The following is a 144,179-nucleotide window of genomic DNA, read 5'->3' as shown; positions in this document are numbered from 1 at the left end:
GGGGCATCATTAAAACCGTCTTGTCCACAAGAGGGCACCAAACCCCAATTAATAAAAATGGGCTCTGTGCAAAATAAATTTGAAGCCAAAGGTTATGGCTATAATTAAATAGTGCAGATTTCATTCACTTTTCTAGAAAATGGCAGCTGTAATGTACATGCCCCTAGTTCTCCAAGCGGTGTCTTTTCAGCTATACTATACATAAATTTCAGAGTAGGGTGGTGTTAAAATATTTCCCAAACCATTACCAGCTGTAATTTTAAACCATTTCACTATCAGTTTTTTTAAAAAAGTTTAGAATGAGATAGACATAAAAATCTGTAATACAAAGCAGCAATTTGCTTGAAAATCTTACTTATAGGTTGATTATTTCCTACAATGCCAAAAGTTAACCAAAGTTGACATTTTGGGATAATGGCTTGTGTTAGATGTAGCCAAAAACACTTCATAAAAGTAATTCGTTGTAAAACCTTGAAGCCTGTTTTTGCCTTTAAGTCTGCTCTCTTGACCTTATCCTGTACAAGAAGTGTGAAAATTGAGGTCCTAGTTGTGTTAAGTTTCAAGGGGAAAGACTATGGAACTGCCTAACCTCTGAGCCAGGAAGACACCAAGCGGAGCAGAAGACGTTGTGTGGCTTGGTTCAGGCATAACAGAAAACGGTGGCTTCCTTTACTATTGTTTATTTATCTATTTGAAAAATTTCTATGCTTTCTCTCCAGGGTACCTGCCCAAGGTGGTTTACAAAATGAAACAGAAATACAAACATAAAATATCAAAAACGTTATTAAAGCTCAGCGTTCAAACACACAAAAACAGGTAGCCACTTAAAATCGGTTTGGTGTAGTGGTAAGAGTGGCAGGACTCTAATCTGGAGAACTGGGTTTGATTCCCCACTCCTCCACTTGAAGCCAGCTGGGTGACCTTGGGTCAGTCACAGCTCTTTCAGAACTCTCTCAGCCCCACCCACCTCACAGGGTGATTGTTGTAAGGATAATAATAACACCCTTGGTAAACTGCTCTGAGTGGGTGTTCAGTTGTCCTGAAGGGCAATATATAAATCAAATGTTATTATTACAATATTATTATTAAACATTTCTCAGACTAAAAACAGTCTATACTTTTTTTTTAAAGCACCCCCTTAATTAAGTCTGGATAAATGGAAACATTTTGGCTTGGGGTTTAAGACAGTAATGTAGATGCCAAGCGAGCCTCAAAGGAAAGAGCATTTCACAGGCAAGACTTCACCAATGAAAAGCCCTGTCTCTGCTCAGCACCTGCTTCACCCCGAAGGTGGGGGCACAGAGCTTGTGAGGAGGATCTTAACAGGAGGCTGGACAGTGTAGGAGGGAGTGGTTCTCCAAGTACCCTGGCCCCAAGCTGTGAGAGGCCTCCAAGGTAAGAACTTTGCATTGAGCCCAGGAACAGATGGGAAGCCAGAGCAGATTTTTCAGCACAGGGGTGATATGATGTCTGTATCCCATCCTGACAGTGGCCTGGCAGCTCTCTACTGAACCAGCGGAAGTTTCCAGACAGTTTTCAAATGCTTTTTCATGGAAGGGCCATAGCTGGCATATCAGCCAGCATGGTCTGGTTACGCTGTCAGGGTCAAGCTAAACGAGACACCAGGCAAGTGTTCATTCCAGTGTCCAGTGATGCGACTTTACCTGGAACTGTAGTTTTTAAAGATGTGTGGGATCACTTGAGGAGAGGAAGGATTCCTTTACAGCCCTCGGCTGCCTCTGCCTGTCGCTTGGCCAGCTCTCTCCTCCCTATGCCTGGCTCCTCTCTTCAACTCTGGGTGGCAACACAGCAGTGGCTGCACATCTGGGCTGGAAGCCATCATGCACTGTCCTCCTGCCTTCTCTCCCTCTGTGAATGCAGCATGCAGCCACCCAGAGCATGGGGAGGGGGCAGAAAGAGCCAGGTGAGGAGCCAGAGAGTGGGGGAGGAAGGGAACAAGCTAAGCAGCTAGCAAAGGCAGTGGAGGGCTGCAAGGGAACCTTTCCTCCTCCCAGTGATTTTGCGCTGCTCCAGTTCCCAGGTAAAATTGCATCTCTGGCCACTGAAATGAGCACTTGCCTGGCATTTTCTTTAGCTTGACCCTCAGACTAGGATCCAAGAAACCCAGGTTCAAATCCCCACTCCACCATGGAAGCTTGTTGTCTGGATGACCTTGGGTCAGTCTCCCTCCCTCCCTCCCTCCCTCCCTCCCTCTCTCTCTCTCTAACCTCCCTCACAGGGTTGTTAGGAGGATAAAATGCAGGTGAGAAGAATGATATTGCAAACCATTTGGGGTCCCCATTTGGAAGAAAAGTGGGGTAACAATATCAATAGATGTATTGTCGAAGGCTTTCACGGCCGAAGAACAATGGTTGTTGTGGGTTTTCTGGGCTGTATTGCCGTGGTCTTGGCATTGTAGTTCCTGACGTTTCACCAGCACCACAGCTGCTGGTGAAACGTCAGGAACTACAATGCCAAGACCACGGCAATACAGCCCGGAAAACCCACAACAACCATCAATATCAATAGACTTGGAAGAGCATGAGTGTGCTTAGGAAAGCACTGAGAGGCTGTTAAAGTACACCTAGACAATATGGCATTACACAACTTCTTAAACCTTTGAAGGATAGGCGTCTGAAGCTTGGGGCATGGCCACAGCACCAGCCAGCAGCTCTTTTCAGGACTGAGAAGCCAGGGATGGAAGAGCAGGTGGAAAAGCTCAACCCTTGGTGGAATGTTCTCCAGAGTTTGGAATGTTCCCTTTGGAATGTCCAGAAGGTTTTCCAGAGTTTGGAAAGGGGAGAGAGCTCAATAAAGTAGCCACACAGTCTACCCTTCAAAGCTGTCACTTTCTCCAGGGGAACAGATTTCTGCAGGAGATCGGTTGTAATCCTGGGTAATTCCAACTCCCACCTGGAGTTGGAAACCCTACTGTAGAGATATATCCTGAGCAAGTGCTTTAACTAACTTTCTCCATCTTGATATTAAAGGAATGCAGAGGTAGCTAGATCTATACATTTTTATCTCCTCCTTCCACCAAGGGTGGAATTCAGATAGGGAACACAGCATGCAGAGAAGGAGCTTATGCTCCCCTTACCTGCACAGTTTTCCTGAAATGGCTCTGGGGGCTGCTATTCACCCCACTGGAGAAACCTACATGTACCCTCTCAGAGGTGATTTAAACCAAGGTTCCCAGTCTGACCCATACCTTATTACCATTTTTGGGGGGATGGCTCCGGACCGAGACAAACAATATATATTCATCTTTTCCAGCATCCAGAGTGGGGAAAGAGTTTTGTGTGACTCTAGAATCTAGCTTAGGACTTTGAATGTTGGTTGGTCCAAATAAAAACACTTGAAAGAAAGCTAGTAACATTTAAATCCTAGGGAAATTAATGAGACAAAGTTGTAACATGTATAGATTAACATTCTGCAATCTTGTGCACACTTTTGGGGGGGAGTAAGTGTAGGGTTGCCAGCTCAAGGTTGGGAAATTCCTGGATATTTTTTTTGGGGGGGGAGTGAAGCCTTGAAAGGGTGGGGTTTGGGGAGGGGAAGGCCCTTCCCAGTGTTTAATGCCATAGAGTGCACCCTCCAAAACAGCCATTTTCTCCAGAGAAACTGATCTCTGTGGCCTGGAGATCAGTTGCAATTCTGGGAGATTTCTCACCAGCACTTGGAGGCTGGCAACCTTAAGCACCATTCAGCACAGCAGGATTTACCCTTAAATAAACAGGCATAGGATTGGGCTACAGTCCTATGCATATCTGAGTGAGAAAAAAGTTCCACTGAACTTAGCAGTGCTTACTTCCAACATGTAACCATAACTGGAGCAGATCGCTTGTCTGTTTGAGGGTTTTTTTCAGCCCTTGTTTTATGACTGGTAATCATAGAAGAGATCAAAGCAGGCGTTTAAATTTCTAATAATGAAAGTTATTGCCCTCAATTACCATGGTTTATGAAGACATAAAAGTCTGGAGGCATTTACCCTCACTATTGTACGACTGCTGGTTCCTTGCAAATCATCCCACTTGTACGGATAAGAAAATGGAAGCCAGAAAAATAACAATGAATCTATCAAAATAATTGTTATAATGAAAACTATCCAGGAACATTCAAATAGTTGTTTGTTTATATGACATGAATCCCATCATAACTACTTCACAAATGTAATGGCTCTAATCCTCGCATCTCCCCTTGCCTAGCTGGTATGTGGAAAGATAGGGAAAAAAGAATAAACCCATCTAGTGCTTTGTTCTCTTTTTGCCACGTGCCAGAAAAAAAGTATTCGCTCTGAGGCAGGAGAGAAACTTTTTTCCACATTTCGTTGACAAATTAGAATGACAAATGTATATAGCGGTTGTGGGCCAGAGATCGAGGATTATATGTGGATTTACATGATAAAGGATAAAAAGACGGGTAAAGACAGAACTTCAGGGAAAGGTATGGAAAAACAAAAAAAAATGCACAACTGGAGCTAATCAGCCCGTGAAGCGTTACCCAAACTCAGATTCAGGCATCCAACGTGTATTGGGAGAGGACCTGTTTTCTACACATTAGAACCAGCATCCTTCAAAGCTCTATTGCAAACCTCCCTCAGACATTTATGTAACTGTGTAAAACACTGGAGACATAACTGTCGTAGGCTGGGTCAGCACAGGCAGGATAGTCTGAGTTCGGTCTGAGGTCGGCGCATGAGTTCAAAGCCAGGTGAGAGTTTCAAGTCCAAATTTCAGAATCTGAAAGCCAAGTCAAGAGGTCCATAGGTCAGTTACCAGTCAGAGGAAGGGCTAGCCAGAAGCAGGGTCAAGGCATGGTCTGGAGGTCACATGGCAAGGCAAGGGCAGGTCAAGGTTTGGCATAGTGGTGGCAGCCGGAACAGGATTCCGACGTGTTGCTTCCATGCATCCTTGCCTGCAGTTCAGTTCTCAGCTTCCGTCTACGTACTCAAAGGGTGGAGGTGAACCTGGAGGGCTGGGGTCGGCTAACTGGGTTTCACCTGCGGGACTAGAGCTAGAGGGCGTTGGTCCTGCCTTGGCTGTTGTTGGTGCTGGCTGATCAACAGGTTTTCCCTGCTGGTCAGCTTCTGTTAGCTCCCCTTCTTCTGAGGAGTCCTTAGCTTCTGGCCGTTCAAGGCTGGCTGCACGGAGCTCCTCTTCTCCTGAGAAATCCTCACTATCACTCAGCCCAGGCTGACTCATGACAATAACACTACTTCTGTCCTGTTCACTGAATATAAACAGTGGTTTCCACAGGAAATAACAGAAACTTCGCACCTCACCCAGCAACAATGAGTGCCTCTGCCATTTGGCACAATGGTATGCACAGACAAGAGGGAAGAAGAAAATTATTTAGAAGAAATATATGCTGCCTTTAGGATATCAGGTTGGCCCACCGTGCCAGGCGACTTCCCATCACCACCCTATGGAAAAGCGGGAGAAAACTGGTTAGGGAGGGGAAATGGTGCATGATTCTGTGATGTCACTTCTGGGTGAGTACCTGGAAGTGACATCATGGCATCCCATTGTTCTAGACTTGGGGAATTCCTAGAATGTCACAGGCACTGTGATATCATTTTCCCAGTCACCATCCCCCAAATGCTCCTGCCCTCCAAATGTTCCCACTATAAATGCAAGGAAACCCCCTATCCGGAGGAAACACAAGTATAGTTGTCTAATAATATTATAATTTTTCTATGTATTTTTCTTTTTCTTAAAGTGCACAGTGCTATAGTGATATATAAATATGAATAAATATTACAATAAATATTTATACAATATATGAACCTTTCCTGTCATAACAATAAATACAAAACATAATTTAATACTTCAGAGTATGCTATTCCTATTTGGCACAAAGTCCAAAGGGCCAATTGGTGAAAAATGTCCTTAATCACTGAGGTAAGTGATATTCATTCTATTATTCATTATTGTGATGGTAGTTCCTTCTTATTCTAGGTAACATTTCAACAGTTAAGAGTGAATTCTTCAAGAGGAATGATAATCCTATTGCAGACTACTTTCCTGCCATAGGGCGGAGCCTAATGGGCATTGCCAGCATAACCACTATCTTGTTTCGTAATCCAAACTTTTTCAAAGGCTCATCATTTCTTATGTAAAAGGACTTCAAGCATACAGTCTCATGCCACCAAATTGGCAAAGCTTCAGATGGAAGCTGGCAATGCCCGTTAGGCTCCATGCTACAGCAGGAGGACAGTAGCAATGGACCAGAATAAATTTGGAAGGAAACCACTGATCCTGCACTCAGATAATGGCGCAGAATATATGTCTAATGCCATACAGCAGTTCCTGAGACAGGAAGGCATAGAACACCAGACCACAGTGGCCTACACTCCTGAGAAAAATGGAGTTACAGAGAGGAAGAATAGGACACTGCTAGCTATGGCGAGATGTATGTTGCATGACGCTCAACTACCAAATCAATTCTGGGGAGAAGCAGTCGGACTCGTGACTGCCACATATAACAGACTGCCAACAAAAGCTACTGAAGCTACCCCATTTGAACTTTGGCATGACTATGTACCAAGTGTAAAGCACTTGAGAGTCTTTGGAAGCAAGGCCTACTCCTACATTCCAAAGGAGAAGAGACGCAAACTAGATAATAGAGCTTCACTAGGAATTCTTGTCGGATGTTCTGCACAAAGCAAAGGATACAGGGATCTATGATCCACAAACCAGAATAACCATTGTGAGCAGAGCTGCATTCTTCAACGAAAGTGAGAAAACTACACCTGGAGAGGGGGCCTCCACTGAAAAGAACAGCCAAATCACATATCCTGATTCACATGAAGAACCAGGAGACTTTATGATACACATCACTGGCACACCAAGTGCAACTATAGTACCAGATGGTTCACCACCGGAGACACCTGGCCCACGAGAAATCCAGAGTCCAGAGACACCTGGCCCACAAGAGGAACAGTGTTCAGAGACATCTGACCAACCAGAGGCACAGAGTGCAGAGGTGGAACCAAGACGTTCAACACATTCAACCAAAGGTATTCCAGCCTCACGACTGTCCTAGCTTGCAAGAACGGCAGAACAACCTGAACCTACTTCATGGGATGAATTATCCCAGCTACCACCAGAGGAAGCTGAGAAATGGAGAAGAGCTGCACAAGAAGAACTTGAAGCCCTACACAAGAACAAGACATGGACACTCACACCGCTACCTCGGACAAGGAAAGCAGTGGGGTGCAAATGGGTTTTCAAAGTCAAGCATGATGAACATGGCTCAGTCCAGAGACACAAAGCAAGACTGGTTGCTAAAGGCTACTCCCAGAAAAATGGAGAGGATTTTGATGAAACTTTTGCACCTGTTGTAGGACACACCACAATGAGGACACTACTAAGTGTTGCTGCAAGCAAGAACGTGCAAGTGGAACATCTTTTTTTTTTTTGAAAAATTTTTTATTGGGTTAGAACATTATTATTTTTACATTACAATCAATTTTCCCCTAATTTTTCGTTTCTAACCCCCTCCCTTTCCCCCCCTTTTGTTGACTTCCAACAGCTTTCCCACCCTCTGTCCCTTTTCCCTTTCTTCTATTAAATTCCTCTGTCTAAAACAGATATACATTCTCCATTATATTAAGCAGTACATCTTTAACTCCTTTACTTATTATACACCCAAACCAAACTATACGTCTTTAGATAAACAATTTATCCCATTTTCCAGTTTTGAATATTTCTATATAAAACTATATATCATAAACCATAAAAATTTCCCACATTTAAATCAAACAATTTGATTTGTTCTCTATACATTACTCATTTCATCTTTTTATGGTAATTCTATATAACTCCTCGCATAATCAGTCAATTTAACTCTTCTATACATTCAGTTTGGTGTATATAAATCTTATCAAAGAAAGAAAATATTGTTAATTACTCAATCCTCATGTTTAAACCTTATCATTAATTTTTCTCTCTCAATGTTCTATCAATTAACCTATACATATCTATATATATCTCAATCAATTAGTCTAGCTGCTTATAAATTCACATTTCTCTTCCTCCCCCGGTAAAGTCACCCCTCTCTTTTATACTTTTATTATAGTTCAGTAGTTCTCAAACTGCCACAGTTTTCCTCCCACCTCCCACTTCTTCTCCAGATATTGTTTCAGCTTCTCCCAGTCTGTGTTAAACTGCCCTGAGTCCAGATCTCTCAGTTTTCTTGTCATCTTGTCCATTTCGGCCATATACAGCAATTTGTAGATCCAATCTTCAATAGTTGGCACTTCTTGTACTTTCCATTTCTGCGCATACAAAAGTCTAGCTGCTGCAGTCATATAGAATATCAACGTCCTATGATGGGCTGGAATTCCCTCCATTCCCAAGTTAAGCAGCAGGAGTTCTGGGTTCTTATTTATTTGAAGCTGTAAAATTTCACTCATTTCTCTTATTATTTCTCCCCAGAACTGCCTAGCTACCTCGCACGACCACCACATATGATAGAGGGAGCCCTCATGTTTCTTACATTTCCAGCATTTATTAGAAGTATTCAAGTTCCCTAGCGCAATCTTCTTTGGTGTCATGTACCAACGATAGATCATTTTGAAAATGTTCTCTTTAATATTAATACATGTCGTTGTCTTCATTGTAGTTTTCCACAAGTATTCCCATGCCTCCATTGTTATTTCTTTATTGAAATTTATAGCCCATTTCACCATCTGTGTTTTAACTATCTCTTCATCTTCGTTCTTCTGTGCCTCCACACATGGGGACTGCGCAGGCGCAGGCCAGCCGCCGGAGAATTTTCTAGAGCTTCCATGGCTCCGAAGGGGCCGTTTGTCGCGCGCCTCAGCGACCGTTTTCCCGCCCAAACGGTCACGTGATCCTCCAGCGACCAACGGCCCCTTCCCTCAGTTCTCTTCTTGCCGCCGCTTGGAGAGAACGTGAGCTTCGTTGCTCTGTGCTTTTGTGCTTCGTGCTTTATTCTGACTGATTGCTTGGCTTTTGACTTCGGACTTCGTGACCTCGACTATTCTTCGGATCTCGTTTGGACTTTGTTGTGGACTCGGTAATTTGACTCGGACTGTTTGTTGACCTTCCTTTTGCGTGCCCCTGAAGATGGCCTCAAAGGCTCTCTTCAAGCATTGCCTCCAATGCCACACTAAAATGGCCAAGACCGATGGCCATGAACTGTGCCTGTTCTGTTTGGGGGAGACCCATAATGTAACGGCCTGTAAGATTTGCCAGGGCTTCACCAGCAAGGCCCGACAGGAGCGCAAGGCCCGTCTTAACTCCTCCCTGTGGCAGAAGGTCATGTCCGGAGGCGCCCCGTTGCCCTCCTCCAAGGCCGGCCCTAGCCCCTCTGCCGAACGGCATTCCGGAGCTGGCTCAGTGGCCTCCGCGAGGTCGGGGTCGAAACCGCGTCCCCCGAGTGCCTCGGCGTCGAGAGCGGCCTCTCCAGCGCAGGGACCGGTGCGGCCGCCCCGTAGCGCATCTTCCACCAGGTCGGATCCGAGACCGACATCGGAACCGAGGATCCGTCTACCGAGTCCCCGATCGGAACCGACGACCGGGTCGATTCCGGTAAAATCTAAGAGATCGAGGCCGAGGTCCCCTTCGAAGGCGAGGAGCGCGTCGGTTCCGAGGTCTTCTTCGGAACCGGCGAAGAAGAAGAAGAAGACCAAACATCACCGGTCGCCGCATCCCGCTCCCCAGGAAGAGGTCATCGTGCTTCCTCACACGCCTTCCCCTCATCTGGATTCCCCGGAGCCAGAGGACATCTCCGTGCCGGTGCCGGATCCGATGGCCTTCGAGACGGTGCCCGCAGAATTCTCTTCGGGACCGGAGCCGAGCCCGCGCCGTCGGATCCGAACATCGCCTGCTCTTCGGTCGCCGAGGCTGGAACCGAGCCCGTCTCCTCGTCGGAGCCGTCCGTCGCCTGCCCGTCCGTCTCCACCAGCTGCCGGTCGTGAGCGACGTCGCTCTGGGGACAGTGTCCGATCGGTCCGGTCCACTGCGTCCCGACATCGACAGGCCTCCTACCTCCCCTCGCCATACCATTGCCAGTGGGAAGGGGCACCTGCAGGGTTCTCCGTGTCGGAACCGAGGCCTTCGACATCGAGGTCGACGTGGGCTCCCCCTCCGCACCAGGTTCCGGAATCCCAGCTCGGTTCCGATGAGGAGGATGTGGAGAGCTTTGGCGGCTACCAGTCGGAGTCCTGGTCCGAACCATCGCCAGCTGAAGAGCTTGTACCATCTGCGGACTCGCCATTCGAGGACCTCCGCATCTACGCCGACCAGATGGCGAGGATGGCCAAGGCTCTCGAGATGGACATCTCCTCGGCGGTTCCCCAGACCAAGGACAAGCTCCTCAAGCGCATTTATGGAGACAACCCGGCATATGTTGGCTTCCCCATGCTCGAGGGTCTTGAGGAAATCGTGGAGAAGGTGTGGCAGGTGCCCTGCGATCAACCTCCAACATCCAAGAGGATTGAGCAGCTCTACAAGATCAAGCAGGGTACCTGGCCGGCGCTGGTGAAACACCCTCCACCTTCCTCCTTGGTCACAGAGGAGTTCAACCCCAGGCGATCGGGTCACTCCTCGGTACCTGCCGATAAGGAGGGCAAGAAACTGGATGCCATGGGCAGGCGCCAATACATTGTTTCTTCCCTAGGTCTGAGGATTGCCAACTATCAGACCATCATGGCAGGGTACCAGCTGTACCTCTGGGAGAAGTTGGCATCCTATACGCGAGACCTCCCTCCTGAGCAGAAGGCTGTGGTGTCCCTGCTGCAGACAGAGGCTGTGAGGCTGTCTAAGCAGCAGATGAACGCTGGAAGCCACGCTGCTGACACTGCTGCTAGAGGAATGGCTTCGGCGGTGGTCCTCAGGCGCCACTCCTGGTTGCGGTCTACGGCCCTGTCCCAAGAGGTGCGTTCCAGAGTGGAGAGCATGCCATTTGAGGGGGACTCGCTCTTTTCCAAAGCGACCGACGAGACCCTGAAGAAAAAGAAAGAGGACCGGCAGACGGCGCGGTCTTTGGGCCTGGCTCCAGCGGACAAGCCCTCCTCCAGGTCACGGTACGCTCCCCGATCTGGTCCTTACCATTACCAGGGCAGATACCATCAACAGCGGCCAGGCTACCAGCAGTATCCTGCCTACCAACAGCGGCCTTACCCTCCCGCACAACAGCAGAGGAGGCGTCGGCCCTTCAAGCCTCGTCCGGCACAACAACCGGCCCAGCAGAAGGATCAGCAGGGCACCGGGAGGCAGTACTGACGGGTCACGCCAGCCGTATCCCCGAACTTTTCGGACAGACTTAGTCCACTCCTCTCTGAGTGGGAGTCAATAACATCTGACTCATGGGTCTTAACTATTGTTGAACTGGGATACGGGCTGGAGTTCGTTGAGCTGCCTAGATGCAGTTCACCCCTGACAGCTGTCAATAACACTATGGCCGAGCTGGATGCGGAGATCGTGTCGCTCTTGGCCAAAGGTGCTGTGGAAGAATTGCCCTATGAGGACTCTGTAAAGGGATTCTTCTCTAGGTTCTTCCTGGTCCCTAAGAAGGATGGGGGCTTACGTCCCATCTTGGATCTGAGGGGCCTTAATGCCTTCCTCAAGGTGACCAAATTCAAAATGGTAACGTTGGCGGCTGTGATCGCCTTGCTGAAACAGGGGGATTGGTTTGCGGTTCTTGACTTAAAAGACGCATACTTTCACGTGGGCATACGGAAGGAGCACAGGAAGTACCTGAGCTTTGTTTACCGGCAACGGGTTTTCCGGTATAAGGTGCTCCCCTTTGGCCTGTCCACTGCCCCACGAGTGTTCACTAAATGTGTGGCCCCTGTGGTTTCCTTCCTACGGGAAGAAGGCTGTACCATCTTTCCGTACCTCGATGACTGGCTCATCGTGGCTGAATCAGAGTCTAGGCTGGTGCAGGACATTGGCTTGGTACTTAGCACTTGCCAACGCCTGGGGCTCCTGGTGAACTTGGAGAAATCCAAACTGGTGCCCAACTGCAAGGTGTCCTACATTGGTGCACTGTTAGACTCTGTGGAGGGTAAGGCCCTGCTCCCCTTGGAGAGGGCTCGGTCCCTAAAGGGTCTAGTGGCCTTGTTTAAAAGGAACCGGTTCCAGTCTGTGCGCACTATCCAGTGCTTACTAGGGCATATGGCAGCGGCCACCTCTGTGGTGCCTTTCGCTAGGCTGCGTATGCGCCCTCTACAGAACTGGTTTGTGCGGAGGTATGATGCTCTACTGCACCCTCCGTCCCTCAAATTCTCTATCCCGAGGGTCATCCTCTCCTCCTTGGACTGGTGGCTGTCTGACGACAACTTGTTTAGAGGGACCCCTTTCGGGTATCAACACCATGACATCACGGTTACCACTGATGCCTCTCTGTTGGGATGGGGGGCTTATTGTGGTGATGTGTCGGTGCAAGATGTCTGGTCTGACAGGGAAAAGACCCTCCATATCAATGTGCTTGAACTAAGGGCCATTCGTTTCGCACTTGTGTCTCTTACAGCACTGCTGAGAAATCGTCATGTCTTGGTGCAGACGGACAACACGACTGCCATGTACTACGTGAATCAGCAGGGGGGCACAGTGTCCATGGCCCTGTGCCGGGAAGCCACACTCACTTGGCAGTGGGCTATCAAGAACGGCGTGTCGCTCCGTGCTATACACGTGGCTGGGTCGGACAATGCCCGGGCAGATGCCCTCAGCAGGGTCCCTTTACTGGAACACGAGTGGGAACTGAACGTAGAGTGCGTTGGGCCGATCTTCCAGATGTGGGGTCATCCAGTGATAGATGTGTTCGCCACTGCGGCGACCACCAAGGCCCACACGTTCTGTTCCAGGGCAGGGAGCGACCCCCTCTCTATTGGGGATGCCTTCCAGTTTACGTGGACGCAGGGCTTGCACTACATGTTTCCTCCGTTCCCCTTGATTCCCAGGGTCCTGTGCAAGATAGAGGAGGACGGGACGGACTGCATCCTAGTGGCCCCCTTCTGGCCACGGCAGGTTTGGTTCCCGAAGCTCCTGCGGATGTCCCAACGGACGTATGTGAGTCTGCCCCCTCGGCAAGACCTTCTCCTGAACGGGAGCCTAGTCCACCACGATCCCAGGAAGCTGCATCTAACGGCTTGGCGGATCGTTCCTCCCCGATAGGCTTTACTGACGAGGTACAGAGGGTCCTCCTGAATGCTCGTCGGCCATCCACTAGGCGCGCTTATGCGGCCAAGTGGCGCAGGTTTGAGCTCTGGGCACTTGCCAGAGGAGTGGTGCCTGACAACAGTCCCTTGGGGGTTGTGTTCGAGTATTTGTGCCACTTGCGTGGCCTGGGCTTGAAGGCTTCCTCCCTCAAGGTCCACCTGGCAGCGATATCAGCTGCTCACACCCGAGTTGAGGGTGCTACGGTGTTTTCTCACCCACAATCCCGCCAGTTCCTTAAGGGCATGTACAATCTTTACCCACCTGTGTCAGCGCCAGTGCCTCAGTGGTCGCTGTCCTTGGTGCTCTCACGTCTCATGTTGCCTCCATTTGAACCGATGGCTACATGCCCCTTGGATATGCTATCCTATAAGGTAGCATTCTTGGTGGCCGTCACATCGGCCAGAAGGGTCAGTGAGCTGTCTGCACTGAGGTCTGACCCTCCCTTTCTTGTGTTTCACCCCAACAAGGTGGTCCTGCGTCCCTGCCTTGGGTTCCTGCCTAAGGTGGTGTCCGCCTTCCACCTCTCGCAGGATATCTCACTGCCTGCATTCTTTCCTCAACCCTCCTCTAAGGGGGAAAAGGCCCTCCATACCCTAGACTTGAAGAGGGCCCTAGCCTATTACCTGGATAGGACGAAGGGATTCCGCTCCAGTCCTCACCTGTTTGTATGTTTTGGGGCCAAGGACAAGGGTAACAGGGCTTCCTCACAGACCCTGTCTAGGTGGATTGTGACGGCCATTAGCAAGGCCTATTCCCTAGCAGGGGTGGCTTGCCCGCTTCATGTCAGAGCCCACTCCACGCGGTCCCAAGCATCCTCTTCGGCACTCCTCAGGGGGGTGCCCCTGGTTAACATTTGTAAAGCAGCCACATGGTCCTCTGCAGACACCTTTGTCAGGCATTACGCCGTTGATGTCAATGCGGAGCAGGATGTATCTGTGGCCAAGGCTGTCTTACACTCCCTTTTTTCCTGAGGGAGTTTTGGAATGACTTTCTTGGCGTACCTGTTGGGTACCCTTGAGTGAAAGTGTGTATATATGTACCTGGGGGTGTGTATATATGTAAATATTGAATATTTATGTGTCCTTACACAGTATTTTTACATAGATGTATATATGCATATCTATTTATTGTTGATCCTGTTTGCTTAATAAAATTGTGTTGGACTTCACCCCCGCCTTCCTTATTGTGTGAAGCTTGGTACACTCCCATGTGTGGAGGCACAGAAGAACGAAGATGAAAACAGGGTTAACATACCTGTAACTTATGTTCATCGAGTTCTTCTGTGCTGACACACAACCCTCCCTCCTACCCCGCTGTGAACTCCAATGCACAATACTGTGATGGCTGTAACGGATATTGGTGTTTTTAAGGTGTTACGGCTGAAGTGTGTTGGTCAAGCGGCGGCAAGGGAGAACTGAGGGAAGGGGCCGTTGGTCGCTGGAGGATCACGTGACCGTTTGGGCGGGAAAACGGTCGCTGAGGCGCGCGACAAACGGCCCCTTCGGAGCCATGGAAGCTCTAGAAAATTCTCCGGCGGCTGGCCTGCGCCTGCGCAGTCCCCATGTGTGTCAGCACAGAAGAACTCGATGAACATAAGTTACAGGTATGTTAACCCTGTTATCCTCAGTATACCATTTCAACAGTACTTGGTATACCTTGGATATTCTTTTCTTGTCTTCTTTAAGAAGGGTCTGCTCTAGTTCCGAGTTCTCTGTTCGTATGCCCCCTTTTGCAGAGTCCGAATTATATAAGTCTCTAATCTGTCTATACTGGAACCAATCATAGTTAGGTGATAGTTCCTCTTGCGTCTTTATTCTAAGTTTAGATACTTCAATTTTAGTTATTTCTTTGTACGTTAAACATTGTTGTTCATTATCAACAGCTCTCGGATCTATCACCTCGTATGGAACCACCCACAAGGGGGTTCCTTCTTGTAGATAAGTTCTGTACTTCTTCCAGATTGTATATAAACTTCTCCTTACAAAATGATGCAGGAACATCGAGTTGACCTTTACTTTGTCATGCCATAGGTATGCGTGCCATCCAAAAATTTTTTTATATCCCTCTAGGGCTAATAGTTTCTTATTCTTTAATGTCATCCACTCTTTTAACCAAACTAGGCAGATTGCATCATGGTAAAGTCTCAGGTTGGGCAGTTGCATTCCGCCTCTTTCCTTTGCATCTTGTAGAACTTTTACTTTCACTCGAGGCTTCTTGCCTGCCCAAACAAAATCTGATATTTTCCTCTGCCATTTTTCAAATTGTTTAGAGTCTCTGATGATTGGTATTGTCTGTAGCAAAAACATTACTCTTGGTAACACATTCATCTTAACTGCTGCAATCCTGCCCAACCATGACAAATTCAGTCTATTCCATTTGATCAAGTCTCTCTCTATCTGAGTCCATAATTTTTCATAATTATTCTTAAACAAATCTATATTTTTTGCAGTCAGCTCAACTCCCAAATATTTCACCTTACTAGTTACTTCACAGTCCGTTGTTTCCATTAACAATTGTTGTTTCTGCTTAGTCATGTTTTTACATAGTATCTTTGACTTCTTTTTGTTAATGAAGAAACCTGCCAAGTCACCAAACTCCTTAATCTTGTCTATCACTTTTGGCATGTTCTCCAATGGATCTTCTACAATTAACATTATGTCATCTGCAAATGCTCTAACCTTGTATGAATAGTCCTTTATTTTTATTCCTCGTATTTCCTCGTCTTGTCGTATTTGTATCATCAGAATCTCCAATACTAAAATGAACAACAATGGAGATAACGGGCAACCTTGTCTTGTTCCTTTACTGATCGTCAATTTCTTGGTCAGTTCATCATTCACTACAATTGCTGCAGTCTGGTCTCTATATATTTCTTTAATTGCTCTGATGAGCAAGTGGAACATCTTGATGTCAAAACAGCATTTCTACATGGCGAACTAGAAGAAGATATCTACGTGCTCCAACCCCCTGGCTTTGAAAAAGGAGGACAAAAACACCTTGTGTGCAAACTACAGAAGAGCATCTATGGACTCAAACAATCTGCTCGAGTTTGGAACTTAAAACTGCATGATCTACTTATCCAAGTAGGATTCAAGAGAAGTGAAAATGACCTTTGCCTATACACTAAGTAGAAGAATGGTAAATGGATTTATCTTCTGATTTATATAGCAAGAAGTTGTATGACACCTAAGCAAACATGTTGAACTCAAGCAGCTAGGTAACATCACTCACTACCTAGGCATGCAACTTTACGGAGAACAAGATGGAAGTTTCCTTATTAACCAAGAACAAAAGATCAAAGACATTATATCCTTCATGAACATGGAAGACGCATATGCAGTTGCTACTCCTATGGGACCAAGCTATGTAAAGGATCTAGACGACACTGAAAGGCTGCCAACAGACAACAAGTATTGTGCTGCCATAGGCAAGCTACTCTACATCAGTACACTAACAAGACCTGACATAAGTGCTGCAGTGGGTCTACTATGCAGAAAGTCTTCAGCACCAACCTTCAAAGACTGGAACGCAGTCAAGAGACTTGTTCGATACTTGAAAGGTACAGCATGTTTCAAGCTCAAGCTACCAGCTAACAGCAAACCTGAACTAATCACGTACACAGATGCTAACTATGGAGAAGACCTGAATACCAGATTATCTACAAGTGGACATACGAAAATGAAATGATAAGTTGGACAAGCAAGAAGCAAAATGCAGTCACTCAATCTTCAACAGAAGCTGAATACATCTCAGCTGGACTATGTTGCCAAGAGATAACATGGCTAAAGAGACTACTAGAAGATCCTGGAATACAGATCTTTCAACCTGTGACAATCTATGAAGACAATCAACCTTGTATCAAGCTCCTACAGAGAGATGACGTTCACATGCAAACCAAGCACGTTGACATGAAGTATCGCTTCGTGAAAGAACTACAACAGAAAGGCATCGTGAAGATGACCTACTGTCCATCCAGAGAGATGATTGCCGATGCCCTAACCAAGCTGCTACCAAGACTTCACTTTCAGAATCTACGAGACAAGATGAATCTCATAGACTAACCTAAGCAACAGCGAGAGGGGATGTTAGAAGAACAGGATACAGTGCTGTCTCTCTCCTCAGGTTTCAGAGGGGGACAAACCAAAGAGTCAGAAAGATAGAGAGGTCAGGGCATTCTGTTTACTATTGTTTACTGCCCTTTAATATGCAGATTGCTATTCTCAGGATTTCCACCTCCTGACTCCCTCCCTCTCTCTCCTTCTCTTCCTGGTTTTGTTCCAGGCAACACCTCTCTCCTTCTCCTCCCTCCATCTTGGCAGCGCGGATGCAGGCCTTGCCCTGCCATCCATGTCCAGCCTTAGACTAGATAGGTAGTTAGGATCTATCTCTCCTCCTTTCCTATCAGGGTATGGAGTTCCTGCAATAAAGAACTCGTATTTCTTTTCTAAATATAAACCAAGTGTATGCTTTTATTATTTTCCTTCTTGCACACACACCAGCCCCAGAAGGTATATGCTTTTGAGAGTCAAGCTCCCTTCTTCAGATACCTTCCCTCATCCATATTGTTTTTGAGAAGCAGTTGTAGAACTAAACTCAGAGGTTTGTGAGCAGTTCCCCCAGTTTCTCAATGCCATCATATCCCTGCTGAGTTCCCTTTCCAGACTCTGCCCTCCCAGGTACCCCCTCCAAATCTCCAAGAATTTCCCAAGCCATAGTTGGCTAGGCAGCCTTAGGAGGCAGAGAGAACAATTTACTGTACGGCTTCAAGTATGTTACAATAGCCGAGTTCCTAGGAGATGAATCAACTGTAATGATTACTTGGAAATGGTCTCCCCCCCCCGCCGCCGCCCCCCAAAGCTGCCCGTCTGAAAAAAAAGGGCATGCTGTTCCGTTTGGGAGAGTGAGGCATGGGAGCTGGTACCAGATTGGCAGGATTTGGCTTCTTTTTTCTTTTAAAAAGATCCACCCGATTAGCCCTGGTTATGCTTATGCACTGAGTAGATTCCTAGGCACAATAGACACGTCCACAAAATGAGCAGATGGAATTGTCTGCAGGCGAGCTTGCTGTGCCTTGTTTCTGCCTAGGGAACCATTGCGACGGAGCAGCAGTGCCTTACCTGATTATCCAAGAGAAAAAGGGCTAAAATAAATGACACGTTGTCGTGACTTGGAGAGCTACTCGCCCCAAAGTGCTACGGTAGGCTTAAAAAGGCTAAAGAAATGTTCTTAATTGGGACAGTATTGCACAAAATTCCTCCTGGGGCGGTCAGCGGTACCAGCACATGGTGCTTGGCCCTTCATGTCCTTTGCTGAGCATGAGCACCAGGGAGGTTCTGGGAACATGAAAGTTTCCTCCTATAGCAAAAATGCCCCTTACAAGTGATGCACATGCATGTCTCAGCTAGTGTCCCCCCCGCCCCCGCAGCATGGGAGTAATATTAAAAATCTAGGGGGGGTGGATTCAGAAAATGGTTGTCACAATTAGGATATATTGGCTTGGTGCTAAACTTAGTACATTATGGGTCATTATTATTTTTAGTGCTTTCTAAAAACAGTGTAGCTTTGGCAAGAACATCCCAAACGATTCCTGTCCTTTGAAGCCGTTGCAGGGTTCAGTGCCCAGAACAGGTTAAGCTATCATAAATTACCCAGAATAATGCTGACTCTTTTTTCCTGCTTGGACTCTTTTAAACAGTATCTTCTCTGGAAAGGAAATATTTATAGCTTTGTAACAGATTGTCTCAGGGAATACAAGACAGTAGTTTAGGATGCCTGGGTGTCTATAGCATGGCTCTTTTCTCTTTCTTTTAGAACTGTTTGGTTTAAAAGGCTCCTTTCCTTTGATGAATCATACTGGCCTGTTCTCCTCTGCCAGCACCTAGAGAGTGCCATAGGTTTGAAGGAAAAAATGAAGTAAAACATAACGGTAAATTTTCAGGCTTGGCTTGAGGCCATTAGTGCCATAAAGGAAGTTGCCTCTGAGCTGATGTGGGATACGAATGCGTGCGGCTGCCTTTAGAGAGACGCAAAGAAAAAAACCCAAAGCAATTGGTAATTGCAGGTACAGACACGTGAATACAAAGGCAATATTTATGTTTTATCTGCACAGTCGTAAACACTCTCTCATCAATATTTGAAACATAAGCATGTTTTGACATAATAAATAACAAGCACAACCACAAGCCAAAATGGAGAGGACCACCTTCCCCAAAGTCAATAAAGTCCAGAATGATGTTTCCCAATTCAAAAAGCAATTGCACTCCTCTCTTCTCTGAGGGCTGCACCGGTCCGCCAGCAGAAGCGCTCCGAAGCCCACTCCCCAGCCAGGAGGACCCGTGGACCAGATGCAATCAGAAGGGGAAGGGGGAAGCCACTCCGCGCTCAACAGGACACACGCTGATTTCCTGTTTCGGGACTCTTTTTCAAGAGCGCATAATAATAATAGTTGTGCTATTCACCATCGCTTAACTCTCTCCTCTTTTTCCATATGAACACCATATATATATATATTTTTAGAGAGACGCAAGGTGGGGAACAGGTTGGGGCCCCAAGTTTGGCACAGGGGCCATTGAGGAGTCCATGGATGTTGGTCAAAATCTACAATCAAAGATATCATTTAGTCTTTACTTTCACTATAAAAGCTTAACTCACGTTATAAATTAAGTGTCTTGGAGGTAGGGAAGACACTACGTGCATGTATGCATGAATAAATGGACCAAATTAATACTATGGAGAAAACTAACTTCTAATTACATCACCAAGAACTGGAGGATGTGACTCAAAATGTCTTTGGTGTTACCCAAATAGGAGGTCTCCTTAATTAGTTGGGGGAATTAGCATTAAGGAGGCAGCAAGAGGGGGTAACTGGGATTCTCCACTAGTTCTTAGAGAACACTTAAGTAAATCAGGCAGATGTTCAACAGGCAAGGATTTTTTTAACTACAAAGAAATAAAAGGCAAATATACAGAAAATCACACACAGCACACATTCAAGGCTAACTAGGAAAAACAGAGAGAAAAGTGGGAGAATGCAGTTAGGCAGGGCTTTTTTTGAGCCGGAACGCCATGGAATGGCATTCCAGTACTTCTTTAAAATATCCACGTGACTGGTGTCCAGATTGGGCCCAAAATGGCCCATTTAGGGCCTGAGGCGGCCAGGATTGGGGCCGAAATGGCCTGGAACAGGCTGCTGCCAGCAGGGGTAGGGTTACCCTTCCCAGCAGCGGCCCATTCCAGGCTGTTTCAGCCCAGGTTTGGGCTGTTTGGGGGCCATTTTGGCCCATTTAGGACCCCAAATGGCCCAGATTAAGGCCAAAACGGCCAGGATTGGGCCGTTGCTGGGCAGGGGAGGCTTACCCTGCTTGGCAGCAGGCCATTCCAAGCTGTTTTGGCCCCAATCAGGGCCAATTTGGGGCTGTTTGGGCCATTTTGGGCCCATTTCAGACCCTAAATGGCCAGGATCGGGCCTGAAACAGCCAGGATCAGGCCTCTGCCAGGTGGGGGTAAATGGGCGATGGGAAGTGAAGGAAGGCATCAATGAGATTAGGCAGGGAGTTTTCTCAGGAAGCCTTGTTATCTTTGCGTCTCTGGAGTGTGGCGGGATAGTCAGTTAGTCACCCACCTCTGACTCAAGCCCTGGTAACTTTCTAGTCTTCCTGCCCAAATGACATCTGTTCTGGGCCAGGCGGTGCCTTGGACTTATGGCATATAAGGAAGGGGTTTATAATATTCCATTCATAAATTGCCCTGTCAGTGTAGAGAGGAGGTCTAACTGCTACCATTGGTATGTGGTTTGGCTTTTTTTGGCAAATCAACAAACTCTTGGGCATGTTCTCAGTTTATGTGCTCTACCCACCCACCTACCCTGGCTGCTTAAAAGGTACCAATGACAGATTCTTGTTTGCCATACCGCCAAATCCTGAAACCAAGTCTTAGGGTTATACCAGGCTGATGGATCAACTTCCTTTCTCTTCAATTATAGGTAATGGATAGCAGAACAAACAGCATGCGGCAGGAACCTTTGCGGTGCCAAAACAATTTTCAAGGGAACTCTGGCTTACTTCTGTGGAGGAAAGCCCTCAGCAGATACCCTGAATAATTCATGTTCTTGAATTCAGAGCTGCGAGACCTGTTTAATGTTATAGAAGACAAGACACAACATTAAAGGAGGACAATTGTTTGAACTGATGGCTTCTCTACTGTGTATCTAATTCCTTTGGCATCTGTTCATTGCACTGATCAGAAATTCTATGTTTTGTACTTTGCTGTAATGATAAAGCAAATATACACATAAAATACAAGCAAAAAAATCAGAATAATAAAATTACATAACGTTTCCCTCTCTATCCCCATACATACTTAAGATACTTTGTTTTATATTTTATATTCAACATTATATTCAATTTAATTATGTTTAGCATGGTAGCATGCAACTTAATTACTTAGCTTCATCATCATCATCATCATCATCATCATCACCATCATTGCTATTTATGGTCATAAGACCAGCATACAAATTATACAAAGGGAAAATACAATTAAAGAATTTAAAAGGTCAGTTTAAGAGCTTTTAAAATGCAACTCCCGTAATTTAAGAATTAAATCACAGAATTTAGCAACTTGACATGTAATCATGACATTTTAATCAGATAAAAACCAGTGTAGCCTTGCTTTATTAGTAATAAAGTTGATATGACCGGGGATCATATCAACTAATGGGGTAATAAATCTAAGACGAACTTCCCTATAAAATGGACAACTAAAAAACATAAGCTCTACAGACTCGATCTCTCCTGATGAGCATGAGCACAACCTTTCTGAGAACTATCTACCTTAGTGATTGATCTATTTTATTATTACTTATATTTAATTCTCCTTAGTTTACAGCTACATATTCAAAAAACCCTTTCCATTTTTCCTGAAATTCTTGGTTTGGTCTATTATGCATATAAGAAGTTATTTTTGCCACTGACATATATCCATACAATTTATTCATCCAATTAGTCATGTCTGGACAGGATTTTGTCATCCATTTTGTTGCAATCACTACTCTCGTTGCTGTTACCATATATTTAAAAAGTTCGCTATGTTCTTTTATTATGTTGCTTGGTAAAGTATTTAATAATATACTTTTAGGGTCCAGTACAAAGCGAAACTTCAATATCTTTTGCATCTCCGCATGTATTTTTATCCAGTATCTTCTTGCCATCTTACATGTCCACCACACATGCTGGAAAATTGCATCCATACATTGGCATTTCCAACACTCTATGCTGCAATCCAGTGTTTTTGCACTATCCTTAGGAGTGATATACCATCTAAATACATTTCATACCTATTTTTAGGATTGAGACATTCCTAAAGATTTGGGGGTGGAGCCCTGGGAGGGCAGGGTTTGGGGAGAGGAGGAACCTCAGTGGGGTATAATGCCATAGAACCTATCCAAAACAGCCATTTTCTCCAGGAGTTCTAGGGTTGCCAACATCTAGATAGAACCTGGAGCTCTCCCAGAATTACAATTGATCTCCTGACATAGAGATCAGTTCCCCTGTATAATTAAACACTGTATAATTAAAATATTAAACAGTGTACAATTGCATTGAAAGGGAAAATGAAAGAAACACAGAGGATAAAACGGATAAAACTTGTATTTTCTTAAGTTCCTTATAATTTATCTCTCTGGTGTCCTTGCTGCTGTTCCTTCCTTCCTTCCGTCCGTCCATCCGTCCGTACCCCACCTTTCTCCCCAATGGGGACCCAAAGCAGCTTTCATTGTTCTCCTCTCCTCCATTTTTTCTCTCACAACAAACCCTGTGAGGTAGGTTGGGGTGAGAGTTTGAGACTGGCGCAAGGTCAGGTAATGAGCCTCCATGGCAGAATGTGGGTTGCCCAGATTCCAGTGCATCATGCTAGCCACTACATCACAATAGTTCTCTTTGCCAAAGGAAAATGTTTAATAAAGGATTCATTTGGTTGGGGCGTGTAGCATCTGATGGCATGCTGGATGCAACCCCAAGGATTTTAAAAACACATTTCTGTGATTTATTTTGTGGTCTAATCAACAGGATTGGTAAAGTACATTTGTTCTTTGGGTAAAGCTAAAGCATGAACCTAATATAGATTGGATTTAATTTTGGAAGATACAACAGGTTGTTAAGCAACATTTTTGCACAGAATACAGGATCTGATCTTTTAATCTTGCAGTTGTCATTTATTTCAGCATGAATGGAGTCTACCAAAGGCAAAAGGTGGCTCAGATCTGTTATAAAACAAGCCATCTCTGATTAATGTCATCATAGGATAGCGTTTTAATTATCATTGTCCTAGGTCTCTCTTTCAGTGACAAGGATATAATTACAAATTACACTGTCTTGCTTTTCTGTCGTATATATTCTTTCCTGCCAAATTTTATTGCCGATGGAAGATGTGAAAAGTTCCGTAATAAAGTAAGTAACAAAAAAAAATGGACATGGTATGATTCAGCTTTACAATTTTCCATCCTCTTTGTTCTGCATGCAGCGGGAAGGGCAGGGCCACGCAGTCAGCCAACGAGTTGATAATATGCTACAGTTGTGTTGTTTTGGACTAAAATAGCCCTGTTAGGTTGTTACAGTTTTAGCCAGGGCTTTTTTTCTGGGAAAAGAGGTGGTGGAACTCAGTGGGTTGCCCTCGGCGAAAATGGTCACATGGCTGGTGGCCCCGCCCCCTGATCTCCAGACAGAGGGGGGTTTAGATTGCCCTCCGCGCCACTCAGCAGTGCAGAGGTCAATCTAAACTCCCCTCTGTCTGGAGATCAGGGGGCGGGGCCACCGGCCATGTGACCAATTTCAAGAAGTTCCGGAACTCCGTTCCTCCGCATTTCCCCTGAAAAAAAGCCCTGGTTTTAGCAATCCAACTGTGCAAAAAGGAAAGTCATGCTGTTCGCAGTCCTCTTAATATACATGATCACTGTTTTGTGTGAATAGGACAATAAATGCATTTCCTAGCTTCAGTACAGAGATTTTTGAGAGTGGGCATTTGTGTGTACCAAAGCTGGAAAAGATATGTTTTAATTATTGTCACAGAAAATGGTGATGGTGCATATTGGGAGGACTGTGAACATTGTGCTGTCTTGTTATGCAAGGCAGGAATGCCAAAGTCATAACAGAATAATATTTTCGGTGTATGAGGAGGAAATTAAAAAAATGATGTTTTCCACATGGGAATATGCATCTGTAGTATCTCCACTGATGCTCCAGCTGTAAAAGGGCTTCCACGCGGCAGGGCAGGGATTCCCACCCCCCACCCCCGCCCTAGCCCCTTGGCAGTGGCCATCTCACTCCCATTCTACTACAGCATTCTCCTTTTTTTAAAAAAGCAATTTTATTTATCTATTTATTTACTTTTAAATTTAGTCTGCCTTATCATCCTTGTTCTACAAATGTTTATTTGTAAATCTTTAATTGCTCTGTTATTTAACACCAAAGCTGGTTTTAGAACAGACATCGATAGTGCTTTTGGGCTGAAATAGAAAGGAAATTCAGAGTGCCATCCTAAGCAGAGTTACACCCTTCTAAGGCCATTCATTTCAATGGGCTTAGAAGGGTGCATCTCTGGTTAGGATGACATTGTACCGTGGTGGAGCTCGTGTTTTGCCTGGAGTGATCTCAATTAGCAGGTGTCAGAAAGGATGCTCTCTGCCCAAGGCCTTGGAGAACCACAGACAGCCCTGAGCTAGGTAAGAGCAATATCCTGATGGTGTAAAGCATCCATTAAAATACTAGTCACGCTGGATTAACACAGAAGAAATACAACTTTATGGGTGTCACAAAATTTTGCGTCCAGTGAAAGCTGGTGTCAAGCAGCCACTCTGAGACTTTGAGCTACAAATCCCCTTGTTATTAGCATTTTCTATGAAACAAAATTATAAAGTTACATGTTATGTAACTTTTTTGCAGAACAATAATTATTTTAGCTCATAAGTCAACAGCAGGACTCCTAATGCAATGCATTGCTTAGAATAAATGCTCCAGAACAGCATAAAAGGTAATAATTTACACTGAAAACAATTAAAACCCTTAAATGCTTATTTTTGTTCCCTAACAAGATTATTTTATTTAACCATTTCCAAATAACATTCAAAATCCTACTAATCCAATTATGTCTCAAAGTATTTGCAAAAATTCCAGCATTTCGCAAGTGAAAACAGGGACACATTTAAAGCACCCTATTGTCACATTGAAGGATTACTGCCAAAGCCTATTCCCCACTTGCCTTCCAAAACAATATACATAGCTGAAGGCAGTTCTCCACCAGCTGCATGCGGCAGTCATTTACTCTGCAAAAACCTTCCTTCCTCTCTTTTAAAACCCAAGGTGTTATTTGCTAATTAGATGCGTTAGATCATTGGTGCAGGTGGTGTCTGCAGCTTGGCGGAATGTTGGACAAGTGACAGTTGAAAAGTCCATTGGACAGCAGTCAGAGAGCCAAGCTGCAAGACCAGGATGCCTACATTTCCCATCAAAACTTGAGGGAAGCTGACAAATGTCCAACCTGTGCCTTTTGTCACTTGTAGTTCCGCTCTCAGTGTTCCATGTGCATACATGTACATCGAATGCTCTACAGAAAGGCTTACCTCCCCTCTCAGACCTCAGTTTTAGGGACCCTTGAGAGGGAGCTAAAGCTTGAGAATAATGTTAACAAACCACAGTCACCCTAGCCTTTTTAATAGTTTATTTATTATATTCATTTATAACCTATCTTTCCGTAAAGTTCAGAATGGTTTGCAGAAAAACAAGATAAAAACACTTCTCACAGCAAACAAATGTTTTCAGCATACAGACACAGTGAAAACTCCTCCAAAAAGATACAGCCATTGATCTATTTAAGTATTTAAAATATTTTAGCCTACTTTTCTCTTGCAGAGCAGGACTCAAAATGATTTGCAAATCAAAAAAACATGAACAATCTACAATCTCAGTACAACAATAAGACAAAAGCACCACATAGATATCTTCTGGCCAGATATTTCAAATCAGGAAAATTCTGCCACTCAAGCCAAGTCTGCATGGGTCAGTTTCGCTGGTTCAGTTCCCATATTGCAGTGTACAACTGTCTGCACCAGATTTGCCACCATGAATAGTCACACTGGCCACTATGCAGCTTTCCCCCAGCTTTCCTGGGAGCGTTCATACCCCAACTTTTTTTTAAAAATCCGCTTTGCAGTGGGCTGTTTCTCCATCAATACTCTTCACTCCATTTTTAGTGTTCCACCCTCTTCCCCCCTTCCCCCTGCCAGCCCACTGCACTGTGATTGGCTACTCTCATCTAGCCAGCCACTCCCACTCTCCTCTTTTCCATTCCCCCCCCCCGTCCCCGCTTCTCGCTTTCCTCTTTTTAAAAAAAAATTAAGTCCAGCGCAGGATCAATGAATCGCTAGTTTCAAAGCATGCAGGGGGAAGTTCCCTTTTTATTATTTTTGCTTTGGCATGGGTGGGAATATTGTATACAGGGCTAAATATCAAAAATAAAAGATTTTAATATTGAGTTTTAGAGAGGTGCAAACAGCCACATACAAGCTGATTCCATGCCTTCATTTCATTTCATTTATTGGACTTTTAGCCGGTCCTCCCTGCAAGTGGGCTCAGGGCGAGTTACAATAGGATATAATTTCAATTACAATTAAAACATAAGGAAACTGAGCAATCATAAAATACAGTAAAATCCAATGATAAAATGCGATACCCAAGATAGTGGTCCATACCTTTCCACTTGGCTTCAGGGAAAGTGAGGAGTTAAGTCCCTGGTGCAGGACGGGCTTCATACATGTGCAGTCCTAAGCAGGCTTAAACACTTGAAGCGCATTGGTGTAGCGGTCAGTGTCAGCCTGGTATCTAAGAGAACAGCTTGAATCCCCGCTCTGCCACGGAAGCTCAGTGGGTGACCTCAGCCCAGCCAGTCTCTCTCTCCCCCCCACCCCCTTACTTTACAGGTTTTTGTTGTGGAGAAAAGCTGTAACGGAAATGCAATTGTGCCAAGGAACGTGGGGGCTGACTCATTTCTCATACTTCCAATTGCATTCTGATGGTTAGAGGAGACAAAAAAATCTCTTTTTCTGGGAAAAGAGGTAGTGGAACTCAGTGGGTTGCCCTTGGAGATGGTCACATGGCTGGTGGCCCCGCCCCCTGATCTCCAGACAGAGGGGAGTTTAGATTGCTCTCTGCGTCGCTGAGTGGCGCGGAGGGCAATCTAAACTCCCCTCTGTCTGGAGATCAGGGGGCGGGGCCACCAGCCATGTGACCATTTTCAAGAGGCTCCGGAAATCCGTTCCCCCACGTTCCTGCTGAAAAAAAGCCCTGGGCTTAGAAGGGCATGGCAGTGCTTAGGATGGCACTGATAGATGGTTAAAGCTCACCTAGGCAATTTGACATCACATAATTATCTAAATCTCTGGGGATAGGTGGCTTGGCCAAGAATTGGGGTAACGCTCACAGCACCAGCTAGCAGCTCCTTTCCAGGACTGGGCAGCCAGAGATTGTGGAGAGCAGGTGGAAAAGCTTAGCCCCTGGTGGAATGTTCTCCCCAGACAAACAGCAACAAATATTTGATCATCAACAACTATTTCCATGCTCTCAGCTGAAAGCCCTTTCATAAAAAACAGTTTTACAAGCCCTCTGAAAGGCCAGAAGAGACAATGCCTTCTGGATTACCTCTGGAAAGACATAGGAACAGTGACACGAAATACTACTGAACAAACAGCAGCTGCAAATGCCCCCTGCATTAAAGGCCCTACAAGAACGAGTTGTTGAGCTGAATTAAGTTTGCACATGCTTTCTAGTAACTCATTTTGTGGAGTGGATGTCAAGACAGCAGGTTAATAAGGCTTTGTTTTCTATTTGGTGCTCAGCTCCACCTCAGTCTTGTTCACAATTTGCTGTTTTGGGTAAGTCTTTTATCTTCATCTCTTTTCAGGTGGGGAGCCGTGTTGGTCTGTAGTAGAAAAGCAAGATTTGGGTCCAGTAGTACCTTAAAGACTGACTAGATTTCCAAAGTACGAGTTTTCAAGAGCCAGAGCTCCAAGAGAATCCCAAATCTCTCTCTTCATCTCCCCCATCATTTTGCTTCAGACAGAAGCCAACCAAATACCTCTGGCTGCTCCTCCTATAACAAAGAAAGATATTAGCCTTCCCCTGCTCATTGTCTCAAGCATTTGGTATACTGAGGTTTTAAGAAACTTTAAATTAGAAAGTTATGTTTCCAGTATAGCTAACCAGAGTATAGCTCACATAAGTGTAGCTTGAGTGGAGCAAGGAAATTGTGTGTGTAAAGCTGTGGGTGTCATTTGTGCAGTTAGCATGCACGGTGGAACTGCATATATACAATTTCCTCTTAAATGCAAATCTCAGTGGTACCTTGTTTCTGTTTGCGTCATAGAATCATAAGGTTGGAAGGGACTTCTAGGGTCATCTACTGCTTGATTTTCTCTTATAAATCCCAGTCCACATGTGCTGCTTTTCAAGTTTAAGAAATGATTGTGGGTTTCACATAAAAATAGTTTTAGAACCTACGCTTCTTTTGGTGGCCTAAACAAACACTTTTCAGTGACCTCTGCTGCTTTGTGTACTACAAGTCATTCCACATTTTTTCATGAGGTTGCAGTTCATAATGTTGGTTGTTGTTTCTTGCGCATACAACAGGTGCACAGTGGATAAGGATATCAATAAAACAAAGTTTATCAAACAGATTAATGCTAGTGGTAAATTTAGGAAGAAATTGGCATCTTTATACAGAGCAACATTATAAACAGTGTATAACAGATGAGATGTAAACTGAATTCTGATTGGTAAAGGATTTATCCTCAATAGGAAGAACATATACAAAAGGGCTTGTAAAAGTGAAAGTGTAAGATAAACCAAAATGGTTGTTCTAGCCTGCTGCTTATAATGTTAACAACTATTTTTTCAAAGAACATAGGATTATGTTTACCTTTTAGGGATAACCATCTTGGATCAAGCAATAAATTTCAGTGGCGCTTTTCAGCTCTAATCCTTTTAGTTTTAGTCTAGGCAGTGGTTAACACCTGGTGGTAAAGTGGGAAGCAGAGGACCTGAGAGCATGCTGTTAGAGCAATGACACTATGACTTTCAGGTCAAACCCAGAAGTGACATCATTACATCGATGTGATGCTCTAGAATTCTCCTCTAGGATTCACCTCTAGGATTTACTCTATTGTTTTTACCATAGAGTTTAGGGTTAATCCTAGAGCATTGTGTCAATATAATTGTTACTTCCCGGTTTGCCCTGGAAGTGACATCATGCTGTTGTTCCAACTACAATTTTCAGCAAATCCCCCCTTTCGCCATCCTGTCAAGTATTGATGGGGGTTGGGGGTTGCTGGTAGATTTTGCCTTTAATCTTTCCCTTGACACCCTCTGGGTAGTTTGCTGCCACCAGGAATATTATATTCCAATATTTTTTATTTAGGTTTTCCCTTTGGTAACGTTCCTAACCGTCAGGCTCCTTCGTGGTTCTATGTGGCCCTGAGAACAGGAATGGGATATAGCAATGACAGCTACTCTGGGATATAACAAAATAAACTTTTATTCAGTCAAGAAGCGTATCGGTTTCATAAACGTAGTTCTCGGTTCTTAAAGTTACTTCATTTACTCTCATTCACACAGATCTCTTCTAAGGCTTCACACACAGTTTGCCTCTTTCTCTAACTCATTATTTCTCTCACAGAAATGCTTAAACTCCTCAGACAGCATACAGCTAGCCTCTCACTCTCATTCACAGAAATATTAAACCTGCTCAGGCAGCCCACAGCTGGCCTCTCTTTCCCTGACTGAGTGTCCTTTCACAAACATGCTCAGTTCAGGTTCCACACAGGTTATATTTCTCTCATAAATACTTCAGTATACTCAGGCAGCACGCAGCTAGCCTGCTTTCTTCTGACTGAAACTTTTCTCTCTGCACTGTCAGTCTAAACTGATTGGTCACTCCACCCACACTCTCAGTCATCAACCAATCATATCACTCACTCTTCCCTCTCTCTCACCCCCACTCTTCACCTAGCTCAAACCAAGCATTTAAAGACACATGCACCCATTTACTTGGAATCATTACAACTTGCTTTTATATTATCCTCACAAGAATTCTGACAGGTAAGTTAGGCTAAGCATAGGTGACTGGATCACAGTCATGCAGTGAGCTTACACAGCTGAGTGGTCATTTGATCCCAAGTCTCCCAGATCCTACTTTAAAACTCTAACCACTACACTACACTGGCTTCAGGGGGAGGGTTGCTGCTGAAGAGAAGCACGTCAAACAACAGGGTGCCTCTGGGTAAAGCGAAAACCCCGTTGATCCATCAGCAGCATACCAACATGGTGGTGATTTTTGAAGTATTTAGAAGTAACCAGGGGTCATTTTGTAGAAAAAGAGCTGGAGGAACTCATTAGCATAACTCATTAGCATAACTGATTAGCATATGCCACACCCCTTGCCATCGCCGGAAGTGTGCCATTAGTATAACTGATTTGCATATGCCACACACCCTGACATCTCCTATCCTGACTGTTTTGGACCCAATCCTCGCCATTCAGGGCCGAAATTGGGCCCAAAATGACAAAAAGGGACTGAAAATAGCCAAAAAGGGTCCCAAAATGGTCAGGATCGGGCCACTGCTGAGCGGGAGAGTGATCCACCACCCATCAGAGGCCCGATCCGGGCCATTTTGGCCCCAATCCAGGTCAAAACGGGCCCAAAATGGCTGAGAGCCAGGTGGGTGGGGCCACCTATCATATGACTTCTTTGGCACGTTCCGGCACGTTCCCCCTCAAAATGAGCCCTGGAAGTAACTATTTATAATGTATCGAAGCCTGTGAAGAAGTTATATACAAAACAGGAATGGAGGTTTACGCTGTCAAAACCCATTGGCTTGTAGGGGTGCAGTCTGGATCTGGTGCGCCCTTTTGCCTTTTTGGCTTTTCTACAGATTCTGGTTTTCATTTGGATTCACAGCTCACAGTAGCAACCACTACTTAATAACAAACTACCATTACTTGAAAACAAAGAAGAAACGATTCACAAAGCCATCTCATGAAGACTTTGGATATTCCCCGGTCTTACCTTGAGGAAGTGGATTCTCCTTGGTCTTATTAAAGGATCACTCACCAGTTGGATGTTTATCTGTATTAATATTATATATATATTTGTAGTCTATTTATTGTAAAATATTTTTGTAATTTATTTATAGTTATTTATTGCTGAATAGACTATATGATTATTGATTGGCAAGGTTATTAGACTTAGTTAGTTGTAGCTTAATATATATTGCTGTACATTTATTAATCACTGTTGGCACTTTTGCACTTTAAAAATATGTAAAAATATAAAATATTTTTAGAAATTAAGAGTGACTTCTCCCATTAACCTCTGGGTGGGCTGAAGAGAAGCAAGCAGCCAGGCCTGGGGGAGTCATGCAAGTCATGTGGTATCAAGTCATTCTATGGTTGCTTCTGGGCCTGGCCTCAAAGAGTCCTCCCTCAAAGGCCCAAACAACCATGGAAAGAGCCCTGCCCACTCCCCCTGCCTTTTACTGAAAGAAATAAAGGTTGCCAATATTGATTAAACTGTTATGGTTGCCAGCAACAACCATTGAGGACATTTGGTTAAAGCTACAGGAGCTCCTTTTATCATTTTGGGTTTTTAAACCTCCCCATTTTTTTTTTTAGATTTCAGATTTTTCTGCAAATCTGGGGCATCCATTCATGGCTCTAACCTCCAAATTTAAGTATCCACAGATCAGGGATGCTTGGCTATTGGTATATACAATGACATCAAACCAGCTAAAGTTAGAAAGCAATGAGCCTTACTCCCATTTGGGGTATGTTTATCTGGGCCGATTCCAGATGGGCACTAATAAAGCGAGTGCTTTCGCTTTTTCACCGTTCAAACCCGTTCACACCCGTTATATCCCGTCCCATCTTACCTGCGCTTCATGGCGCCTTGTTCCGTGATATAGGCTGCCGGTGTGAACATCCGAGTACGGGTTTGTACTGTTCGCGACGCCCCGTCACCGCTCAGAGGCCTGCCCCTTTCCCCCCCGCCGGCCGATGGCGAGGCCATTTTTTTTTTAAAAAACCGGGCGCAATTTGCGCAAGAACGGGAATGCGTTGATCGACGTGCGAAAATGCGCACTTCGGCAAAGAACGGCAAGGAATTGCCATTCTTGCCTTTCTCCGTGCGGCTGGAAATTTTTTTTTGTTTCCCAGAAAACATTTATCGATGTTGCGAAACATCTCAAAAGGCGCACTTGCGCTTCTTCGCCTCTTCTTCGTTTTTAGTGCTGTCGCCATTTTGTTCCTCTCAAAGAATCCCGCCACGCCACGTATTGTCGACCTTTGACCTGAACTCCCTTGCACGCTGATTTGAGGAGCTTTGAGGGGCCCCATCCTAGGGACGAGAGAATTCCCATCTCGCAAGCACAGTAGCCAACGCCGGTGTTTGTTGCATACGTGGGTATTTGGAGCAGCATGGCCAGCGGGGGGGCAGTTGCTGGGAAGCGGGGAGTATCCTGGCGACACAGAGAGATTATGGATCTCCTACACTTCTGGGGTGAGGAGAAGATCCAGGAAGCTCTGAGAAACACCCACCGGAACTTGGACTACTTCGAGAAAATCTCGAGGCAGATGGCTGAGCGGGGCCACAAGCGGTCGGCTACAGAGTGCCGCTCGAAGACCAAAAACATGCGCCTGGAGTACAAGAAGGTGATGGCACACAATGGTCGATCTGGGAACGTGCCTACAACCTGCCCCTACTTCAGGGAGCTCGACAGCATTCTGAGGGGGGATGCGAGTGTTAACCCAAAGCGGCTTGCAAGAAGTATTGTGCTGGAGGTGGAGGGCAGGACGAGGCCAGACCCAATGGACCTTCTGGAGGGCTCTGAGGAGCTTTTCAGCCATGACCTGGTAACCATCAATGCGGACCATCTTAGGACGTCGACCCCTTTCCCAAGCGGTAGGTGGGGGCAGGGTGGAGTGAGGGATTCCGGTGTTGGGGGGCCATTCGGGCTTGGGGAGAGGAGATCCGTTCTGACGATGCTGGCCTGTTTCCATTAACAGGGCACATTGGCTTCGAGGAAGAAGACCTCCAGGAGCACGGGGATGATGCTGACGCGACCTTAAGTGGACTGGCAGGAACAGGTGAGGGGCCGGGTGGGGGCTACCCAAGCGGGCCTGGGCAGAGGGTGGTGTGGGCTCAGGGACATAGGCACTCTGTGGGGCGGGCCAGACTCTCCCCTCCCCAGGCCATGCCGTGATTCTCTGGGGCTGCATGGCTCTCTTCCTGGCAGCCATGACTGAAACCCCCCCCCCCGCCCTGGGCACAGGCCAGGCCCCCCTCCCCCGGCCAAACTGTGATTCTCGGGCCCACTGCCCCTGAGAGAATCCCCTGCAAGCGCTGCCCAGGCTGGCCTGGGCAGAGGGTGGTGTGGGCTCAGGGACATAGGCACTCTGTGGGGCGGGCCAGACTCTCCCCTCCCCAGGCCATGCCGTGATTCTCTGGGGCTGCATGGCTCTCTTCCTGGCAGCCATGACTGAAACCCCCCCCCCGCCCTGGGCACAGGCCAGGCCCCCCTCCCCCGGCCAAACTGTGATTCTCGGGCCCACTGCCCCTGAGAGAATCCCCTGCAAGCGCTGCCCAGGCTGGCCTGGGCAGAGGGTGGTGTGGGCTCAGGGACATAGGCACTCTGTGGGGCGGGCCAGACTCTCCCCTCCCCAGGCCATGCCGTGATTCTCTGGGGCTGCATGGCTCTCTTCCTGGCAGCCATGACTGAAACCCCCCCCCCGCCCTGGGCACAGGCCAGGCCCCCCTCCCCCGGCCAAACTGTGATTCTCGGGCCCACTGCCCCTGAGAGAATCCCCTGCAAGCGCTGCCCAGGCTGGCCTGGGCAGAGGGTGGTGTGGGCTCAGGGACATAGGCACTCTGTGGGGCGGGCCAGACTCTCCCCTCCCCAGGCCATGCCGTGATTCTCTGGGGCTGCATGGCTCTCTTCCTGGCAGCCATGACTGAACCCCCCCCCCGCCCTGGGCACAGGCAAGGCCCCCCTCCCCCGGCCAAACTGTGATTCTCGGGCCCACTGCCCCTGAGAGAATCCCCTGCAAGCGCTGCCCAGGCTGGCCTGGGCAGAGGGTGGTGTGGGCTCAGGGACATAGGCACTCTGTGGGGCGGGCCAGACTCTCCCCTCCCCAGGCCATGCCGTGATTCTCTGGGGCTGCATGGCTCTCTTCCTGGCAGCCATGACTGAAACCCCCCCCCCGCCCTGGGCACAGGCCAGGCCCCCCTCCCCCGGCCAAACTGTGATTCTCGGGCCCACTGCCCCTGAGAGAATCCCCTGCAAGCGCTGCCCAGGCTGGCCTGGGCAGAGGGTGGTGTGGGCTCAGGGACATAGGCACTCTGTGGGGCGGGCCAGACTCTCCCCTCCCCAGGCCATGCCGTGATTCTCTGGGGCTGCATGGCTCTCTTCCTGGCAGCCATGACTGAAACCCCCCCCCCGCCCTGGGCACAGGCAAGGCCCCCCTCCCCCGGCCAAACTGTGATTCTCGGGCCCACTGCCCCTGAGAGAATCCCCTGCAAGCGCTGCCCAGGCTGGCCTGGGCAGAGGGTGGTGTGGGCTCAGGGACATAGGCACTCTGTGGGGCGGGCCAGACTCTCCCCTCCCCAGGCCATGCCGTGATTCTCTGGGGCTGCATGGCTCTCTTCCTGGCAGCCATGACTGAAACCCGCCCCCGCCCTGGGCACAGGCCAGGCCCCCCTCCCCCGGCCAAACTGTGATTCTCGGGCCCACTGCCCCTGAGAGAATCCCCTGCAAGCGCTGCCCAGGCTGGCCTGGGCAGAGGGTGGTGTGGGCTCAGGGACATAGGCACTCTGTGGGGCGGGCCAGACTCTCCCCTCCCCAGGCCATGCCGTGATTCTCTGGGGCTGCATGGCTCTCTTCCTGGCAGCCATGACTGAACCCCCCCCCCCCGCCCTGGGCACAGGCCAGGCCCCCCTCCCCCGGCCAAACTGTGATTCTCGGGCCCACTGCCCCTGAGAGAATCCCCTGCAAGCGCTGCCCAGGCTGGCCTGGGCAGAGGGTGGTGTGGGCTCAGGGACATAGGCACTCTGTGGGGCGGGCCAGACTCTCCCCTCCCCAGGCCATGCCGTGATTCTCTGGGGCTGCATGGCTCTCTTCCTGGCAGCCATGACTGAACCCCCCCCCCCCGCCCTGGGCACAGGCAAGGCCCCCCTCCCCCGGCCAAACTGTGATTCTCGGGCCCACTGCCCCTGAGAGAATCCCCTGCAAGCGCTGCCCAGGCTGGCCTGGGCAGAGGGTGGTGTGGGCTCAGGGACATAGGCACTCTGTGGGGCGGGCCAGACTCTCCCCTCCCCAGGCCATGCCGTGATTCTCTGGGGCTGCATGGCTCTCTTCCTGGCAGCCATGACTGAAACCCCCCCCCCCCGCCCTGGGCACAGGCAAGGCCCCCCTCCCCCGGCCAAACTGTGATTCTCGGGCCCACTGCCCCTGAGAGAATCCCTTGCAAGTGCTGCCCAGGCTGGCCTGGGCAGAGGGTGGTGTGGGCTCAGGGACATAGGCACTCTGTGGGGCGGGCCAGACTCTCCCCTCCCCAGGCCATGCCGTGATTCTCTGGGGCTGCATGGCTCTCTTCCTGGCAGCCATGACTGAAACCCCCCCCCCGCCCTGGGCACAGGCAAGGCCCCCCTCCCCCGGCCAAACTGTGATTCTCGGGCCCACTGCCCCTGAGAGAATCCCCTGCAAGCGCTGCCCAGGCTGGCCTGGGCAGAGGGTGGTGTGGGCTCAGGGACATAGGCACTCTGTGGGGCGGGCCAGACTCTCCCCTCCCCAGGCCATGCCGTGATTCTCTGGGGCTGCATGGCTCTCTTCCTGGCAGCCATGACTGAAACCCCCCCCCCCCGCCCTGGGCACAGGCCAGGCCCCCCTCCCCCGGCCAAACTGTGATTCTCGGGCCCACTGCCCCTGAGAGAATCCCCTGCAAGCGCTGCCCAGGCTGGCCTGGGCAGAGGGTGGTGTGGGCTCAGGGACATAGGCACTCTGTGGGGCGGGCCAGACTCTCCCCTCCCCAGGCCATGCCGTGATTCTCTGGGGCTGCATGGCTCTCTTCCTGGTAGCCATGACTGAACCCCCCCCCCCCGCCCTGGGCACAGGCCAGGCCCCCCTCCCCCGGCCAAACTGTGATTCTCGGGCCCACTGCCCCTGAGAGAATCCCCTGCAAGCGCTGCCCAGGCTGGCCTGGGCAGAGGGTGGTGTGGGCTCAGGGACATAGGCACTCTGTGGGGCGGGCCAGACTCTCCCCTCCCCAGGCCATGCCGTGATTCTCTGGGGCTGCATGGCTCTCTTCCTGGCAGCCATGATTGAACCCCCCCCCCCGCCCTGGGCACAGGCAAGGCCCCCCTCCCCCGGCCAAACTGTGATTCTCGGGCCCACTGCCCCTGAGAGAATCCCCTGCAAGCGCTGCCCAGGCTGGCCTGGGCAGAGGGTGGTGTGGGCTCAGGGACATAGGCACTCTGTGGGGCGGGCCAGACTCTCCCCTCCCCAGGCCATGCCGTGATTCTCTGGGGCTGCATGGCTCTCTTCCTGGCAGCCATGACTGAAACCCCCCCCCCGCCCTGGGCACAGGCCAGGCCCCCCTCCCCCGGCCAAACTGTGATTCTCGGGCCCACTGCCCCTGAGAGAATCCCCTGCAAGCGCTGCCCAGGCTGGCCTGGGCAGAGGGTGGTGTGGGCTCAGGGACATAGGCACTCTGTGGGGCGGGCCAGACTCTCCCCTCCCCAGGCCATGCCGTGATTCTCTGGGGCTGCATGGCTCTCTTCCTGGCAGCCATGACTGAACCCCCCCCCCCGCCCTGGGCACAGGCAAGGCCCCCCTCCCCCGGCCAAACTGTGATTCTCGGGCCCACTGCCCCTGAGAGAATCCCCTGCAAGCGCTGCCCAGGCTGGCCTGGGCAGAGGGTGGTGTGGGCTCAGGGACATAGGCACTCTGTGGGGCGGGCCAGACTCTCCCCTCCCCAGGCCATGCCGTGATTCTCTGGGGCTGCATGGCTCTCTTCCTGGCAGCCATGACTGAACCCCCCCCCGCCCTGGGCACAGGCAAGGCCCCCCTCCCCCGGCCAAACTGTGATTCTCGGGCCCACTGCCCCTGAGAGAATCCCCTGCAAGCGCTGCCCAGGCTGGCCTGGGCAGAGGGTGGTGTGGGCTCAGGGACATAGGCACTCTGTGGGGCGGGCCAGACTCTCCCCTCCCCAGGCCATGCCGTGATTCTCTGGGGCTGCATGGCTCTCTTCCTGGCAGCCATGACTGAACCCCCCCCCCCCGCCCTGGGCACAGGCAAGGCCCCCCTCCCCCGGCCAAACTGTGATTCTCGGGCCCACTGCCCCTGAGAGAATCCCCTGCAAGCGCTGCCCAGGCTGGCCTGGGCAGAGGGTGGTGTGGGCTCAGGGACACAGGCACTCTGTGGGGCAGCCATTGTAGTATTTCCCCAGTCCGCTGATAATGTTGCCTTCTGCGCAGATGAGACTGAGGCGGGCACTGCCAGCGGTGCGGAGGACACTTCTGGAAAGGAGAATAGCCCACCCTCCCCGAGCAGCGGCTCACCAGGTACCCCAGTGACCCCCATTGTGAGGCCGGGCCTTGGAGGCATCAGTCCCTACGGCTGGCCGACCAAGGTCTGTGCCCCCCCCCAGACTGGGAAATGGGGAGGCCTCGACTTGATTGGTGCCTTGACCTTGCTGCTGTTCTCTCCCCTTCAGGAGGCCTTCCCGCTGCCGCTGCCCAGCTGTCTCCTGGCACACGTCTTTCAGCAATCAGGCACCGTAAGCGGAGGACCCAGGGAAGCACCGAGGTGGCCGAGAAAATGATGAGCCAGGCAGCCGATCTGCACCGCGAGGAGATTGCCGAGCGGAGAAGGGAGCAGTCCGAGGCTCAGATGTGGCGGGCTGAGTTCATGGAGGCCACTCGTCAGGAGCAGGCAATGTTCCAGAGCGCTTGGAACCAGAACCTGGAAGTGATGCGTGCAGCCGTCAGCACGCTGCAAACACTTGGAGAGGCCATGCTCCGGCGACAGGAACTGGTGGCGCCCGCTCCAGAAAGGCCACCCCTTGTACCGGTAGTGACCAACACCCAGCCTGCGACGCCAGCTCAGGGAGAATTGGACGAGGGAACAATCAGCCAGCCTCCTGCCCCTCCTCCTCAGCCGAGGCAAGGTGTGCCAAGACGCTCCTGTGTTGGCAGGTCCAGGGATCGCCTCACCTTGTAGGCGCCCTTCTCAAAAGCATGAATTCCCACTCCCGGCTCCCACCAATGCACCAAAACAGGGACAACGAGGCGTTCAACAAACCCAAAAACTTTATTTTTCAACAAATAAGTGCTGCAACAGGCATCGAATGGAAACACCCCCACCCCCCGTCATCTCACTGCTCCCTTGCAGTCGACTGCTGTGCGGACAACTGCTGCTCCAGTGCCCGAACACGCCTCTCAAGCGCCCTGTGCTTCCTTCCCTGGTAGAGGAGCAGGCGCTCCACGGTGTCAAGTCTGCTCTGCACATTGTTCACTGGAAAAAAACCAAGCAGATGATGAACACCTCGGCCTCACCACACTCCTGCCCGAACCCGAAGCCCAACTCACTCACGGGTGTTCATGATTCGGCCCTCCAGTGCCTCAATGGCGTTCAGGACGTTGTCCGTCCCCTGAGGGTTGCTCGCTGGTGGCCCTGACATACTGCTGGTAGAGGGGCCTTCATGGGGCGCGCTTGTTGGTGGAGCCTCGCCAACGCTAGAAACTGTGAACAAATTGGGGCTGGTCATAAGTGTGCAGTCAAAGCATGGGATGACCTGTCGGTTGAGAATTCATGCAATTTTGATCTGGTTAGAGTTATGCTGTTTGGTTTGAAGTCACGTTTGGTTAACAGTTATGCGGTTCAAGTTATGAGGGTTGGTGGTGCCCGGGTGGCCCACGCCTGTGGCCTGTGACTCTTGAAGTTGTCCTTCAAATGTTGGGTGTTCAACCAATAAAGTTATATTGATCGGTGAGACACATACTGCCTGTTCATTGAGTGGCGGATGCACGTCAGGCCTGCACCTACCTTGGGGCTGCTCGGCCGGTGGCTCTGGTGGTGCCTCCACCACAGGTCGGCGCAGCCGGCTCTGTTGTGGCCCACGCCTGCCGCCAGGGTCTTCCCCCAGAGCTGCCTCCCGAATGGCCAGGTCTCTGCCCATCCCAGCATCTGCAACACAGTAGGACACAACACACCGCAGGAGTTAATCTTTCCAATGTTGGCAGTCCAGCCGACACCGCTCGCTGTGCAGGTGTGCCCACTCATGCCATCGCATGGAGTGGCGCGTGTCCTGCGCTCCCCGGGGGGTTCCAGAAGCGGCCTCCGGTGGCTGCTGTTGTGCCCACGCCAGCACCTACCTTGGGGCTGCTCGGCCGGTGGCTCTGGTGGTGCCTCCACCACAGGTTGGCGCAGCCGGCTCTGTTGTGGCCCACGCCTGCCGCCAGGGTCTTCCCCCAGAGCTGCCTCCCGAATGGCCAGGTCTCTGCCCATCCCAGCATCTGCAACACAGTAGGACACAACACACCGCAGGAGTTAATCTTTCCAATGTTGGCAGTCCAGCCGACACCGCTCGCTGTGCAGGTGTGCCCACTCATGCCATCGCATGGAGTGGCGCGTGTCCTGCGCTCCCCGGGGGTTTCCAGAAGCGACCTCCGGTGGCTGCTGTTGTGCCCACGCCAGCACCTACCTTGGGGCTGCTCGGCCGGTGGCTCTGGTGGTGCCTCCAATCCCTCGGGCACACCCTCCTCTTGCTCCTCGACAGCAGGTGGGGGAAGTTCCTCTGGCGCAGGCCTCGCTTCCTCTACCTCCTCCTCCTCCTCCTCCTCGCGCACCTGTGGCCTTGCGCGCTCTATCCCCCTCTGGACTGCTGCAAGTGCAATGGGCGGGGAGGTGGTTACTCTTGGCAGCCAATCTCTGTGGGCGTGGGAGATCAGAGGGGTGCGTGTGTGCCCACCAATATATTGCCCACAGACTGTGCACAATTGCCCTCGGAACGAGAGGTCCATCACGTCTCACACGGTGGGATCAGCTTTGGCCGTGGTGGAGTGTCGGGGCACAGGTTGGAGATGGAGTTGTCAACCCTATGCAGGCCAGCGTGTATGTTTTTCCTTGTAAGGCTAATGGATGGCTTCTGGGCCCTGTAACTTATGAGTGCTTTGGTGCAACATTCACACACTATGCACTGAATGGACAATGCAAGAATAGCAATCTCAAGCCACACTGACCTATAATGGACCCTTACAAACTTTGGTCCTTGTCGTGGCGGACTAGTAGTGGGGTGTGGACACGGTGAGATATAAATGCGGTGATACATTCCTGACCACATCTTTTGTTGCATGGGAGTGCTCTTCCACGTTATAGAGTGGATTCAAGCATGTTCAGCAGTCCATGAAATGGCCCCTCGAACAGGGACCAGTTTCAGCCTAGGGGTGGGGTGGGATGACAGGTGTAGCAACACACCTTGAAGTCTGGGTGCAGTGTGCATCCAACATGCCACTCCCAGCCACACCAGCCTGTCTGTTTTCACCCATGGGAAACACTGCCAAAAGGGGGTGGGTGGTGGCACCATCTTATGGAGACCCGTTGTGAGATAGGCTCGTGCCTTCGTGGATGTCGGGAGGGGTTGGTGACATCTCGCGAGCGCGATGATACGCACAGCCACACAAGCCTCTCCTTTCCCCAGGCCTTGCACGCCTCCACTTCTTGCTTACCGGCGTGTCTCCGGTCCTCCCAACTCGGCCGGCCTGCCTGCTCCCAAAGGCGCCGCATCTGCGCAAAGTAGGGCGGCCGCGCAGTCATCCGAGGGATCCCCTGCCAGTGTTCCAGGGCCCCGAAAAAGTCCGCCTTGATCCGCTTGAATTTTGAGCGGCATTGGTCTGCGGATCGAGGGTAACCCCTCGCGCCAAGCTGTCTGGCGACCCTGGAGAAGAGGCTTTTTGTGGGAAGGTGGCTGCTGCACATGATGCGAGCCGCCTTGCCACTCTCCAGAAGTAGGTCAAGGAGCGCCTCAACCTCCCGGTCTTTCCAGAAGCGCCCCTTGATCGCCGCCATTTTTGCTCTGGCTTTTGCGGGGCTGCGTAAATGCGCGAAATTCAAACTGGTTTTTGCTAGGAGGCCTGCGATTGGACAGTTGAGAGCGGCCATGTTAGGGTTTGCAGAAGTACTGGCTCTCATTTTGCACCTTTTCGCACCGGCGAACATATATTAGCACAGCCAACCGTGCACAATTCGACCACATCCTTTTATCCCAAAACTGCTTTTTGTCCGATAACGCCATACAGAAAACAAAGATATCGTGCAGGCACCGGATCGCCCTCTAGGCCATGGGCGGGGGGGCGGTTATTATGAGGAGATCGAATGCCGCCATCTCACGGGGAGCGGAAATGATCCGGCGCCATTTTGTGGATGATCGAAGTGGCGAAAATCAGGCGGCACACGGCCATCCCTGCATAACCCATACACACTCTTTTAAGGTTAACATTTGGTTGTCTCACATTACCGTTCGACCAACCCACACATCATGCAATCGACACCCTCCATCCTGCGATGGGGGGGGGTAGAACACCCTTCGCCAATGCTGAAACTTTGTTCAGACATATAGCGGGGTCGAAACGTGCCGCTTGCATTGACCACATTTTCGTATCTGCGCAAATGCGTCAGCCCAACAGCCCCACAATATACGGCCGCCCATCACTCCTCTGAACTCAAAAGTCGCAGGAGCCGCAAATATTCTCCCGCACGCTTAACAACACCAAACGAGACCGCTTACCCCCTGGTCTGTGCGAATAATACAATTGCGAGAGATGGATGAAATGCCCCCCCTTTTCCCGCTTCAGAAACGATCCCCGCAACGGGGTCCCCTTCAAACCCCAGAATGCCGCTGCCCACACACACTCAGTTGGTCACTGGTAATAACTGCGAGGCCACCATCATTTCATAAATCAAATCTTTATTGTCACCAAAGAGTCTGCATTGCAAAAGATACCGTTGCTGGTCACGCATTCCCGGGGCCCACAAGGAAAACCAGAGCATCACCGCCTGTCCCTTGCATACATGAATGCCGCCATCGCATCACGGACCTCCTTCCCCTCCTCCAACACTCCCCGGTCGTTCTCCCCGAACTCCAGACCATCGCCGGGCATTGTCAAAGGCGTGGGATCCCGCAATGAACCCAGCACGCCATGGCCTTTGGCCTCACACAAATTGTGCAGGATCACGCATGCAGTCACAATTGTCACCACGTTCTCCTCTCTGGCCCTCAGGCGATGCAGGAGACATTGCCAGCGTCCCTTCAGACGACCGAAACTGCATTCCACCTTATTCCTAGCCCGTGCCAGACACCGGTCAAAGTACTTCTGCTGTTGCGTGATTGCGAATTTCCCATAAGGTTTCATAAGCCATCGCCGCATTGGATACGCACTGTCAGTGATCATCAGTGGCGGCACAGATACACCGTTCACAGTCAGGGTCGGATTTCCAGGGACAAAAACGCCAGTGTCCATTGCCGCACAGATGGCCGAGTTGCGGAAGACAAAGGCATCGTGATTCTTGCCACTCCAGCCCACCTCCGCGTCCACAAAACGTCCGGTGTGGTCAACTGTCCCCTGGAGCAAGATGGAAGAGAAGTTCTTGTGATTTCCATATTGGTCCGGCCTCCCCCGGGGCTGACCGATGCGAATGTGAGTTCCATCTATCGCCCCGACACAGTGGGGGAACCCCAGCGCGGAATACCCGTCCATGATCTGAAACGCATGGAAAAGAGGATCAGTCTAGACCCCGAGTCGGCCACGCACGACATGACCAAACCACACACACAAAAAAAATCACTGCGGTCCTGGACTGGCCAATCATTGTTGCGATGGCTCGAAATTTTAAATATCGCTAGTGCGCAAATGCAGATATAAATAAAAAAGATTTCATTAGGGAACAGTCTACTTGGCAATGACACTCACCTTTCCGACCTCCTCCCCAAGGCAAACCAGCTTAGAGAGCAGCTCCTTCTCAATGGCGAAGCAGACCTCCAGCACAGCGTCCGAAACAGTCGATAACCCCAAACCGAAGTTGTCCCCCGCGACGCGGTAACATGCTCCAGTGGCAAGGCACCATACTGCCACGGCCACCCTCTTCTCCACGGAGACGGGCTCACGCATGTTGGTACTCTGCCGTTCCAAGGTTGGTCGAAGCACACCCACAAGCTCCATGAAGGTCCCCCTGCTCATTCTGAAGCACTGGATCCAATGTTGGTCGTCCCAAACACGCAACACTATGCGCTCCCACCAGTCCCAGCTGCGGGGATAGACCCAACAGTCCCGCGGTTCTCTAATGTGCGCAAGTGCATACCACCGCTGGTGAAGCCGATATCTTCGCAAAGCGGCCCTTCGAGCGGTTCTGGCCGGGTTGCCACAATGGAAAAGTAGTGTGGCAGCCCTTCTTCTCCGCATGATGTGCCACAGATGCGCTTGGCACAGCGCCGTCGAGCTCTGGAGCAGGAGAATCACCAGCTGAGCCATCATGAGAAAAATTTCTCTCTCGGGCGCCATGTCAGCTTCTACTGCTCACGACGCACTAAGACAATGATAGAGAATCCAGAAGAGAATCGGCAATCAATACTCTTCCTAAGAACTTCGCGGGTCGAGTTGACCGGCCAATCGCCAGCCAGTTGACGTAGCGTGGTCGCAAAGCTGCGCAATTGCGCAGCTGCGCAAAATACGTAACAAAAAAAAACAAAAAAAAAACACGGGCCAACGAGGGCCCCCGACGTCAACTGTGACGGGAAAAAAGCAACCAATGCCCGGCGACTGCAGTTGCCCGTGCGAGCAGCCGGGAGCGAGACTACACGGGACTACACGGAACACGATGGGACCAAACGCTGCAACGCGAAACGAAACGGATGGCTGGTAAGCGAATATAACCGCTAAAGAAACGCGATTTCTGCCCATCTGGAATCGGCCCTGCTGTGGCCAAATAACAGAGTCTTGTGGCACCCTATAGACCAACACATTTAATATTTCATAGCATTCTAAATAAGTGAGCTAGTATGGTTTAATAGGCAGAGGGTAGGATTAGGTCTGGAGCGGCCCCGGTTCAAATCCTTGTTCTATTACAAAGCTCACTAGGCGACCTTGACCCAGTTGTTTTCTTTCAGCCTAACCTACCTCAAGGGCTGTTATGCAGATAAAGCAAAGGAAGAGAAAGCCACATAGACTTCCGTTAGATACAGAAGTGGATGAAAATAAGTTAAATTACTTGTGAAGATTTAATTTCAATGGGATTTAGTCACAAATTAGCTGGATTGGAACTAGCAATTTCTGTGGGAAAATGTAAGTGATTTCTTCCCAGCTTTTGGCAAAGTGTGGAAAATCGAATTATTCAGGAGAGATTTCTTACTCAGGAGAGCACAGGTAATAGAACTGTGCTGTAAGACAACGGTTCAGAAAGATGTGTTAGGGACTGTAGACTATACTATTGTATACTGGAGGAGTCACTCACCAACCTTTCTGAGCCCGCAGGCGCCTTTGGAATTTTAGGGCAACAATGCTGAACATGTTGTAGTGTACTGGGAGCTTCAAGCAAAAGGCTTTAGTAGCAAGGTTCCGTTCAGCTGCATTCCAATTGGCTGGGTTGTTGAGCCAATTAGGATTCCCCTACAAACTAATGAACTAGCAAATAGGGTTTCTAGATACTGGGTGTTTGCTATTGGTTGAGATTAATTGTGGGCGTGTTTTGGTGGGGAGTAGAGGGTTTTATAACTGCTGTTTTGTGCTTTGAGTGGTGATGTTCCTGTTAATAAAAGAGTTATCGGAAATCACTTGAACTGTCGTACCCACTATATAATACATATGAACCTGCCTTATTCAGAGCTGGACATCGGCCTGTCAAATTTAGCCTTATCTGTATGTTGGTTGGAAGCACAGTCCAGCTACTGTGAAGGTGGCAAGTTCAAAGAAGGAGGGGGATGGGCTTCTGCTCCTTATCTGCCTTCATGCAACTGGCCAGCTCCTAACCCTGGGACTAGAGCAAAGCTCCCTGTCTGCTTTGCAAAAGAAGCTCATGGCCACTGTCTGTCATGCCTGAATGGGAATGAAATTACATACTGACTTAGGAAAGTTTACCAGTCCTCTTCAGTCTCCAGTGGCTGACTGCATGGAAAATTCTTTCATTTGAATGATGGAAGCCAGTAATAAGCCCTGCCTTACACCAGCCCCATTCCACTTCCTCAAAAGCTTGCCTGGCACCAAGAGACGTGGTACCACATTGGGGAACCCTGTTCTAGATGATTTCAGGTGAGTAGTGGTGTTGATCTGCAGTTAAAGAGCAATATCTGGGTCCCATAGCACTTTAAAGAGTGTTGGTCTTTAAGGTGCTGTTTGACTCGGCTCTTGCTCTTCTAGGTGATGAATGAAAAAAATCTCCGTTCCTTAAGCCACCCTCTGCTTTTTCTGAACCCAGTTACATTAAAAAGCCTGTTCAGGAATAAGCTTTTCATGAGTTTAGCTAAATGAAAATGTATTCGAATAAATCATACTGCATCCAGTAAGTAAACTGTCTCAAGTGACAGTCAGGAACAAATTATCTTTGCATAAAATTGTTTGATAGAATTGAAAAACTTCAGATAGTGGTAATCTTTTGAAGAAAATATGTTCATTATATTAAACTTTGAAGAAGAACAAGAAGTTCTTTACACTCAAGATATTAAAATAAGAATAAAAAGCGTGTAACTGCATCCTCTTCATATTTACTTACGCACCTCTGACTTGAGTGGTATTTTTTCCCAATTCTAAGTTTGGCTAGAGACATTTTAATCAGATTCTAGGAGAATGGATTTAAGAGCTTAATTCAGCAGGCTTTATGGCACAATCAAAATGTAGATTAATGAGGCAAAGATCCAACTGATTTGGATCTCTCACCAGAAACGTTAAAGAAAGTCAGAGCCTTCATGATTGCAGTTACAATTCTATCACAAAACAAAATTATACATTTAAATAAATTACTTTTCTGGCAAGTGAAATATTATGTCTATACTCAACAGAAAAATGAACTGAAACTCATTAAGAAATCCACATTGAGAGTCAATGTGCTTCATGATTTGTCTGATATATAATAATAATAATAATAACAACAACATTCAATTTATATACCACCTTTCAGAACAAAACACCTGCTCAAAGTAGTTTACAAAGTGTGTCATTATTATCCTCACAACAATCCCCCTGTGAGGTAGATAAGGTCACCCAGCTGGCTTCAAGCGGAGGAGTGGAGAATCAAACCCAGTTCTCCAGATTAACGTCTGCTGCTCTTAACCATTGCGCCAAACTGGGCATTGACAATTTTGGTACTAGTTACATTTTTGTACAATCTTATGTCATTGTACTAAATAGATGAAGACATAATTAGTCACTTATTGTTGCATCATAGGAGGTAGATATCAGGATTCCTGGTTCATCTGATTTGACAGTAACATTTAATTTAAGATCAGAATGTTTGTCATTGATTTTGTTGTATTTTTCTGGAGAGTTTAGTTCTTCCTTCTGATTGCTTTGTTGTTGTTTTATGTTTGAGTGGGCTGATTAGAATCTTAATATTGAGACACTGTACATTGCCTTGAGATAAGCAATTAATACATTTAATAAAAAAATAGGACTTGAGGAAACAGCTGCAATTAGGAAAACGTGAAAAAAATTTCCCCACAGCAGCAAAGCTTCCCAACCTCCACTGCACCATCAAAGCCGGCCCAAAGCTTGCACAATAATAGTAATATTTATTTATTTAAATTTATTTAAATTATTTATAGTCTGTGTAATGATTTCAAGAAATGGGTGCATGTGTCTTTAAATGTTTGGTGAGATAGGTGAAGAGTGGGGGGTGAAAGAGAGAGATGAGTGAGTGATATGATTGGTTGATGACAGAGAGTGGGCGGAGTGAAGGCAGTTTTCAGTTACTGAGGGAGAGAGAAAAGTTTCAGTCAGAAGAAAGCAGGCTAGCTGTGTGCTGCCTGAATATGTTGAAGTGTTTATGAGAGAAATATAACCTGTGTGGAACCTGAACTGAGCATGTTTGTGAAAGGACACTCAGTCAGGGAAAGAGAGGCCAGCTGTGGGCTGCCTGAGCGGGTTTAATATTTCTGTGAATGAGAGTCAGAGAAAGAGAGGCTAGCTGTGTGCTGTCTGAGGAGTTTAAGCATTTCTGTGAGACAAATATTGAGTTAGAGAAAGAGGCTAACTGTGTGTGAAGCCTTAGAAGAGATCTGTGTGAATGAGAGTAAATGAAGTAACTTTAAGAACTAAGAACTACTTTTATGAAACCAATACGCTTCTTGAAAAATAAACATTTATTTTGTTTTGTTATATCCCAGAGTAGCTGTCATTGCTATATCTCATTCCTATCCTCAGGGCCACATAGAACCAAGAAGGAGCCTGACGCTCAAACACGTTACAAAAGGGAAAATTTAAATAAAACATTTTGGAATTATATATTCCTGGTGGCAGCTAACTACCCAGAGGGTGTGAAGGGAAAGATTAAAGCAAAATCCACCCTAAAGAAAGTGAAGATCATAACAGTCTGCCTTTCTCACTGAGATTCATGGTGGATTACATATTATAAATCAGTATGATCAATGGCTGGGATATTCGATAAGCAATATAATAGGGTAAGGATAGCAGAAATTTGAAAACAAGCAGAAATCTGACACAGAACTGAAAAACAATCATGAAACAAAACAAAGCAGATTAATATGACATACTAAACAGTGTAGAACTATCCAGTAGGAGCATATTTACAAGCAGGGCTTTTTTTCTGGGGAAAGAGGTGATGGAACTCAGTGGGCTGCCCTTGGAGAAAATGGTCACATGGCTGGTGGCCCCGCCCCCTGATCTCCAGGCAGAGGGGAGTTTTGGCGCGGAGGGCAATCTAAACTTCCCTCTGCCTGGAGATCAGGGGGCGGGGCCACCAGCCATGTGACCATTTTCAAGAGGTTCCGGAACTCCGTTCCCCTGCGTTCCCCCTGAAAAAAAGCCCTGTTTACAAGAACAGACAGTATGCTAGTGATCCCCAACGTGCTGCCCATGGGCACCGTGGCAGCCATGGATATGCTTCCTGGTGTCTACTTCCTTCTTCCCCGATGCATCTCCTTGCCAAACAAAGGGCCAATTCTGGCTTTCCTCTACCACACCGGGGCAGGTGGTTCTTCACAAGAGCTCAAGATCCTAGTTCTTTGTACCTTCACATGTGCTGATTTGTAAACAGTTGCTTCCACTTAACCTGGAACCTCTCAACATGTTGCCCGAATAATAGTCATTTTATGTCTGCTGTGGCAGCCATTTTATGCTGGTGATGACTGCCTGTCCTCAAAATCTAAAAGTGCCTACTGGCCCAACAAGTTTGGGAGCCTCTGCTTTACACTGTACCAGGCTTTCTGATTTCATAGGAAACACACTTAGCTCTAATGGCTTGCTCCATAGAAAGCCATCATTGGGGGGCATAGACCCTCCAGAATGTTTTAGTGCATTTTAAACCCACACTTCTGCTGTCTTCCATTCTACTCTCACAACAGTCCTGTGAGGTAGGTTAGGCTGAGAATTTCCCTTTATCACCTAGTCAGTTTCAAGACAAGGGGAAAACTTATCCATGGGTCTCTCTGGTCCTAATCCGATACTCTCCACTATACCACACTGGCAATGAGGTGCAGGGGTTATACTGTAGAGCATGGAGGAGGAGAGTCAGCAGAAATGAGAGATCTCTATCTGGCTCTTTGGAGTCTTCTTGGATCCCAGCCAGTATTGTTGCATGAAGAGTTCACCAATGGGAAGGAAGCCAGCCACATAAATTTCTTAGGAAATCTTATACTCCACATCAGAACAAAGTATTTCAGTCCATGTGAATTACTGGAAAAATGTTTTATATACATATTTTTGGCATGAAGATTACTCTGGTGGTGATGGATGAAGAACCTACAGAGAGCCGGCCATACCACACTTAAATTAATGAAATCGTGGGCCGCAGAGTGCAAATTCCCATCACTCTATTTCAAGGAGTAATTTTTTAAACTCAATACTATCAGAATTTGGCAGAACAAAATATGGGCTGGAGTCCTGGTAAAATAAGTACTCTCTTGATGCCAGACCCTCACTTATTAAGGTTTTTTAAAAATGGAACCAGGAATAATGACTAGCCATAAAAATAGCCAGGGTTGGCACTAAAGACATTCCCAAGTGACTAAACATTTCCAGGTAACGTCTATGAGGTCTAATTGCTAGTCCTTATTTAGATATTATTTGATGGAAATGTTGTTCCACAGAACCTGAACATCCAAGTATAGATGTTAGTCGAGTCGCATTTAAAGGATATCAAACAAATTTAAGAATCCACAAAACTGGACAGTGGTCCAATGTACTTGATCAACAATTTTTTTTTATTCCTTCTCAAAAGTCCAGGGAAAATGTCGACCTGAACAGAAGCATTTTTCAAACTCCAGACTTACGTTGCTGTAAGGCGTACTTTCACCAGGATAGAGAGAATTTACCCCTCTATCCTTACATCTCTCCCCATATGGGAGAGCCAACTGATAAGCGAATCCATGCCCGTGCATGTGTGTGCGTGATTTATTAAGACTTCCTCTGGGTTCTGATAACACCAAAGTCAGTGGAGAATAAGGGGCCTTAAAAAAACTCATTAGTTTAAATGGAAAAGGGTTAAATAAATGCCTGTAGTTCCCATTAAAGTTAATGAGATCGACAACTGCTTAACTTTAGCAGGGTTGTGCCTCTGAAGATTGTGTGATGTAACTTAAATGTTTCCATTCTGTGGTACAGTAAAGGAAAATAATGAACATTATCCCCGGATGAAGCGGCCTGATTCACCCCAGACATCTTTTCGAACCTATATAAAAGAACGCACAACTGTGCGATCATGGAGTCACTCATTAATGATGTAACTGAAGGAGGTTTGTCTTATCTTTCTACAGAAGAGAGGTACACTGTATGAAGGTTTAATAAGTGGAGAATGATCAAAACTAACAGGCTTACAAACTGGAGTACTTTTTTGCTCTGTAGCTTACAGGAAATCTCACCGATCTAGTGCTCATAGAAGCACATTGAGTTAACATATGAAATTGCCTTCTACCAAGTCTGATCACTGGTCCATCTGGCTCAGTCCCACCCATTCTGATAGGAGGTGACTCTCCCAAGGCCTCAGGAAGAGAAAGTCCTTTCACAAGAACTGTAACTTGAGAGCCCAAGGATAAAAACTGGGATCTTCTACCTGCAAAGCCTGTGCTCCGCGACCGAGCCATGACTCCTCCCTGAGGTACTGCTAAGAACGGAACAGAGAAGGAGCAGAGAAGACTTTCAGTCTGGTTATGGGGAACAACTCGTGGAACCTTCTGCTGCCTCATGACTCCTGGTTGGGACCCAGAAGTCTGAGATCCAAAAATCATGTGTACCTGGTTTCCTCGACTTACCTGGGTGCTTGTGTTATCTGACATTAGGCTAGGGAGCACATAATCCCGGTCTATCTTGGCTATACCTCCCATATTGTGGAATTCATTACTAGCCACATTTCATTTAGCTCCCTTTCTCTTGCCCTTCTAGTGAAGGCTTATCTGTTAGCCCCACATTCGAAGACATCAGAGGATTGGGAACTAATCCCTCTTTATCAAACTCCATAGAAACAGGGACAGCTGTGACATAACCCATACATTTATTAATCCGGATTGGGTATGAATTTCTGAAAGCAAGAGAGATGAATGAGGTTGTCAACTCTCTTGGTGTTTGCGTCCTGCTGTTGAGTATCTGTAAGGGTACTGAGCACAGTAATAAGCTACAACAATTGTTCTTTCCACTCAAGTCTCTCGCTGCCAAACCTGATGGTTTCTCCTGCCCCATAAGGCCAATGGTTTGGAGGCACAACATTATGGCCACCTTTTTCAGGTAGCTCAGTCACAATCACAAATGATGACATTTTCATTATCATTTATTCATATGATTGTTTAAATCAAATGAAATAACTCACCCAAGTATGCAAATTAAGTAACTTTGCTTTAGCATCATCATTTTCCACTTTGCATGCAATGCCGTTGTCTACTGCTAGGTGGCTGCAGTTTCTTTCTCTCTGGTTTATATTGATGCTAATAGAAAACTGGCATCTAACCAGTGCCTTGTTCTCTCCCACATATCTTTGGCTTTTCATATTTGCTGTTTAGAAGCAGTCTTATAATAACTAGCACAATATATAGAATTTAAGAGCTTAAGAGCTTGCAAAAAGTATTTTTTCTTTATAAATGTTTTTGAATGTAGGAAGCAACACAACTTGCACTTAGATTCCAAATGAAGGGTTATTTTTTTGAAAATATCTGATGGAAGTCAGACTCTTACTAATAGCTTTTTAATGCTATGGTCTCTTGTTGCATAGAAATATTTTTAAATGACCCCCATTTTTTTGCCCTTCGGTTTTCTCTTCTGTACATCATTTGTGAGAAATGTGCCCAGTTTTGTTGAGATGCCACATTTTATCTCAATAACTAAATTTGCCCCCATTTATATTCAAGGCTGATGAGTGGCATTCATATTTCAATGTCTCCTTCATATGCACATATTAATATTATTACATTTAGAAGGATGTGGAATCCATGTTGCTACTTTAGTGAGGAAAAATAAGCTTTTATTAAACTGAGGTTTAAAAGTTTCAAAAAATGGATTTGTCTGGTGGGGAAACTATTTCAGAATAGGATAGATTAAGTCAACACCAGCTGTCTCCTCTGTGTTTTCAATTTATATAATTATAAATTAAGACTATAGTTTTCCACATGTAAATGCAGTGCCCCTGCACAGAAGGAGACCCATAGGAATTAATTCTTTCTCTACTCAGTGGGTATAGGGTACTCGTCTGTCCAAGGACAGAGTTTCTTAAACCCCACGGAGATTACTCTACATGCAAGTACAATCTTTAAATGTAATCAAGCCTTTAAAAAAAATAGAATATAGTGCCCAGGGCTTTTTTTCAGCGGGAACGCAGCGGAACGAAGTTCCGGAACCTCTTGAAAATAGTCACATGGCTGGTGGCCCCGCCCCCTGATCTCCAGACAGAGGGGAGTTTAGATTGCCCTCCGCGCTCCTCTGTCTGGAGATCAGGGGGAGGGGCCACCGGCCATGAGACCATTTTCTCCTAAGGCAACCCACTGAGTTCCACCACCTCTTTTCCCAGAAAAAAGCCCTGATAGTGCCTCTAATTAGTGCCAGAAATGTAGAAAGGATGAAACTGATATGGAAAACAAGGCTAAGTAAAAAAAGAAAAAAGATACAGTCATAGCACTAGTCTGTATAATAATTTTAGCAGAGTGTCTCAAGACTTTTTTGTTGTTATAACAGCATCTTTCCTGTGTTATATTTTAGATAGAGGATTATTTGTCCACAGATACATACATACATTCCTAGCACTGCAGTCTTAGCCCTATTACAGAAGATTTTAGCTTAGTAAGTGGGAAGTTCTCATCACAGACTTCACCCTGATCATATGCATAGTTTGGTCTTGAGTAAGGATCAGGGTAGAAATATTTTCTATGGGAAAAGCATGCATCTGTCCCCTAAATAGCTAAATGCTCTGCATGGTTAGTTACCAAAAAATTGGCTATCCTGGAGTGATAGCAAAGCATTAATTTTAGTCCTGTTTCCCCGTTTCTCAACCTGACATGGTAATGGATACATGGTTCAATGTGTGCATTATACATCCTATAAACTGATATACTAAACAGTCTGTGATCCACCAGTCACTGATTAGTGACAAAGCCACTGTGATGGTCACTATCAAATACATAAATGCATTAAATTCCTTGACCCAATAAAGAATAAAACCTGGGAATAAAAATGCATTTGCATACATTTACCTATACAGCATCACACATTTGTACATTTTGCAAAAAACAACAACACACATTTACATTATGGTTTACTGTACTTAGCAGTTTAAAGAAAAACGGAGATGGATAGAAAATCAAATAGAACATTTTAACAATTTAGCTTTTTTCTAATGAAATTTTGTTAACCAAAAACTTGGCAAGGCATATTAAATTCAGTACAAAACTTTCAGTGCAATCCTAAACAGAATTACTCCAGTCTAAGCCCATCGAAAGTGAGTCATCAGCAATACAATTTGCCTCGGAGGCCCTGAGGAGGCCACGGCAGGAAGTCCTGGCACGGTGCCATGGCCCTCTGCAGGCCCGGAGAAGGCTGCCGCAGCAGTAGAAAGACCAAGCAGGGCGGTATGGCCCTCCAGAGGCTGTTCAGAGGCTGCTGTGGTGGCAGGAAGGCCCAGCGCAGGGATGTGGCTGCTGTGGGGCCATAGGAGGGCCGCGCCACCATGCTGAGCCTCCCTGCAGCCTGCGCCAGGCCTCTGAGGGACCATGGAGGCAGCAGGGAGGCTTAGCACAGCAGCACAGCCCTCCCAAGGCCCTGCAGCAGCCGTGGAGGTAGCGGGGAGGCCCGGCATGCAGGAGCAACTGTCTCAAGGCCCTTTAGCGTGGGCCCGCCAAATCAGTTTTCTAGAGCCCATTGTATTTTTCCACACAACAGACTCTGTTGCTAGTTCTGTATAAATCATTATTGTCCTCATCATTAAAAAAAAAAGCATTTTAGGCATTTACCATACTGCCTGGCCGTAATGAATAACTCAATTTTTATTCTGACTAAATTGGTGGCATGCTGTCTACTACATCTGGTAATAATCTATGCCAGCAGCATTTGGTTCTAGTGGACAATAAAAACGGGACATGTACAATTATTCATCAAAATCATCAGATTCTCAGGACAGAAAGAATCAGCCTCCATAAATCTCACCCTGGCTCTGTGATATGAGACCCTAAACCTTGAGTGAGATCCAAGGTTTTGAAGTACTGACAAGTGAAGGATATCCTTTGTTAGCATATGACCACCCACTACCAGGCCCAGTTTATTCATTTAGTAATTTTTGTGTGTTGATTCAAATAATTTGCACCCAGGGGCACGCTGCCCAGTTATCTGACAGGCTCAAATCCTTGCGCAACTAGAATCCTGAGCTGCACTACTTCAGACTAGCAGTACAGGTGTGTGTGTGTGTCACATTATTCCATTCAAAAAAATTCCCTCTTCATTGCAAAGTGAGAGATAAGGAAGAAGTGATCTAACCTAACCTTGTCCCTGACATTCTTGTTTTCTGTTTGTAGGGAAGGGTTATTGTTTTTTGACAGAAGAGCATGCCAAGCTGCCCTCACCTGCATTGTGAAGTGGCACAGCCCAGACATAGGGTTGCCAGTTCAGAATGGGAAATTCCTGGAGATTGGGGCGGGGGGCTGGAGAGGATAGGGTTTGGGGAGAGGAGGGACCTCAGTGGGATATAATGCCATAAAGCCCACCTTCCAAGGCAGACATTTTCTCCAGGGGAACTGATCTCAGTAGTCTGAAGATCAGTTGTAATTCCAGGAGATCTCCAGCTGCCACTTGGAGGTTGGCAGCCCTAACAGATGCACGTTTTTCTTCTTCTAAGAGAGCTAGACCCACAGCTCTTTAAGTGGCCTGAGAAAGTTGATACCTGTAAGTCTAAGCCACAGGTTTATTGTAGGGCTAAAAACAGTGGGCTAAAAACGGTAAAGATAGTAATATTTTTCATACATAGAAAACTGTTTTCCTTAAGGAAGTAGGGAATAGATAAGCCTCTGCTATAGCAACTATGAGCCAAGCTACAAGTGACGAATAACACTTGCCGGACAAGTGAACAGGCTCACGTGTATTCCTCCCTGTTCACTTGCCATTCACTTGCGCGCCACTTGATCAAGTGGAGAGCAAGTGAACAGGGAGGAATGCACTAGAGTCTGTTCACTTGCCAGGTAAGAGTCATTCATCACTTGTAGCTTAGCTCTGAGTTACTAGGACAGTCAGCCAGTCTACGAAGTGAATGAAGTGTGATGGTGGGCTAATGTAATGTGTTGCTATTGAACATGTAGGCTTGTCTCTTGCTATCCTTGTTGAACCTTAGCCAACCTTTGGGTATCTGGAGTGATGGGAAAGGCTTGAAAGTCAGACTTTTTTCTGACACAAGACACTGTGCAATCTTTCAAATTCTCTGGAACTCTATCAGGCTTGATGTTAAAAGTATGTTCCCTAAGTATCCTTCAAGTTGTGTTACAATAGGCAGGGTGGTTAGAACCTCTCCTTGTACTAAGTAGGAAACACCTGCCAACCACAAGCCCCCACTGGGGCAGTGCCCACTTTCCTGAAAAGTGGGGTGGGTGCCTTGTTGGGGAATAGGGCTCAGGTGGTATGTCAAAAAGCCACAGGTGGCTTCTGAGCCACTATTACTGACCTAGGGTCTTCCACTTTTCCAATCTCTACAAGCTTGAGTAAGCAGGAAATGAGATGATGTCTTAATCCACTGAAGAAAAAGTGTGACAGGACTTGTCCTCCTTCAGTGCCCAACCCTAAACTGGGCACGGGGTTGAGGGAGGTGCTATGTTATGTTTGTCGATGCATCTTTGGATTCTTTCAAGACTCCTGGGGATAGGCCGCAAGATTCTTAAGGAGGTTTGAACTAATTTGCTAGCACCTGAAGAAAGCTCATTATGGCCCAATTCAGTGTCTTGTGGGGTAAGAATAACAGGCATGAGCAGAACTCTGAGGCCAAATGACTCATTTAAACTCAGTTACTTCACCTATGGACCTGTGGCCCAGAATGACATCATGGCGATGAGGTATTGGTATTTCAACTATAGTGAAACCATGTGTGTGTAAGTTTTTCTTGCCCATCCCTTATCATGTTTATACCAGGCTGATACTGGATCTCTTTTACAGATCTGAGATGATGCTACCTCTCTGCTTGAGCTGAATTGTCAACCAGCTTCTAAAAATCTCCATGCTGTTTGCTGCCTCTGGAATTCTGGTAACCTTTCTATTTATGAGGTAAAAAAAGTTCCCTTTCAAGAGCACAGCAGTATTCCCATTTATTATTTAGAAAATATGTGGTCAGAGGCGACAACAGAAGTAAATACAGCAGTGTTCCTTTCTTTCAAGATTGCAGACATGGCATGCTTATATTTATAAGAACCTGTCAACTCCGTGTCTTTTCCTTTGCAATGGCTCAATAAGGACAGGAGGTTAAAACAAGCAACATAAAAAGTCCCTTTCAGTTTATGCCTTTTATGGTAGTTAAAAAGGGAGTAAGATTTTTTTTCTGGCCTTGTTAGGTCTGAATTTGTAGTCAGCACACAGATACTATAAACTGGTATTATACGAAGAATATTTACATAGCCCATTAAAGTTCCAGCAGCATTTATAATGTGATGCACTAAACATTAGGTAGCAAAGTCCGTTTTGAAGTATTATGTATATTTGGGAGGGTGATGTACAAAAATAAATTTTTGATTTAAGATCAGGATGTCCAGTTTTGATCACACTGCATTACAGTAGACCTCTCTGAATTAAGAGCAGTTTGTATTTGGTCTGATAGAAAGTGCTTTGATCTTATCACAATCCTGTCAGCCTAGTTTAAATTCTACAAGCTGTTGAGGTGGCGTTTTCTCCTTCAAGGCGAATAAAATTTCAGCTGAAAACTCTAATTGGATTACTTGATTCTACTGTTGGTTTTGGATGCGATACATGAAAGTATCATGCTGTGTTGATGTGGCCCATCTATTCCTGCAGCAGTACCTACGGCTGTCCCTAACACTGCCCCCCCCCCTCACTATGCCTGGCTTCAGGTAGCTGTGGGGGTGGGCTACAGCCATGTCCTGCCACTGGCACAATGAAGAACTATTGTTGCCTCGAGTCAAGAACTGCCCTCTCCCTTTAATGCAATGTTATTTACCTCCGTGTCATAAGAACCTCTACCTGCCCATTTCCACACATTATGCCACTTTTCAATGAGACATTTTTTCTCCAGGTCTTTGGCAATCCTGGTGAAGCAGTTTCCACACATATTCCCAGTTAGAAAACATTGTATCTCCTGATTCCAGGGTTTTGCTCAGGCCTTAACCTAGATGGCCCTGGCAAATCTGATCTTGTCAGATCTCTGAAGCTATGTGTAAGCGATGAGCTAATTGGTTTAGCCCAGGAGGGCTGAGGGCCAAGCTACAAGTGACAAATGACACTACATGATCAAGTGGGACGCAAGTGAACAGGGAGGAATACATGTGAGTCTGTTCACTTGCCGTTCAAGTGTCATTCGTCACTTGTAGCTTGGCTGAGTCAGTAGTTAGAGCCAGGCAGCTGAGTTGCTGGGGAGCTTGATAACAATTAATGGGTTCTTATCACCTTAAATAAGGTAATCAGAAATATATGCGAACAATAGTGACTAAAAGTGGTTTGTGTGTGTGTTGTTTGGTTGCTGTTATTACTGGGATTATATTGTTCTTGCAGGGCTGTAATTCCCAGAGGACAGAAGCCTGGGTTTCAGTTGCTTCATAACTGGAAGGATTGTGGCGAAGGACTCTTATCACTTGGTGGGAGCTGACAATTTGAACTTGCTTGAGTGGTTTTCAAAGACATTGCTGGCTGAAGTTTGTTTTTGTAGCACTTATGGGTTTGTTTAAAGAAAAGAAAAAAATGGTATTGTTATAATTGTTAAAAGGTTTGGTGAAAAAAAAATCCTTGTGTTTCCTTCCTAAATTAGCCCCATAAAACCCATACAATAGAGGCTATATAAGCAGCCCTGTCGAATACTTGGATGAGAGTCTACCGAGGAAGTCCACAGTCACCATGTAAAGGCAGGCAACGGCAAACCACTGTTTGCATCTTAGCTTGAAAGGCCTATGGAGTCACCTTAAGTTGGCTGTGACTTGACCACAGGAAAAAAAATCCTGTCACAGCAGCTTTGCAAAAGGAGCGTCATGCCTGAACCATGTGTTCTTGGGACACCAGTTATGCTTGTAAGTCACTAGGACAGTGTGTGCCTGGTGAAAAGCATCAGCAAGCCCCTTTATTGCCTTGGAAAAACATCACCATTTAGTTCTGCTGTATATAGAAATGGGATCTAGACTCTGATGAGACAGCTCAAGCCATTTTATTCAGGTTTTAAGGGATCTGTATACTTTGCAGCTTTGCCAGGTTCCTGCTGATGGTAGGCAATCTCCCGGGGATTGTAGCCTCAGGAGGAAGCAGGCTGCATAGATATTGCCAATAACCAGCAGAGGCTGGAGGCAGCCCAGGAAAATGAGTGCAAATGTGCCCCTGGCCGACGATGTCACTTCCAGCGTGACACTTCATGTGTTTTTGCTACGTTTTGGGCTGATCCCTAAAGAAACAGCCCTAGTGCAACATCATCGATTCTGGGTCACGCTGGAAGTGATACCATTGGCAAGCGCTGTGGACTGCATGCATGAGGTAGGGAACTTGTCACTCTTGCCTGTTGCTAGGGTTTTTTCGACAATTCTATTTGCAAGTCTGGGTAAAAACATCGGTTTAGAAATGTCACTTTTTCATGAAAAGTTGTAAGTAGTAAGTTTTCCTATGTTGCGAAGAACTGGTTTAGAGAGTTCATCTCCTGTCCGTAGGATGCAGATATTCAAGCACTCTTCTGTACAGAAAAGCGCTGTTCTCAGACACTACCGAGAACAGCCCCCTCCCTTGGTATTTCATCTTTATTTTTTCATTCCATTGTTAGGTACAATGCTTTTCCTTCTCTCCTTAAAAAAAAAATCAAATAAACCTCAAAACACAATTTGGTGCATGTAGCAAATGCAAAAAATAAATAAATCTAAATATAAAGAATGAGAGAGGTTTAAAGCATTTTCTGTCAAATAAAAAAATCTCAAGAACTCTATGAATGCGAACCAGAATTGTTCCTTTCTTTCCAAATGTGAGACTCAATACTTCAGTCTGACTTCTAGCCATTCTCTTGGTCCTTAAAATCCCAGACATGTTTTTTTGTTACAGACTCTATTTAGTGGTAATGGATAGTAATTCTGCACAGAACAAGCAAACTGTAGTGGCTGAGGGTCAAATCAGATGAGATTAATCTCATGGTGTACATGTGCGCCCCATATTAAGCCTGGGGTCATGCAGTATGTGAAGAGGGGATTCAACTCCACTTGGTTTTTGCTAATTGGAACAGGCCCCCCTCGCCCCAACTGCACTATTAGTATTTTTTTTTAGAGGGGACATTTAAAAACTTGCTTTCTTTAAAATGCTAATAAAAGCACAGGGAGCGCTATTCCAATGAGTGAAACTGAGCAGAGATTGAAAAGGCAAATCCCCCGTCCCTTTCCTATATGGCCCCAATCCAACTCATGCACACACACAATTTACCTTTTACTGACTGACAGAGATCCATGATTGTCATGTCAGCTTTACATCTAGGCAAGCTCCAATCCAGAAGTACCTCAGTTCAACTCTCACATTATATAGCCTTATGCAAGCAACCACCTCTGTTTTTCCATCAGATATATATGCAGATGATAATACCAATATTGATCTCTCTAATGGGTTTTTTGCCAATTACTGATCTAATAATACATGAAATAAAGAGAAAGTGTAGAATATCTACTTCATTAAATCCCTTTCTGTGGCAAGAAAACTGTCTCTCAAAGACAAGGATATGAAAGATGAGCTACGAATGTTCTCCCCTCCCCCCTCACTATAGTATATATTTGGGGCAGAAAGTTAGTATTTTCAGTTTGGTAACTGGAAAACCTTTGCATTTGGGAATTAGTTACTATATGAATTAAGGAGACCAACAAGATTGCTAAACCTTACAAAGACATTTTCCTGAGTAAGCAAAGATTGTTTCAAGGAGTTTGTAAAAGGCCACGTGTCTGAACATTCAGTTTTCCATATATTAAGGAGGAATTTATTTGAAGCTTATCATAGGACTGGCCTCTGTTGCAAAAGGTATTGTATATCCTAGGACTGGACTGTTGCTTCTTACTATGATGAACATCCTGAAATGACATTGTTCCATAAGGTCCTAGATCAGTATTTTTGCATTTGGACTATTTTTAGCTGGAATGACTGGATTGTGTTTTTGTTTCCACAACCCTCCAGATCTATCATTTTGTCACTTAAGAGTTCCGATAGGTTTTGATACTATTTAACAGTATGCAATTTTTGATGTTATTCGATCGTATTTGTCTCATATATTCTGATGGATCGCTTTTTGGATGGTTAGACAATGGCATAATTTGTTTCTACGAACATTCTTTCATAGAGTATTTTCTGTTCCACTGAAATTTGCTCTTTCTCTGTTTGGCTTATGCCCCAAGTCCTGTCTCTGCTACAGATTCATTGTGTGTGATTAAATTATTGATTCCCAGACTCAGTTTTCTCTTTGTAAAATGGGAGTAAGAGAAACCAAAGGCACTAAACTGTTCAGAAGTCAAGTCAAGATGGCAAAGTACTCTGTACATTAGAAATGCAATGAAAATTATAACAAGGATATAAACATCCTACAGTTACAGAGAAACAGTGGTTCATTCAATGTATGATATGAACAAGGATATGTATATTCTGCACAAAAAATTGATAAAAATTCTGTGTTAATAACACAACTAATTTATATATTTAAACAAATATGCATATATTTACTAAAATATTTTGCTTTTTTTTTTGCTGCTATCAGTTGTTATGGGGAGTGTCAAGCAGGAAGCCAATTTGGTATAGTGATTAGAGAGTCAGACTTGGGACTCAAGACAATATGATGGCATCCCCATACCCACCACGGAGATGCTGCCACCACTTTAAGGCAGGGATTTTCTTCTTTCCAAAACACTCTGGGGGTCCCAATCCTGAAAGCCTACCTCATGGTACTCTGTCTGGGTGGAGACCCAGGTCGCCTACTCCTGGTTGAGGCTTGGAAGTGGCACAGGATGGGAGACAGGAGCCCCAGCACCACTGGAGGTGACGGATGATGCTTGCTGCATGATAAGGAAGCAGCCAGGAGTATCTAGTTGAGCCCTAAAATGGGGAGGGGGTGGTTTTACATCCCCCAGTCAGGCACTACAACTATAGCTCAATCATTTTTTCAGCCTAACCCGCTTCGCAAGATTATTGTGAGGATAAAATGTGGGCAGGGAACAAACACCTTTTAGAAAGGGTGGATTAAAAATGAGACAGGCGGAATGACAGAGGAACTGTCCTCAAAGCAGTGAAATCTGACCACAGTCCACCTCTTTCGCTTCCGAGACTTCACCAGCTTTAAAAGTGCCTTCATATTCTGACTTTCATGGGCCTTGCCTGACTAAGTCCCACAGCCAGTAAGGCTGCTCATTGCATTCAGGAAACAGCAACCATTACCCAGGATCTGACCTGGCATGCAATGGTAACATGACCTGGTATCACCACAGAGGCAAGGCCCAGGCTTAGCAGTGTTTGGCTCAGTCTGGTGGGATCCTAGGCAGACATGGTCCAGAAAAAATCTGGAGTCTGAAACATCTGGTAAGGTGTTCAGTGGACCTTTGGAAGAAAAAAATCCAGGAAACTCCGATTATTTTCAGATTGGAATTGATAGGTGTCAATCACCTCTAAATGAAGGGCAACCAATGCAAATTCATTATAGACATGATTTTGTACATTCTGGGCATGAATCTTGGCACTAAAACAAGTACTAGTCTGAAAAAAAGCTATCTTTCACAGCACCAGGCCACCCCCAGGTCCTGACATATAGACAAAACAGAGTACAAACTCTACATTTTAGAAAATATCACATTGACTGAGCTATACACAGAAATCCATTGTCTAATCTTGAGCTGGCACACGCATGGCTTATATCACTGAGGTTTCTGTCTGAAGAGAAAACTGTGTTGCTGAATTACGATGCAATTGCGAGATGCTTTCTGAGCCATTTCGAGAAATGGAAGAGCTGTGAAGCTTGTAATCTCGACCCATTCTTTGGTTCAAACACCAGCTCCGCCATTTTCTTTTCAGTTCACCCTGTACCTAAATGGAAACAAAGCAAGCAAGCAAGAAAATTATTAGGGTTGTGTTACCAAGGAAAGTGTGCTTCATTGATAAAAAATAAAATCAAGGACCCTCAGAAGAACCAATAGCACTTGCCTCTTTACATCATGATAGTAATATTGTCTAATAGTTCATTTTCTGGAGAAAATAGCTATACTGATAGGGGATCCGACCTCTCAACCAAAAAGAGCAGCCACTGTGCTGGTGACCTTCCACTTGCCATCACTACTTGGCATCATGGGAAAGCATCAAGGAAAGGGGTGGGAAATTCCTATGAACTGCTGCTTTAGCTGCAGTGGCACAAATTGGACCCGAATTGAACATACATCAAATAGGATGAATAGATTAATTAAATAATGACAAGCAATCCCCTATCACCCTTCGAGGAGGCAGCTGTGGCTCAATGGTACAGCATCTGCTTGGCATGCGAAAGGTCCCAGGTTCAATCCCCGGTATCTCCAGTTAAAAGGATCAGGCAGCAGGTGATGTCAAAAACCTTTGCCTGAGAATATGGAGAGCTGCTGGCAGTCTGCGTTGTAGACAATATTGACCTTGATGGACCAGTGGTCTGATTCAGCATAAACCAGCTTCGTAGGTACATATGTACCTCCATCTCTAGAACCTCCCTATTAAGAATTAGTAAAATAATGCAAGAGCAGTTCTAGGAAAATCCAACAGGAGCCAGAATCATCTTGTGAGCATTTTGTGATCAATGTTGCCAGATACTACAGAATAAGGTCAATAGGGTGCAACTATGCTTCTTAATATCTAGGCAGAGATTTTGACAGGGCTACAAATACAACAAACTTCATCAGGAAGGTGACTAACTGGGCAGACTATATTTCATACCGATCCTTCAGATCAGTGTCCTGGATAGCTTTGGGTGGTCAAACACAGTCCTTGTTTTTATTACTTCTGTAAGTAATTATCACAAGAGGGTAAATGTGAACTTACTTCACTGTTCAGAAAACAATAGAGGACTGCAACAACGAGGCCCTGCAAGTAGGAGATACGAGTAAGTTAAAACAATAAACAGGATTGAATTTTTTTAAAAAATTGAACATAAGAAGATGGTTGTTGTGGGTTTTCCGGGCTGTATTGCCGTGGTCTTGGCATTGTAGTTCCTGACGTTTCGCCAGCAGCTGTGGCTGGCATCTTCAGAGGTGTAGCACCAAAAGTCTTTTGGTGCTACACCTCTGAAGATGCCAGCCACAGCTGCTGGCGAAACGTCAGGAACTACAATGCCAAGACCATGGCAATACAGCCCGGAAAACCTACAACAACCATCGTTCTCCGGCCGTGAAAGCCTTCGACAATACATTGAACATAAGAAGGCTTATAAGTTACCTGAAATGATCCCAGACATAATTCAAAAATGATTTGATAATTATGGGAAATGCGGATAGGAAAGACCGCAAACACCATGTAGTGAACTCCAAACAGTGGAATAAGCAGCAATGTTGATTTTGCAAGTCTCCTGAAAAACAACCAGGAAGAATTAGAGCTCAGCTGAGCTCCCACAGACCCCTGTTTGCCAACAAACACTGACCGCTGTACGCCATATTAGGGACCCCATAGAGCTTCATTCACTTGAAGAGTTACAACCTCCAGGTGCAGCCTGGAGATCTCCTGGAATTAAAACTGATCTCCAGATGACAGAGACCAGTTCCCCTGGAGAAAATGGTTGCTTGGGAGGGTGGACTCTATGGCTTTATACCCTGCTAAGGTTCCTCCCCTCCTCAAATCCTGCGTTCTCCAGGCTCCACTCCCCAAACTTCCCAAGCTGGTGCTGGCAACCCTACTCACTTGTACTGGGACTGGTCATTGCCTCCAACATCTGGCGATCTCAACTTCTGTAGTAAAATTCTTATAATGCTAATGAAGAGTATAAAATTCACCTACAAAAAAAACAGCATTGTGGATTAGCAGTTCTGCTTACACGCCACCCACCAATCAGCTCCGCGATACCATGCTTTGTTTTTTATGAATGGGATTTGAAAACTTCCTATGGTATTAATCATATAGTAAATATTTCAGTAAATAATGTAGTAAAAGTTCAGCCTCCTTAGACCAACGCATGTGCTATCTTTATTCATAAGGCATCTCATTAGGGTTGTGTTACCAAGGAAAGCGTGCTTCATTGATAAAAAATAAAATCAAAGACCCTCAGAAGAACCAATAGCACTTGCCTCTTTACACTATGACAGTAATATTGTCTAATAGTTCATTTGGTGGAGAAAACAGCTATACTGATAGGGGATCTGTCCTCTCAGCACCTAGGAGCCCTGTGGCGCAGAGTGGTAAGCTGCAGTACTGCAGCCCAAGCTCTGCTCACCACCTGAGTTCGATCCTGGCGGAAGCCAGGTTTAGGGCTGTGCACTTCAGGTTTCCGATTTGGGTAAACTACCCGAATTAAGGTATTTCCAAAATACCTTAAGCCCAAATCAACCCCCTCCTGCACACCCCTAGCCAGGTTCAGGTAGCCGGCTCAAGCTTAACTTAGCCTTCCATCCTTTCGAGGTCGGTAAAACGAGTCCCCAGTTTCCTGGGGGTAAAGTGTAGATGACTGGGGAAGGCAATGGCAAACCACCCCGTAACAAAAGTCTGCCAAGGAAATGTCGAGATACGACGTCCCCCCGTGGGTCAGTAATGACTCGGTGCTTGCACAGGGGACTACCTTTACCTTTATCTCATTACACCGCTCACCATCACCTCTTGGATCAGGGCCTTTGAGGCTGTTGAACCTCTACTCAGGAAAGCATCCCTCAGTGCAAGGCTACTTCCTTGTAAGGTTTTAGGAAAGTTGTTAAAACATTTTTATTCCACCAGATACCTGCAATCAGGGAAAAGATAGTATATGGCCCTTTCCTGTACCACTATGTCTAATTTTAATGCATTGTTAATTTGGTGAGGGAGTAACTTTACATTTTTAAAAATGTTCCATTACAACAATGTTCCTGCTCTAATTCCAGAGAGGAAAACAGAAAGTTATGGATAATTTCTAAACAGAAGAACAGGAAGATAGGTTGCTGCAGTGCCAGAGAAGCTTAAAAAAGGGTAAAAACCACTGAGTGTTTTGATAAGATTACTGTGTTATTTCTATTAAACATTCCTAAGAGATGGACTAAGCCAAATTAAAATTTCCAAATGATCTCTGACAAGTCAGTGACTATAGAAAGCTTCCCACATGACAGTAGAGGAAAATGGAATTTAACCTTGCTGTTTACAGCAAGACTTTGGAGAGGACACACAGGTCACGAAAGTGGAATATGTTGCACTGGCAAACACCATGACCGGCTTTTAAGGACTGGCTTTGGAAGTCTGTTGTTATGGAACTGTTTTATTACGATGGCTTTGGATTTATTTTGAATCTACTGAAAGCCACCTTGGGGAACAAAAGGCAGGGTAAATACATAAGGAAGAAATTAATAGTTTGTAACATCAGGTATGTCGAAACCCTGTGCAGGTTTCAGTTCAAAATTATGCCAAACCAAAATGGCATATTCATGGAAACAAGGAATAAGAAAAGCTCTGGTAGTGCTCCCAGGGAACAGTCTGGTACAGGCCATCATCAATTAAAAAGATCAGGGAAGGCTATAAAATGTGAACAGCATGAAATGTCAAAGCTTGCCAAGAAGGAGTCTGAGGCCAAAATGCGATTGCAAAGTGTTTCTAATATGCTGATGCTGAGAAATGTTTGCAGCATCAGAAGTAAATGACTCAGTATGTTGGGGAGGTTAGAAGGTCAGACTAGAACTTGTGAGACCTGGGTTCCAATTGCTAACCAACTATCAAACTCATTCAGTGATCTTGAGCTAGTTACTCTCCGTCAGCCTAATCCATCTCACAGGTTTGTTGTGAGGGCAAAATGCAGCAAAAGACCCATGAATGCAACTTGGAGGAAAGGTGGGATAAAAATGGATTGACGGTATGATAATATTACCAAAGAACAATGAGTAGCCATATAAATACAGCCTCACACAACTCAGCGAGTAATTCATTATCCAATTAAAAGTAAAGAGGGATAGAATTTAACATTTATTTGTGACTTCTAGATGTTATAAGAGACTGGTGATCTGGCCTCAAAAATAGCTACACGTTCATCAAATTGTACTAAAGAAAGACACCAGTTCCCCACCAAAGATTGTCACCTCTGAGCAGCTGAGGAAAACTTACAGGCAACCACAAATATTCCCCAGTGGGGGTAAAAGCAACTTGGGAGCGGTGATTTTGATGGGAAAAGAGCAGAATAGGAAAGTGGGGTTTCAGCAACTCCACTTTCTCTTTGTCCCCGCCCACCGCCCCCGTTGCATTCTGTAAAAACAAAAATTAGTCAGGCAAAATCACATCCAGTTCTGCTGTTAATACTGAAAGTTTTTATTATGAGGCGGCAGTGAATTAGGAGTTAACACCTTCTGGCAATTTTGCCACAAGTTGAGGCCAACTACAACGACAAGTTCGCACTAGCAGCAGTTGATGTGATAAGCCAATGTGTGGACAGCACCACTTCAGTCTGACAAGGAATAGCTTTTAAAAAACCCTCTCATTTTGTGAGAATGAGTTTTGTTGCTTTAACTTGTCATTTTTTAAAACTGATATTACACTGCCATCTGCCTTAGGTGTTCCAGGTGGCTTTGGGGAAGCCACTCCTCTCAGCGCCAGCCGCCTTGTAGGAATAACAACCACACTAACCTTGTCTGCCACTAATCTGTCTAGCAGAGCAGTATACAAGCTATTATATACTGCTATTATACTATTATATTACAGTTCTTATTAGCTGGTACTATTATCCTTGAGCCGAAAGGCAAATTTATACAGGAAGTTACCAAATAATGAACGAAAACGATACACTTTTGCCTAGATTAATGCAAGCATACAGACAGGGTGTAAAAGTGACAAGCCAAGAACTACTGTGGAAAGCTGCTGCATGAAAATAAGTCATATGCAATGTTGAATTTACTTACTACAATGGAAATTAGGATTGGTAATTTTATAACCCACCAAGGGCCACTGTGCTCATTGGTATCCCAGCAGCTACAAAAAGAGATGGTGGGGTAAAAAATGTTAGTCTTAATTGTCCTGAAAGAGTCTACAGTAAATAAATACATCAGATAAACATTGGTGCTCTGTCTTACAATTCAAGAGTGTACATTAAAGTCTAGTGAAAATGGAAAAAAAATCAGGAAAGGATAAAATTAAAATATCACACATACAGCCATTGCTTTTAGCATTTCCTCCTGTAAAATCTATTAAAGGGTTCTTCTGCTGGAAAGTTTGGCAAGTGTGATCTTAAGGTTATGGTGTTAGCACCAGGAGCAGAAACTCCAAACGCTGATGTTTATTCCTCTGAAGGCCCCTCTCGTACAATTTCATGCAAGTGGACCGTGTGAAAAGATTAAAATATCATTAAGGGGAAAAGAAGAAAAACAAAAAACAGCAAAAGGGAAAAAGTAAAAAAAAAAGTAAAAGAAAATACTTATATATTGAACCATTTTCAGTTTTCTCTACAAAACATACATCGTTACAAATAATATACTTGTAGTCTTACTAATAGAAATATTTAACCATTTCCATATATCTCCCCCTTTTGTTTAAATTTCCCCAAATTTATCTTCTTACAAATCAAATCCGCAAATCATCAGTTCATTTCTTTCTGTTTCACACAGAAAAGGGGTTTCCCATTCATTATAAATGTAGACAATGTTTTACATTGAGCAATGAATTCTTCCAAAGTTACAGATTAGTTTTAGTCTACAGTACAGTGTTCAATAGACAGCAACCAATACTGAATGCTGGAAGATCATGGCTCAGTTACCTGCCGTTCTCTCTCCCCAAACTCACTGCTCCAGAAAGTGGTTTCAGACACATTTTTATATTTCAAATAATGCTAAAATTCCAAGAGTTGGTAACCTTGGGTCTGGGACAATCTCAAAAAAGACCTGTTCATAACAAAATTTTGAAATTTGCTCCTTGTTTAGTACTTACCCCGTGTCTTCGAAGTAGATCCTAAATATTGTCCACATGATGATGAACACTGTAGGGACTCCTGGAAAAAGACAGAATGGGGGGGGGGGAGAAGAATGTGTGGAATCATGTTTGCATAATGTATCATGTTAACATCGCAATATACACTGTAGTGTATAAGAACTGCAAGAATGGCAGACCAACTTAAAATGAAGCATGCGATTTTCAGTCATGGGAGGGAGACAGCTGGGGAAGGGGAGCACAGGAGACAGAATTGGTAGATTAACAGTGCTGTCCTAAGAAGAGTTACACCCTTCTATGCCCATTGACTTCAATGGACTTAGAAGTATGTAACTCTGCTTAGGACAGCATTGTAAGCATCTCTTCTTTGACAATTTCTCCTCTTCCAACAGCTCCTTAGCGGTGCTACTTTTTAGACATTCAGCAGAGACTGCATTCTCTGCCAAATGTCACCTGGTTTACCTAACCACGTCCCAGGGAAAACCCACAGCAGTCTTCCTTCATCAACTACTAGCAGATATGCTCCATTTAAGTAACAGTGGAGAATGTGGGCTCCCTTTCATTATACAGGGGATACTGGATGTTTACATGCTGGTAAGGAGTTAGCGAAAGGAAAAAAGAAAACCGAAGCCTCAAAATAAAGAACACACAATGAAAAATATATAAAAAATGTAAATGTAATAGATAGAAAAGTATCTTAAATAGTGTGTTGTGAATAAAAGTCAAAGTATATATACATGAACTACAAACAAGCCAATAAATACAAATCAGGTAAACACAACAGGTGCTCACAGGCACCAGAAAGGGTTAATACCAGTATAAGGGTACACACAGGCACTTCCTCACAAGTATACCAAAACAAATACAAGGTACAACCAATATCAAGGTGCACGCAGGCACTCACATAAATAAGGCGGGGTGGCAGAAACAACACCCCCCCCAAATGAAAACGGCTATAATGTCCAAGTAAGTGCAGTATGAAGAATGTAGAGGATGATGGAAATCTGATGTCCGACGTCCAGTCAGACTTCATATGCCACACCTACGGGATTTGCCAGCATATAAGATCTCAACCCGTAGGCGTGGCATATGAAGTCTGACTGGACGTCGGACATCAGATTTCTATCATCCTCTACATTCTTCATACTGCACTTACTTGGACATTATAGTCGTTTTCATTTGGGGTGTGTGTGTGTTGTTTCTGCCACCCCACCTTGTTCTTATTTATGTGAGCGCCTGCATGCACCCTGATATTGGTTGTACCTTGTATTTGTTTTGGTATACTTGTGAGGAAGTGCCTGCGTGTACCCTTATACTGGTATTAACCCTTTTTGGTGCCTGTGAGCACCTGTTGTGTTTACCTGATTTGTATTTATTGGCTTGTTTGTAGTTCATGTATATATACTTTGACTTTTATTCACAACACACTATTTAAGATACTTTTCTGTCTATTACATTTACATTTTTTATATATTTTTCATTGTGTGTTCTTTATTTTGAGGCTTCAGTTTTCTTTTTCCTTTCGCTTGCGTTTGCACCGGGGCTGCCCCTTCTTTGTTTCCGGTAAGGAGTTAGCAGCAGAAGGATGCTGTTGTGTGTGAAAACATACAGTAGGCAGTGGATACGATGCTGAATGTAAGTTGCTGAGACGGGAGAGGAAGATTCTACTGCATCTCTTCTTTCACTAGGACTTCATATCCCTCCACCAGTTTTCCATACCAGGTCTTGCATCTTCCTTGGAGCCAACCGCAGCTACACTGAACATATGAATCTTGTTTACGGGAAGACAGACCATTGGTCTATCCAGCGCTAGATTAAGACATACTGAGGTCCTAAGCTATGTCAAATTTACGAAGCCCCACAGCATTACCAAAAAAAAGGGTAATTTAGTCATTTTACGAGAGCTTTGAGGCCCTACGCTGTTGTTCACTTTGCTTGCGCATAAATATCTCAAGATCTATCATGTCCAGTACAGTATCTGTTAATTGGCAGTCTGAGTCCTGCCCTGTAATGGGAGATCCTTTAACTAGAGGTTCCAAAGGTTGGATCTGGGCCCTTCTGCATGTAAAGGCACGTGTTGTATCTCTGATTTACAGGCCCTGTCCACTATCCCAGTCCTGGATAAGTCCTCAGCTTGCATGAAGACTCTCCTATCTTTAGAACGTTGTGCGCACAATTCCTCTAGGAGTTCTCTACCCCTTCTGGGCAGCTTGCCCAACAATCTGAACATTCCACTATATGCAAAGTGTCACCCACACGGAATGTGATACATTTTCTGGATTGTTGACTCCCAAGAGAGCAAAAACAGCACCCTGGTAGGCCATGATGCATGGCTGATAACAAAGACCCCAAATAATGCACAGTGGGGAACACAGAGAAAAATGTACTGGGTCTTCTTACCCCATCCAACAAGGAGATATATGGTGAAGTGTCTGTTAGGAGAGAATATGACCATGAGGAGGATGTGGAGATAAAGTCCTTCAACTAAGAGCCAATAAAAGTTGGCCATTACACAGTACTGGAAAAATACCAAGCTAGCCTTGCAGCCGACCTGGAAAGTTACAAACCGAGGATGAAACATTTTTGCAAAAGAAATCACTATAACACAGTAAATGGCTTCCTTTGTTGAAAACTCTTTTTTTGATCGATACAAGTTCTGACATATGAGGCTTCTCCTTCAATGAACTTTTCTATTGAAAGCCTCAAAGGGCCTTTTTCCCCCTATTGCTTGGACCAGATTCAATATGCATTTTTTTTTAAAAAGAGTAAATTAAAACTAACGGCAAGTGCCTCTCAGAGTCCATTTAGAATGATGTCTTTGGTATTGTCTCTTAAAACTGCAGCAGAGTCTATTGTTATTTTATGTCTATGTCCCAAATGCCCTGTGGGTCTTTCAAGGTAAATATATTCTGGGCGGGGGGGGGGGGGGAACTAACAATAAAAACTAAACATGCTGCCACCAATGAGGCTAATCTCAAGTAGGCAGATAATATTCAGGGCCACCAATTAGCCAGAAGTAATTCAGTTTACAGAATCTGCTGTCGTCATATGTTAAAGCGAGCTTATTCCAGAGCCGTTGTAATCGCAGCAAAAAATTGCGCTGAGGAATGCGCCCACTCTGAACATACCTTCTAACGGTCACATGGCTCAAACAAAAGCAGCTCCTCAATGCAGGACTGACATTACCTGGGCCAGACTGCAACATGTTGGTTTATACTGGTTTATCTAAAGTGATACCAACAGTCAGGATAAAAGTTGCAGTCAGAGAACGCGCAGAATCCCTTCCTAAATTAGCCAGGAAAAAATGTAACTCCTTTCTAAATTAATACCCTTGAACCTAAAAAGTAATGTCAGTTCCCAAAATCACTGACACGGGGCTTATTTGTGGGAGGTTGATCAAGCAATCAAGAATAGCTGCTTCCCATCAGTGCAGAAATGTTTCATGGATCCTACCGATCAAGGCAGAAGAAATAGTGCATCTCCAAGAAACAATATTTTTGTGCAGCTGGCATACTATACAGTACTATTTAATCTCTTAACTGAATACTGTTATGCTACGTCAACAAGGTTTTTTTTGGTTTATTCACTCATTTATTTATCATTTATTTATTTAATTAAATTCATATTCTGCTCTTTCCACAAGTGGGCTCAGAACACATCACAATATATAAAATATACAATATTAAAATCGGCAGCATAAAACATAAAATCAGCAAATAACAATACAATACTAAAAACAGCCACACTTGTATTGTACCACCCGTTCAGCCCAAACAAACCCGTGGGACAGGGTGGCTGGTTTCAAATAGATGCAGAATCGGGGGTGGGGAACAGTCAATGCTAGGAGGCCAGTTTAGACAATTTGGACAGCTCACCTTCCTCAATCACAACTTCCACTCTCTAACTATCTACTTCAGTTTATCACTGTATATTTATTACAAACCTTTAATTCAGAAAGCACTTTACAATTGTATCATCTTCTAAATTCTGTTTAAAAAGGTCATTATTACTTTCATTTTTCAAATGTGGCACTGAGGTGGTGGTTTGCCTCATGCCACAGAATAATGGTGATGGAATTCAGAGCTTTTTCAGTTCAATTCCAAGTTTCTATTCCTATTTAGTGGACCATCCCCTCTTTTTGGCAAGCTCAATTCCTCAGTGTTTTCCTTTCAGTTTCCCAGATTCCACAGATTTTCCCAGATTGTTTTTTCTTGCTCTCCATGCATCTGACAAAGAGAACTGTGATTCTTGAAAGCTTATGCTACAATAAAGTTGGTTAGTCTTAAAGGTGCTACTGGACTCTTTTTGATTTTGCTACTACAGACTAACACGGCTAACTCCTCTGCATCCAGATTCCACTGAACTCTAGTTGGCTTCCTGGAATCTTCACCTAGCACCTGTCCTATATTCTCTTGGCATCTACCAACCTTCTCTACATCCCTGACGGTCTAGCCAAATTCCCTCTTGTGCTTTGGATTCTGGTTGGTTCTCTTCTTTGGCAGCTCACAGACTTTTGCTGTTACCTGCTAGCTCCACCTGACTTGTGTACCTAGGCCCTATCTCATAAGCCACACCAGACTTTATGCAGTCTATTATCAATACAGTGTTCCACCACCCCCGTGAAACAGAAGAGGAGAAATCTTTAACAGCTATTTATTTCCTTACCAGAGATGGTGATTCCTCTGGGCATTCATCTGTGCTGGTGTTGGAATAGAGGATCTCATCCTTGACTAAAACAGAGATTGCTCTTAGAATGAAAGACAGGAACAAATTCAAATGTATGTAGTTCCGAGTGCAGTGAAGTTTCCTATATATAGAAAGACAGGCATTGTAGTTTTTGAGACAGGTGGGCTGCTCAGGATTCTTCTCCTTAATCTTGGATTGTCCCCCCTCTAACACGGCAAGGGCCTAACTAGCAGTACAGGTCAGGCCCTGGGGTCACCCCTGGACCTCCACCCTGACCTGTCTGGGCGAGCCCCACTGCCCTGGGTGTGGGCCATCCATGTGCCTGGCTGGGACCTGGCCAACCAGGCAAAGTGGTCCCCCCCTTAAAGCTCCACCACCCAGCCATGAAACAGGACGAGGACTGACTTGTCCAGGGGCTCCCCACCAGGCACCTGTCCTCACAACTGCGCTGTGAAGCAGCCAGCTGCTCCTGACCAATGGGGATATGCCAAAAGAGCTCACCGGCCTGCTGACTTTTCCCGAACTTTATTCTGCCACTAACAACCTATTCAGAGCTCCACCTTGAACCAATTACCACGACCCCTGCAAGCAGTGCAAGGTAGGCGAAAAAACACCTCTCCCCAACGGCCAATAGGGGGAAAGGGGAAAGAAATTCCTACCTGGCAACCAATGACTGGCAAAACCCGCACTGCTACAGGGCAGGAGGGTGCGCCGAGTATGAGGCGACCATGGAAGGGCCAGGGGGTGGAGCTGCCTTTTAAGGAATTCAGCTCCACCCTGCCTCTTGAGTCCCCAGATGGCCAGAGGCATGCCCTGCCACTTTCCCCTTCTGGGGCGACAAAGGTGGCCCCAGCCCAGGTCTGCGGGCTGGGAAGGAATGGATTGTTTTCTAGATCATTTAAGTTATAATGCTGCCACAACTACCCTCTGTTCTGCATCTAATTGATATGGGGGCTGGGTAACTTTTGGCAAAACCTACAGATTCCCCCCCTCCCCAAAATACTCCTGAATGTTTAATTTAATTTTAAAAAATGTATACCCTGCCTTAACTTCACAATCAGAACAGCAAAAGCTGCAGGACAGAGACACCATAAGCGTCCAACAAGTTAAAGCACAAAATTAAAAGCTAGTACACAGAGCCAACATATATAAAACTCTTTATTTTCCACCTAATGCCCTCTGGAACAGAATAGTCTTGCACTCTGTTCATGCTTTTGTGTTCAAAAAAGCTTCAACAACATCCCTCTTTGGCTGTTTCCACATGGTGGTTTTTCTCCGTATCGGCTTCTTTACTGCAGTTCTCTTTCTGGTAGGAGCCACATGACAGAATCCTCTGTTTCCCCTGTTTTTCTCCATTTTGCTGCGATCTTTCTCAAAACTGGTTTGATATGGTTTTAGGAAAGATCTCAGTCATAGTGCCTTTGGATGCTGTGCAGATGGGAAGGCATACTCTCCCCTTCTTACAACAGTACCATTTTCTTTACCTGTGGTGGCCCATCCCCCTTACCACTGTAGGGCTTTCCTTGGGGTTCTTATAAAACCTGGTAATATGTATTGGTTTTGTTGCAGAGTTGTAAGGGGAAGGGCCCTAGCTGCACATTTCTCCTTATAACCCCACAACATAAAGGATACTTTTTTTAAAAAAAAAAATGAAAGCTGGGAACGAGTGCATTGTTGCTATAGATTGTTACAATACTAAAACTATTGCCAACAAAAAAGCCTGAAAACGCCCTCTGGTGGCAGGGAGGGGGGGGGAATAACAGTCACAGAGTGTGGAGGGGGATGCCCCATTGCCACCGTGAATGCCTCTGCATTCACAGCAGCAACAAGAGCTACTGAGGTTAGTCTCCATGTGGAAGCAGTTTATGGTTGAAGACACAATGGCAAAAAATCCTAAAATGACAGAAAAGCATATAACGAATCAATGTGCTCCTGACTGAGCAATTTGTTTAGAAAACTAGTATGTCAGGGGAAAGCCTAGGCTAGAAATCTTCTGACATTTACAGTGAAATCTTAAGCAGAGTTACTCTAGCTACTCCAGAGTTACTCCAGAAGGGCCCCATGGCACAGAGTGGTAAGTGGCAGTACTGCAGCCCAAGCTCTGCTTGCGACCTGAGTTCGATCCTGGCAGAAGCCGGGTTCAGGTAGCTGGCTCAAGGTTGACTCAGCCTTCCATCCTTCCATGGTCGGTAAAATGAGTACCCAGTTTCCTGGGGGTAAAGTGTAGATGACTGGGGAAGGCGATAGCAAACCACCTCGTAAAAAGTCTGCCAAGAACAAGTCATGATGCGACGTTCCCCTAAGGGTCAGTAATGACTCGGTGCTTGCACACCTTTACCCTTACCTACTCCAGTTTAAGCCCACTGAAATCAATGAGTTTAGCAACGGGCTTAGACTGGAGTAACTCTGTTTAGGATTTCCCTGTTAGTTTTCTACATGCAGGGAATCTCTTTCATCACACATAGTCCACCGTGCAACGCCCCCCCCCCCGGTAGTCCAAAGGAGGTTGAGTTGAGAAACAAGTGGACCATCCCAACTGCAATCTGCTGAAACTAAATCTAAGTGCCAAGCTGGGGAGGGTCACGTTCCTAAGAATGCTTTCACCAGAGCAAGCCCCCAGTTAATTAAATGGGACTTTCTTCTAAGCAGACCTGCGTCAGATTGCTCTTTTAGCATTGCAAAAATTTCGGCTCCCGTTTCAGGATCACAATGAAGATGCCCGTTTCTCCTAAATATACGACTCAAGAGCTACACTACAGGTACAATGACACTTCAGTTTCTATTTTTGTCTCCATCTCTACACTGGCAGATGACTCACTAAAATCTTAACTTTACAGCCTATATTTTTGAAGCATTGTGATGTTACATGCTCCTATTCTTTTTACATGCAAAAGAGGGGGGGGGGGACCCATACCACAGATACATACGGAACTAAGATCAGTCCAAAAAACTCTTTCCCTCCAAGGCTCACCAAGGTATGTTTTTACTATACATTGTCTCTAATCTGACTGGAAGTTCTATCCAGGACCAAAACTCTTTCATTCTTAGATATGGTTCACACATGCACGTATATAACTTCGTTTTCCATCATGTGGTGAAATGTTTGAACTGGCTGCCTTGAAAACTACTGTGTGAAGTCAGATGTAACAAAAAAGTGCTCATAGTGTCAATCTTTATTACGGGCATAGACCACACAATAATAGCATGCAACCTACAGTCAGGGTAAGTCATATTATGCTCATAGCGCATTTCCCGTTTCTTGATCAATTCTGCACCTTTTATCTGACTCATTTGGCTTTGACGAGTGTTCACAAACCAAGACGAGATATTCAAAAATATCTGCCCCTTCACATCTTTAGGCACACTTACCTAAAAAGGCAAAGAATTATACTTCCTGTGGTCAGAGCAATGAGAGATGCGCTGTGCCCAAGGGTGTAAATTGCTTTCACCAGAACATAGAAAGTCTATGAGGGGGAAAAAATGACATTCATCAGTTGACAAGGAGAGCATAGATAAGGCATTCAACAGCATGGCATTGTTTTAACCAGAGCCTAGATATTACGGACAGAATGACATTTGCCTCTTCTGGGTCTCCGTGTACAGTCTAGACATGGGAGGTATGGATGAGTAATGAACTTCAGGTGAACTTCAGAGCACTTGGTGATAATTGTCTGAAGGATGATTAGGCTGGAGGAAAGGGAAAACTCCATTGTGCCCTAGGATGATCCCTGCCATCTGCAGAGGAGATGACCTGCCCATTATGGAAGTTGGAAGAGAGTATAGGAGATGAAAAAGTTAGTCTTTGAGACAAAACTATGCATGTGTGAAATAAGCCAAAACAGCAGAATATTGGACACTAGATTGCAAAGAAGATTTTTGGAAACAACAAAATAGATACAAACTAGATTTCTGTACTGATGCATCTGCCAGCAATCCAAGTATAAATGTCCTACCAAATGTGCTAGTTTATTAAAATGCTACTGCTGTGGTTTTGTGCAATTATGTTGGTTTGGCACGCCACTTTAATCACTTACTTGATGGCATCTCAAATAAAGTTATGCACATGAACAGCAGAATCAAATGACATCCCGCATTCTTCCCTCTTCTCTCTGACTCTGCATGACAATTGATTCTCCCTTTTCTCTTCTTCTTCAGTTCACTCTTCCCCCATTACAGATACTTATGAACAAACAACATGTGAAGGATAACAAAGTACTGCCACCAACAATGGTATCCCAGTAAAAAGTTCCGCACCTTTATGCAGTAATGTTATTTTACGGCAATATTATCATTTGCACTCTGGATTCCCATATCACTGGACAACAACAACAAAGGAAGGGAAACATACAACATCACAGCACAAATGAACCAACATCCTATGCAATAAACTTGACGCAGATATGTTATTTATGGTGACAGCCCTGTGATGTGTGCGATACTGCCAGTTGTACAGAGACTCCTCTTCTTCAGCACCAAGTATGCTGACAGCACCCAAGAAATCAATCAATTCCAGGTGAGTTCAAAGGAAAAAGATATGAATTCCTGTAAAAGGTTTGCTGGTGGTAGAGATGCAAATCCATGACCACATTATTCCAAGTTAATTGACTTCTGATCGTTGTTTTGGGCTTCTATGTTCTACCAGTAACGTCTGAAGGAAACAGGTCACATGGGACAGGGTCAGCAATATGCTTACTTCCTATAAGCCAATAAGGTGCCAATTTAGGGTAAGAAAACTAAACGCAAACAATGGGCTAATAAAGAATGGCTACTGGGGCCATTCAGTGTGTGGTTCCTAAAATACATGACTATGGTGTTAACTGTTGCTAATTACCAACTAAATGTAATGTCTGTAATTATGGGTGCAAAGCTATTTCTCCTGATATGAATATCTTAGGACTGGCACCCAGTGATTTGGAAGCTCTTCTAGACTTCTCCTGTCCTATATGCCTTAATTAAAAAATATATATCACATTCTCGGTCTCAGATACTGGAGGTGTTTGCACCAAACTCTGCTAGACTTCATTGAGTAGATAGGCCAGAAGTGCATTTGTTCCAAAAATATCTAGTCATGTAGAAGAGAGTCTGCACAGCTTTCTATTAATATGGTTACTGGCTATAATATGCTAAAGCTCGCTTGAGTTTTTGACAGGGTGTTGTTTCTGCTTCAAAGCATATTTCTCACTTCCGTTTAACAAGACGAAAAAAGTCATTAGACAAAAGGTTAATTTGTAGCTGCAAGGAATATGAAGCCTTTGGAATCTACTAGAATTTTAACATTCATCACTCTGGAGTAGTGTTGTATTACAGCAGGTGAGACGTTGATTGACATTAACAACAACAACAACAACAGCGCTCTTCTAGACAGATTAGTGCTCCACTCAGAGTGGTGAAAAAGTCAGTGTAATCATTATCTCCACAGTCCAGCTAGGGAGATGGGGCTGAGAGGACTGGTTTACCCATGGCCATCTGCTGAGTTCATAGCAGTAGCAGGATTCGAACCAGCACAGCCAGTTACACCAAGCAGTATGATTTGTATCATTTACCAAGTACATTGCCTTTCTGCCATTACATCCAAAGTGGTTAAAACTACTGCCCACAATATAATACAGTAATACCTTCTATAAACCTATTCTACATAAAGCTGTTTCATAGCGTTCTTTATCCTGGGTAGTTTTAGGTGGATAGCCTAACACCTTTATCCTGGGTGTAATTTTTTAAATTAAATGAGGTGGCAAGTGCTGGTGGCATGATTGGCCCAAGTAGAAATAAATATGGTTGGTCTGGTATGACAGACCCCCCCCCTTCACTTCCCCAATATGAGGCAGATTTTCCCGCCAAAATTCAAGTTTGCCTGCTTTAGCTGAGCAGCCCCAATTAGAGTGTCTCTGTTTGTGGTTTGAAAGTCTGTTTGTCCCACCCTGATAAACATAATTTTGGCTTTTTAATCCAGCCCAGAAACTTGATGGGGGGAAAGCAGGAGCCCCCTTCCTCTGTGTTGGAAATGGTACTGGAGACTATATAATGTTCAAAATAAACAACAACTTTATTGAACAGACAGGGATGGAATAAGGACAGTCAGGGAATGAAAGTGCTGAGGTAGAATTTGTTTGATAGTACGGGTTACACTATGAGTAACAGGCAAAATATTAACTTAGTTTCTGATGTTCTTGGTTCTTAACAGTGAGAGGTGTTTTACTTAATTCTTTAGTTACAGCAACAACGTTTCTTCACAGACTTCCCTTTGACAACTCAGGTTTCCTGGAGTTAGTTTAAAACTTTTTTCCCTTCACAACATACCCAGGGTCCTTCTCAGAGCCAAATCCTCTTTAGAAACTGGGCAGAAATTAATCTTCTTCTCCTAAGAAGATATAACCCTTCTGATTTTGTCGTAACAAAGAGTCTCAGCCCACTAGCCTATCACTCTTGCTAACACACTCTCCCAGTTCTCTTCTGACGTTGTAAACGGGCTTCATTCTTAACTAGAATTCTTCTTCAGGACAATGATGTTACAGTTAAGGCAAAAGATTCCTTTTTCCTCACTTCAGAAGGGAACCTTCCCTGTCAGACTCATACATTCTCTCTCTGAATACAAAATCCGGTCAGCCTGAAGACTGGTTCTCACTGACCAATCAGAGAGCAGCCTGTCAATCAAGCTTTCATTCCAGGCAATTGATAATGCCTCTTTACCTTCCAGCTCTCTGATTGATGCACTTAGGAAACCTTTAAAGTGCATTCCGTCAAAACTGGAAAGGACATGACATTGATCCAAGTGTAACAACCACCTCCCAACTATGTTGGAGACTATTAAAAGACCTGCACAGCTAGAAATAAGGCCTCCAGAGAAGCTCATGGAGAAGGCAGCTGCAGCTCTTCTGAGAGGCAGCTTCAACATGGAAGGTAATCAGTGAAGGCTCTATAATAACAGCTATTTCATTCTCTTTTCAGGAATTTAACCACACAACCCAAAATGAAAAAGGGACAGGAAGGAAAGAGAACAAGCTAATTCATGTATGAACTCCTGAGTAATTTATGAAACTGTTCCATAGTGACTAGATGGAATGACTGCTGCAAAAGACAGTTCTAAGCGGGGAGGAATTAAATCACAATTGGTCCCAGGCAAGCTGATGGAGGGGGCCTGGCACTGCCTTCCCCCTCCCCTCTGATGCAGAAAGGTGGAATGGCTGCTGATGGAGGCAGAAGATCTGCCACATCTTTTTCTTTCCTTATGACAGTTAAAGGCTAGGAAAGGCAAAGTTTAAGGAAAAAATAAGGAAGCTAGAGCCAAGAACATGCATGTATGTTTAGTCTATACTGCTTTTCATATAAGACCTGTTCAAAAATAAAGAGTCACACTTGTGACTCAGCTCTTTTGCCCCTTTTCTCAAAAGGCAGATAGAAAATGGTTTCCTAACCCATGTCTAGAAGGATTCTTTTATGAGGTAATTGATATGAAGCTACAGCAGGGAATCTACAGTGGAAAAAGCAAAGATAAATGTGCAGAACAGAGTCAAAAGATGAAATGTTAGGAAGAAACAGTGCCAGAAATGAATAGAGAAGAAGAGTAATTTGTGGACTAAAATGGGCAAAGAACTACACCGGACCAGAAACAATGGGTTAATATTAAAGCCAAAAGAATTATCAATGAAATAATAGGAAGAACCAGATTGGCTAGCGATCTTGGAAGTTTGTTGCCTTCCTCTGGGTACTGAGCAGGAGTCACAGTGGGAGTAGCTGTGAATTTCCTGCATTGTAGAGGGGGTTGGACTAGATGACCATTGGGAACTCTTCCAGCTGTATGTTTCTATGTTGGAAAGAAATTGTTAGGATGATCAGACGGCAATACTTCTACACAAAAATAACGTGAGAGCTCTCCTACATGGAAATGATGTCTTCGAGCTAAGCTACAAGAGACAAATTACAAGAGGACGCGCACGTGAAGGGAGTAGCAATGTTAGCTGGGAAGGTAATGTATTTCTGGACCAGATAGTTATTGTTAGGTGAAAGCTTGGCTAACAAGGGTACGTAAGCAAGAGCCATCAGTATTCAAATGTAGCATCTTCCTTCTACTGCACACTGGAACGGTCTGTGTCTCGAGAAGACCTGCTTGCATTATGTAACACAAAGAACATTTTTAATAACAACAATTTCATTAACTTTGTTTCAGAGATAAGAAGGCTCACAAAAATATTCACTCCAGGCTTTGATCCTCCATTAGCATTTTCATTCTCCTACCATTTTGAAGCCAAGGATATGTAATTAAATATTCCATTTCTCCCTGTCCTAGCAAAAAAAAGTATTAAGAATAATAAAGATATGGGATTTGACAGGAAAGACCTAAATCCATAGCAATGAGAGAGGAAGCAGCTCACTCGCCTGAGTCAGGTGGGATTGGTTTGATCAGCAGGCTGATGCAGTAAATGAATGACAGTGCTGGTTACTGAACAAAACTGGGTATGTTAGTTTTGTTTAGTGACTATCAGAAATGGCGATAAACAGGAATCAAAAGGGGAAAAACTGCCAAATGTTTCCACATCAAGGGTAGCATACTACAGAGAGTATTTCTCTTTTAACCTAACAGCAATCCTGTTGGGTCAGTCCAATGGTCGAGAGTCCTTTTCCCAACAGTGGCTAGTTACAATGAAGATAACAAGATGGTGACTGTAATAGCACACATTCTTGTGTACTTTCAGGGGCACTCCGCATTCTGGGCTTAATGGCCAAGCAGGGTTGGCAAAACAACCCCCGTCCATCTCTTGACAATTAAGAGATGCTCCAGCAGTTGCGTAAGAATGAAATAAGAATTCCTTGGGCCCTTTTTAATTGGAGGACTCCAGGATCTTCTAAGAACACTAACAAGCTGATACAGAGAGAGGCTAGCTGGTAGCTAGCAAGTCAGTCCTTGGAATATATGTTTATATTTTGTTGGAATTTACTTAAGACTGTATGTAGACCCTTCTCCTTTTCCTAAGAAATCCTGATAAAAAATTATAAGCAGATCTATTTTTTTCTTTTCAGCTCTTCTGAACATACGAAGAGGGTAAACAAGATCTTTAGCTCTCTATTAAATGCAATTATTTACTTTCATTTGGGTATTCAACCTTAAAAACATCATTTGGAGATACTATGTAGTTCCACTACTCTGATTTATATTTTGTTTTTATCTCTTATGTATCGTTCACTGTTTTATTGTTTAAATAAAAATATATATAATGATAAAAAAGAAGATAACAACTCTCACCTGTTGACTCTTCCCCAACATTTGACAGTCAGAGGTTCCACTGGCTAATAGCCAAGAACAGACCTACCCTTGACCAATCCCCTTGACCAATCCCCTTTCAAATTCAAGTAAGAGGCCATCACCACATCCCACAGCAGTGAATGTGATGGCCAACTACTTAACGCATGGAGTAATACTTCCTTTTTCTATCTTAAATCTACAGTTAATCAATTACACTGACTGACTCTGAATTCTTGCATAATTTGGAGAACTCTATCATATCATTCCTTCAGTTGCCTTTTTTCTAAATGAAAAAGCCCCAGATGCTTTAGCCTTGCTCCACAGGGCAAGCGCTCCAGTCCCACGATCATTTTCATTCCTCTTTCCTGTGGGTGATACCTTGGTCCAGCATATCTACGGGACTGCCTCTCTCTCCCTATGTTCCACCATGGCAGCTTTGCTCATCTGAACAGGGCCTTCTGCAGGTGCCACCTTGCACATGGGCAAAACCAACAGATGCCTGTATGCGTGCATTCTCTATGGTGACCCCCACACATCATATAACAACAACAACAAATAACAACAACAACAATTAATAATAACAACTGTGCTTATATACTGCTCTTCTAGACAGATTAGTGCCCCACCCAGATCGGTGAACAAGTTAGTGTTATTATTATTATCCCAACAATACAGTTGGGGAGCTGGGGCTGAGAGGAGTGGCTTACCCAAGGCCATCTACTGAGCTCATGGCAGGAGTGGGATTCAAACCAGGAGAGTGCTGAATCGCAGCAGAATCACTTAACCACTGTGCTACTGGCCTACCTGAATAGGTCAGGAAACCTCCCACTCTCCTGGTTTTCTATAAACAATGCAAAACTGAATTACTCAAGAGGGCTTTTTACTCAAACAGGAGGGCTGTACTGTAAGGAAGCAGTCTCAAAGAGATGCATAGGAGATAAGAACTACAGATGTTACTTCTCTGTACTGTTATTGCTGTAAGTATGATTCTACTGAATAGTTTATATGTTGTTTAATACATCAGTTTTAGAATTGCTTATGCTCTGTTTAGCATTTCTTCGACTCTGCATTAGTTTTAAAGCTTTGCAAATTTGCATTTAGATTCCCAATTACATAAATATCTTTGAAATTGACTGTATTGACTCACAGTGTGCAATCCGCCTTGAGTCTCAGTGAGAAAGGTTGACTATAAATAATGTATATAAAAATAAATTAATAAAATAAAAGTTCCCCACCTGAGATCCAAAGCCCAGGCTGCAAATTCCTCACTGCAAGATAATCCCAAATCAATCAGAAAGCTCACTGGATGGCCCAGGGGAGTTATTTCTTTAGAAATGCTGCCTCTCCAAGGAACTTGCCTGAAGCAGCTTACAAAATAAAACATTAAGCATTAAACGTTATTAAGTAAAATCTAGCATTAGAAGCCCAGCCAGAGCATAAATACACTGAGCAGCTTAAAATAAATTTAACCGTTTTTCAAGCTCAAGACACTATAAAATGGTATTTAATCAAATCAACCCTTAATTAAAAGTCTGGATAAATGTTTTGGCCAGGCACCTAAAAAATAGTGGAGTAGACACTAAAAAGACCTCAAGGGGAAGGAGAGAGGTCACTACTGAGAGGCCACTACTGAAAAAGCTCTGTCTCTGGTTGCCACCTGCCTCATCTCTGAAGGCAGGGGCTCTCTCTCTCTCTGAGCATAATGCACCTCCCAGGGTTGTTCTGAGGATAAAATGGGTGAGGAAAAAAACCCTGTGCAGACCCACCAAACTCCTGGAACAAAGGATGTGACAAAAATAAATACTAGATAGAAATGGAAAGAGCAAGAGGGAGAAGTGCCCTGAGGATGTTCCTATATGACTGGGACAGCATAATAATGAAGTCCTGGGGATCCTACTGGTTCTGCACATAAAAGCAGCTGTTAGTTGCGGCACTTGGCTTTTCTAAAAATAGCAAGAGCCACTGTAACTGCCCACTCGTGCTTCCAATGGGCTGGAATACCAAGGAATACTACATCCGACCATTGGTCAAGCAAGCATAGTATGTTTGGCATCAGCTTGCCAAGTTCTCCTGCAGAATTCCTAACATCTGAGACACATTAATGGAGATGCCATTTGAATCTGGGACTTTCTGTATGCTGCCTCGCCATTGATACTGTCTATGCATCACCAGGGACCTAGTCACTAGCTCTTGACTTGGCAGACTCACCAAAGACCAAGCATTGCATCTTTCATAAGTAAAATCCACCTGTCTGGGCAGGTTTTCAGGACCCAGCCATAAATCACCAGTGCTTCTGTAATATAAGGAAATTTAATTCTGCTTTGGTGGGTTTTCTCCCTTGCTTTTGTTACCAGCACGCACTTTCAAGACGGGATGAAGTATAAAGTGAAGTAAATGAATGCTTAACAGTGAGGAATCAACAGCTTTGTTTTTTAAACAGCATGTTCTTTGGCAGCAGTTAAATTACAATGCTTTATTGTGTGTTGTTTGAAACTATTTTTATTTATTTATTTATTTTAACTAACATATGGTTATCAATATGAGGCTCCTAAATTGGATGAAACAGAAAACTAAAACAAACTAACATATTTAACCAGGTATCTATTTGTAGATTGGCAGGCAGTTTAATTTGTGCAACACCTGCCACCACATAAACCACTTTCAATTTAAATAAATAATATTCCTGCATGGATTTTGCAATTCTCTCCTTTGATACAAGAAATGCACATGCCAGCAGGAAATTCTTCTGCAAATGCCTATGAAATGGATAGGTGCTAGCCATGCTCTTGGAAAACTCCTTTATGTTGCTCATGAATTAAAATCTGTAGGAATAGCACTGCACTGTATGCTCCTCCTCACCTTCAGAGGCAAAAGGGATGGCCTGTAGATGCAGGGCCTTAATAATGGTGGCACCTCAGTTTACAATTTCATCTCTGCAATGGTTTATTTGCTACCAAGCTTATCTAACCTTAGATGCCAAGTTAAGATGATTGGCTTTTGGCTCTGGATAGACTTTGATTAACTTTCTTTGAAAAGATGGACTGGTGCTTTCTGATTTGGGGGGTGATACTAAATGATTTTTAAGCTGATGTGTTTTAATATAAGAGACTTATGCTGTGTGAGCAGTATGTGGAGTCTTTTTTTAAAAAAACTTCTACTTAAATTATTAATAGGGCTGCAGCTGCTATGAATTAATTAATCTAGTATAATGTCTCATAACAACAACAACATTCTATTTATATACCGCCCTTCAGGATGACTTAACACCCACTCAAAGCGGTTTACAAAGTATGTTATTATTATCCCCAAACACCCTGTGAGGTGGGTGGGGCTGAGAGAGCTAGAAGCTGTGACTGACCCAAGGTCACCCAGCTGGTTTCAACTGGAGGAGTGAGGAATCAAACCCGGTTCTTCAGAGTACAGACCTGCGCTCTTAACCATTACACCAAACTGGTTCTCTCATGAAATTGTTCATCTTATTTCTATTTTTTAAGTGATTTTGTGAATCAGCACTCTACCGGTTCAAATCCCACTACTGCTATGAGCTCAATAGGTGACCTTGGGTAAGCACCTCCTCTCAGCCATGATAGTGATGATATCAAGGTATATCGTGGCTGTTAGGTCTACTAGGGTCACCAGTACTGTGCTCAGGCCTGCAGGGATGGTCACCTTTCCTTTGGACTCGGGATACGCTCTGTCCCCTATTTTTAGTAGGAGTTCAGAAAATTCCCCAGTGGACACCTCGCCTCTCAAGTGGACCCTCATGTTCTTTCTTAGGGAGAGTTTCCTGATGAGAGGCCACAGATACGACACCTTGACACACATGGTAACTTTGTCAGCTCGAGTTCCCCTTGGGACTACGGGCAGAGTTTGCCAGAAGTCTCCAGCCAGCAGCACTGTGACTCCGCCCATTGCTTTCTCGTTGCCCCTGACATCTTTGAGGGTTATGCTCAGTGCCTCAAAACACCTCTTCTGTGCCATGGTGCTCTCATCCCAGACCATGAGCTTACAGTTCCACAGCACTTGGGCCATGTTGCTTTGTTTTGAGATGCTGAACAGGGGTGTTTTTGCATGGATGAGGTTAAGAGGCAGCTTGAAGGTAGTGAAGGATCATATGCCATGCCTGAGTGAGCCTTGACCTTCCATGGAAGCGAGAGCCTCTCTCCTTGTCTTCCAGGATTGCTTTGCTCATGGAGAGACTCTGCCGCTCTGTGCACCTTGGGGTGATCTTGCTGGTACTCGGCCACTGCTGCTTGATGCACCGCAAGAGCAGGACATGCATATTTCCTTGCCGTATCTCTAAGCTGCTTACTCTTTTTAGCGTCGGTGTATCTTGCATGACGTCTGCCAGAAGGCTTCTTGGCAGCAGTAAGGGGTGATGGCTGCAAGAGGTGTGAGGTGGAGTTGGACTGAGGGAGGGCTGGTGTGGTGGGCACTTCAAAAGGCTCATGTGAGAGGTTTGCATTGAAATGGCCCTGAGAAAGGTTATGTACCATCTCCCCATGAACATTTAAAAACTCAGCTGCCATACTGACTTTTATATAAAATCCCAATTCAGAAGTCTTGCACGGTCTTTCTTCAACTGTCTGCAGTTTACCTGATTTTTACCTCAGAACACAAGAGTCCCACCAATCAGGCTGCATATGCAAATGACCTCAGTACAGAGTGGCTGAGTTGGCAGTTGGTGGGGAGAGGGGAATGAGCAGCCTCCCAGCCACGCAGGGAAGCTGTGTCCCTATGGGAAAACACATTTTACCCCTTTCTACCCCCTTAGGGGGCGAATTTCTTAAAATCCCTTCTTAGTGAGCCTCTACATCATGAAAGGAACTTTCTCCTCACATTCCTAGGTCCAGGGGTGTGGGCTGGGCGTTGAGTCAGTCAGGAAACATCGTTTTTTACTTTACGCACGCACGCATGCACAAACACAGGCATGCACGCACGCACACACATGCACACACAGCTTTTTTTCAGCGGGAACGCAGTGGAATGGAGTTCCGGCACCTCTTGAAAATACTCGGCAATAGCACATGAAAATAATATTATTTTAAAGAATCCCTCTCCCTAATTTCCCTCTTGAGAGTTCCACCACCTTTTCCCAGAAAAAAACCCTGTATGTGTGTGTGTGTGTGTATTCTACTAGTTATGTAACTAGTATAACTTATATTCTACTATATAATATTTATTGCATTATAATATATCCTCCATCTCAAAAATTTAAAACGAAGCTGCAAAATCCTCACAAGGTTGCAAGTTTTCGGATAACATTAATATCCCTGAAGAAATACATAACTGCTTAACAGTGGGAAGAACTGGAATATTTCTTGTGAGTTTCCTTAAGGACTTTGTTATTGTTTAGCCTTTTAAAAGCCTGTAATTAATGAAATGCACACATTAATTTTTTAAAAAAACTGTGTATTTGTGTGTGTAATTAGAAAGTAGCCATTCTTTAAAATGGAAAAAAGCTTTAAAAGCCTACAGACAGCTGCTATCTGCACATACAACAAACATGCTGGGCTTTGACAGGTCAGAATGAGGAAGTCCAGAAGGGAGCTAATTTTAGTTGTCCCGAACCACAAGAGAAACACAGCTGAAGTCTCTGCCAAAAGGTCTAAATGATCTATTAAGGAAGGGGTCACTGGTACAAAGGCCCACACAGAACATGACGTATGCATAGATCACAAGTTCTCGATTCTCTGTCCTTCTCAGGCCTAGTTCTCAAATGCAGGGGAACGAAGTGACTGAGGTGACAGAATGGTGACAGCACTACCTCAGACGGAAGGAGAAGGACCACATTTGGGAATGTTCCACTGTGTTGAAAACTCCCTGCAAAGAGAAAAGCAGCTCCCAAAGCAAAGAGGTGGCAGAACTTTTCTTCCAGCTGTGCTGGTTTTCTATTTGCAGAAAGTCTTTTACAAGAAGGATTTTTCAAAGCAGGAACCCACCACCTGCAGTCTTTAGTAGTACAGTTCATTTTGTCTCCTCCCCTCACCACTTGTTCTTCAACATGTGTGAACCAGGCATTAGAGTGCTTCTAAAAATGACACAGCAAACTATGGCAGGATAAGATTATCTGTTTCTGGGGTGTGGCATATCCTGGAATGCACCATTCATTAAAATCAAACACACTCTTGCATGGAATAAGCTGTGAGAGAGACGCTACACCTTTTATCTTGATGAGCTAGTTTTCTACATGCAAGACATTTTTATATGGGGAATGCACTCAACAATGCAATTTCATGCCTGCAGTCTGAAGCGATACAATCCAAAATTCCATGCCTCAGTCTGCTACTTCACTCTGTTTAGTGTGTAGAACACCACTTGGAATATTTGGGCATTTAGGAACATGAGACAGTCCTGAATTACTCTCTCTAATATAATGCTTGAAGCAGGAACCCATTGTGGGAAGATTCAAATGCATCACAGACTATGCCCATGGGATCTCACAGCAGACAAACTGCAAGCTGATAGTTATATTAGAATGTAGGCGCCTGAAGGTCAAGTGCTTCTGAAATTCCCACTTCCACCCTCCCTGCTGAATTACTTTTTGCAGTGACTCATTGTAGGCCAGGAAAAATAACTGTTGCCACAGTCCCAAAGGTAAGTGTTGCCTCAGTCTTGAATATATTTTCCTGGAACCAGGCCCAATGGATTTCATTCAAACCCAACCTTCTTTAGAAAATAACGTATGAAAACAGATAATAAGTTCTATTATTTGCACCAAGGTTTCCTTTTCAAGTAAATTTATCCAGCATATCATCATAACATTCAGCATATCATCATAACATAATCATAACATGATTTATTACATTAATTACATGCAATGAGTATGCTTGTGCGCATGCACACACTCGCACAACATGTGGTGTGTGTTTAAACTGAATCCCACCAACTTCCCAGGAAGTGAAAAAGGACCACCAACAAAGGCTTGCTGGGAACTATGGGGCCTGCGTATATATGTGGGGGACTCACAAGGACTTGCGGGTGCACCTCTTCTTCCGCTCACCCTCTAGTTCCTCTTTCCTTTCTCTGAAAGCCACCATAGCTGGTCCCCTTTCCCTGCTTCCTTCGCTCCTTCCCAGCCACCAGCCAACCTATCTTTTATCAATTCCTCATAATCAGCTATATTTATTATTTATTCACCTCATTTATGCTCTACCTTTCTCCACAATGGGGACACAGAGCAGCTTACATCATTCTCCTCTCCTTCATTTTATCTTCACAAAAATCCTCTGAGGTAAGTTAGGCAGAACGTGGCACAAAGACACCAACTGAGCTCCCATGTCAGAGTGGGGTTTCAAACCTGGGCCACCCAGATCCTAATATGGAACTCTATTTGATACACCGCGTTGGCTTTTGGGCATCCATTGAATGGTAGCAAGCAGCAGGGCCTGGCTGAGTCATGCAAGCCATGTGGTGGCAAGGCACTCAGTGGTTGCTGTCTGGCCTGGCTCAAATAAGTCCTCCCTCAAAGGTCATAACAGCCGTAAAAAGGGCCCTGGCTTTTATTGACAGAAACCAAGGCTTGAATGCTGGCAATACTGTTGCGGAAACAGCCACTGAGGGTATTCATTTCTTAAAGCTACCGGTGCTGCTTCTATCATTTTGGAAGGGGAGTGTTCACATTTTTCTGCAAACTGGGAGCTGTTCTCAGGTCTGTAACAACATCTGTCCTGTCAGTCTATGGCTATAGTCTCTGATTTTAATAATCCCCAGATGGGGCCACGTTGGGAATTAGACATATTGATATATATAGATACACACAGTGTGATTTGGGTATCTGGTGAAATTTACCATGATATCATAAAAGTTCTGTACAATTAATTCAGCTGTGCCACTGACCCTATTGCTTCCATGTCATCATAGCCCATGAAGCAAGCCAATCAGCTCTAAAAAATTTAAACTACTGTTCTGGTATTCTTACTGCCTTGCGGCAATTCAAGATGCTAGTTTTAATTTTAAAAGGCTGGGAGGATTGGGTCCAAAGTATCTAGGACTCCACCTCCCATGTTGTTCAGTCAGAATCTCTACTAATTATGAGTCTCTCTACACAAGACATCTTACACAGGGACGCTCTAGTGACTTGCTTTCTGTATGGTCTTATATTCAAGTGTACTCTGTCCTCCTAGCAGTGCATGTGTATCCACAATGGGAGAATAAATGTAAGATCTTTCACTTGAGCGTCCCCATGTAAGATGTCTTGTGTAGAGAGACTCTTTTGTCTTACACAAACAATGCTTATGTTGGCTTTCCAACAGCTGTGATCATCATTACGGATGGAGCTCTAGCACTCATGTTTAATTGACTTCATTTGTGTTTTTTTAGTTAATAGTTCTAATGTCACTGGCTTCCAGCTTGGAAGAGATTGGGAGGATTAGAAATGGAAAATAATTAAGTAAATCAAAAGGAACACTGCTGTGAAAGTTTTGCACTGGGTTCTTCTTACCCACGAAATGGAAACATCAAGCAAGTTATAAAGCATATTGTTCTTCAATATTTCTGAAACTGAATTAGCAGTCTTACCGTGCTGTTCTCATCAATGTCTTTATATCCACAAGCAAGAAGGAAATCTGGAAATATATCTGTCCATCCTTTACTTGTACACTTTTTACTAATATTTCCTAGAAACAAAACAAAAATGTAATGCATCAAAATCTGGCAATTTTTCCCAGCAGAGTCTTTTAAATAAAGCCAGCAGAACCTCTGATCTTCACCTGTCTAATTAGGACTGCAGATTATCAAAACGCTGTCTCGCACATCCGATTCAAATTCCTACGGCTTATCCATGGGCATTGCCCTAAAAGGAATACTTTGTGCAAACCTACTCCCACAAAATCCCTACTATCAAATACTTACACTAGATCATTGTGTAGTGGAGCAGAATGACTCATTAATTTATTGGGCAAGACTTAGGTTGGTTGATGCCCCGGAGGGCCACTGGTGTAACCAGAAGCAAACCTAGCTGAGCCCTGCTGGCACTGCAGGTCTGCTTGGCTCAGCCGCAGCCTATCCGTGCTGCCAGAAACCAGGTCAAGCCAAGCATCCCCTGGGATTCCAGCAGTGCCAGAGGAGCTGCACAGTTTGAGCTGTTTTAACATCCCAATTTGCCCCTATGAGGTTCATCAGCAACATCCCAGAATGTTGTTATGCAGTATTTAAAAATCACTCGGCAGGGAGGTCTATCAGCCTCCAGCTTTCAAGAAGTCTAATTTGTAGCTATAAATCTATGTGATAAAAAAGTAATTTGAATAAAATTGTCTCCATTAAAAACTCCTCTTATTCCTTTCTACTATTATTTAAGGGGATATTGCATGATCTATAGAATGGTTGCAGGGTCAGATAACCAGCTAGGCAGAGAAATGTACTTTGGAGCAGCAACAAATTTTTGGGTTTGCTTGTAATGGGTTTTTTTTTAAAAGCTCATCCAATTATAGGAGGAGGAGCAGAGATGAGGGAAAAGTTATCGAATGAAGAGCAAACTGGAAGGATTCCGCAACACACAAGAAAATTATCTGGAACTCAAATACACAAATAGGCAATCTGTGATGCTATGTCTACTGTAAAGTTGCAGCCCTGACTGAAATAATCTCATCAGAATGCATACAAATACAGGTTCACACAACCTGTGAGCAGCCAACCAAATGCATCTCCAGTCAGGTACAGTAGCTTGTTAGGCTGTGTCAGCTCCAGCTCTGTGTGTGGGGTGGGGGGAGGTGACAGACAATGGCCCCCGCAGACCTATCTGACCGAGTTCCTTGCCTCTGTCCATTCCATTTCCCACTTCCTTTGAGCCTCTTCCTGTTGCCCAGAGGGAGATGGTCAGGTGCACAGCAGTAGCTGCCCCTTCTTCTTGCTCTGGCCACTGCAAATTTGCAGGAAGGCCTGGCTCACACATGCAAGAGAATAAGGTGGCGATGAGGCAGCAAAGCCCTGAGACGGTAGAAGGCACTTCATGGTTCAGAGTGCAAATGGTGTTTTCCAGCTTCCTATTAGACAATTCATTAAACATGAGTTTGATGAATTAAACCCCAACCCAACTTGCATTTAATGTGCAACCAGACTCTAACGTTGCATAGAAACACCTTTAAAATAGCATGTGTATGTACGTGCAAATCAGTTCCTAAGCATGCACAGAGGCTGGAGGAATGTCATTATTCCCTCCCTTCCACCCCTGTGCACTTTGATAGCAGAGAAGGGCTGCGGGGGGAGGAGGGAGAGGGTTTTTGTCTTTCTGCTGGTTCCACGTCTCTCTTAGGCAGACACGAATTCCCCCAACCCTTGTTTTTAACATCTCATCTAATCAGACTCTGATCGAACAAGAAGTTAGCACACCAAGAAAAAAGTTTCTCTCTTTTCTGTTGGCTTCCCATACAGGCTTTCTAACAAGCATTCCAAAATGTGATCCTCCACCTGATGATGGGGCAGTCCGTGGGGTCATCTCAGGTCTCTGGCCCCTCATCCTCCTGCATTTGTGAACCAAGCATAAGAGGCATGAAAGTAGTGACTGGGCAAAGGAGAAACAGCAGAGCCAGGCAGCTCCACAGTTTGGCAGTGAGCCCCCTGCTGAGATGTGGGCAATGCCACGGTGCATAATGACCCCTAATAGCAGTCTGGCTGCCAGATGCTATATATCTCTCCCTCTCTCAAACTTCTCCAATTCTGGACTGTTTTTGGTTTCAAGAGTCACAGGTTGTGTAGACCTGATATAAGAAAACATACTCATCATCATCATTCGCTCAGCATCACATCCAACATGCAAGACCCAAAGCCACACCCAGTCTGCAAAAGCAGTAGCGTAGAGGGCAAGGGCAGAGGTGGTATCTATCAATCACTGTTTTATTCTGCTCTTCCTTCAAAAGCTCAGAGTGGGGTACAGGGGGAGGGTCTCTCCTTCCCATTTTATCTTCAAAGAAAGCTTGTGAGGTAGCTTAGGCTGAAAGACAAAGGTCGCCCTTGAGCTTTATGCCAATGTTGAGATTTGAACATGTCTCAGTCCCACTCTAGCCACATTGGAAGAATGGAGTGTGTACCAGTTCTGAAGGCAGATGCTGCCCTGTGTTAAAAAGTCCTTATAAAAAGAAAGCCAGAACAGGAGGCAAAAAGTAGACTAGAACCCTTTCTTCATTTCTGTCTAAAGTAAGGTGTTTTGTTTTATTGGTTTTGGAATCTGGCACCCGCAGTCTGAAGTGGTATGGTCCAACCCACCAATTAAGCATTCCACCACCTGATTCTCTTAGCTGTATAGACCGGGTCCTTGTTAATGCCTGTCTGTAGCAAAATGACCCTTCTTAAATGATGGTTCAGGGCTTTTTTTCAGGGGGAAAGCGGGGGAACGGAGTTCCGGAACCTCTTGAAAATGGTCACATGGCTGGTGGCCCCGCCCCCTGATCTCCAGCCAGAGGGGAGCTGAGATTGCCTTCCGTGCCACTGAGCGGCGCAGAGGGCAATTTCAACTCCCCTCTGGCTGGAGATCAGGGGGCGGGGCCACCAGCCATGTGACCATTTTCTCCGAGGGCAACCCACTGAGTTCCACCACCTCTTTCCCCAGAAAAAAAGCCCTGGTTCTGCCCATCTTGAGACACTAACCAAGCAATCCTTAAGATAGCAATGCAAGTCTTAAAACAATAATCTGAACTTTTAGATGCATGTTAAATAATAACATTTGATTTATATACTGTCCTTCAGGATAACTTAATGCCCACTCATAGCAGTTTACAAAGTGTTATTATTATTCTCACAACCACCCCCCTGTGAGCTGGGTGGGGCTGAGAGAGCTCCGAGAAGCTGTGACTGACCCAAGGTCACTCAGCTGGCTTCAAGTGGAAGAGCGGGGAATCAAACCCGGTTCTCCAGGTTAGAGCCCTGCCGCTCTTAACCACTACAGCAAATTGGCTCTCTTATGTACTTTCGGTATAAATTCAGCACATCACCAAATTCAAAACTCTTTGTGAGTCAGATGATTCTGGACTTCTTGCTGCTGTAACAAATGTATGAAATCTCCCCACTGCTTCCCTCCCCACAGTAAAACACTCTTTCACCAATATAAAGAATTTAAAATACCTGGTTTGCTGAAAAAATGGCTAAAGATTTTTGGACAAGGGACGGTCACAATTTCTCCAATTTCAGCAGAGTGCCAGCAAGTTAGGTTATCCCAGGTACCAACACATCCTGGAAGAATAAGTAGAAAGCACACCCTTGAGTAAAATTAATGCTTTTGAGGGAGGAAAACCACTGAGTGGCTCATATGCTTGAGACCAGAGGAAATAGGTCATTTACAGAAGGGGCGTAGTCATTCCCCCTTCACATGTTTCAGACCAGATGTGATTACTCCACAGGGAATGGTTGAATTCATGGCCTTTTAACTCTCTGTGTGTGTACATTTTGCATACATCTATGGACTGAAATTTCAATTCATGCAACAGATGATGTGGAGGACTGTAGCCCATAAAAACGTACACTTTCAATGAATCTGGTAATCAAGAAATTACTGGAACTTTTGTCAATCAAAAACACAATATATAGCTGACTGAGAACAGTTTTACAATCTAATAACTGCAAAGATCCCCTTTTAAAACTAACCTAAGGAACTGGGCTTGAATATGGACTTTTATACTAAAAAGATCGTATTGCAAACGACATTCTTCTGAGATACCAAAGTGAAACTTAGGAATCTGGCTCTCCTAGATGCATTAAATCTGCATAGAAGTAATAACAATATAAACTTGTGGGTAGATACTTTAAAAGATGTTGGAAAACAGGGTATGTTATAGATTTCTTAGGGTAACAAATTTTAAGATTATACTGTTGTTAAAACACTGGTTATGATTAAGAATGTCTCAATAACTATTTCACCTAAACATTTAATACATCAAGAAAAGAAAGTATAAACTTTATTTGGTCAAATGCAAAGTATATTAGGTAAAATATAAAACCAACAGTAGCTTTGGCTGTTCTTCAAAAAGCAAGGAGATTTAATGTGTCCAAATCTTCTGAGATAATATCAAGTTAGTAAATTTAAATTTTATTTATAAATGGCTTCACATTGATAAGAATTTGCCTTGTTATGTTCTTGAGCAAAACTGTTAGCTCATCCCACTAGCTTGATTTCCTTCGTACTCTAATAATTTTCAGAGAATGTGTCCAAATGATTTGAAAAACCCAAAGATCTTACTAGAAGATGTTTTGATAATATGGGACAGACTGCAAACCTTGAACTTGGAATCTTTTATATTTAACTCTCTGTTTCAGATTACAAAGCTGTGGTGGAGCTGGGTGAATAACAATTGTGTTAGACTGATTGATTGTTTTAGTAGATGACCCAGACAAACTAATGTCAAGTTTAATAAAAAATAATATAGATTTAAAACTGTTACAGCATTTTGTGTTAACACAAAGATAGCAGAAGAGAAACTGCATAATACCTTATTAGAATTTAAAGATACGATATCTAGAAAATGAGAAACGAGCGCACTATTGTCTTGGTTATAAAAAAGTTTATTAAACTATATCCCTACAAAGGAATCAACTTTCTTAAAAAATAAAATAGAATAAAAATTTTCAGCTGTGTAGCTATATCTCAGGATTAGGAAGCAATATTTTTAACATCCTCTTAAGGTATAATGGATTTTTTTTAAAGAAAATAGTAGGTTTTTTATTTAAAATATTTATTTGATGCCTTTCCACTCAAAAATTGGATCCCCAAGCAAGCAAACGATAATTAAAACATTAAAATTACATTTAAAATACATATATAAATACAGTAGTAACTTCAGTAAAACATAGCAACATATGAACAAACATACACTATCAAAGAGGACTTCAATAAGAAGTTACTGGGGGTATATCAAATGAAACAGAAAAGTCTTCACCAGCTGGCGGAAAGCTATGTCAGAGGAAGACAGGCAAATCTCCCTAGGGGAAAGAGATCCACCACCAAGAAGGCCCTTTATGGTACTATAATTCACATAAATTAAAAGCTGTTGAAAAGAGAGCAATACAATTGCAGGAAATGGGGTTTCACTTCAGCAGACTTTGACCAAATGTGGTGATTCTGTGCAATGACTAAACATTTTTGAATAATAACAGTAGAAGAAACTGAATGCATGATGAGCAATAAAATTCTAATTACACCTTGCTTGGTTTGTTTGAAGATCACCTTTCTAATGTAAACAGAAGTATGATTCACTGCCACTAATAACAGCAAATAGTTGGCAAAGCAGTAGAGGTTTACTGCCTCTAAATATGAAGATTCCCTAGAAATGTATCTCCAAGTCCACCACATAACCCACCTTTCGCTCCTGAGATTTCACCAGGAACAGCTCGTACATTCTCAAGAATCTCTTGTCATTTTTAAAAAAATGACAAGACTCTTGGGACTCTTGAGCGTCAGCCTTCTACCTGATTATCTAATTCCACGGCAGATTTATAGACACAGAACATAATAAGCATAGGATTCATATGCTTTCCTACAAAACTATAAATGAATACTGGGAGACAATAGTCCTTTTTCCCGGATGCATCAACTGTCTCCTGGATGTGAACAATTTACAGCATATTTCCAGGCTTGATAATCAAACAATTGGTTTGCTTATCTCCTTCAGGAATTCTGCACTAGCAATTCAAGTAGGAATTCATCCTTTGATGGGTACACTAATTAACTAGATACTTTGTTAATTATCTCTTTGTTCGCAGAATGGATTTATTTACAAAGATGATCATACAAACACCTTCATTATCATACAATTTAAGAAATTTTCTTTATCTGTTTGCTGATTAAATACAATAAACACAGTTTAGTGAGCAGTTTCAGCTATTATAGTATCAGGAGCAATTTTTTTTGGAATCCTATTAACAAAACGTTTACCAAGAATTACTGATTAATTATGCAGAAATACATCCAAATACCTCCTTGGAATGTGCCTTGTTAGGTTACTTTGAACTCTTTGGGTGTGTATTCGAAAATAATTTTAATTGTTTTACTAGTGTTACTGCTTTAACACATCTTGGTTCTTCCTGTCTGGGACAACAGAAAATTTTGTTATACTTAGAAACATGAGGAAGATGTAAAGAGCTTGAGATGTGTATTTTGAAGCCAATTTCAAAACATAGTAAGTGTGAAAGGTAGCATAGATTGAACATATGAACCTGCTTATACTGAATCAGACCATTTATTGAGGTTAGTATTGTTTACTCTGATGGACAGCAGCCCTCTTTCCTTCATATCACCTGTTCCTTTTAACTGGTGATGCCAGGAATTGAACTTGAGACCTTCAGTGTGCAAAGTAGATGCCCTTAACACTGAGCTATGGGTACTCCCCATAACCCTTTTACTGGGCAAGCAATAGCCAAGACCTAACCAGACAGATACTCATGATATTAGTATAACAAAACTGTTACCATTGTAGATTAAGAAAGCTGTAATATGTTCCTACTAACCAAGACAGTATTACATGAATAATAACAATCTGATGGGCCAAACCATTTTATATACATTTCACGGCTAGGGCAACTCCAATCTAGGACATATCAGCTGGATTTGCATCAGGAGTCCCTGGAATGCTGTTTTCTGACCATGCTCGACTGGAAAGCCCCTTCCTATTTGCCCAATGCCTCAGCCAGCTTGGCCCAGCCGATGCTATCCTGGCTAGTGATTTATCTCAGCATAACTACAACAATTGCTTACCTGCTGACTACAAAAGTAACCAGATCCTTTTAGCCTTGAACCAGTTTTCTGACTATACTTCTGCATACTGGTTAGTATGAAAAGTAGAGAAGATCAAAACAAGGGACGACTCTGAACCAGAGAAGTGACATTCAGTAAGATACAAAGAGGGATTGCTCTTCTTTCTAAGAGCCTCTCTCTATGGTAAACATGTACACAGCACACTTAAGACTGTAACACTTCTCCACTTGTAAGGGACTACTGGGGACTTGGGGAAAAAAAATCATCATCCCAATAAGAGATCCCACAGCATAGAGCCAGCATGGGTGCAAATGTGAATAATAACAACAAGATTCGATTTATATACCACCCTTTAGGACAACTTAATGTCCACTCAGAGCAATTTACAAAGTGTATTATTATTATCCTCACAACCATCACCCTGTGAGGTGGGTGGGGCTGAGAGAGCTCTGAGAGAGCTGTGACCGGCTTCAACTGGAGAAGTGAGGAATCAAACCCGGTTCTGCAGATCAGAGTCCTGCCGCTCTTAACCAGTACACCAAACTGGCTCTCTGGATGAGTGTCTATATTCACATCACAATGCTCACCCAAGCCACACTGAACTAATCTGATACATGTTGATATGGATAGTGATTCACACATCCCTACCTGGACACTATGCACTGTGCACGTCTACTCGTGTGTGACTGAAGTTGGTTTAGGGCTTGTGAAGTAGATCAAGATGGGTAGCCATGTTAGTCTGTCTGTAGCAGTAGAAAAGAGCAAGAGTCCACAGTAGCACCTATAAGACTAATAAAATTTGTGGTAGGGTAGGAGCTTTCAAGAGTCACAGCTTCAATTTCTTCTTCATATGTGAGGTAGGTTAGGCTGGCAGGTAGCAACTGGCCCATCAGCACCCAGTAAGTGTCCTGAAAGAGTAGGGATGTGAATGACTTCTCAGACTTAGTTCAACACTTCAACCACTATCTAGTTCTGGAACTACAGACAGCACTCAGGTTCAAAATACTATGCTGAATAAGGATTCCAACAGATAAAACCATCCATCCTACATAAAGTCAGCTGCTTAATGTTTTAATGCTACATATATTAGTAGCAACAAGATCTATTTTATGGCTTATAAAACCATTTTTGAGATGCATTAATTTATCTTTAGTGTTCATTTATCATTCATTTTATACACCCTGTTAAGGAGATGGTTTACAACTTTTTAAAAAATTCCACAGTAATATAAAATGAATCTACAAAAAGAACAGAACACAGTCTTCTCTAAAAACAGCAGGAGAGTAAAACAAACACTTAGAAAATATTTAAAGCCTGATAAATAAAAATTTTCCATGTGTTAGCCTAAATGGGAGGGGGGTCTCCTTGTGAGTTGGGGGAATTAGCGTACAAGGAGAAGCCGCGAGAGGGGGTAACTTAGCAGGATCTCCACCTATGTCTACAAGGATCGTTTCCTTAGAGGACTCTCTGAATGAACCAGGCGGGAGTTCAACAGGAATGGTTTTTATTAAAGGGATAACAAACGCAAACACAAAGAAACACACACAACATACATAACATATACATAGATTTAACTAGAAAAAAGGGAGGAAAATGGAGAGGAGTACAGAGTCTGGTGATATTTACTAGTCTAGAAAATAGAGGACATCCATAGAGTAGCAGGTGAGTGACTAGAGCTTCACGGGAAGAAGGAGACTCAGACACACATCTGAGGGTGTGCATAGGGTCCCAAGAACACACACACTGGGCATATGGCAGGGTAGTCCAATTATACTGCAGAATGTGTCCTGGGGAAGAATCACGTCTTCTGCCCAATAGCTTAATGGCTGTTTCCAGAGGTGAGACAATAAAATGGGGAAAGTTTGATTATACCTTCCTGGGTAAGAAAAGGTAAGAAAAGTGATGACCCACAATTAGTGGAAGGAAAGAGTTTATCAGGTCCCTGATTAACTTAGTTTAGGAAGGAGGGAGGGGGAAGATTGGCAGGGTGTGGGTGCTTAATTCAGGAACTCTTGAAGACCTTTCATCTTTATATCTATGGACATCTCTGGGGTGTGGGGCTGATAGCCAGACTCACCTCATGACTCCAGTAGTTTTCCATCTTCGGCTGGAGTTGGGAATGGCTTTTGCCTATAATAATAATAACAACATTCGATTTATATACCGTCCTTCAGGACAACTTAATGCCCACTCAGAGCGGTTTACAAAGTATGTCATTATTATCCCCACAACGAAACACCTTGTGAGGTGGGTGGGGCTGAGAGAGCTTCAGAGAGCCGTGACTAGCCCAAGATCACCCAGCTGGCTTCAAGTGGTGGAGGAGAGGGGAATCAAACTCGGCTCTCCAGATTAGAGTCCCGCGCTCTTAACCACTAAACCAAACTGGCTCTTCAGTTTACCATGTGCTTGAAGGAGAGGGAGTTATGATATGACCATATTCATAAACGTCCCTATTAGAGTGAGAGTATGGCTTGACTGCTAACATTTGGGCCTTAAAGTCACCAAAGTAGATATCAAAAGAATGGCTCAGTGGAAGAATCTCTACCGGCGAGATAGGCCCAGAGAGAAGGTATCACTCTGCAGAATGAAATCTGCAGAATATGTGCATGGTCAGAATGATATCTGCTCTCCTTGTTCAAGAGTGCAGGTTTTTTGTAAAGGGAATAGGGGTATAATAAATTTGGACTAGTTCAGGAGGCTGCTTTAATAAAGGGATAAGGGCTGTCATTTATGGAACTCTTTTACATTTCTTATTTCATGCCTTCTACTGTTTCCATGGTGCAGTTTTCTAACTTTGTAATCCAATCTTAATGTAATGATTATTATGTATCTTATACTATTTCTATCGTATTGCTACATTTTGTAATCCACCTTGGGTCTCAACGAGAAAGGTGGATTATAAATAAATAAATAATGATCTACTTTCTTCCTGGAGATAGTACCAAGAGACAAGCCTTCTTAGCAGCCAAGCATGTTTATATGGCAGCAAGTCATCTTTCAAATACATTTTAAGGCAACAGATGGTCTCAGATCATGGATTTTTTTTATAGGGCAAAATTAGCACTTTGAATTGCATTCAGAGAGAGCCAGAGAAGCCTTTTCAGTACTGTGAAATACATCCCTTCCTATCAGGGCTTTTTTTCTGGGAAAAGAGGTGGTGGAACTCAGTGGGTTGCCCTTGGAGAAAATGGTCACATGGCTGGTGGCCCCGCCCCCTGATCTCCAGACAGAGGGGAGTTTATATTGCCCTCTGCGCCGCTGGAGTGGCGTGGCAGGCGATCTAAACTCCCCTCTGTCTGAGATCAGGGGGCGGGGCCACCAGCCATGTGACCATTTTCAAGAGGTTCCGGAACTCCGTTCCACTGCGTTCCTGCTGAAAAAAAGCCCTGCTTCCTATTATTACTGCTTATCAATCTGACAGCTGCTTTCTGAAGCATGCATGCAGTCTTCATAGGTACCCCACATATAGTGCATTGTAGTCTAACCCAGATGGATAATTGGGACCGGTTAATTTTTTTGTAGGAACTGCTGAAAAAGTTTCATTGCCAAAGATGGCATTTAGGTTATATCTGCAGGGCTGGATTGAATAGCTGTGGACCTAAACTTTAAGGTGAGAGCAACTCTATGCAGAATCACCCAGATAACTTGCTATTATCTGGATTTAGCTTTAGTTTCTACCTCACCACTGACACCAGATTTCTAGTAAGCATTTCACAATTATCTCCGCTGAATTTGATGAAAAGCCAAAACAGAGATATATGTTATCAATATATGGATGACACTCCACTCTAAAACCCTCAACAATATCCTGCAACAGCTTTGTGTAGATGTTAAACAGCCTAGGAGACCATAAGAAATTCCTCGGCATAAATGTCACAGGCAGCAGACCCTTAGCACCATCCTCTTGAAATGACTCTCCAAGAAGGAGAACCACTACTGGAGCACAATATCCCCACTTCCCATCCCAGACAGTTGGGCCAAAAGGCTACTGTGCTCAAAAGCGCTGAAAGTCATTGAGAGGTCCAGCAGAAACAACAGGGGTCATATTCCTGATTCTTTCCTGGTGAAAGTCATCCAGCAGGGCAATCTAGGCAGTTTTTGGTTTCAGAACTGGCTCAGAAGCCAAACTGCAATGGGTCTAGGTAGCCATCTCTATCTATGACATCCTGGCTGTGATCAGGCACTGCACATTCAAGCACTCTTTCCCGCAAAAGAGGATATTTGCAGTTGAAAAATAATTAACACTGTAGGAGTCCAGAGAGGGCTTGTTCAGGTAGTCTTTAATGAAGCATTACCTGTCTCTCATACCCAACTGATCAAGTTGCTAGGGGAAAGGAATTACCCCATACATTTCATCCATTTAGACAAACTATAAACATGTTCAGACTCAGAAACTATCTTCGACTGCTGCTTTGTTCATAAATATCCTAGTGTAGCATGGCAGGATAAAGGTGTCTTTGTTTCTGTCAGCAGAGGGCATCAAAAGCTAGGCTGAAAAGGCTAAACTATATGTTTGTGAAGTCTGTCAAAATTGTGATGCACTGCACAGGGTCTGAGTGTCAGGGAGGTGAAGTTCGTTAAATCTGAAAGCCGAAAAGATGGCAGAAAAAATTAGATCAGGAAAAAAAATAATTCTGCTTGGCTTCTGCCCTCCCCCCATCACCATAGGGATCCCATTTAATTATAATGAAAAAGAAGTGTTTCCAGGCCTCTGATGTTTCTTGCAAGGCAATGGTGACCTTGCATTTAGTATTTTGAAAAAGCAACGAACTAAACATCTACCTTTCAAAAGAATTAAGGAACAGAGTTGCTAAAGTGTCGGGAGGCCAACGACAGCTCCCCAGGTGACCTTGGCCAGTCATGGTTCTTACTCTTCTTGTGGGGATGAAAGAAAGATGGGGAGAATTATGTTGTAGGCTACTTGGCGGGTGGGGGGAGTGGGGTATAAATAAATAAAAACTTTGGCACAGAAGCAAATCTTTCTCATTATGGCTTATTTGAGACTTTGTTTGAACTGAACAGGAGGCATTCCAGACAACATCGTGTCCAGGGGTTATTTTGTAGAAAAAGAGCTGGAGGGACTCATTAGCATAACTCATTAGCATAACTCATTAGCATATGCCACACCTCTTGCCATCGCCGGAAGTGTGTCATTAGTGTAACTGATCTGCATATGCCACACCCCGTGGCATCACCTATTCTGGCTGTTTTGGACCCAATCCTGGCCATTCAGGGCCGAAATTGGGCCCAAAATGGCAAAAAGGGGCTGAAAATGGCTGAAAAGGGGCCCAAAATGGTCAGGATCAGGCTGCTGATAAGCAGGAGAGTGATCCACCACCCATCAGAGGCCTGATCCAGGCCGTTTTGGCCCCAATCCAGGCCAAAACGGGCCCAAAATGGCAGAGAGTCAGGTGGGCGGGGCCACCTGACATGTGACCTCTTTGGGGAACTGCCGGAACGGCGTTCCTGTGCGTTCCGCCTCGAAATGAGCCCTGATCGTGTCAAAATAATACGTTTTGTGTCACTTTTGTTGGTCTTAATAAATGATAAATGACAGGCCAAGGTCTTTAACAACAGATCTGCCCCGATCACAATGCAAATGAGGGATGCTGCTGCAATGGAGAACTCCAAAGTGGGACACAAGCACAGGGTTCTGAGCACTCCTCTTCACTGTTCTTTCCCTGTGGTCCATCAAGCCCTTTGTTATCCATCCCCTACCCACCAGCTAGGCTCTAAGTCCATAAACCTGAGGAGTGTGTGTCTGTAGGGCTGCCAGTCCCCTAGTGGGGGTGGGGGATCCCCTTCACTCAGCCTCCACCGCCTGCCACTACTCACCTTACTAGTGTGGGGGGGGGAGGCACGGGGAACAGGTTCAGGGGTCCAGAGCTAAATAGCCCCGCATGGGGGCCTTCACTTCCTTTGTTGCGCCAGGAATGACATCATTCCTAGCATGACAAAGGAAGGCTCCAAAGCATGAGCGCACATAGTGCATGCGCAAGGTAAGGACTCTGGGGAAGGAACCCCCCAACCCCTCTGTTCCCCGGTTTTAAGGACAGGGGACCTGGCAACCTTAAGTAGGAGAGAGATAGCTGGGGGAGGTTTCTATAACTCTACACTGGCACTTAATGTTTAGATGTTACAAAAACAGGTTTGCTGTATTTAGGAGTTGTGTGGACCTGACATGAGGATTCCACAAAGATAACCCAGCAATTCTGGAAGTGTTGAGAAGCTACAAGGAGACACACTTGCCAGAAGAGCCTTCCTCTTGCCTCTGTGAGTGCAAATGTGAGAGCAAGTGTGATATACAGAACTTTAAAAAAGGGGTTCAAATCTTTGTACTCCCTTGCTCACTGGGTGACTTTGGGCCAGAAACATTCCCTCGGCTTAATCTTTATCACAGGATAAAATGGGGATGGAAAATCTCATGTATACACTTTTTTTGCAGGAAATGTAGTATAAAAATCTAACTAAATAACATCTGTTGTGAATGAAGCCAGTGTAGTGGAATGGCAACTCCCTCCCCTAGGCCTCCAGGGCTTTTGCTTTTTTAAAAAAATCGGAACAAAAATATTGCTATAGAGCTATTGCATTGTAATGATAGGTATAGCCAGTTCTCTGAATTTCCAACTTTCATTCTTTTAAAAAAAGTAAAATTACAAGTTTTTTTTTTAAAAAGTAATCCCACTCAAAAATCCACTTTAAAAGCTCAATCCCATATTGCAAAGAGGACACAAATGGCTTTGTCTGAAAAGGTTAAAAAAAAATCTATTCGCAAAAACTGTTTACAAAAATTGTGTGAAAAAGGCCCAAGTCACAGAATCAGCATTGCTGAGAGAAGGCCATCTAGCAACTGCTTAAAAACCTCCAAAGGAGAGCCCGCCACCTCTCAAGCACACCTGTTCCACTGAGGAACTGTTCTAACCATCAGGAAATGCTGAGTGGTCCCACGGTGCAGTAGAATCATGTGATCTTATACCTCGTAATCCTTTTTCAAGTATCAGAATAGTTTTGGGGGGCTATTTTAATAACAAAAACAACAATTTTCAGTTTGTATATCGCCCTCCTTCAGGACAACTTAACGCCACTCACAGCGGTTTACAAGGGCCGATTCCACACTACCTTAGCTCCCGCTTTTCTTGTGCAATGATTGCTCCATCTGTTATTGCGCGTTCTTCACTTGTTTGTCCACATCACCCTTTGAATAGCGCTTCTCCTGCGCAATCCATTGATCACATCCCCTTTCAAAAAGATGGGTAAAGGGGCGGGAAAAACCCGAACGGCCCCGCGGTTTTTTTTAAAAAGGACAAATTGACGCTATATCGACAAGTAAGCATCCTGGTTCAATGGTATAACGACACCATTAATATAATATATTTTAAAAAATCACCCGAGACACGATGAGCGCTCGGAACATCACAGCCTACATGCTGGTTGAAATCATCCAGGAATGGGTGAGCGGTCACGATCACCTACAGCAGCATCCCACAGCAGAGCTTCATTTTGTCTTTGGAAAATTAACATCTGTGCCTAACTCGTCGGCACAGTCCGTGTCGGGGCGTAACATGAGCCATGATTTCAGTATCATGTGGATGCCCCCCCCCAAATATATAAATTGAATTAACATATGAAATTGTTCCTCTGATATTTGAGGTCTGCCCGCCTTTTTAAAATGAGATTAATATGATGAGATGTCACCATATCGACACGGTACTCTTTTATTTTTTAAAAAAAGGGGTGGGGACAAAGGCAGAGAATTACTCCTTAATTGGGAGGCAGGTCAAGAGAGGCTCGGAATTCAACGGAGGGCAGTTATTTGTCAAAAGATAACCCACGGTGAAAGTGCAATGGGCTGTGGCGACGCCATGCCGAATTAATGACGGCTTCAGAGACGATGCGTGTGAACAGATGAAGGAATGGCGCTGCAGAAGCGAAAAACTGCTGCAAGAACGACGGTAGTGTGGATTCGGCCAAGGTGTGTTATTATTATCCTCACATCAATCACCCTATGAGGTGGGTGGGGCTGAGGGACCTCCGAGGTCCCTTAGCTGGCTTCAAGTGGAGGAGTGGGGAATCAAACCTGGTTGTCCAGATTAGAGTCCTGCCGCTCTTAACTACTACACAAAACTGGCACTTGAAAAGGTAGATGGAGAAAACAAGATTGCATGTTGCCACCATACCACAGCAATGTTTAAACGGCTAAATTCTCCTCTAAAATAACATTGGCAGCCAGAGGTTGGACCCATGACTGCTGTAATGTGTTCATTTGGCTCACAGAGGAAGGAAGACCAGTATGCACCCCCCATAAGCTCCTCAAGAGGGAGGGTGGGATTACAAATATAAATAAAAAGAATATTTGTAGAGATGGTCTGTGCTTTCATTCTTAAAACGTGCCTCCATCCTCTATTTTGATTTGTTGTCTTTCAACTCAAACTTTTTTTTTTTCATTTCCAAGAATCCATCCTTGAACATCACACTGCTGAAAAAAATTCTTGGCTACACAACCATTTCTTTCTAAAAGCATAAAGCATAGTTATTTGCTGCACTATCCAACAAGATACTAAATTATTATGAGATTCTTGAATTGTCTCATCCAGGCCTGATACGTCTGGTTCTTTCTTGATGACCAGGGCTGGGGTTCGGCAAGATCCCATGAAGGAGAGAAGCTTGGAAAAACGAGGAAAAACAAAGCTGGGGAGGGGGGGTACAGGGTCAAACAAAACAAGATAAGGATGGTTCAAAGCCATGATGCCCACTGGGTGTGAGTTCGGCCCAGTAACACACCCTCAACTTGGCCAGCAATGAAAATATTGATAGGCTCTGGTGCTATTTGCCATTTATCTTCATTAATATAGAGAAAGTGGCTTGGATACAGTAGTAACTTCCAGTGATGGAAGGGGTTTTCAAAAGAGGAGCAAAACTTCCCCACATCCCCATATAGGCCCAAGTGTCCCCCCACCAATGCCATTCATGTGAGACAAGAACAGCTTTGGGGGGAGGGCGTACAAAGTCTACAATGGGACAGGAGAATAAGTGAAAGTGACTCCCCCCTTCCATTTGCAAAATAGTAGAGTCCACTAGCACCTCAAAGACTAACCAACTTTATTGTAGTATAAGCTTTCGAGAACCACAACTCTCTTTGTCAGATGCAGAAATTCTCTGCTAGATCCAAGCCACCCTTTAAGCTTGTACGTGGAAGAGAAAATCAGAAGGAGCTAAAGCGAATGTGCATTTTGGCCAACATGAGCATTACAAATCTAACCAAAGCAAGAACAGCTTTGAGTCTCATACGTGAAAAAACTTACAGAAGCACTGTATCCTGGGTTATTACATAAAGGTGATATTTAAAGAAATTTGCTACTTTGTTCTAAGAGGAGCCTTTTGTAACTTGAACTCTACCAGAGTACTGTCAGTATCCTACTTGACATGATGTTTACACACTGACTTCCATCTTATTTTGTTCGAGAGCAAATTCCTGGGATTGAGACGTCAACATAATTCAAAAGCTCTCATCCAGCTTTTTAAACACTGCAGTATAATCTCACTTATTCTGGGAGACCAGTACAGCTAAAGAAGACGCTGCTCCTCTGTAAACTACTTTGTCAAGTGATATCACCACAGTAGCCCCTGTGGAATGGAGGTTAAATAAATGACGTGCACATGTATCATAAATGAGCTCTGCCATGGGGCACTCAGTTTTTTGGCGCTTGTTCATGTGTTTCACTCTTCCACCACGTAAGGCTTCAGAGTCCTCAAAAGAGCGCCAGGCTGCCAGAGACTGCTGTCAAAGTCTAACTTAAAAATGGGAAAGGGCGGGGCAGGGGGGGAGAATGGATAGCATGCCACAGATTATAGGCCAGGAAACTCTTAGAATCCATCTACACATTGTGACTATCTAGGACAGAAGATCCGTCAGTAAGATAAATTCTGTAAGTAATGTCAACACAAGAATCTGTGAGCACAATGTGAGGCTTGCAATGAGCAGGCCGGAGACCCACATCTACTGCCAAACAGTTTCGTGGCCTTTGGACAAATCACCCTCTCTCATCTTTAAAATAGAGATAATGGTGACTACGATACCCAGATGTGAGCAGCGACTGTGCACATACCTTTAAATGCCACAAGGCACCAAAAGACTGTGTATTATGCCCTGATGGAGAAGCAGCACCGTTTTTCGTTGCCACGGAACATTTAGCAAATGCAGCCAATCGAGGTCTTGCATAGGGCAGCAACCTGCTTCCAACCAGAAATTCTCAGGAAGGCCAAAAGCAGGGCAAGATAACAATGTCCCCCACTTTGCCCCCCGGGCAACTGACACCCAGTACCTTCAAACTCGGAGGCCCCCTTTGCTAAGAGTTATTGACAAGGTGGGGGGAATCTCATTCCAGTCCACCAATCCCTGCTTCTCCCCATCTTGCTCCAACACCATGTTCCACCCATCTGGCCTCCCCTGCCCTTCTCTTCTGTCCCTCCCCTTCTTTTCTCTCCAATCCTAGCCAGTGTGTGGAAGAGCAAGAGAAGTCAGAACCAGCTCCAACTTGTTCTCCTCAGGTCCTCAGAGTGGCTGTTGCTACTATGTTTTCATATGCCGCACTGGATTACTACAACTACCACATCCTCTTTTTATTGCAATTCACGGACATCTTTTTCCTTTTCTGCAATGAACTGGATTACTCTTCAAGCCTGGTATATTCCCTGGGTTTGCAGAACCTTGGCTAGTAATTGGATAAGAGACCACCAAAGAAGACCAGGGTCACCATGCAGAGGCAGGCGATGGCAAACCACTTTGTGGTCTCTTGTCTTGAAAACCCGAGCAGGGGCTGTCAAGGCTATGACTTGACAGGACTTGCCACCACCACATATCCATTGGCTACCCATTAGTTACTGGGCTCAATTCAAGGTCATGACTATTATATTCAAAGCCCTTCATGGTCTAGGCCCCTCATATCTGCAAAACCACCTCTCTCCCTATGTTCCGCCAAGGCAGCTGCGTTTGTCTGAATAGGGCCTTCTGCAGATACCACTCTGCAGATGGGCTACGTCAACAACCGCCCATACACCCTTTGTCTCTGTAGTAGCACTCACCTTGTGGAATGGCCTGCCTGAGGAGGTCAGGAAAACGCCCACTCTCCTGACTTTCTGCAAACTATGCAGGACTGAATAATTCAGGAGGGCTTTCTATTCATATTATAGGGCTGGGTCATAAGTAATAGCTCAGAGAGATACCTTGATAAGGGACAGAGACTATAGACTAAGCTACTGGGTACTGTCTGCTGATGTAGATATGTTCCTAGGGGTATATTGTCGAAGGCTTTCACAGCCAGAGAACGATGGTTGTTGTGGATTTTCCGGGCTGTATAGCCGTGGTCTTGGCATTGTAGTTCCTGACGTTTCGCCAGCAGCTGTGGCTGGCATCTTCAGAGGGGTAGCACCAAAAGACAGAGATCCCTCAGTGTCACAGTGACACTACCATATTCTACTGCATTTGTTTTCCCTGAATGTCCTAACTATTGATCATGTTGTATTTTCGCTCAAATGAATGTCCTAGTTTTAATTATATTGTATTCATTGCAATATGTAATCTGTCTTGGATCTTAGTGAGAAATGTGGACTATAAATAAATAATAAAAATAATAAAAAATAATCTTAGTACTAGTTTTGCCTTGTGGTGCATATTTTTTTATCCATGGGGGAGGGGGGGCAGGCACACGTGGCTATTAGATAGAAGGATAAACCTATACATATTGGTAGAAATTTACACAGCCTAAGTCAACATTTACCAGTGATATACTTTATAAAGCCAAAATGAATACAAACTAAATAATTCTAACATGCATTCTGAATTGTAGTAGGTAGAAGAAATATTACCAACATGCAACTTCATCTTGAACTTCTAAGCACTTCTATTTCAGCTTTCTATTTCAGCTTTCTCTTTTCACTGTCTGCTTTGCTTTTATATCTCCCTTCCTCCAAGAAGTTAAGAGTGAAGTATATGATTTTCCTTTCTTTCATTTTTTTATCACAACAACCCTGTAGGTAGACTAGATAAAGAGAATGACTGGCCCAAGATCACCTAGGAAGTTCCAAGGCACAGTGAGAATCTGAACCAAGGTCTCTCCAACTCTTTCCCCAAAACACTGCCTCTGGCTTAAAAAAAAAAACACAATAACATCATTTCTGTCGGGAGCAACCCTTCAAAAACAACAACTCCATTATAGAAGGGTTCTTGGATTGCTACTTCTCAAATTCTTTGTGTTTGGCATCAGCATCCCATGGCAGCCATTTTGTGATGGCACCCACTCTGAGTTCTCAAAATTCCAAAAGTGCCCAGAAGCGCAACAAGAACAGGGATTCTTAGGTTAGATTATTAGTTATTAGGGGGAAAGGCTTCACATTTTATAACGGAGTACCAAATCTTTTGATGTGGCAGAAAGATCCATTACCTTTCTCAGTTTGCATAGATACACCCAATATTTGGCAATATTTAATATCCAATTTGATATGCAATATAATTGGAATTGATACACTGAAAATCCATGTTTTTCAGGTTTCTAATTTTTCTCTTACCTTTGCTGGTAAAAAATGAAGAGAACTATTTAAAACACGGCATTAGCCACTGCTCAACACTAGTTCTCTCTCCGTGGCTTCTGTTGATTCTTCCTTGGAACGTGCAAATGAAGCCAGCCTCAGTTTGTTTGTTAAACAAAAGTAAAATTCCTCTGTAAACATGATCTGAAATATTTAAAGTCACTGGGGCAGCCTTAAACTTAAGCATCTTTAGCAGAGCTACATTTCCTTATGTATATTCAATTTTCTTAAGACACCCTACGGACACCTAAAAAAAGATTAATTTCAAGCCAAGCTTCCTTTTTCCAGTTGATGTCAGGCCAAAAGCAGCATTAGCAACCTAACATACAAATATCCAAAGACAGCAATAAATCTAATTTTTTTTAAAAAAATACATCTGGCAGCACTGATAATTATGCAGATACTGAAAAATGAGTAAATCTTTGGCTCTAATGGATGTGTAATTCATACCAGCAGTAAAGGACAGAAGAATAAATTACTTTCTTAGCTCCACTATTGTGTGCTTGGGTCTATCCCAAAGATGAAGGGCAAAAGACCATACTTGCCTCATTTATGGAAAATATCTGAAAGATGTCACTAAAAAAGTTATTTCCCTTCACACCCATATAGTAAGACGGGTGTGACAGTGAAAAAAAAATAACTTTTTAAAGCAGCATCTTGCACATACACATACATTCCTTTCAGAGCCTTTTCCCACCACTAGATAACCTTCAATGTATTGTTTCAGGTGGTCTGTAGTAGAAGAACAAAATTCAGGTCCAGTATCACCTTACGGACCAACTAGATTACCAGGGTAAAAGATTTTGAGAGTCAGAGCTCCCTTTGCCTGGAAATCTAGTTGGTCTTTAAGGTGCTACTGGACCCAAATCTTGATCTTCAAAATATTGGTTTGGGAGGGAGCAATCCCTGCTGCCTCCTAAGAGCCATCCCGAAAAACGGACAAGTTGAGGACAAAAAGAATCCAACAAAAGAAATGATCTACAAGATCCAGGATAAATTTAGAAAGTACACAGAAAACAATTATCATCTAGGCCCATTTTGATGTGGGACCCAGTGCCCACACAGCCCCTCAAATGAACTGAAAGCAGCCTGGGCCTCCAGAGTCACAATGCTGCAAAACGGCCACTCCTTAAACGGTAAAACAGAACACCCACAGTGCCACCAGGATGAGGTTGTGGGGAAAAATTCTGGGGACCCCCAAAGCAGGCTGTAGCTTCACATTTGAAGTGCGCATCACCATATACAGGGGTTCTCATGAGACTATTTAGTCCAGAGTCCAAAATTACCTAATGAACCTCTACAAGACACAACATCTCCCTTGTAAATAAAAGCAAAAAGGAAGATCTGATGGGGAAACTAGTGCTTAGATGGAACAGAGAACCAATTCATTTCTAATGGGCAAACACTTCCATCTTCTTACGCCTGCAGTCCTTTGTACAGTAACCTAGGAGTAAATCTGGCGAAATTTCCTTCAAGGTGAATAGACATAGGGTCAGGCTGCATATTTGAAAGCACCAAGATATTCCATTTGGATCCAGGCTTTGTAGATCCTACCCATATTCTGAGCCTGAAATTTGCCCTTAATATAAGCTAATCAAATATTTTCATTCGTAAGAGCAATGTGATTGTATCTGCATTTAAAATATGGGTAACCAACCAGCCCCATTAAAGGTACAATTTGCCATTGTCTGAGCCATAGTAGTATCTGTATGCTCTATTAATAGAACTCATTAGGGAGCAGGGGGGTCACAATCCCTCCCTCCACTTTCCTGGCAGTTTCAACAGCCTCCGAAAATGCTCCCTGCTGCATCTCTTCTGTTTCGCTGCAGACAGAAACACGGTCAAGCCAGCTAACGCCACGTTCTGTTTCCAGCTCAAACCTTTTTATTTATTGTTGTTATTTCCTTGATATCTGGTTAGATTACTTTTTTTATAAAGAAAGAGAAGCATTCCAGATTTTCCCTGTCTTCACTGTTCCAAGACATCACATTTTACGTCATATCTTTGGCCTAAAGGGATGTGTCTCTTCAAAAACAAAGTGCTTTGGAAACCTATCGTTAAGGTCTGTATTTTAGAATATCAGAGACCAGAGAAACAAGAATTTGTAAGATATGCACACCTCCCCTCCACTTAAAAGCGCTCCATGGAAATTCTACTTGTGAAGCAACAAAATGGTGGTCAAGACAGGAAAAGACTAACACAGCACAGGGCACGCATGAGGCTACCTTATTCCAAGCCAACCCATTGGTCTACTAGACTACTGTCTGCTGTGACTGGCAGTCACTTTCCAGGGGCTCATGTGGAGATCTTTTACATCACTTCCTACCTGAACCTTTTAATTGAAGATGTCAGGAACTAAAACAGGGACCTTCTGCACATCACTGGGCCACAGCCCCTCCTATCAAGCAGATCCCTTCTGCAACTGATTCAGAAAGGAAGATGGGATAAAAATATCTTCCGTTCATTCTGCCAGCACTTCCCACTATTATGACCCCTGGTTATAATAGTATAGAAAAATGATGTGCTACGATAGGACTGCTGCATAGCCTCTTTCCCACTGATTGTTTAAAACCACACACTGCACACAACGCTCTTCGTTCACTTTACCGAAGTGGCTGGAAATTCATGGCAGCATTTTCTAGGTCCTGTTTCCTTTAGAGGGGAAGATACCAGAGGTTTTAAACACATCTTTGTAAACCTCTCGATAACTTTAACGCAATCACAGGCTGGGCAGGAATTTTAACAGTGCAGTAGTCCTGCAGCAACTGTGGTGGCACAGTGGTCTCGTGCCAGCCTAACACTGAGGAAACTGAGGTTAAAATCCCCAAATCCAGTGTTGGGTGACACTGACCAACTGCTTTCAGCCCAACTCACTTCAAAGGGTTGTTGTGAAGATAAAATGGAGGAGAAGGAAACCATGTACGCCGCCCTTGGAAGAAGAGGGGGATACAGCATAGTGGAGAAGAACCCATGAAAGGCTAGAACAGCAGGACTTAACAGCAGGACTTAACAAGGTATGATTCTGGTGTCAGGAAATGGCTCCAGTGGGGGTACAACGCAAATCTTCCAACAGAAGGCTCAGCCATTCAGCCAGCGTAGAATGAGAAGTTTTCAACCTTCCCCATACCACTCTGTCATTGCAAAGATCTTCCAGATCTGGAGCGGTTCCCATTGCACCCTTCCAATCAACTTTATATAATCCTGGCCAAACAGAGATATCCTTGCCAATTAAAAAAAAAATCCTACTAAGTGTTCTTTTTTAGTTCTGACTCATAGCTTCCACCCCCAACTTAATTCACTGCCACCAGTCTGCTACTCTTTTACATTAGGGGAGATGTATTTAAGCCCTTTGGTGTCTTTATTGTCTGCACTCTGCAAAGACTGAAAGATCGCTTATTTACTCAGAGAGCAGATGGCCTTGGTTCAGGCACAGACTTGTGGAAAATGTCACCCTTCTCTGTTTGCTTTCTGATAGTCTTGCATTTAAAGCCACACTGAAAAAAAAAACATTTTAGAAGTGGTGATAGAAAAGGAAAGCGGGAGGAAACAGTTGCCTCCTTCCAACATTTCCTTCCCCTCCTAAAAGTGTTGTTGATGCTCCATAATGTACCAAATCATTTTTTTTAAAAAACTGTGGCTCACATTTGAAAGAGGGTAATGAGAATGCAAAGGTAATACTCTCAACACTGTGCACGAACCACACTTGTTGGCAGTGCTTGTGCACTCCCGTTTCTGGTTGACTCGCATTCTAATTTGCCTTGTGACCAGAATGTAGGCACCTTGGAAAACTGGAGTTTGTTCTTTCCCCATCTGGTTCTCCAGTTTTCAAGGGTGCTGGTATTTGAATATCAAGGCAAACTGGAGTGTGATCAAACCCCAGTGCTCGATCAGAAGGAGTACGAGAGAAGAAGGCAGTGAGGGTGGCAGCACTGCGAAAAAGCCAGGTTCGGGCACAACGCTGGCAACACCATTTAATTGGTTTTTGTGAGAACTGAATACAGCCCAAGACTGGGAGCCAAACCACAAACTGTACAATGTACCCCCAATGGCCTTTTAAAACACTTCTTCAGGAGATTACTGGGAGTAAAGAAGTGGCAGAGGGGAGGTGGTCAACACACCCACCTCGTAGCTTCTTTGTTCCCAAATGTCTCATACCAAAACAACCTTTTCAGTCTTAAAAAAAAAGAAAAGGTCATCAGGGTTTCATCACACAAACATTACCAGAAGATGCAGTTTGGCTCTAAATGGGGTGAATGAAAGCATCATAGACACAATACACTTTGGGCTCCTGTCACTTTAAAGAGTCACTTTAGATGGCTAGTGCCCATCCGCGCCCATTCCCTGTAGATCTCCTGACACGGCTGGCTGCTTACAGAATATGTCTGTTTTCACCCTCGATGGCATTTAACAACAGAATTCGAGAATGTTGTCCAATGCCATTGAAAAGTAAAAAGTTCAGCCTGTAACGTTCTTAAATTCCACAGTGGAACTGTGATGAAATTGTATCACCTGATCATGTGCAACATTAAATCCCGTTGGATTCAGCAGGGCTGAGGTTGAAAAGACTTAAAATGTGTGTGTGGAGGGCAATACTGGCTGGAACACACATGATCTGTCCTGACAACACAGGCAGCTAATGTATATTCAAGCCACTTCCAAACTCAAGTAGCAATCCTATGCACTTCTCCAGGAATACTGAACATAGCAAGATTTACCTCCAATTAGATGTCTTGGATTGTGCTGGGAGTCTTCATCTTTCCTTCCTTTATAAGGACTGCACCGTTGACATGCTTTCTCTTCCTTCATACAGAAGCTAGGAGAGAGCTCTAACCCACAGCTTCTGTTAATGCAGCCCCATGTGACACACACAAGGACAACATCATGAAGGCTTTGTGTGAGATAAGAACCTTTTCACACAGTACTGTGCTACATTGGTGGCTTCTCGTAGCTCATTCGTGTTCTGGGAAAGGGGGCAATAGAACTCAAGAGTGAAACGAGGGCGCAGTGCATGAAAATGTAATTGGGATGGGGATAAGGGGAGCTCTGATAACCGAGGGTTGTTCTTCCCCTCAAACGTTATTTGAAATATCTGTGAATGTGACATGAAAGGTCCCTTGGCAGATACTTGGATGTGATAACTTTAGGCAAGGGACGGCACAAAGACAATCTTACGCTGTGCCATCGAAGTGTTAATTTATCAAACTCTTTTCATACCGCAGGCTGTCTTCTTACCTTTAAAATCTGCTGTTCTAGCATTCTTTATCATTTCCATGCATCTAATTTCCTCTTCGTGGATCTCCAGCAGAATTCTGCATTCTGGGTGTATACCATTTACCTGTTAAATCAACAAAGGACCTGGTCTTAAAACGTGTATTTTACAGGAAAGGATGCAATCACCAATTATAAAGCCTATTAATTTTGTTTATAGTCTATGTAAAACACTATGACATCTTTATCCCACCTGTCCTCCGGGCAGTGTTTATGGTTCTCTTCTCCTTCCATTGATCTTCGCAACAATGCTGTAATGTAAGTTGTGCTGAGAGTGTGTGACTGGCCCAAAGTCACCCAGTGCCACTCATGGCTGAGTGAGGGATTTGAACGTGTGTTTCGAAAGTCCTAGCCTGATCACTACACAACACTGGTTTCTCAATTACTTCATGCCCAAGATTCCTTTTTGCAATATTTCTTGGTAATAGTTAATCAACTTGGTATTTATTTTCATTTGTTTTAATGGAAAAGCCTTTTCCAAATGTTCCTTTCCTTTTGGCATTTAGAAGCAGCTCATAGAAGGGCAGGGCTGGTTCATGGCATGGGGCCCCACAATGACCAGTGCAGCACTCCTGCTTCTGTGACTCTTGCCTTCCTTGGCTATCCCATACTTTCCTGCTAGCCACCTGGCCATCCTTGTTGGCAGAATGTTTGCACAACATCAGCCATGCAAACGGATTAAAGAGTAACAAAAGTTTGTTTAGGAACTAACATACTTGATAGTAAAGTGGAGAGACAGAGATAGGTGTCTAGCTATCTAGCTGACTAAGAGAGAGAGATTCTGAGAAGAAATTCCAAGGAGAATGATTCCCAAGAGTACCAATCTGGAGATAAGACAAGGAAATCATAGAATCATTGGGTTGGAAGGTACCTCCAGGGTCATCTAGTCCAACCACCTGCACAATGCAGGAAATTCGCAAATACCTCTCCCTCCACACATACCCAGTGACCCTTACTCCATGCCCAGAAGATGGCAAAACACCATCAGGATCCCTAGCCAAACTGGCCTGGGGAAATGGCACTCAATAGAAAGAGAGATGCTGTCCTCACGTTCCTATCTGACTAGCCCTCGCTGCCCCCTGTAGGGTCTTCTTCTCTTTCTCTCTATACACTAGGCATTGCTTCTTCTGTCTGAGGAATGTCATACGAAACATGCAAGTCTTCACCTGCTATGGAAGATAATCATAGCGGATATGCCTTGGGAGAGAATTCCATCATTTTGGCGCAATAACCAAGAAGGCCCCTTCTTAGTTTGTCACCCATCTAGCCTTAGACTAGGGGTCCCCAATCTTCTTGAGCCTGCAGGCAAATTTGGAATTTTGACACAGTGTGGTGGGTGCATAGGGTTGTCAGCTCTGGGTTGTGCAATTTCTGGAGATTCTGAGGGAGGAGCCTGGGGTTAGTGGGGGGTTTAGGAGGGGAGGGGCCTCAGCAGGGTATAACGCCATAGAGTCCACCCTCCAAAGCAGCCATTTTCTCCAGGGGATGGGATCTAAGCGCCTGGAGGTCGGCTGTAATTCTGGGAGGTTATCACCTGGAGGTTGACAAATCTAGCGCTGGTTCACAGAGCTTGTCTGACCTCAGCATGGCTGGTATCAGAGGCCTCATCTCCTGATAGGTTTGCCAGGTCCCCTTAGCCTCCTGGTGGGAGGGGGTGGGACCCGGACCTCTAGGATGTCTTTGCACATGTGCCCTCCCAGTATGGCATGATGACATCACTTCCAGCAGTGACATAATTGCACAGGTCCCAGGAGTGCTCTCAGGCTTCCTGGGAGGGACATCGTCGTGCCATGCTGGGAGTGCACCCTGGAAAGGCAGTTCCCTTTTCCCCTGCTGGCCAGGTGAGGGGAGGGGGAGCCTGAGAGCAGGGGATTGGCAACCCTATGGACACAGCAACAAAATGGCTGCCACAAAATGGCTGCTGCAGGAGACAGAGCTAGCCACAAAATGGCTGCTACATATTAACTTTAGTGAAGATTCTTATGCTGTGGGAAGCAGTGTCTGCCAAAGCAATGTTTTTAAAAATCTGCACAGCCAATCAAACCTCCAATGGCCAATCAGAAGCCCCACTGGGCAAAAGCTGCACCAGGCCCCACCCACTTTCTAAAAATACTTGGTGGGCACCAGGAAAGGTGTCAGTAGGCACAATTGCTCACACAAGAATCACTCTATTTGGTCCTGGATTTTAAAAGACTGCCTTTCTTTTTTGCACAAACTGGGTTTCACATAATTTCTTTCAAACAAAATTAAAGATGTATTTCCTTTCACTGAAGCTCCATTATTCCCTAGAATTCAGAATTATTTGGGAACTTATTACTTAGTGCCAAACTGGTCATGACAGCATCCTTGAGGCCATCATGAAGAAATTGCTGCCATTTAGAGTCATCTTAAAGTGCTGCAAGTGCCTGATTGTGACTAGAGATGGGCACGATCCGCATGACGATTCAAAAAAAACCCACGATAATGGCGATTGCGACTCAGCGGATCGTGATCGGCCATGGCCAACAATCCAGCGATCGGGGGGGGGGGCTGGATCGTGCTCGGATTGGGAAGCCAGACACTCAGGCGCCAGTAATCTATTCCCGGGGCAACGGAGCCAGGGGAATGCCTGAGCTGTGTTTCCCCTCCTTCTGTCGCCCTGGAAACCTGAATGGAAGCCCAGCTTTCCTTGATCAGCAGGGCTTCCTTCCAACCACAGAGCAGCAAAGCAGTCACCAGTTGGGAGAAGACACCCAGGGGAGGGAGGGGGAAGGGGGTGTTCTGTAGCCATGGGCACTCCAATCTCATCCCTGCAAACCCTGATAGGCAGCTCTGACAGCCAAACACATTTGGCCAAACACAAACACAGATGCCGCCGGCATCACCCACCGTTCTTTTCTCACCAGCGCGCTCCTTTTTGGCCTGGCGGGCGAGCACATGGGGGGTGCCACTGGCGAGCAGCCAGACCCCCTGCCCCCTGAGGGGAGGCGGCTCGTCACCGTCTCCCCATGCCCACCGGGCCCGGTGGCCGCCGCCAACACCCACCTTCCCACATAGCTGGGAATAGCAGCGCGCCCCGTTTTGGATTCCACAATCCATGATCCACAGATCGGGAACGGGAGATGATTGGCATGGATCATTTAGTCGGGATCGTCACCGGCGCCTATCCACGATCAGCTGGATCAGCAATTTTTTTGGATCGTGCCCATCTCTAATTGTGACTGGTCCACAGAGATGAAGCTCTCTTAACTCTTGCATGGCTGCTTGGGCAATTGAAGAGGCACGGGGGAGTGGACAAGACTGCCACTTTAAAATGACAGCAGTTGTCCTCATGGTGCCCATGAGGACGCCATCACATTTAGTTTGGCTCTTAGCATGAGAAAAATGCGACGTAATGAAAAATCCCTTTTAATGTGAAAGCTGTGCTCTTCTTATTCATGATCCTTCTGAACTGGAATACCAGACAAGTTCCTCATAACCGCCTTATTCCTCCACAGCGCTGCTTCTTACATCCCAGGTTGCTGACTTTTGAACTGGCCCTGTTCCTGTGGCTTTAGTAACAGGCAAAAGTCCATACTATTATTGTTAAACAGGGACCAGGAGAGCGATGTAGGTGTTCCCCTGTGTTGTATACTAGCTCCTCCCCCACCACAACAGCCACAAGAGGACACCTGTTCTGCAACGGATAGACAACAGTCAGAAAGGTGGGCAAAGACCCCATCACACCAACTCCATGCCAAAGTTACCCTGTCTGCTGCTCCCTCCCCCTTGTTGTCAGGAATGGATTTTCCATGTGTGGGAGATCAGTTGGTTTGCTCTGTTTAATTTCAAGTTCAGTATTTTAAAACTCTGTCTTTCGAAGCCCTGCCTTCTTCTCTTCCCATCTCTCCTCATGGATTCATTGCTTTTCTAGGTCTCATTTCTGGCTTGCTTCGGGAACCCCAGTCCATGAGTGGGATTCAAATATAATAGATTAAACAAAGGAAGAAACAGCAGCCCGGCATTCATAAATATAAGACCAGAGTCATCACTTATTTATTCAGAGCAGTTGTACCTTGCCTTTGTGCCAGTATTCTTGACGTGGAGAAGAGGTGCTGCGAAAAATTTTTATATACAGCGATTTTTGCATGCCAGGCTGCTATTAAAAAATAACACGAGTAGGAAATCTAAAATCCACAAGCGAAAGTACCATCACTAGTATTGTGACCAGATCTTCGAAGTTATCAGCAAGTGCAGAAGCAATTGCTGTTGCTTAAAGCTGGCGAGGGAGTGCATCTTTGCAGTGGCACCCTGAATGAGGATACGGGCCCAAGGACTCGGTCCTTTTCACAGCCATCACACCACTGCTATAGGGCTCTTGTAAACACGGCAGCAATTTGGTCATGTGAACGGGCCCTATTGCACAGGAAATCCAACAAGGTGAGTGGGCTCACAGAAAGGGCTACCCTTCTCCACCATGTGCATTGGACGCAGGTGCTCGATGCTTGGTCCTGCACATATGACGACCTGATTCATACATTTCTTTCTCCTTGGGAAAAAAAATCAGGGGTATGGGCAAAGAACATTAAGAACTGGGTCATTGTGTGTACAGGCATCCATATTATACACATAAGTGGGGCATACGCCTGCTGTGCAGCATTAGCCAGTAGTTTGACCCTTTGCCTGTGAACTATGCTTTCCACCACTGATCTATGGCCCCTTTCCCAAAGATACCTCCTCTTTTTACTCAATTGCTTGGTCTGCTGGAGGATCTGAACCAGAAATCTCTCCCACTCAAAGAATCTTGACCTCTAGATTCACAAGCCTCGCCAAACTTTTGCACAGATACCCTACTAAGAACAAAAAAACCTGGCTGCCACCTGACCTAGATAGCCCAGGTGAACCTGATCTCATCGGATCTCAGAAGCTAAGCAGGGTCAGCCATGGTTAGTAATTGGATGGGAGACCTCCAAGGAAGACCAGGGTTGCAGAGTCAGGCAAGTTAGTCTCTTGCCATGAAAACTCCACTAGGGGTTGCCATAAGCCAGCTGTGACTTGAGGGCACTCTCCACCTTAGGCTACCCTTACTTGGATAGCCCAGGTGAGCCTGATTTCATCAGACCTCAGAAGCTAAGCAGGGTCAGCCTTGGTTAGTAATTGGATGGGAGACCTCCAAGGAAGACCAGGGTTGCAGAGGTAGGCAATGGCAAATCACCTCTGTTAGTCTCTTGCCATGAAAACTCTGCCAGGGGTCGCCATTAGTCAGCTATGACTTGAGGGCACTCTTGACCACCACCTTCAGAAGCCTAACTACATCAAATGCAGTTTCTCAGAGCCCTTTATTGTGCTTCTCTGCTCACAAATTTCCAGTGGGCATTCTGCCTCCTATCTGTATTGCCGATAATAGAAATCATACACCAACACAGATACTGTTATGTGTAGCACCAGTGAACCAAAAATCCCCATGTAATCATTTGCTGGTCTAAAAAATTTCTGTTTTTCCATGTTCAAATGACATGGTTTAAATGTTCTAGAAACAATATATTTGTTAGTAAAGATGGGGGATTTAAAAAGAGATAAATATCAAAGTTGTAACCAAAATGAGAAGATGTGCATGACTCTTTTTCTTAATGTTCCTTGCACATCACATTGTTCTAACAGATGATCTAACTTAACATCTATGCGCTTGCAAGGAAATGGAGGCCCTTAACATGCCAAGGGGTCTCATGCCAGACCCTGATGAGGACATTCACCATCCTGGATGTCGGATGGACAGAGGAGAAAAGATTGTTTCAGTTAAGTAGGGAATACTGATTAGTGATACATACACACAATTAGATGAATTGCAGTTGTTAAGGTTCAAGATTAATAAAAGGCAACTTGGAAAGATTCAACAGGAAGCAATTTGGCAGAAATTCAAAAGTTTTTGACACGCACCATTTACCAAGTTTGGCTAATAATAAATGGTTTCTGACAGGGTGGCAAACAGGCTAAAGATCCTCTTGTATGCCTCCACTGAATCCATGAATTAAACAGCTATTCATTCCATAATTTGCACAAACGACTGTGAAGTACTAAAAGGCCTGATCCTATAGTCTGTTGAGCTGGCAAATAAGGCACACAGAATCCAACCCGCTGCAGTCACGAAACTACTTCAGCAACAAGATGACCTATAATTCTGTGCTGCCATTATGCACGCGGGTATTCTGTATAACAAGACTTGGTAGGGACAATTCATCTGCACAGTCATTTCAACCACTTGGGAACCAGGCAAGACAACAAAGCTGTTGAGTGGGATCACGAGCATGACATTCCCGTCACCCTAACTCTTCGAGGAACACTACCAGCCACTGCTGTCCATAGGACTGAGGTGCTTGTAATGAAGATAAAACCTTTTCAAAAGCTGCTAGTCTGGTCGATAGGTGAAAACCTCCTACAAGTGAGTGGGTGCAGAAGCTTCAGAAAAAATTAACGCCACCACTCAGCGCTTACACAGCACTACCGGCATACAGCATTTCACACGTTATTTTGCTGTAAATATGCGACAGCCCTGTAAGGTGCATTCCAATTGTTATCTCCATTTTGCAGAGACAGGGAGGGGGAGAGAGAGGTTTGTCTGCAAGACTGAGCTACCATCTTAGTTGTTGTGGGTTTTCCGGGCTGTACGGCCGTGGTCTTGGCATTGTAGTTCCTGACATTTCACCAGCAGCTGTGGCTGGCATCTTCAGAGGTGTAGCACCAAAAGACAGAGATCTGCTGCTGGCGAAACGTCAGGAACGACAACGCCAAGACCACGGCCGTACAGCCCGGAAAACCCACAGCAACCATCGTTCTCTGGCTGTGAAAGCCTTCGACAATATATTGAGCTACCATCCGTCCCCAGAAAAGCTGAGAGCCAGCATGGGGGTGGTGGTTGCAGTGTTAGACTACAAGCAGGGAGACCCAACATTTGAATACCCGCTCTACCATGAAAGCTACTTAGGGGACCCTGTGATGATGAAACAGAGATGGAGAGAATGTTGTAAGCTGTTTTGGGTCCCCATTGAGAAGGAAAGCAGTGTATAAATATCTAAACAGATACTTCCATTGTTCCACAGAACCACAAAGAAACACAAGGGATAGTTGCCTACTCCGGTCCCTTCTTCATATTTAAAATAAGGATTTGTCTTATATGGTAGTCGTGGTTATACAGTCTGGCTAACCCAGTACTATCAATACTCGGGCTGTCCAAGGATTCAGACAGAAGATCTTTTCCAGCCTTGCTATCTGTGATACTTCAACGAGAAGTGCCAGGGAATGGACCAAGATTGTCTGCATACACGTCATGTGTTTCAGCATCGAATGATGGCTCCTCGCTTCTTCAGGGTGGAAAGTTAAAAAGAAACAGAAACATTCTGGTCAGTGTCTTTTGCTGAAAGTCCATTCTGTTGTGAGGACAGCACAAAAATTATTTAAATCTTGTTCTATGGACTACCAACCACCAACGTAAGAAATTACAAAAGTATTCCACCCTATCCAATTCCATTCTCCTAAATCTTAGCACACCATTTGCCACAATTGGGATATCATGGAACATTTCCTTCAATAAGAGGAAAACTGCTATTTCCAGCCCTTAGCTACTCATAAATTAAGGCTTTGGGACATTTCACGCACATTAGGTGCCAAAGACGCAAGTGTGCATTCCCAGATGTGTCAGTCCATGCTCCTTGGCAAGCATGCCTCTATCATAACCAAGTAAATGTGTTCGCATTTGCAATTTACTTCTTTTTTTAAAGGAATATATATCTATTGACAAGCAAAATAGCTTCTAACCTACTACTCCATCCACTGAAGTTCTGAATATCCAACCAACCTAAAGAGCCTTCCTCTGATGGAAGGGGAAGGAAGGCAAGAAAAGCTTCAAGATTCACCAAGCAGAGTGGTTTCAGATGGGGAGCTGTGTTGGTCTGTAGTAGAAGAGTAAGATTCAGGTCCAGTAGCACCTTAAAGACCAACTAGATTTCCAGGGAGCTGGACTCCCGAAAGCTCATACCCTGCAAATACAGATGGTCTTCCAAGGTGCTACCGGATCTGAACCTTGCTAGAGCAAAGTGGTGTGATACCAGCCTTGGTGTGATGGCATTCTTTATTCTAGACTTTGCCCAATGAAAAGAAGAGCATATTTTCATCTGTGGCACACTCCTGAAATTCAGAGGGTATAACTTGACAAGATGCTGTGAGGCTTATGAGGCTTCCAGCATTTTAAACACGGAAACAGTTGAGTAGTGCCCAGGTTTGGATCAAGGTGTGCGAAGGAAAGGAGTTTCAGCTAAAGTTGCCAGCTCCAGGTTGGGATATTCCTGGAGATTTGGGGCTGGAGCCTGGGGTTTGGGAAGGGGAGGGACCTCAACTGGGTCTTATGTCATAGAGTCCACCCCCCCCCCCAAAGCAGCCATTTTCTCCAGGGGAACTGAACTCTATGGCCTGGAGATCAGTTGGAATTCCAGGGGATCTCCAGCCACCACCTGGAGACCGGCAACCCTAGAGCTTTCACCACATTTTTGCCAATCAAAACCACCATTACCAAACCCACAGGCTTTTTGGCAGCCCTGGAAAGGCAAAACAAAACAAAGCCCGGTATTCTCCTTTTTCCTTTATAAGATCCAGAAAGATAAATTTCGTGGTTGTGGTGAAAGGTTTACCCTCCACTGCCCTCTACAGAATGAGGACTCAGCATGGCTGTAACTGGCATTCAGGGAGCTCCTACGAAAGAAGATGGTTGCGATGCAGCTTTTACGGTACTTAGCAAAACAGCCCAGGTAACGAACATCCCCAAATGGGAGAAAGACAAGCATGGTAAAAAAAAAAAAAAGCCTAAAAGGCCTGAGAAAAGCTGAAAGGGCTTGTGGTGTACAGAAAAGATGATAAAGGACGGCCTCGCAGGCAGTTTTCAAATATTTAAAAGGATTCCATAACAAAGATGACAAATACTGAGAAGACCAGAAGGAAATGAATTTTTAAACATTTGGCAAAAATAACTGGAAGAGCACTTCAAGTAACATAAGTGGGTGGTGAGGAAAGGCAGTGTTGTCTAGTGCTAGACTAGAAAGACCTGGCCTTAAATTCCCACCCAGCTCTCTCCTAGGCAGAGTCACTCCAGCCTAAAGTCTCTGATTTCAAAGAGCTTAGACTAGTGTAGGTCTGCATAGGACTGCCTTGGACTAATCGCTGTCTCTCCAGGCAACATAGCCAACAAGGCTGTTGAAAAGAGAACCATACACACAACCCACAGTTCCTTAGGACACATTCAGACCTCGTATCAAGCTGACGTTACACCTGAACCCAACTTATTGCCAGGTGTGTGCCTTGCTTTTCACCCATAATGCCTTGAAGGAATCCTGCTTTAAAACGAACTCTGATTATCCATGAATCCAAGCATGCAGATTGTTAATTTTAGACTGTGAGCCAAGCTACAAGTGATGCCTGACACAGGTTGGACACTTGTCAGTTTCCCTCAAGTTTTGATGTGAAATGTAGGCGTTCTGGTCTTGCAGCTTACAGAAGTTTACTGAGCAGCTGTCTATGGGAGGGAGAACATGCGGTCAGGAGGGGAGTGCTGGCGTCGGGCTCTTGCTGGGCACCCCCCTTCCCCTCCGCTGTGTGTGTGGGTTTCTGTAAACTTTAATTAAATGGAGAGCCAACCTGTAAGACCAGGACACCTACATTTCCCATCAAAACTTGAGGTAAGCTGACAAGTGTCCAACCTGTGTCAGGCGTCACTTGGAGCTTGGCTCTGTCTCCTTCCATATGGCCCAGTACAATCCTCAGGCAGCCATTTGTTGGCTGTCCCAGCACTGAAGGTGGCCTGTCAGGCATCAACCAGAACCTGTCCCTTTTCTATCATAGCCCCAGCTCTGTGTAATGCGCTCCCTGAAGAGGTGAGGGGAGCGCCCTCCTTAGAGATATTCAAGATGTGCTGCAAGTCTTGCTTATTTGCCAGGACTTCCAAGGGATGTGAAGGGCAAGCATCTTTTAAGAGATGGGAGGGAGAGATTTTATCTTGGTTTAATTTGGAAATTATAAAAATCATTTTGTAAGCCACCTTGAACTGGAAGGGCGGGATTTAAATATTTTAATAAATAAACAAAATGTTAACTTCCCCCCTAAAAAAAAAACACCCCAACCTGGAATTCTAAAATAAAGTTTAATCAGGCTTAGAAATCTAGAGGGGGGTGGGGTGGAGAATGAACTCTGGTTAATCTGTGCACCTGCATTTATGCGTCACAGGTAACCAGAACGAGTGTTAAACCAGGATTCCTTCATCACGCTCCATGCAAGATGTGAGGGGCAGGGGAAGGAGAAAAACACGCGAATGAGCATGGCCAGAAGAAAACAAGGTTGCACGTGCCTGAGCATGAGCATGGCCAGCCAGGCTAGTGCACATTCAGGCAATGTCAGCTTGACAAGATGTCTGAATGCAGCCTCAGAGGAAGTGCAGGACAGAAGAGGAAAAAAGGTAAAATGGGGAGTTCTTGCAATCCTCTTAAAGTTTTGCAAAGGAATGGCCAGACATCTGTAGAGGCTATTTCATGTTTAGGGATTATCCAGGGCCGTTTCCACACTACTCCTCTTCATCCGGAACGCTGCGCAACGTCACGAAAAAAACACAGATGATAGCATTGTCGAAGGCTTTCACGGCCGGAGAACGATGGTTGTTGTGGGTTTTCCGGGCTGTATTGCCGTGGTCTTGGCATTGTAGTTCCTGACGTTTCGCCAGCAGCTGTGGCTGGCATCTTCAGAGGTGTAGCACCAAAAGACAGAGGTGTAGCACCAAAAGATAGTGACACTGAGAGATCTCTGTCTTTTGGTGCTACACCTCTGAAGATGCCAGCTACAGCTGCTGGCGAAACGTCAGGAACTACAATGCCAAGACCACGGCAATACAGCCCGGAAAACCCACAACAACCACAGATGATAGCGTTTTCTCACGCGAGTTTTGCACGAGGTCGCGCAAAACTCGCACGAGAAGATGCTATCGTCTGTGTTTTTTTCGTGACGTTGCGCAGCGTTCCGGATGAAGAGGAGTAGTGTGGAAATGGCCCAGGTTCAGGATTTCCTAACACATGAGGCTTAAATTGCCTATCTGCTTAACAGAAATGTAAGCATTGCATTGGCCAGAATATGCCTTTGATTGAAAAATCACTTTCTGCGCCACGTTATCCACATTCACGCAGGAGATTAATAGCAGGAGGGAAGCTCAAAGGCACTTCGGAGTGGCATGTGTGAAAACGTTCCCAAGAGAGGGAACATGCTTCTAAAGAAATCAACTAGAGATGTTAGAGATCCATGATCAAATCTCAAGAACTGTTAAGAGCAGCTGGGACCTTGAACTCATGAGCAATTTTCCCAGTGAAAATCCCCATCCCACAGCCGTCAGAGGCGTATTCCCCCCCCACCCTAAAAAAATTCAGGGGTGCCTTCCATTTTTCTCTACAAAGCAATTAGCAGCTCAGGAAAGATTTCATCAGAAAAACAGTAACAGGAAAAAAGTTTCAAACACATTCCTCGGCATCCTGATCCCATCCCGAACGAGGTCCCACACAGCCACTACAAATGGAAATTAAAAAGGGACAAGAACCCTGACCATGGATAACTAGTGTTTCATTTCCTTGTCATCCACTGCCAGTGGCTTTCCATCCCTTATCACATCCAGCAATACTTGCCCACCGCCTGGAGAAAAAAAAAAGCCCTGTTACTTTAACAGAGTCTTAATAGGATGTTATATAGCAGATGATGGTATTTAACTCCATGCCATGAAAGCCTTCAACTGCCTATTTCCACATATTAAGCCCCTGTTAAAGCTACATGACATTTTCTGCAAGATTATTGGCAACCCTACATCCAACAGAAATTTCTTTCCGTCAAAACTGCCCACGGTCTTGCCTCGATCCTATCATCGCTTCTCTTTACAGTCCCGCCTGTAACTTTTGTCCTGCAGCCTTCACACCCCAAAGTATGCTGCTCCTTTAAACTCCATGCATTCTCCCTGACCACCCATAATGCTAGGACTGTCCTCTCCGGACACCTGCACAGAGCCACTGTCTCTCCCTCCTCAAAATTCAGCTTTTCCTGTTGCTTAACATTCTGGTCTCACAAGTGCTCCTTTAGGCTGCTGTTGCCACATAGGAGAATATTACCAGCGTGGGTGCACGAGCTCGGATCTGCATTCAACCATGAAGTTTGCTGAGTCACTTATCTCTCGACCTAACCTACCTCACAGGGTTGTTGTAAGGATAATGACATATACCATACTGAGCTCCCTGGAGGAAGAATAGGATAAAAATGTACTGAATAATAAGTGAACAACATACCAGAAGTAGCCATCAGCGTACTGTTGGGAGAGGACATACTTACATCACACTTGAAATTTTACACTGATATCAATATAGGCAAGCGTATTCTTCCAGCATGGACTTTAAAATGTATTCAACATACGTAACATCAGCAAGTTCACAAACAAGCTAGATCAGCTTTATCACGAAGCAAAGCAGTTACTCTGGGCAACTGATTCCAGAGAGGCATCGTATGTCTGTCTCTGATCTCCATCTCTGCATTATTATTATTTTTTAAGTTCCAGTTCGCTTTGGTGGGTGTCAATATATCACTGGGACTTTTTCACTTCAGGTGCAACTTTGCAAACAGATCTAAAGCTGGCAAGGATGCTATTCCAGGAGGTATGACATCAGCTCCGGACATTCTAGAAGCACTGCCAGGTGTGTGTCTCGAATGCTGAACTTTCCTATGTTACAAAGTTCCCATATCATACCTCGCTTCTTCCCTACCTAGGTAGGCTTAGAGCAGCTGGGAGGGGATTTTCCTATTGGGGAAAAATGGTACAGGGGGAACTCATAAGAGTTAGGATTTAGAGAACACATTGAGAGACATGACAACAGATCTCCTACAGAATGCACAGCATCTCTCTGTGCAAGTTGTCTAATACAAATACAGACATTCAATGCTAAGTGTGGACAGACAATACTCCCACCTGAGCTTTTAGCTCTATTTTACTCCAAGCAATATACATTTATATCAGTTCAACTCAGTTTTGCTTAAAACTGCAGGTCATCACAGTAAATATTTTAAAACACTTTTAACTCTGTTTTGGTTCACTTGATAAAGGTGCACAAACCCTACCGTGCAGAATAGACACAGCCATGTAATCTTCATCCTTGCATTCTTGCCAAGAGCACATGCACAAAATCATCCCTTTTGTGCATGTGCTCCAAAAGAATTATTATACCTTTTGTGCTAATCCAAAAGAATTATCACACTTTGATTTCACATTCAAAATCAGCTAATGAATTTTCACTCCAGCTATAAATGTGCATGAGAAGAGTTGGAAAATTCCACATTTTTTTTACCCTTCTTTCATCCTCTTGATTTTGAGTTGGAAAATGAGCTTGATGTACGCCAAAGCAAATAAATATTTAAAATAATAATAATAAATACTATAATGTAATAATAAATAAATGAATGAATGAATGAATAAATAAATATAATACCGTATCTAGGTAGTCAGTCTGGATGAATAGCATCAAAATCCCTGGGAAGCAATCAATTTTGTTTACACAGTAACATACCGTTAATAAACACTGTCTGTTTGGGACTCACCTAACCCATCAGATCACAGTGTGATCTAGAGGTTTAAGAAGTGGGGAATACCCCAAAGGAATCTGGGATGAAATCACACTTGATATTTCATATCTGTCACTCACAAATCCTACAGCTCATGAAAATATGTCAGACGTTTCCTTCCCTTATTGTCAAAGATGTGATCTTTGCAACAGCCCCTCCCAAGCCAAGAGCGAACCATCCCTACTTGTTTCTTGGGTACAAATTTATCATTAAAATCAGGATCCTCTTTCCCTAGCTACCCTGCAACATTTTAACCAATATTCATGCTGACAATCAGGATAATTAAAGAGATTTCCACATGCCCCCCCTCCCCAAAAAACTTTAAAGGAACGATGGCAAAATTCTAAGTAACGTTAGTGACTGTGAATATGGAACCAGACAACAGTGCTTATTTCAAAATACCAAATACACAAGTCCATTTTGCATATGGTGCAACTTTTTAGCTCCCAGTTCCAATGGTCATGAAGCGTCCCAGAAGAATGCCTGTTGCTGGTACATTTTTCACAGAGATCCCATTATCTTGCATTTCACGAGGCTTGCCTTGCTCATCATTTGGGGAGTTCCCCCATTCACTCCCCTCCACAAATCCATCCAAAATGTTACAAATTCCTAAGCAGGATAATGATAAAAAACCTAGTGGTTAAAAAAAGGCTGATCCAGGGGACAAAACCTAAGTAGGGTCAGATGAAGGACAGGAATGAGAAGAATCACTCACGCAACAGGAAAACTTGGGAGTCTGACTGGCTTGGAAATTCCCTGCACAGACCATGCTAAAATAGAACAGGCGGGAGCATGGTTGATAACAGGTCAAGTTGTGCTTTGTACATGCCCATGAAGGAACTAGAACTTATTCAAGCTTCCTTATCCTTAGGCTTTAATAAGTTATACTATGCTATTCCCCATTGCTATGTATGGACGTGAAAGTTGGACAGTGAAGAAAGCCGACAGGAAGAAAATTCATTCATTTGAAATGTGGTGCTGGAGGAGAGTTTCAGGGATTCCAGACCAAATTAAGCCTGAAGTCTCCCTAGAAGCCAAAATGACAAGGTTGAGGCTATTATAACTTTGGTCACATCACAAGACAAAAGTCACTAGAAAAGACAACAATGCTAGGAAAAGCGCAATGCCGCAAGAAAATAGAAAGACCCGGCATGAGATGGATCGACTCGACGAGAGAAGCCATGCCCTCCAGTGTGCGAGATCGGAGCAAGGCTGTCAATGGCTTTGGAGGTCATTCATTCATAGGGTCGCCATAAGGCGGAAGCGACGGCACATCACCCATGCTCAGAGGCTATACCGTCCCCCGTTGGCGCTAACGGAGAGCGGTTCTGGGGCTGAGGCGGGGCTCCCGGGCGCCAAGAATTACTCACCAGCTCCAAAGTCCAGCAGGTGGAGAGCAGAAGAAGCGCGAAGTTGGGCATCCCCGCCAAGCGCCGAGGGGGCAGCGCGATCAGCGGTCTGGAGGCGGCGGGCTCCTCTGAGGACTCCCGAGGCCGCACCGCAGAAACATAAGGAGGGCGCGGCGGGGAGCCCTCTCCCCGGGGCGGCGGCGGCGCACGCGGGGTCCGCTCCTGCTGCTGCGCGCCCAGGCGCCGAGCGCAGGCACTCCCCTCTCCAAGCAGCGCGCAGACCGGCGGCTGCTGCGGCTGCCCTCGACGCCTGCCTGCACTGGCGCCCAACCGCTCCGGCTCGCGTGCCGCCGTACAGCCCGCGCCGGGCTCCTCCTCTCCGCCGCCGCCCCTCCTTCTCGAGGGCTCCCTCCAATTGCTGGCCCCTTTCCACGCATCCCCAGGCCTTGAAGGCCTCCCGGTGTGTTTTGGCCGCGCGCGTAACGGGCGGAAAAGGCGGCAGGTGCGGCCTTCCCACACGCTGAGGGGCAGCTTCAGGTTGGCCTGCGGTAGAACAGCAAGATTTGAGTCCGGCGGCCCCTTGGAGACCAACAAGATTGTCAGGGTGTAAGTTTTCGACAGTCAAAGCTGCCTTCTTCAAACACGAGTAGGGAGATCCGATTCTCGAAAGCTTACACTCTAAAAATCTTGTTGGTCTCTAAGGGGGCCCTGGACTCAAATCCTACTGAAGCTCAGCTTTTATCAAATAAATTTTTAAAGTGGAAATGAGACCAGGAAGGCAGGGATTGAAACCGTGGTTCAGCCATAAACACTTTCCAGGTGGCCCTGACAATTCTCTCCGCCTAGTCTACCTCACAGGGTTGTTGTGAGACTCATATAAGACAACCCTGAGCAACTTGGAAGACAGACGGGACCAATGTAGTGGATCTATGTGTTTAATGGCAGGATTCGAGTCCAGTGGCACTTCAGAGCCCAACAAGAATTTCAGGGTATAAGTTTTCAAGAGTCAAAGCTCCCTTCTTCAGATACTTTAGAAAGCTTATACCCTGAAAATCTTGTTGTTTCTGCGGTGCAGCTGGACTGAAATCCTACTGAGATATAGCATTATCAAATAATTTTTTTAAGTCCGGATCAGGAAGGGTGGGTCTGAAACCCCGGTCCAGCCATAAAAGTTTCCTAGGTGGCCCGGATGATTTTCTCCACCTAGCCTACCTGGCAGGGTTGTTGTGAGATTCAAATAAGATAACCCCTGCCCTGAGCAACTTGGAAGACAGTATCAATGTGATGGATCCATGTGATTAATGACAGGATTTGAGTCCAGCAGCACCTTAAAAGTCCAAAAAACTTTTCAAAATATATGCGTTAGAGAGTCAAAGCTCCCTTCTTCAGATACTTTGACTCTCAAAAACATACTATGAAAATGTTGTTGGTCTAAGATGATACTGGACTCACATCCTACTATCCTACTGCAGACCAAAATGGCTATCTACCCGAAACTATCTTTGTGTGATTAATGAGTGTAATACAAGTGTGATTAACTTGTACATTTATTTCACTGTTCTTTGCTATGTTGGGTGTTTGTGTAATTTTATAGGGGCCAAAAAGTTGAGTTTATTCTTCCTTGCCTCATGACAGTCAGGAGCGTTCTCTTCCCAGCTCTTCAAGAAAGTCCATATATTGGACCAACACTTTCCTTTGTTACTTTGGCATGCAGCCCAAAGCATATAGATGTTTCCGTGGAAGTTAGTTCCACTTTGATTTATGGGAATCACTCCCAAATATGTGCAGAGCATTTTAATTTCTTGCTGGAATTTGCACTCAGTGCCCGATTGAAAATAAATAATAATAGAATAGAGATGTATATATAGCATCTGGGCATGTATACACTGCTTTCCCTTCCTTCCTTCAGAGCTGTGTAATCGACTGGTGTGGAGCTCATTTTTTTTTTGCTATGCGTGTAGGCTGATTGTCAGGCCATCCGGCTCAGCTCAGCAAAGATTATAATTGCTCCCGATGCCACAGCGAGGTGCTTTGTGCTGTGTGTGAAATTTCACCTTTGGGCACTCATTAAAGACCAGAAGCCGGAACACATCCAAGATCCAAGTCACATGTCACATTCACCAGTCTGAAAACTCATGAAGGAAGCATCTATCATTAAAGACCTAATTGATCATGGAGATAAATCTGCACTGCAAAGCAGGGGAAAATATGCAAGATTTCAGATATTTGCTTGTTTGCATGGGTGTGTTTTTATGCTGCTTCTCTTTCTCGCTTGCATTGCAGTTTCCGTAGAAAACATCAGGCGTTAAATGGAAGTATTTGAGGAGAAAGAGTGAATTTGGAATGGTTCACATGCCCAATTAAGGCATACTAGGGTCCTAAGCCAGGCACCCACAACTATTTTGAGCCATTGAAATTTGGAGTCAGGATGGTGAGTGCTGTAGGAGGTGAAGCCAAGCATACCTAAATACAAGAGGATGGGGGTGGAGAATATAAACACACAGAGAAGAAACCCAAGGGGGGGTAACATGCACAGAGAAGATGTGGGGATAACATGCACACAGAACAGTGGGGGAAAGGGAGGATAAAACACACAGTGAGAGAAGACAACTTTAGGCAAGGGATGCCTACAGGATGCCTACATTTCCCATCAAAACTTGAGGGAAGCTGACAAGTGTCCAACCTGTGTCAGGCGTCGCTTGTAGCTCGGCTCTCAGAAGTTTATACTGGAATAAATGTTTTTAAGGTGTCTTTACAGTCCCATTTTACAAAATGCATTTGTTCCTTCTTAAAGATTTGTGTGCACTATTCAAGTTCATTCTGCTTTGCCAGTTCCTCAGAAGTTGGAAGTGGTTCACTTTTGACTGCACTCTTTAGTCTTTTGACTGGATCTTTTTTTTCCAGTTTGCTGTGTATTACACTTTCACTCACCATGTCCTGGGAAACTGCATCTTCTAACCACCCTACCACCCCTTGCAATAACTTTTCCTGCCCTTCTGCTGTTTGTAGCTTTGGTTATAAATCTCTCTGCCAGTTGGCTCACACCGCAGTGTATTTGTTAGTCTTTAAACACCACAAAAATCCTGGTTATTTTGACAAGTTAATTACGCATTGTATGAAGTATATTCTTTGGTGTCTCTGTTACTCTCTATTTTTCTCTATTACTAATCGGTTTCAAAGGGTGACTCCGAATTCTAAAGAGAGAGAGAAATTAATTCTTTCTGTTCACTTTAAACAAATGCACAATTTTGTAAATCATACATGCTCCCTTTACATGTCTTCAAATAAACCACTAAAAAGCTCTGCTGAAATACTTTTGTTCTCCTTTGCAGGGAAGGTGATTCAATCCTATGATAATTTTTGTTGCCTTTTTTCTTTATCCTTTTTTATGCTTCTATATCCTTTCTGATATGGAGTGTCCTGATATTGCCTCCTCCGACATGTCTCCTTTCTGTGTCATTCTTCAGAACAGCCAGAGTGGTTGTAGTTGTTTTACTAGGAACTGGGAGATCGAGGTTCAAATCCCTACCCCATCATGGAAGCTTGCTGGCTTGTCTTGGTTCTCTCACTGTCTCTCAGCTTAACCTGCCTCACAGGGTTGTTGTTGTAAAGATGAAACAGAGGTGGGGTGAATGACATTGTAAGCCGTTTGGGGTCCCCAGGGTACAAATATCTAAATAAATAAATATGTCTCCAACTCTGTTTTGCCATATAGCATTCTACTATATAAAAGGCAAGCTGTATTGGCAACGACTCACCTTTTACCCTCGCACGGGCACGTTGCTGATGTATCTGGCCTCAAGGCCACTGTGAAACGCCTGCTTGCCACTGGGAGGGGGCCCACCGAATCAACAGCCTAAGCACTCCTCTACACGCCTCCCCTCAGCACCCTCCCACTCTGGACTCCAGGCTGCTGTGAAGCGCCTGCTTGATGCTGGGAGGGGGCCCACCAAATCAGTTTTCTAAAGCCCATTGTATTTTTTCACACAACAGGCACTGTTGCTAGTTAGTAATACCCTCTGATATAGAATACCTTAAGAACGGACAGAAAAAGAGGAGGAAGGTGGCTGTGTTTCTGATTAATTGCCTGTTTTGGCCCATCCACCAGAACAATCAATCATTTCTAGCCCTAGGGCAGATTCCTGCGTCTCCCTAAACCTCTCCCCAGGAATAGCCTTGGGGTGAGTTAATAGTGGTGGGCATTAAACATATTGCTGCTGAAATCCTAGATTCTTTCTCCTCAGAGAGACTGTTCTTGCTTAGAAGTTTTTATGCTGAAATATGCAAAAATATTGCTGGGCAGTGAGAAGTTCTAATTGAACACTCCACCTGATCTAATATCCTTGCATCATCTCTGATCAATCTACCTCACTTTTCTCCCCAACGGGAACCCAAAGTAGCGTACATCATTAAACTCTCCTCCATTTTATCCTTGCAACAATCCTGTGATGTTGGTTAGGCTGTGACTGGCCCAAGATCATCAAGTGAGCTCTTGTGGCAGAGTGGGATTTGAACCTGGGTCTCCCAGATCCTAGTCCAACACTCTAACCACACTGGGTCTCTACCATCTTCAAAATATGACCAGTTACTCTATATTGGGGGAAAGTTATCTAAGGCTGCCTAGTAACATTTAAACCAGGGACCTCCAAGACAATTCTGTAGAATTGGTGGCATTCAGGTCAGGTGCCTGACTGGTTGCGATGCAAAGTTGTTCATGGGAGCAAAAATTGGGAAGTACCTTGGCTGCCCATAGGAGCATGGTCAAAGGTAGGTGGTGTAAAGCAGGCAAGATTAAAGAAGGAAGGGCAGGATTAAGAAGACAAACAACAGGAAGTAGGTCTGGCAACAGATCCCCCCTCCCCTATTCACACTCCTGCTTCCCAAGAAATTTTTATTTTTAAATAACCAGAATAAAATGTGACAAATTCACAAAGTGATGCATATGTGAAAGTGGTAAAACTTGTAAATTTGCATGCCATCCTCACCCTCACCTCAATATGGTGTGCAACTGTGTCTGTTATCACATTTTTACTCAACTTCCTCCAAGGTACATGCTTTATCCTTCCGTTATTCTCACAACAATACCAACACAACCGTGTAAGATGGTGGTGGTAGAAAGTGCTGTCAAGTCATAGCTAACTTATGGTGGCCCCTGCAGGGGTTTTCAATGCAAGAGACTACAGAAGTAGTTTGCTATTGCCTGGCTCTGCAACCCTGCTCTTCTTTGGTGGTCTCCTATCCAATTACTAACCAAGGCCAACCTTGCTTAGCTTCTGAGATCAGATGAGATTGGACTTGCCTGGGTTATTCAGATCAGGGGCCCTGTAAAGTAGGCAAAGCTAAACAATATTGGCTGGCTCAAGGCTGTCCAGTAAGCTTCAGGGCCAGATGCAGATCACAACCTTCATGTAATGGTTTTCTCTTTTTAAAACCTGCTTTGGAACTTTAATTCAGCTCCTCCTTACTTTACTTTAAACTTTTACCTCAAGAAGTCCCTGGTCAGAACCAGCACTCCTTTTATTTCCATTCACGCAAAGTTTCAGATGTTCTCTACCCAGGCTTATACCTCAAGAACACATTCCCTCTGGGGTTTGAACCCCACTGATAACCCCACCTATGGTGTTCTGCCTGTTTGTGTGACCTATATATTGCAGCTTCCCAAAATATTTTTGCTGTCCTTCTGTTTAACTGGTATTATAGGAAAGCTTGTTATAGATGGTAGTATGACAAAACAGTCAGCATGTGAGGGTGGTTGTGAGGTAAAAAATCGATCGTTTTTTGTTTAACCAAAAGTAGACTTTTTATACGTACATAAACGTGATGGTTGTAGAGTTTTGGTAAGCGTATTGGTTTCAGAATAGTTCATAAGCTTGGTGGTTTCAAAAATAGTTATATATTCTCAAGCCCAGCCACTAGGTTTGTCAATCTCCAGGTGGTGGCTGGAGATCTTCCGGAATTACCACTGATCTCCAGGTGACAAAGATCAGTTCCCCTAGAGAGAATGGCTGCCTTGGAAGGTGGACTCTATGGCATTATAAGCAGAAGAGGTCACTTCTTTCCCCAAACCCCGCCTTCCCCAGACTCTATCCCCAAAATCTCCAGGAATTTCCCTATCCAGACTTGGCAACCCTACCAGCCACAGACTAATTTTTCACACAGATCTTCACTAACAGACTCAACACTCTTCTCATCCACACAGACAGAAATTTCCTCAGGCCTTTTCACACAACTTGCCTCACCTAAATAGAATAACCTCTCTCTGAGAAACACATGGACTGACCCAGGTTCACACACAGTTTGCCTGACTTAGACAGAATTTCTCAGAACTCCACACAGATTCATTGAACTTGACAAGGAATACTTTCCCCTCAAGTCAACACTCTGACTAAAAACTGCAGTTCACTCCAATCATATCACACTCCACTCACCCATCCAGCCCCCCCCTTCTCACCTCAGATCCCTGCATTTAAACTCACAGTATCAAATATTAAAAACCCCACATTAACCAGCAGAAATATAATACAAAAAATTATTTACATGCAAAACACTATATTTCATCTCCCTAGTATTAGTCCATCCAGCACCCACCCAGGGTGGAAGTTCAACCAGTTTCTACAGAAAGTTCATAATTTTATATGCAGAGTTCTGACATGTAGCTCTTTGGTGCTATAACTCATTGCTGTTTGCAGGAAGTATCACATGTTTGCCATACACAAAACGTTGCATTTTGAATGCCCATAATACTTATAAACATTTCTGTAATGCTTTGCAAACGTTCTAAAGAAGTACGGACTATGTGCAAAACGCTCAGCGGACTATAAGGAAGATCTGTGGTGTCACTGACCTTTTATGTTTATTCTAGCAATGCTTCATTGCCATAAAAATCCGCATGTTGTTGACACACTTTTAACAAATTAGTGAGCCATGGTTGTGTTTGCAATGGCCAAGTGCCAAGGCACTTTATTTTATTCAGATTGAGATATCCATTTTTTGATGTTAACACATTGCATATTTAAGGGACGCCAGTTGGTAGAATCATGTTGCAGTTTTCCTCAAGTGCGTTATTTTTACGACACCTTTTTCAAGCAGACTGGACTTTTCCCACTATGAGAGGGCAAACAAATAGTATAAAATTGGACATATGTGAATACGCTGACTTATATTGACAGACCATTAGTCTATGAGCCTATCCTAGTCTATGGATGGATTCACTACATATCAGTCCTTTTTTTATCCTGAACTTCTCCAGGTAGCTCAAGACAATATAATTCATGCTTATTCTTTTCTCCATTTTCCCCTAACAGGCACAAAAGGAGCTGTATGTGAGAGAGACAGAGACAGAGAGGTGCCTCAGAAGTGAAAGAATAAGAAATAAGATGTGATATTTGTGAGCTGTGCGGTACGTGTAAATGAAGAAATATGTGGAGTGAAATAATTAGGCCTCGCCTTGTGAAAGCTCAGAGAGACTCTTTGGGGGCAGGGCCCTTGGTAGTTATCAGTCTATCATACAATTTCTGCACATAAACGTGGCCTTTGGGCCAAAACATTTTATCCATGCTGCTCTAACTGCTGCACTACTCTAGCTCTCTAGTGCTGGGATCTTGTAAACACGTGCCTATTGGGCTTCATCCACAGGGTTCCTACAGATGCTTAGGGGATCTGGTTGGAGTCAGAATTCTCTCAGAATTAAACTGAACTCCAGACTATAGAGATCAGTTCCTCTGAAGAAAATGTTGTGTTCAAGCAAATTATATGTAGATGCAGACGTGTAAATGTGCTGTAGGGGCTACTGTGTGAGACTTGGATTTTAGAGATCCCGGTTCGAATCTCCACTCTGCCAAGGAAGCTTGCTGGGTGACCATGGGCCAGTCACATACTTTCAACCTAACCTATTTCATAGAGTTGTTATGAGGATAAAATGGAAGAGAGGAGAATAGTGTAGGCTGTTTTGGGCCCCCATTGGGGAGAAAGGAAGAGTATAAATGAAGTAAATGAAGTAAATAGTTTTATTTATTTATTTATTTCTGTGCCACTTTTTCACAGTCCTGCTTGAAGCAGCTTACAATTAAAATCAGCACAATGTTAAAAATGAGCCATTCAATATAAGCAGCATAAAAACTATCCATAAAGCAGAAACAAGCCATTAAAAAGGTGATAAGATAAAACCCCTACTTAGAAGCCAAGGTTAAAAGCCCCTTTCAGCTGCCATTTTCCTCCCTACACTACTGAAACTATAGTGATATAGCAATAACTAGTTGTTGTTTTTTAAATGCCTGAAAATAGTCCTCCAGGGGTGCTGGGTATGTGTTCGTAGTGACTGTGGATTGGGGATAGAGTTGCCAGGCCGCAGCCAGCACACATGGGAGTTTTTGGGCATGCTGATGTCATTTCTGTGAAAGTCCTGGAAGTGCCGTCATGATGACATTGGGGAGTGCTGTAGGATTCCCAAGTGATGTCAGTGTGGTGGCATGACATTCCCAGGCAACCACATTTTTGATACACTTTTTTCCCAACAGCACTTCAGTTGCAGGCGGACAATGGAGCAGGAGAGCAGAAAAGGAAGAGGTACTACTACCAGTGGGAAGCTGGTAATTTATTGATTTATTTATATTCATCTTCGTTCTTCTGTGCCTCCACACATGGGACTGCGCAGGCGCAGGCCAGCCGCCGGAGAATTTTCTAGAGCTTCCATGGCTCCGAAGGGGCCGTTTGTCGCGCGCCTCAGCGACCGTTTCCCGCCTAAACGGTCACATGTTCCTCCAGCGACCAACGGCCCCTTCCCTCAGTTCTCTTCTTGCCGCCGCTTGGAGAGAACGTTGAGCTTCGTGCTCTGTGCTTGTGCTTCGTGCTTTGTGCTTCGTGCCTTTCTTCTGACTGATTGATCTTTGGCTTTTTGACTTCGGACTTCTGACCTCGACTATTCTTCGGATCTCGCTTTGGACTTTGACGTGGACTCGGTAATACGACTCGGACTGTTTTGACCTTTCTCTCGCGTGCCCCTTAAGATGGCCTCCACGGCTCTCTTTAAGCACTGCCTTCAGTGCCACACTAAAATGGCCAAAACTGATGGCCATGAGCTGTGCCTCTTTTGTTTGGGGGAGACCCACAATGTGTCGGCCTGTAGGATCTGCCAGGGTTTCACCAACAAGGCCCGGCAGGATCGCAAGGCCCGACTGAACTCCTCACTGTGGCAGACGGTCATGTCTGAGGGCACTCCGTTACCTCCGCCCAAGGCCGGCCCTAGCCCCTCTGCCGGACGGCAATCGAGAGCTGGCTCAGTGGCTTCCGCGAGGTCGGGGTCAAAACCGCGTCCCCCGAGTGTCTCGGCGTCGAGAGCGGCCTCTCCAGTGCGGGGTTCGGCGCAGCCGCCCCGGAGCGCGTCATCCACCAGGTCGGATCCGAGACCGGCTTCGGAACCGAGGATCCTGGTACCGAGTCCCCGGTCGGAACCGACGACTGGTTCGATCCCGATCAAGGTGAAGAGGTCAAAGCAGAGGTCCCCTTCGAAGGCGAGGAGCGCATCGGTTCCAAGGTCCTCTTCGGAACCGGCCAAGAAGAAGAAGAAGACCAAGCATCATCGGTCGCCGCGTCCTGCTCCTCCAGAGGAAGTCATCATGCTTCCTCATACGCCTTCCCCTCATCTGGGCTCTCCTGAACCAGAGGAGGTCTCCGTACCGGTGCCGGATCCGATGGCCTTTGAGACTGTGCAGGCAGAGTTCTCGTCTGGGCCGGAGCCGAGCCCGCGGTCCCGTCGGAGCCGACCATCGCCTGCCCGTCGGTCGCCGAGGTCGGAACCGAGCCCGTCGCCTCTTCGGAGCCGTCCATCTCCTGCCCGGCCATCTTCACCTGCTGCCGGTCGTGAGCGGCGTCGGTCCGGGGACAGTGTTCGATCCGCCCGGTCCACTGCGTCCCAACATCGACAGGCCTCCTACCTTCCCTCGCCGTACCATTGCCACTGGGAAGGGGCACCTGCCGGTTTCTCTACGTCGGAATAGAGGCCTTCGACATCGAGGCCAGCGTGGGTTCCCCCTCCAGTCCAGGTTGAGGAATCCCAGCTCGGTTCCGATGAGGGAGAAGTGGAGAGCCTAGGGGACTACCAGTCGGAGTCCTGGTCTGAGCCATCGCCCGCTGACGATGTGGTGCCAGCTACGGGTTCGCCATACGAGGACCTCCGCATCTATTCCGACCAGATGGCAAGGATAGCTCAGGCCCTCGAGATGGACATCTCCTCGGCAGCCCCCCAGACCAAGGACAAGCTCCTCAAGCGGATCTACGGTGACAATCCGGCATCCATTGGCTTCCCTATGCTTGAGGGTATAGAGGAAATTGTGGAGAGGGTGTGGAAGGTGCCCTGTGACCAGCCTCCAACGTCCAAGCGCATCGAGCAGCTGTATAAAATCAAACAGGGCACCTGGCAGGCGTTGGTGAAGCACCCTCCACCTTCCTCTTTGGTCACGGAGGAATTCAACCCCCGGCGGTCAGGCCATTCCTCTGTGCCAGCCGATAAAGAGGGCAGGAAGCTCGATGCCCTTGGCAGGCGCCAGTACACAGTCGCTTCGCTGGGTCTGAGGATTGCAAACTATCAGACCATTATGGCGGGGTACCAGCTCTACCTATGGGAGAAGTTGGCGTCCTATACTCGGGACCTCCCACCTGAGCAGAAGGCTGTGGTGTCCCTGCTGCAAACCGAGGCTGTCAGACTGTCCAAACAGCAAATGAATGCTGGGAGCCACGCTGCCGACACTGCGGCTAGAGGGATGGCTTCAGCGGTGGTCCTCCGGCGCCATTCCTGGTTACGGTCGACTGCCCTTTCCCAGGAGGTGCGTTCCAGGGTGGAGAGCATGCCCTTTGAGGGGGATTCGCTGTTTTCTAAGGCTACCGACGAGACTCTAAAAAAGAAAAAAGAAGACAGGCAGACGGCGCGGTCCTTGGGGCTGGCTCCCGCGGACAAGCCCACCTCCAGGCCTCGGTACGCTCCCCGGTCCGGCCCTTACCACTTCCAGGGCAGGTACCAGCGACAGCGGCCGGGTTTCCACCAGTATCCTGCCTACCAGCAACGGTCCTACCCTCCTGCACAGCAGCAGAGGAGGCGTAGGCCCTTCAAGCCTCGCCCGTCGCAGCCGCCGGCCCAGCAGAGAGATCAGCAGGGCGCCGGGAGGCAATACTGACGGGTCACGCCAGCCGTATCCCCAAATTTCTCGGACAGACTGAGTCCACTCCTCTCTGAGTGGGAGTCATTAACATCTGACTCATGGGTCTTAACAATTGTTGAAATGGGATACGGGCTGGAGTTTGTTGAGCTGCCTCGGTGCAGTTCACCCCTGACAGCTGTCAATAATGCTATGGCCGAGCTGGATGCGGAGATCGTGTCGCTCTTGGCCAAGGGTGCTGTGGAAGAGTTGCCCTATGAGGACTCTGTAAGGGGGTTCTTCTCTAGGTCCTTCCTGGTCCCCAAGAAGGATGGGGGCTTACGTCCCATTTTAGATTTGAGGGGCCTTAATGCCTTCCTCAAGGTGACCAAGTTCCGGATGGTTACGTTGGCGGCTGTGATCGCCTTGCTGAAACAGGGGGATTGGTTTGCGGTCCTGGACTTGAAGGACGCATATTTTCATGTGGGAATACGGGAGGAGCACAGGAAATACCTGAGCTTCGTTTACCGGCAAAGGGTTTTCCGGTATAAGGTGCTCCCCTTTGGTCTGTCCACTGCCCCACGAGTGTTCACGAAATGTGTGGCCCCTGTGGTTTCCTTCCTTAGGGAAGAGGGGTGTACCATTTTTCCGTACCTCGATGACTGGCTCATCGTGGCTAATTCAGAGTCTAGGCTGGTGCAGGACATTGGCTTAGTACTTAGCACTTGCCAACGCCTGGGGCTCCTGGTGAACTTTGAAAAATCCAAACTGGTGCCCAGCTGCAAGGTGTCCTACATTGGTGTACTATTAGACTCTGTGGAGGGTAAGGCTCTGCTCCCCTTGGAGAGGGCTCGGTCCCTAAGGGGTCTGGTGTCCATGTTTAAAAGGAACCGCTTCCAGTCCGTGTGCACTGTCCAGTGCTTACTAGGGCATATGGCGGCGGCCACCTCTGTGGTGCCTTTTGCTAGGCTGCGTATGCGCCCTCTCCAGAACTGGTTTGTGCAGAGGTACGATGCTCTGCTGCACCCTCCGTCCCTCAAATTCTCTATCCCGAGGGTCATCCTCTCCTCCCTGAACTGGTGGCTGTCTGATGACAACTTGTTTAAAGGGACTCCCCTTGGGTATCAGCATCATGACGTCACGGTCACCACTGATGCCTCTCTGTTGGGATGGGGGGCTTACTGTGGTGATGTATCTGTGCAAGATGTCTGGTCTGAGAGGGAAAAGACCCTCCATATTAATGTGCTTGAACTAAGAGCCATTCGTTTCGCACTTGTGTCCCTTACAGCACTGCTGAAAGATCGCCGGGTGTTAGTGCAGACGGACAACACAACAGCAATGTACTATGTAAATCAGCAGGGGGGCACAGTATCCATGGCCCTGTGCCGGGAAGCCACGCTCACTTGGCAGTGGGCTATCAGGAATGGCGTGTCGCTCCGTGCTATACACGTGGCTGGGTCAGACAATGCCCGAGCAGATGCCCTCAGCAGGGTCCCTTTGCTGGACCACGAGTGGGAACTGAACGTAGAGTGCATTGGGCCGATCTTTCAGATGTGGGGTCATCCAGTGATAGACGTGTTCGCCACTGCGGCAACCACCAAGGCCCACACGTTCTGTTCCAGGGCAGGGAGCGAACCCCTCTCTATTGGGGATGCCTTCCAGTTTACGTGGACGCAGGGCTTGCACTACATGTTTCCTCCGTTCCCCTTGATTCCCAGGGTCCTGTGCAAGATAGAGGAGGACGGGACGGACTGCATCCTGGTGGCCCCCTTTTGGCCACGGCAGGTTTGGTTCCCAAAGCTCCTGCGAATGTCCCAACAGACATATGTCAGTCTGCCCCCTCGGCAAGACCTTCTCCTAAACGGGAGCCTAGTCCACCACGACCCCAGGAAGCTGCACCTGATGGCTTGGCGGATCGTTCCTCCCCTGTAGTTTTTACTGACGAGGTACAGAGGGTCCTCCTGAACGCCCGTCGGCCATCCACTAGGCGCGCTTATGCGGCTAAGTGGCGCAGGTTTGAAATTTGGGCACTTGCTAAAGGAGTGGTGCCTACCAGCTGCCCTTTAGGGGTTGTATTCGAGTACTTGTGCCACTTGCAGGGCTTAGGCTTGAAGGTTTCCTCCCTCAAGGTCCACCTGGCAGCGATATCGGCTGCTCACACCCGAGTTGAGGGTGTTACAGTGTTTTCTCACCCACAATCCCGCCAGTTCCTTAAGGGCATGTTCAACCTTTACCCACCTGTGTCGGCGCCAGTACCTCAGTGGTCGCTGTCCCTGGTGCTTTCATGTCTAATGTTGCCCCCATTTGAACCTATGGCTAACTACCCCTTGGATGTCTTGTCTTACAAGGTGGCATTCTTGGTGGCTGTGACATCAGCCAGAAGGGTCAGTGAGCTGTCTGTGCTGCGGTCTGACCCTCCTTTCC

The 144,179-nt window shown here is 45.2% G+C and overlaps 1 protein-coding gene across 1 annotated transcript; it reads right to left on the bottom strand.

Moving 5' to 3' along the window:
- Positions 1-59,649: 59,649 nt before the first annotated feature.
- VIPR2 (vasoactive intestinal peptide receptor 2) lies at positions 59,650-130,928 on the bottom strand. The gene is made up of 13 exons (XM_054992143.1): positions 130,648-130,928; positions 115,610-115,712; positions 94,171-94,278; positions 90,634-90,731; positions 76,245-76,339; positions 72,855-72,996; positions 70,590-70,740; positions 68,190-68,250; positions 67,169-67,238; positions 64,011-64,102; positions 63,552-63,681; positions 63,159-63,200; positions 59,650-62,183 (listed from the first exon to the last, which is right to left on the bottom strand). The coding sequence occupies exons 1-13, from the start codon at positions 130,696-130,698 to the stop codon at positions 62,010-62,012; spliced, it is 1,317 nt and encodes a 438-aa protein (XP_054848118.1). The 5' UTR covers positions 130,699-130,928; the 3' UTR covers positions 59,650-62,009.
- Positions 130,929-144,179: the final 13,251 nt, after the last annotated feature.

Source organism: Eublepharis macularius, chromosome 11 (genome assembly GCF_028583425.1).
Source record: "Eublepharis macularius isolate TG4126 chromosome 11, MPM_Emac_v1.0, whole genome shotgun sequence".
Classification (NCBI taxonomy): Eukaryota; Metazoa; Chordata; class Lepidosauria; order Squamata; family Eublepharidae; genus Eublepharis; species Eublepharis macularius.
This window is presented reverse-complemented; position numbering and strand designations above follow the sequence as displayed.

Excerpts from the sequence above, each read along its gene's own strand:
- VIPR2 (XM_054992143.1), bottom strand. The coding sequence starts at position 130,698 with ATGCCCAACTTCGCGCTTCTTCTGCTCTCCACCTGCTGGACTTTGGAG. Across the intron at positions 64,103-67,168 it reads CAATCCTAATTTCCATTGTA|GTGAATTTTATACTCTTCAT; the intron begins GTAAGTAAATTC and ends TTTTTTTTGTAG. Across the intron at positions 62,184-63,158 it reads ATTGTTTTCTGAACAGTGAA|GTACAGGGTGAACTGAAAAG; the intron begins GTAAGTTCACAT and ends GTTTCCATTTAG.